Here is a 130791-nt window from a genome sequence, read left to right as displayed (position 1 = left end):
ACAAGTGAGGAACCCGGCTGTTAAGTGAAGTGGGCTTCCCCATTGACTTTGCTGGTCGGGAGGTTGCAAAAGGGGACCCCATGACCTTGGGCCACTGCAACTGTCATAAATATGAACCAGTTGCCCAAGCATCTGAATTTTGATCACGCAACCCCTAGGGATGCTTCAAACATCGCAACTGTGAAAAACGGTCGCAAGTCATATTTTTCAGTGCAGTGGTAACTTTGAATGGTCACTAAATGAACTGTTGTAAGTCGAGGTCTGTCTGTATAGACTTGTTCAAAAAAAATGGTCGTGGCTAACATATGGCTTACTCTTCTACATCCATTCAACCTCCCACAAAAGAAGGGAGCATCATGCACAGATTTACGAGGGCAAGAAAAACAGAACACTTGCAGAAACAGCAGAATTGCTAGAATTGGAGAGCGCAGAACAGCCAAAAAAGGAAATTTAAGTTCAATTTAATGGCCGTTGATATAGCACTTAGCAACAGCACTTAGATTTATATACTGCTTTATAGTGCTTTATAGCCCACTCTAAGTGGTTTGAACCAGCCTATTGGCCCCAACGATCTGGGTGCTCATTTTATCCACCTCGGAAGCATTGGAAGGCCAAGTCAACCTTGAGCCTGGTGAGATTCAATCTGCCAAACTGCTGGCAGCTGATGATCAGCAGAAGTAGCCTGCAGTACTGCACTCTAACCACTGCGCCACCGCGACTCATATAACCCAGGGGTGTCAAAACTCAATTTCATTGAGGGCCGCATCAGGGTTGTGCTTGACCTCGGGGCATGGGGTGGAGGTGGCCAGGGTGGGTGTGGGCAACCACTCATGTCGGGGTTGCCTGTGGTGGCTTGAGCACTCTGCCAGTGAAAACAGGCTCCCAAAGTCTGTTTTCAGCTGCAATGGCCTCCTGCAGCCCTCTACCAACGAAAATGGAGCTCAGTCTCCCGAGCTCCGTTTTCACTGGCAGAGGCAATGCGGACTGGTCCTTTGCTGTTTTCAGGGTGGTCCCATGGGCCAAATGTAAGCACTCCATTGGCCGGATCTGGCTTGCGGGACTTGAGTTTGACACCCCTGACATAATTGTTGCTTCCCCCCCCCCATTTTCAATCATCTCTCTTTCTTAGCATGCTCAACCTTAACATTTTGGGGGTGCCTTCTGAAATATCACGAGGGCAGTCGCTGCTGAACAGGATCGACTCTCACTTTTTCATCCTGGCTGCCTTGGGTCTCCCCGTTCAGGCTCTCCTCTTCAAGTCCGAGCTCCCGGTTTTCTTTCACGGGGTCAGCAAAGCTGGGGGACATTTCCCCGCTGAAGCTGATCTGGGTCTCCAGCATGTTCTCTTCCTCAGCTTCGGCTTCCAAACAATTTGGGGATTCTCTAAATTCCAAGGCTGGAGGAGAAAACGCCACTGTTTCCAAGGAATACCGGCACTCCTGCTCAGGCTCAGTGGCTGAACTCTGCCCCAAGCTGCACGAAGTCCTTAGCTCGCTTTCAGTGGGGTGCTGGGAAAGGGGGCGGCTTTTTCCTTCTCCGTCTTCCGCTTTCTGCTCAGGTTTGTCAGCTGCTTCTGCCTCCTGGTCCTCGGCATTTATTTCTGTCTGGAGCTCCTGGACTGAGATAGAAAAGCTTTGCTGGTAAATTTAGGCAACAGCATTGCCCCCATTCCCAGGCTCACGGCCATGGAAAAAAAGAGAGGGGGAAAGAGAGGGAGAGACAGGGGGAAGAAGGCAAGAAGAGGAGGAAGAAGAAGAGTGAGGGACAGAGGAAGGGAGGCAGGAAGAGGAGGAAGGGGAGGAGAGAGGGGAGGGAAGAGGAAAAGAGAGGAAGGAGAGGGAGGGAAAAGGAAAGGGGACAGATGAGAACAAAGGAGAGAAAGAGGATGGGAGAGAGAAAGAAGAAGGAGAAAGAAGGCAGAGAGATGAGGAGAGAGAAAGAAAAAGAGAGGTGAGAGGACAGAAAGAGAAGGGAATACTGTGTTTCCCCAAAAATAAGACCAGGTCTTATATTAATTTTTGTTCCAAAAGACACATTAGAGCTTATTTTCCTGCTGGGTCTTATTTTGGGGAAATATGGTACTAAATGCGGCCGTCTCTCTGACAAACTTAACTGGGGCTTATTTTTGGGGTAGGGCTTATGTTCTGACCCCCCCCTCCGTCTGGTGATTAATGCTGACACAGGCTTACTGTTAGCCACGCAATTACTCACAGGCAAAACATTGGCAGCAACCCAGACTCCCACAAACAAGAGATACAATGCACAGAAGAGCTTCTCCAGCTTGTAATGAACGGTTGTGTCCTGCAAAAGGTCTCCTCCCAAAGTCTCTTCTTATATACTCTCTTGGGAGGAGCCAAGCTACAACCACCTGGGCTTGAGTATCTCTTATGAGTCTGTCTCCGTAACTGCTGCCTCCGTTTCTCCGCCCTTCTCTGCCAGGCAACAGGGACAAACTCCCTTTGATCTTCCACACTGCTCCATGCCTCAGGCGCCTCCTGGTGGCCAACCAGCCGCTCTGGTCCCTGCTCGGAGTCTGAACCCTGCCCAGGGTCCTCCACATCTTCCATAGCCGACTGATAGGGTCCCTCAATATCGGAGTCCATTGGCAGTTCCAACGGCTCCTGCTGGGCCACAACAGGCTTATATTATGTGCATCCTGAAAAACCATGCTATGGCTTATTTTCTGGGTATTTTAACGGGGGGGAAACATGGTAGAAGGTAGTGGGATGGAGAGATGGCAGAAGGAGAGGGAGAAGGAAATGAGGGGAGAGACGAGAGAAGGGGAGAGACGAGAGAGGGGGGAAAGGGGAGAAAGTGTCAGGCCTGCAGCTTTCTTTGGGATCTTTGGCCTGCCACATTTTCTATTATTCTACTATGCCTTTTTCTATTGTGGAAAAATGGGAGGGGAGCTTCTCCCCCACACCCACAATTCCATCACATGGTCCAATCTCCCACTGCTCCCATGCTGGCAGTTCCCCCATCCAGTTCTGGTCAGGTGCAGAGGTGCAGAGACAAAAGGATGGCCTTGGGTTTCTAGAAAGAACGTTGTTATGGCTACCTATCATCTAACTCCATACAATCCCCCTTCCCATTTTCCCACCATACAAAATGCATAGTAGAATAATAGAAAGTGTGGCAGGCCAAAGATCCAGAAGAAAGCTGCAGGCCTGACAGGAAGAAGAGAGGGTGGGGGGGGGGTAGAAGAAAGAGAGGGAAGAGGGAGAATACAAATCAGGCTCTGTAAAACCAAATTCTGAAAAAGAAAAGGGGGTGGCCAACCACACCCTCAGGCAGCATCTGGCCTTTCCCCAATGTCTTTGCAACCTCTTCACTGCCAACCACACTCTTCCCCAGGGATGGGGAGGAAGGGAGAAAATTAGCTGCCATCTTATTTCTAATTAATACCCCCCAAAGGAAATTACATCCAAGTTCTTGGGGTGGGGGGAGTAACTGTGCAGCAAGATTCAGCTGCAGGGAGAGTTGGGCCAGCCGACTCTCGCCAGCCGACAACTCCAGCCAACTGGAACTGCTTCTACAGGAAAATGTGGCGCCACAGGAAGGAAGGAAGGACAACTTGACTGAGTTGAAGCCCCGGGATCCTTACTTAGAGAGGCCACCATTCCGGAATTTTCCGCCATAACCTCCCGGTAGAGGTCCTGCTGATCTGCATCCAGCAGCATCCATTCCTCGTCGGTAAAACGCACAGCCACATCTTCGAAGCTCAGAAGCCCCTGTGAAGCAGACAAAAAGGACGTCGGCGTTGATTCCTATCCCACATGAAGCACAGGTTGTCCTCGACATACGGCGGTTCATTTAGTGACCGTTGGGCGATACCATGTCAAGTGAAAAAAGGGACTTTGGACCATTTTTCACGCTAATTGGCCGTTGCAGCACTCCCCCCCCCCGGTCACATGATTTGCGTTCGGGCGTTTTAACAACTGACTCGTATTTATTATATATGTGCTGCCGGAGCGAGTGCAACTGACTCATATTTATGACGGTTGCAGCATCCCGAGGTCATGGGATCCCCTTTTGCGACCAAGGGAATCTGGTTCACTTCACAACCAGGTTACCAATTTTATCAATGGCAGTGATTCACTTAACAGCTGTTGCAAGAAAGGGCATAAAATGGGCCAAAACTCACTTTAACAAATGTCTCGCTTAACAACGGAAATGTTGGGCTCGAGCGTGGTCGTAAGTTGAGGACTACCTGTATAACAGTTGCATGATCCTGGGGTCATGTGATTTGCCTTCCTAGCCAGCTTCCCACAAGCAACATCCATGGGGAAGCCACCAGGGAAGGCCGCAAATCGAGATTGCATGATGTCTCACGTAACGGCAGTGATTCACTGAACGACTATGGCAAAAGAAATGTTCCCAGAATCAGGGTGTTGCCTAATGCCTGGCTTCTCAGTGAATTTTCCAGTCCCAACTGTGGTCGTTAAGTTGAGGTGTTCGTGTAGCGCAGTGGTAGGTTTCAAAATTTTTTGGAAACTACTCTGTGGGTGTGGCCTCCTTTGTGTGAGTGGCTTACCGGCCATGTGACCTGGTGGGAGTGGCTTGCCAGCCATGTGTTTTCTTTCTCTCTCTCTCTCTCTCTCTTTCCTTCCTTTTGTCTCTCTGTCCCTTTTTTTCTTTTTTTCTTTCTTATTTATTTATTTATTTATTTATTTCTTCCTTTCTTTCTCTTTCTCTCTCTCTGTCAGTCTGTCTGTCTGTCTGTCTGTCTGTGTGTGCGGCAGTGGTGGGTTTCAAAAAAATTTTGGAACCTCTTCTGTAGGTGTGGCCTGCTTTCCCGGTCCACTTGTGGAACCTCTTCTAACCGGTTTGGTAGATTTGATGAACAGGTTCTACCGAATAGGTGCGAACCTCTGGTGTAGCGTCACTTCAACCGATGGGGAGGGTTTGGGTGGGGCAGGTTCAAAATCGACTCAAGGCGTTTAATGAAGCCCCTCCTCATTCTAGTGGCCAGAAGGCCGAGCTCAGAGGTTGCCCACAAGTGTTCTGAAGCAGAGGTCCTCAACCTGTGGGCCATGGCCCACTATTGGGTGGGGTAAGTGTGCATGCACACCCTCACTTGTGCTAGAGTTGCAGTAAGTGTCACACGGGCGCTAGTGTCACCGTGAGCATCGCACACATGCTCACGGTCATTTGTGTTACACGCGTGCTCGTGGCCCTTTGGCATGTGCACATGCATGCATAAATGCGCCCGCCCACTCCCCAACCCTGATTTGCCAACCCAGAAAAGTTGGGGAACTCTGTTCTAAAGCAGGGGTCTCCAACCTTAGCAACTTTAAGACTTGTGGACTTCAACTCCCAGAATTCTTTGCTGGCTGAGGAATTCTGGGAGTTGAAGTCCACAAGTCTTAAAGTTGCCAAGATTGGAAACCCCTGCTCTAAAGCAAGGATTTTTTAATCCCCTTTAGTCTGTTAGCTAAAGAACATGACCCATTACAGCATAACTATAAGAAGCCAGACTGTTCCAACGACCTATCAACAAGCGAACCAATCAGCTGCTCAGAATTTAAGCATCGCTCCAAACGAACAACAAATCACACAACTAACTGGCCTCACAAGATGTTTATAGGCTAACGAGGAACAGGATTAGAAAATCTGACTGATGATGTTACCTGGTCTGGTAACGAAACGTTCAGAAATTAAATTGAAACAGGCATGGAGAGCAAACCACTGCCAAAACATTACCAATCATCCATGACTTGCACCGTGATAGCCACACGTGGTTTTACAGGAGAACAAGCCCTGCCTTTTGATGTGATTTCTTCTCTCTCTTTTTTTTTTTTTGTCCTAATTTCCAGGAATCTCACCACATTTTTTGCAAAATCCTAAAATTCAGTGGAACGTGGCTTGAAAAACCCTGCTCTAAAGCTTCCCATCTCCCGTAAGTAGAATAATAATAATAATAATAATAATAATAATAATAATAACAACAACAACAACAACAATAATAATAATAGTTGAAGAAGAAAAACCTGCACTGGCTGATTATTTAAAAGAAAGTCAAGAACATCTATTAATCGAAGTAAAGAACAAAAATCTATTGAAGGTCCAACAGACGAAACAAGAATACAGAAAAGATGTGATAAAATCAAGAATGGAGAGTTGGCAAAACAAAGCATTGCATGGCCAATTTCTGGGAAAAATAAAAGATAAAGTGGACAGTGAACAAACTTGGTTATGGTTAACAGCAGGTACATTAAAGAAAGAAACAGAGTCACTAATCCTGGCTGCGCAAGAACAAGCTATCCGCACAAATGCCATTAAGGCCAAAATCGAAAAATCCTCTGATGATGCCAAATGCAGACTTTGCAAAGAAGCTGATGAAACTGTTGATCACATACTCAGCTGCTGTAAAAAAATCACACAGACTGATTATAAATTACGGCACAATTCAGTAGCACAAATGATCCATTGGAATTTGTGCAAAAATTATAATATTAAAACAGCAACAAACTGGTGGGAACATAAGTCTGAAAAAGTCACCGAAAACCAGATGGTCAAGATCTTGTGGGATTTTCACATACAAACCGACAAAATACTGGCGCATAATACACCAGACATCACACTGGTTGAGAAAAATAAGGTTACAATCATAGACATCGCAATACCAGGTGATAGCAGGGTCGACGAGAAGGAATATGAAAAAATCGCGAAATACCAGGACTTAAAAATCGAAATTCAACGATTATGGCACAAACCAGCAGTGGTAATTCCAGTGGTAATCGGCACACTGGGTGCTATTCCAAAAGCACTGGAATTACATTTAAAACAGTTAAAAATTGACAAAATCACCATCAGTCAAATGCAAAAAGCCACACTGCTTGGATCTGCACGCATATTACGAAAATACATTACGACATCCTAGGCCCCTGGGTGGGGCCCGACTAGTAATCAATGCCAAATCCGGTGAAACAATTGGCCGCTGTGATACAATTCTGTTGTTGCGATAATAATAATGTAAAGAAAAAAGTATGGTTCATTGACATGCAATACCTGGAGATGCATGAATTGAAGATAAACAGCAAGAAAAAATCACAAAGTACCAGGACTTGTAAATTGAAGTTGAGCGACTGTGAAAAAAGAAATCGTGTGTTGTCCCGATTGTAATTGGAGCCCCTGGAGCAATACCTAAAGGGCTAGCTCGCTATTTGGAAATTCTAAATTTATCAGACTTAAACATTCTGACTCTACAAAAAACCACCCTACTTGGAACAACTTATATCCCCCGACGTTACCTTAACAGTTCCTAGGTCCTTGGTTAGGACTTGAGCTGTTGAGCTACCAACCAGCCCCAAAGGCTGTGAATCTCACCAAAGATTAACCACATAGTAATTAGTAGTAGTAATAGTAGTAGTAGTAGTATTTATACCTGACTGAGCGGCCTAGCAGTCATTCCTGGGTCAGCGGAAAAACTCCCCAGTTCCACAGTTGTCTGAAGAAGTTCCGTGGGATCTAAGAAGAAAGCGGATTTTTAATCCTCATTGACATTCATCTATATCACATTCATCACATTTCTCTTCCGTGTGGGAACAGATACTGGAGGTTATTAAAAAGCCCTAATTCAACTTGAATACTCTCGCAAAAAATGGTCGTCAGTTTTTAGTCCCCCGGTAACGTTGAACAGTCGTAAGCCGAGGGCTGCATGTGTTACGAGAAGGAGGATGCGTTAACTGTTGGGCAAGCAGCCTCTAACGCTAGTCTTGCTCTTAGAAATGGCAGATCTCCTGCCTAAAAAAGGTAGACCAGGAGATGTTAAACTTCCAGTGTTCGGCAGCCCTACAACAGGCGCCTTCATTGTGATGCGTCACTCCAATTGCTAAATGGAGCCTCCCCGTTCAGAGTCCGTATATCGTTCTAAAGAAGAGGCTTGGGAGCAATAGCAATGGGACTTAGACTTATATACCGCTTCACAGTGCTTTACAGCCCTAAGTGGTTAACAGAGTCAGCATGTTGCTCCCCCACAACAATCGGGGTCCTCATTCTACGGACCTCAGAAGAACAGAAGTCCGAGTCAATCTTGAACCAATCGGGCTCGAACTGCCGAACTGCTGGCAGTCGGCAGAAACAGCCTGCAATTTAGTGGCGAATTGTAACAACAATTGAGCTGAGAATTTATGTGGCTAAGCGAGACATTTGTTAAAGTGAGTTTTGCCCAATTTTATGACTTTTCTTGCCACAATGGTTAAGCGGGTGACTACTTCAGTTGTTAAATTAGTCACATGGTTGTGAATCTGGTTTCCCCGTAGATGTTGCTTGTCAGAAGGTTGCAAAAGGAGATCCCCCCAGACCCCAGGACATTGCAACCATCGTAAATGTGAAACATTTGTCAAGCATCCAATCCAATCACACATCCAAGGGGGTGCTGCAATGGTTATAAGTGTGAAAAATTGTCATGTCACTTTTTTCAGTGACGTTGTGACTTCAAATGGTCACTGTTCTGACACACACACACCCCTCATCCCACACCAAAGCACGCCGAGTCAAAGATACTTAACGGAATTTATTAACAGAGAGACAGGTCCTTGGCAGAAAACCAGCACAGACAAGCCTTGGCAGCAATCCAGCCTGCCAAGCTAGTTCTCCAACATTAGTTAATGCATTGACTCCTGCAAAAGGGGTGTGTGCACAAGCATTCCTTTTATAGTCTTGAGAGGAGCCTAATTACCACCAGCTGGGTGCAATTACCTCCTGTAACTGCGCAACTGTTCCTTACGCCTATTAGCTCTCCGGTGCCGGGCATACAGGAACAACTCCCTTGGCTCCTCCCCACTGCTGACCTCCGGATCACACTCCCTTGTCTCCTCCCCGCTGGTCCAAGGCTCAGGCGCCTCCTGGTGACCAACCAGCCTCCCTGCGCCCTGCTCGGAGTCGGAACCCTGTCCAGGGTCCTCCACATCCTCTAAAGCTGACTCATAGGGCCCCTCGCTGTCGGAGTCTGGTGGCAGCTCCAACGGCTCCTGCTGGGCCACAACAGGTCACTAAATGAACTGTTGTAAGTTAAGGACTACCTATATTGCATTCTAAGCACTGCGCCACCAAGGCTCTTAAACAAACAGCTGGACCTGCTGCAGGTCAACTGAGGACCGGATCTGCCACCACACTGATTTGGATCAACAGAGCATTTATTGAAATTTATTTCATGTCTTGCACAGAGATCTCACTGACTTTTTTTGCCTTTCTTTCCTCTCTTCCCCTCATCCCCAAAAGAAAACCTTTAACTCACGAGCTCCTGGACGCCCCTTGCATTTCTCCTCCCCAAAGGCACCTCACAATCAGCCCCCAGTTACTGCATCAAAAAGAAAACGCACCTGTACCCCCAGTTCCGCTGGGTTTTGTCACTTGGGAATGTGCATCAGCAAGCACAATGAAGAGCTGGGATTTTGTGGCTTCCACATGTTCGGGTGGAAGTTTCCGCAAAGAATCTGCAATAGCCAGAGCAAAAGTTGTGTATTCATCGTTGCGACGGCCGTTATCGGGATTCAACAGTGTCATCATCGTAGTCTGAAGTTGCTCCCGGCGTAGAGTGACCAAAGCATCCAGTATCTCATCCTTTCCCATCTTCTTCCTCCTTTTTCTCGACTGGGAGACTGGTGCTTCATCCTCATCATCGTCGCTACTGTGCAGTGAGAAGACACCCGAATGCTTGGATGCGAGGTGTGATGTGAATGAGATGTCCTCCATATTCAAGGTTGAATCCAAGGAGTCTTTCTCTAGAGGACCTGGCGTGACATCCTCAGGCTGCAATTAATATAATTCGTGTCAATCCAAACAGACAGATACGTTGTTACATACATAACATCTTTAAAGGCATCAATGTAATTAGCATTAAAAAAAATCTAATGAAAGTAAGTAGAGCTGAGTTGTACAGAACTGTTCGCACTACATTATGAACGTGGTGCTATTTGCTTTGATAATGCAATGCTATTTGCTTATGTATGTCTGGGTCAGAACAGAGGTGATTATCCTCAGCTCAAAATGTGGAAGGAATGTGTTTGTGGGTCAAAAGAGACCACGTACACAGTTCTCTACAAATATAATCATGTTCTAATTAGGATGCGGTTTTCTTACCTCCGTTGCAGCACCGTTGACATTCACTTGGGTTTCCCAGAGTTTTACAAATCCTTCCAGCCAGGACAGCATTAAAGAGTGGGCCGGCGGTCCTGGATCCCTGCTCTTTGTTTTCATTCTTTTTTTCAGCCTGGCAAATTTGTCCCGCAGCTGCTTCCACTTTTCTCTGCATCGGGTTGGATCCTCCTCCAAAGCTCTTCCAATTTCTCTCCCCGAATGGGCTGCCGTCTCCTGCCTCTTGTAGCCTCTGTCCGCCACGTTGTGCAAATGTTGATGTCTTCTCCCTTCGTGGGCCAGTCTCTCCTCCAGCGGCTCCATTTTGCTGTTTGGATGTCTCTCGCCTTCCCCTACACAACTGTTTGCAACCATCCGCAACCCCTTCAGAGCGTATGTGTGGGGTAACATCCACGTGCCGTTGCAGACAAAGTGAAAGCGAACTGGGAGAATCAAAGGAGAGAAGCAACTTGGAATGAAGGAGAAACTTCCTAACAATGAGAACAATTAACTAGACTTGCCTCCAGAAGTTGTGGATGCTCCATCACTGGAGGTCTTTAAGAAGAGACTGGACAGCCACTTGTCTATAATAGTCTCCTGCTTGAACAGGGGGTTGGGCTAGATGACCTCCAAGATCTCTCCCAGTCCCAGCTCTATTCAGAATCCGCTCCAGAGGCTTTCCCCCATGAGTGACACATGCCTAGCACGGATCCGGAGGCCTGTCCCATGGCAATAGACAGACAGATAGAACGGCACACAACTTCCGGAACTGATGAAGGAAAAGTGAACGTTTTCCTTCGAGGCAGAGCGGCCTCCCCTTCCTTTACGCCTGCGCAGCAAATTGGAACCCGGAAGTAGTCTCCCAAATGCCCTTTCCCTCTATTTTCACACCTTTACGTTGCTATAGAAACTTCCGGTCGGTCCTTCATTCCTCCTTCGCCCTGCGCAAGGGCCTGACCAGCGAGATGCGACGAATCGGACAGGGGCTTCCCCCGAAGGGCGGCCGCGCTTCTGCGCAGGCGCAAGCCCCGGAGCCCTATAAGTGACTTGCCGAGTCTCCGCCCGTCCCCCCCCCGTGTTGGCGAGTTGGTCGGTCCCGCCGAACGTCTCCGACTCGGCCTCCGGGCCGCAACCATGTCTTCGGCGGGGGTGGAGAAGCGGAAGCGGGTGAACCTGAGCGTGAAGCAGAAGCTGGAGCTGATCGAGAAGCTGGAGTCCGGCTGGTCGGTGGCGCGGGCGTGCGAGGAGTACGGCGTGAAGAAGCAGACGGTGTCGGACATCCGCAAAGCCAAGGAGAAGCTGAAGAGGTTCGTGCTGATGTGCGACGTCGACTCGACCGGCGGCGCGGCGGAGATCGGCTCCCGGAAGCACATGAAGATGTCCCAGGAGGCTTCCCTGGAAGAGGCCGTGCTCCGGTGGTACGTGGAGCAGCGGGCCGGAGGAGCCAAGGTGCGCCGGGTCGACCTCAAAGCGGCCGCCAACGCCATCGCCGCCGACACCAAGCTCAACTTCAAGGCCAGCGACGGCTGGATCTGGCGCTTCTACAAGCGCCACGGCATCGACCACAAGCGAGCCTGCGCCGGGGAGGCCAACGCCGCCTCCGCCCCCGCCGCTGCCGAGGAAGAAGAGGAGGAGGAGGAGGAGGACGAGGAGGAGATGGCGCCGCTGGGCAGCGGCTTCTACAAGCGCTACCTCATGTCGCAGATCAGGTGGGGTGGTCGCCGCCTGGCTGGACCTCCAAGGCAGCGCTCCAACCCTCCCCACCACACACAAAAAACAGCCCTTAGGCTTACAATATATCACAGAAGTGAGCACACACACACACACACACACACACACACACAAACCACACACACCTAGCATTTGGCAAATATTTTAAGTACTGTATTTTTCGGAGCATAAGATGCGCCAAGATTTTGAAGAGGCAAATAAATAAATAAAGGTTTTGTACTCTGCAGACCTCCCGAAAACGGCCCGTTTTTCACGAAAACCGGCCCGTTTTTTGTCAAAAAGGTGTGAATAGCCTTTAGGAGGCTTATAGAGTGCTCCTGGGGGCTGGGGGGGGCAAAAATGAGTGAAAAACGCCCCGTTTTTCACTCATTTCTGCCTTCCCCAGCCCCCAGGAGCACTCTATAAGTCTCCTAAAGGCTATGCATAGCCATTTCTGCAAAGAGGGCAGGGTTTTAGGAGGCAAAAAAATGCTGTATTCAGTGTATAAGACGCACCCAGATTTTCACCCTCTTTTCTGAGGGGAAAAAGTTGCGTCTTATACTCCGAAAAATATGGTATATCTTTTCCTGTGACAACACTGAAGAAAGGACACTTGGCTACAATGTAAAGCAGTGAGTATACAGCTTGTATAACACTGTAAATGTGCTGTCCCCTCAAAATAATGCAACACGCAGCCATTAATGTCTAAACTGCTGGCAAGATGGACTGAAATATGTATGAAAATGTGAGGGGGTGTGCTCACTTCTGTGATATACTGTATCTTTACAGTGCTTTTACAGCGGTCTCTTAAGCGGTTTACAGAGTCAGCCTATTGGCCCCCAACAATATGGGTCCTCATTTTACACACCTCGGAAGGAGGGAAGGCTGAGTCAACCTTGAGCTGACTGTCAACTCCTGACAGTCAGCAGAATTAGACTGCAATGCTGCATTCTAACCATTGCGCCACCAGGGCTCGTCAATGGAATAGCAATAGTATTTACACTTCTATACTGCTCCACAGTGCTTTTACAGCCCTCTGTAAGCGGTTTACAAAGTCAGCCTATTGCCCTACAACAATCTGGGTCCTCATTTTACCGACCTTGGAAGGAGGGAAGGCTGAGTCAACCCTGAGCCTAGTGAGGATCGAACCGCTGGCAGTCGGCAGAGTTAGCCTGCAATACTGCATTATAACCGCTGCACCACCACGGCTCCTAGCAGTCCAAATCTCACCAACCCTATACAAATGGCCAAGATAGCAATAGCACTTAGACTTGTATACCGCTCCACAGTGCTTTTACAGCCCTCTCTAAGTGGTTTACAAAGTCAGCCTATTGCCTCAAAACAATCTGGGTCCTCATTTTACCCACCTTGGAAGGAGGGAAGGCTGAGTCAACTTTGACCCTGGTGAGATTTGAACTGCCAAATTTCAGGCAGCCAGTGATCAGCAGAAGTAGCCTGCAGTACTGCATTCTAATCACTGGTCAATATGGGGATGCTGTAACCGCCATTGAGCCGCTTTTTTTCCAGGGCTGTTGTAGCTTTGAACGGTCACTAAAGGAACTGTCGTTAAGTCGAGGACTGCCTCTGGTTTAGCTTGGAAAGCCATTTAGCCCCGGGTCTATGACAATTAGCCGCAGTCAACTTACCATGGCCAGTTCGCCGAAAGACAACTCGGTGTGGGACAAGAGTTGCACGAATATCAAAAGAAATGGTGGAATAGAATTGTTAAAGAAAGGATGCAAAAGAAGGGACAGAAGGAACTGTGAATGGCGAAAATTAAAATAATTCTTATTTATTTTCAGTCGTTAAAATGGAACTGTTAAATTGCCCCACGGTGAGTTGGCTGTGCAAGTTGGCTGTGATGAATTTGGCTGCGGTAAGTTAGTCCCTGCAAGAGGACAATTGCGGCTTGAACCTCAGATCTGGAAGTGTGTTTGTGTGTGTGCGCACGCACACACACAAACCCATCCTCATTTCCTAGATCACAACTGAATTTCCAACTTCTGCAGTGGAAGGGCATCCCTTAAAGTAACAGTTGTGTTACTAACTTAACAACTGCAGTGATTCACTTAAAAACTGTGGTAAAAAAAGTCGTAAAATGGGGCAAAAACCTACATAACAAGTATCTCACTTAGCAAGATAGGTTTTGGGCTCGATCGTGATCGTAAGTCGAGGACTAACCTGTATCAGCCTCTTTATAACTCTCTTCAAACGATATTAGGTTCCTTAAGCTTGGTCCGCTAAATCTGATTTTTGAACATTCTAGATCCAAGAGCAAAGAGGCAGTGAAGAAAGCCACGAAAGAGAGAAATTGTGCAGATGCCCACAAGTGGAAGGGAGGACTGGAAAATCCCACCGATCCAGTTCAGCCTCCCTATATTTCGGAACCAAAATTAGAAGAAACGGATCTAGGAAAACTCCCCTGTGAAATTCAGCCTCCGTCCCTTCCTGAGCTGCCTGGATGGGGGGCATCACAAAAAGGTACAGGAGAGCCGTTCCGCGGGATGGAAGAACGCTGGGAAGCCCAGTGGCAGCAGTTCCTCAGGACCTTGCAACCCGCCCACAGAGGAGGAGACAACCCAGGTTTTTCAGAGGCTTCTCCTTGGGAAGACACCAAGGCCTTTCTAGCATCCTTTGAGCAAGTTGCCCAAGCCTGTCAGTGGCCCTCAGATCAGTGGGTGGCCCATCTTTTGCCAGCGCTGAGTGGAGAAGCCGAAGAGGTCTTCCGGAGTCTGGAAGCCAGAGATCGGGAGGACTATGGGAAAGTTAAGGCCGCGATCTTGCGAGGGGAAGCCCTGAAAATGGAGGTGCAGCGCCAGCATTTTCGGCAGTTCAGCTGCCAGGAGGTGGGAGACCCCCGAAGGATCTATAGCCAACTCCAGGAGCTTTGTCTCCAGTGGCTGAAGCCGGAGAGACACACCAAGGAACAGATTCTGGAGCTGCTGATTCTGGAGCAGTTCCTGGCTAGTCTCCCATCGGACCTCCAGAGTTGGATCCGAGCAGGAGGAGCAGAGACGTGTTCCCAGGCGGTGGCTCTGGTGGAGGACTTCCTGAGGAGCCAGCAGGAGGTCAAATCAGAGTCCTATGAGGTATGGTTTAAAGATTACAACCCCAGCTTTTTGTGTTACTGAACCAGGGGTGGGTTTCTCGCCCCGTTCCAACCGGTTCGGTTGGAACGAGGCCGGCGGCGTCCTCGCACATGCGTGCGGCATCCTCGCGCACGTGTGCGGCGTCCTTGCGCACGCGTGCGGTGTCCTCACGCACGCATGTGTACTAGCGTCTGTGCGATGCTCCAGCTGCTCCTGGAGGATCGCGCAGGCGCTGTATGCGTCCTGCGCATGCGTGGAAGCGCAGAATTCGTCAAAACCGGGTAAGGAGCGGGTGCGCGCAGGCGCGGGTGGGCCCTTCGCCGTTCCCGGAAGTTACTTACTTCCGGGTTCGGTGACCAACCGGTTCGCAGGGACTGCCGCGAACCGGTTGAAACCCACCCCTGCACTGAACGTGAATTAGGGTTGCTAGACACACCCACAATTCTTCACTTGAAAATTGGCTGCATTGTAATATAACTCTGAGTGAGGGTGAAGCATTTTGGATTACCGTATTTTTCGGAGTATAAGACGCTCCGAAGTATAAGACGCACCTAGCTTTTGGGAAGGAAAACAACGGGGGGAAAATCTGCCTCTGCCAGCAATTTGCCTCCTTGCAACCAACAGCAAACAGTACAGACAATATACATTGTTCGTAGTGTTACATTTCAGGCTATACTTGTACAGATGCTGTTAAAATATTGATGTGCTTTCTGGAAGTATACATTATTCTCTGCTATTTAAAAGAAGATACAATAGCACTGGACCTCTTCAGATCAAGCATTTATTTTAAAAAGCTGCTTCATTTTGTTAAGCTGTCTAGAACAACAATAAAGCAGTCTTTAAAAAATAAGTCTAATAATTTGAACATTCTATAGGCATTTATAGTTATTGACTTACCTCCTTGCAGCAAACAGCCTGATTAGCACAAGAAAAAAAAATCTGCCTCTGCCTTCCAGCAATTTTCCTCCTGGAGCAAGTTTCACTTTCAGTTTAAGCACCCTCCCCAATCATCAGCTGTTTCAGGCTGCAGGGATTGCTTATAGCCTATTGCAGCCTACGCAAGCCACATTTTGCTGCAAGGAGGTAGATTGCTGGAAGGCAGCGCCCAAAGGGTTGGGGACGGTGGGTAGGGCTACATTCAGTGTACAAGCCACACCCAAATTTTCACCCTCTTTTAGCAATTTGCCTCCTGTAGTGAACAGCAAGTTTCACTTTCAATTTCAGCATGGACCTCCCGATCATCAGCTGTTTCAGGCTACAGGGATTGCTTATAGCCTATTGCAGCCTCTGCAAAGCCCCATTTTCTCAGTTTGCTGCAAGGAGGTAAATTGGTGGGAGGCAGAGGCCAAAGGGTTGGGGCCGGTGGGTGGGTGGGGCTACATTCTGTGTATATGACGCACCCAAATTTTCACCGTCTTTTAGCGGGGGGGGGGGAAGGTGTGTCTTGTACTCCAAAAAATACGGTAGCTGAATTTCATTCCGTGCAAAACATCACCGAGTGTGAGGGAGACGTGTGGGCTTTTAAAAAAATTAATAATTAAAATAAGACCACAGCCGAGCCCAAAATTGAGTTTTGTTCCATTTTACAACTTTTCTTGCCATAGTTGTGACAATCCCTGCGGTTGTTAACTTAGTAGCATAAACATTAGGCAATTCTGGTTTCCCCATTGACTTTGGTGGTCAGAAGGACGCAAAAGGTGATCCCATGAGCCGCGGTGGCACAGTGGTTAGAGTGCAGTGCTGCAGGCTACTTCAGCTGAACTGCTAGCTGCAGTTCGGCAGTTCAAATCTCACCGGCTCCAGGTTGACTCATCCTCCCATCCTTCCGAGGTCGGTAAAACGAGGACCCATATTGTTGGGGTCAATATGCTGACTTTGTAAACCGCTTAGAGAGGGCTGTGAAAGCACTGTGAAGCGGGATATAAGTCCAAGTGCTATTGCTATGACCCCGGGCTCTCGCAACCATAAACACAAGTGAGTTGTCAAGCGTCGGGATTATGATCACATGGCCACAGAGATCCTGCAACAGTTGTGAGTGTGAAAAACAATCCCGGATCATTTTTTTCCAGTCCTGTTGTAACTTCGAACAGTCATTGAATGAAAGATTGTAAGTCAAGGACTACCTACTTATTAAGGCACTGGTTGGTAATGCAAAACAATAGCAACAAACATTTGGAAGGGACAAAATTGACAAGTTTCAGGTCAGGATGGCTACCTCCTTAGGATCTATGACAATTCACCTCAGCCAACTCGCGGTGAGAAAAGAGTTACGCTAATATTGAAGGAATAGTGGAATACAATCGTTAAAGATTGGATGCCAAAGCGGGGACAAAACGAAATGTGGATGACAAACATGAAAATATTTTTAAAATTATTTTAAATAATTAAATTGAATTGTTGGATTGTCCCACAGCGAGTTGTCCCATGGCGAGTTAGCCATGGTGAATTGTCAACCTACTTTCCAAAGCACTTGAAGGCCAGACAAGGAATAATGGGTGGAAACTGAACAAGGAGAGATTCAACCTAGAAATAGGGTTTCCTGCCTAGGCAGGGGGTTGGACTAGAAGACCTCCAAGGTCCCTTCCAACTCTGCTATTGTATTGTATTGTAAATACACTATCTAATAAAATGAAATTCAATGGTGAAAAGAATAAGGTTGTACATTTAGGCAAGAAAAACAAAATGTACAGGTACAGTATAGGTGGTACCTTGCTCAATAGTAGTAACTGTGAAAGGGATCTTGGAGTCCTAGTGGACAATCATTTAAATATGAGCCAGCCGTGTGCAGCAGCTGCCAAAAAAGCCAACACAGTTCTAGGCTGCATAAACAGAGGGATAGAATCAAGATCACGTGAAGTGTGAATACCACTTTATAATGCCTTGGTAAGGCCACACTTGGAATACTGCATTCAGTTTTGGTCGTCACGATGTAGAAAAGATGTGGAGACTCTAGAAAGAGTGCAGAGAAGAGCAACAAAGATGATTAGGGGACTGGAGACTAAAACATATGAAGAACGGTTGCAGGAACTGGGTATGTCTAGTTTAAGAGAAAGAAGGATTAGGGAAGACATGATAGCAGTGTTCCAATATCTCAGGGGTTGCCACAAAGAAGAGGGAGTCAAACTATTCTCCAAGGCACCTGAGGGTAGAACAAGAAGCAATGGGTGGAAACTAATCAAGGAGAGAAGCAACTTAGAACTGAGGAGTAATTTCCTGACAGTTAGAACAATTGATCAGCGGAATAACTTGCCTCCAGAAGTTGTGAATGCCCCAACACTGGAAGTCTTTAAGAAGATGTTGGATAGCCATTTGTCTGAAATGGTATAGGGTGTCCTGCCTAGGCAGGGGGTTGGACTAGAAGACCTCCAAGGTCCCTTCCAACTCTGCTATTGTATTGTATTGTAAATAAGGAGACATTTTCTGACAGTGGGCGCAATAGCAATAGCAATAGCAATAAGACTTATATACCGCTTCATAGGGCTTTCAGCCCTCTCTAAGTGGTTTACAGAGTCAGCATATCACCCCCACAGTCTGGGTCCTCATTTCACCCACCTCGGAAGGATGGAAGGCTGAGTCAACCTTGAGCCGGTGAGATTTGAACCGCTGAACTACAGATAGCAGTCAGCTGAAGTGGCCTGCAGTACTGCACTCTAACCACTGCGCCACCTCGGCTCAATCAACCAACGGAACAGAAGTTGCCTTCGGAAGTTGTGGGTGCTGGCTGCTTTCAAGAACAGACTGGATTGCCACCTGTCAGAAATGGTGTAGTGTCCTGCTTGAGCATGCGGTTGGACTAGATGACCTACAAGGTCCCTTCCAACTCGGTTACTCTATTTCATGGGTTGGCAACCTTAAATACTCTTAAGAGTCATTTGGACCCGTTTCCCACAGAAAAGTAAACACCGGGAGCCGCAAAACCGTTCCCATGCCTGACTATTTCCTAAGCACCCACAAAACTAGCATATGTATTTGAATTAAACGTTCTGCTTCCTTCTGAAACTTTTCTCTTCTTGGATTTATCCATGGTTGGCCTACTGGGGGTTGAAAAGCTCAATAAACCGTGTGTCGCATATTGGCGGTTGTGACACATATTTTGCACAACGGAGCCGCAGCAGAGGGATGAAAGAGCCACATGCGGCTCCAGAGCCACGAGTTACTGCTCTATTCTAACTTTGAACTGTTGCTGAATGAAGGATTGTAAATCAAGGGCTATCTGTATCCCTAAATCAGATTCTGGACTGTTGCAGGGCCCAGGGCTGATCCAGGAGGTGGCTGTGAGTTTTCTCACCCCTGAGCAGACGCCATTAATTCCCGCAGAGAGGCAGCTCGTTTGCAAGATCAAGCAAGAGGAGGAGGATGGGGGCAATTCAGAAGGTAAGATAAATGTGTTAGACTAGCACACAAACTCGGATCGCTTGCCAGGATATATGCACACGACAGGACCCAAAAATGTATCCAAAGAAGTTATGAAGCTTTGTTTATTTTAGGAATGGTGGGTACAGCACAGATTAGTAACAGAACGGAAACAGAATTGAAAAGAGCCCATGAGAAACCAGTATTAAGGGGATGGAAGACATTTTTTTGTTGTAACTTGGAACAAGCTGTTGTAAGTCAAGGACTACCTGTGTAAGTTACTCTCATTTAGATTTAATTCCTAGCTTTCTTCCAGGGCCTCATGCAGTGGTAGGATTCAATTTTTTTTACTACCGATTTTGTAGGTGTGGCTTGGTTGGTGTGGCGTGGCTTGGTGGGCATGGCAGGAGAAGGATACTTTAAAGTCTCCCTCGGAGAGGAGAAGATGAGAGGAAGGGGAAGTAGAGAAGAGAAGGACGACAGAGGGAAGAAAGGAGGTAGGGAGGAGGAGGAGGAGAGACGGAGAAGAAAGTGATGGATAAGGTACAAATGTAGTTTATGGAGAGCAGAAGAGCCAATAATTGTTTTTGGGAGTTGATGGTAAGACAAATTGATGTAAACATTTAATAATATAATATGATGTTGGTTATGTAATAATATTGTTCTGCCCCCCCCTCCGTCCGGTAATGAACGCAGACACAGGCTTAGCTGTTTGCCACTCTTTATTCACAGCAATTATAATCCTGTTGGCTGAAAGCCCACACATGACTCACTGGCAAGAAGTTGTCAGCAACCCAGGCTCCAACAGACACGGGAACACAAGGCAGACCAGACAAGGAGTTCTCTAGATTAGTACGAACGGTTGTGTCCTGCAAAAGGACTTCTCCCAAAGTCTCTTCTTATATACTCTCTTGGGAGGGGCCAAGCCACAATCACCTGGGCTTGATTATCTCTTATGAGTCTGTCTCCGTAACTGCTGCCTCTGTTTCTTCGCCCTTCGTTGCCTGGCGTCAGGGACAAACTCCCTTTGATCTTCCCCACTGCTCCATGCCTGGTGGCCAACCAGCCTCTCTGGTCCCTGCTCTGAGTCTGAACCCTGCCCAGGGTCCTCCACATCTTCCATAGCCGACTCATAGGGGTCCTCGCTGTTGGAATCCATAATATAAAAAAACTATATATAAAATCTCCCTCCCCACTCCAGGGGAAGGTTACTGTAAAATCCCCATTTCCTCCCGATCAGCTGGGACTCGGGAGGCAGAGAGTAGATGGGAGCAGGGCTAGTCATGTGGCATTTACCAGTTCTGCGAACTACTCAAAATTCCAGCTACCGGTTCTCCAGAACTGGTCAGAACCTGCTGAATGCCACCTCTGAACAGTTCATTTAGTGACCATTTGAAGTCACAACAATACTGGAGAAAAAAAATGACCATTTTTCACACAACCTTCAGCATCCTCCCGATCGTGTGATCAAAATTCGGATGCTTGGCAACTGGTTCATACTTACACCTGTTGCTGTGGCCCAAGATCATGGGATCCCCTTTTGCAACCTTTTGAGAAGCAGAATCCACGGGGAAGCCAGCTTCACTTAACAACCATCTTACTAACATATCAGCTGCAGTGACTCACTTAACAATTATAGCCTCAAAGGTTAAAAAATGGGGCAAAACTAAGTTGACACATGTCTCACTTAACAACAGAAATTTTGGGCTGAATTATGGGTCGTAAATCAAGGATTCCCTATAATCTAGGTCAGTAAAGATGAATTCCAGGATTTCTTGTGGAGTCTCTTTTCCTGATCTGCCTTACCTCAAAGGGCTCACATATAGTAAATCTGATCTCAGGGGTTGCCACAAAGAAGAGGAAGTCAAACTATTCTCCAAAGCACCTGAGGGTAGAACAAGAAGCAATGGGTGGAAACTAATCAAGGAGAGAAGCATCTTAGAATTAAGGAGAAGTTTCCTGGCAGTTAGAACAATTAATCAGTGGAACAGCTTGCCTCCAGAAGTTGTGAATGCCCCAACGCTGGAAGTCTTTAAGAAGATGTTGGATAGCCATTTGTCTGAAATGGTATAGGGTTTCCTGCCTAGGCAGTGGGTTGGACTAGAAGACCTCCAAGGTCCCTTCCAACTCTGCTATCGTATTGTATTGTATTGATGTACATATTGCCTGGGGAACAGTGGCTGTTGAGTGTCTATGGAGGTTCTCAATCATCCAGGTCATGGCTGTCCCAAAGGAGCTTTTTCAGGAGGAAATTGGACTTTCTGGTTTTTCTTTCAATATGTTTCACTTCTCATCCAAGAAGCTTCATCTGTCTCCAGTCTACAGCACTGTCCTTTCAACTGTACCAAGATGGCTCCCTACCCCTTTGCACTACTCAGGTGACCCTGAGGGAACAGATAAACCTCCCCATGGCCTCAAGGACTCTCTAAAAGAATGCAGATGACCAGCTGTCTGCAAGGAGTCTAAATTATCTTTCCATTCCCCACCATCCAGTCAGGGCTGAAGAAGCTTCTTGGATGAGAAGGAAAATGTCTTCAAAGAAAAACAAGAAAGTCCATTTACCTCTTGAAAAAGCACCTTTGGGAGTGACTGTTTGAGTGCCCTAGTAACGCAGTGAACAATGTAGAAACAAATCAATAAATAGCATTTCCTAAGATCAGACTCTGAGCATTGATTTGCAGATGATACATTAGTGGTGGGATTCATCTCCCAGGGGGAATGAGTGCCTATCGAGATGAGGTGGACTGGTTGCTTTCATGATGTGGAGACAATAACTTGGTCCTTAACACCAATAAGACCAAGGACATTATAGTGGACTGTTGTGGCCCAGCAGGAGCTGTTGGAGCTGCAAACACACTCTGCCAGCGAGGGGCCTTATGAGTCGGCTCTGGAAGAGGTGGAGGACCCTGGACAGGGTTCCGACTCCGAGCAGGGCGCAGAGAGGCTGGTTGGACACCAGGAGGCGTCTGAGGCATGGAGCAGCGGTAAGAGCCGAAGGCAGTGTGCTCCAGATGTCATGCCTTGGAGTAGTGACGAGACAAGGGAGGTGGTCCTGGATGGAGATCGACGGAGAGAACAGCTACACAGTTACAAAAGATAATTGGACCCAGGTGATTGTAATTAGGCTCCTCTCAAGATTGTATTTAAGGAGAGACTGGGAGGAGTCTGGTTTTGCAGGATCCAACTTCATTCGTAACGCTGGAGAAGCTGTTATCTGTCTCTGTCGAAGTCTGAGTTGCTGCCAAGGTTCTTATCTGTTTGTTCGGCTTGGCTTTCAGCCACCGAGGTTTATGTTTCCTGCTAATAAAGTGCTGTGAAATTCCAGTTAAGCTTGTCTCGGCATTCGTTACTGGACGGAGGAGGGGGGCCGAACAGTGGACTATAGAAGGAATAGATCAGACATCCAGCCCTTTCTTTTCAACGGAGTCCGAGTGGAGCAAGTGGCCAGTTTTAGGTTTCTGGGTGTTATCATAAAAGAAACCCTCACCTGGGGCATTCACATTGCAGCACTGGTCAAAGGGGCCCAGCAGAGATTATACTACCTGAGACTTCTCAGGAAACAACAACTGAACGAAAATAGCAATAGCAATAGCAGTAGACTTATATACCGCTTCATAGGGCTTTCAGCCCTCTCTAAGCGGTTTACAGAGAGTCAGCATATTGCCCCCAACAATCTGGGTCCTCATTTTACCCACCTCGGAAGGATGGAAGGCTGAGTCAACCCTGAGCCGGTGGGATTTGAACCGCTGAACTGCTGATCTAGCAGTAGCCTGCAGTGCTGCATTTAACCACTGCGCCACCTTGGCTCTAGGTGGCGCAGTGGTTAAATGCTGGTGACCTTCTACTGCTGCGCCATAGAGAATATTTTAACTTACTGCACCTGTGTTTGGTTTGCCACTTGCACAGTGGCAAATAGGACAGCCCTCCAGAGGGTTAACCTCATTGCCCAGAGGATAATTGGTTGCCCACTCCCCTCCTTGGAAGAGCTTTACAGCTCCCTCTGCCTTAAGAAAGTTCAAAACCTTCTTAAAGATCCATCTCATCCCCAACACTTTTTTTTGAACTATTACCATCTGGCAGATGGTACAGGATAATAAAAACAAGGACAAAGAAGCTGAAAAATAGCTTCTATCCCAGGGCAGTAACTAGATTGGATTCTATGGTATAGCGCAATATTAATGCAGTATCGGGTTTTCAATTTCAACTATGTAGCATGTGAAGGATGTATGTGTGTTTGTGTTTTTATTTTTACAGTTATAATGTACACTGAAGATGGCATTTAACTTCGTTGTACGATGTGCACTGACAACTAAAACCAAACTGATCCAGCAGCTCAGCCAGTGAGGGTAGGTCGATTGTTGATCTGAAAATCAGGTCCTTGGCTCTCTTGAGTAACTTCTTTTTCCATTCTCTTCCAGCCGCTGCCGAGTGGATCGCAGAGTTGAAAGAGGGGGACAAGACCGAGTCCGTGAAGCTCCAGGGGACTCCTTGGGACAGTCTCCCCAAGCCCCAGGAGGACGGGGACACCTCAGTGAGCCGCGATGCTGTTTCGAAGCAGAAGAGAGAAGATGGCTCAAGCCAGCCCATGGTTGAAATCTTTCCTCTGGCAGGAGAGGAGAGAAACCTAAGCCCGCCGGCGATCAAGAAACGATATCGGATTCGAGGGAAGAAGACCTGCTCCGTCTGCAGCAAGACCTTCAGCCGGAGTACGGTGCTGGCCGCGCACCAGAGGACCCACACGGGCGAGAAGCCGTTCACGTGCCAGAACTGCGGGAAGTGCTTCAGCTTCAAATCGGCCCTGGTGGTGCACGAGAGGACCCACACGGGCGAGAGACCCTATTCGTGCGATCGGTGCGGGAAGAGCTTCACCGTCAGCTGGGTCCTCACCAGGCACTACCGAGTCCATGCTAAGAAAGACCAGATGGGGTGCTTGGAGTGCGGGAAGAGCTTCGCCCAAAAGTCTCAGCTGCTCAGCCACCAGAAAGTCCACGTCGCGGAGAAGCCCTTCCGATGGGCCCAGCCCGGGGAAGCCTTTGGCGGTTGCGCCGTTGCCATTAAGAGGCAGGACGTTTCCTGCTCCAGGGAGGCAAAGCCCTTCAGATGCCCGGATTGTGAAAAGTCCTTCAACACATCCTCCCAATTGGACAGGCATCACCGGGTGCACACGGGGGAGAGGCCCTTCACTTGCTCCGAGTGCGGGAAGAGCTTCCGGCAGTGGCAGATTCTGATGGTGCACAAGAGGATTCACACGGGCGAGAAGCCCTTCAAGTGCGCCATCTGCGGGAAATGCTTTTCTAACCAGGCCAGCCACATCCGGCATCGGAAAGTCCACACGGGGGACAGGCCGCACCTCTGCGCCATCTGCGGAAAACGGTTCCCACATCAGGCGCTTCTAGTGAAGCACCAGAAAATCCACGCCCGGGAAGCCTTAAACAGTCACAAGGTGGTGGTGGAGGAGAAAGAGGAGGAGGACGAGGAGGAGGAACGAGCGAAAGAAATTCCATAAAAGGAGAATGGAGTGGTCTGGTTTGGGAAATTGGGACCGTGGGCATCCTTTCCTAACTCCGTGGCCTCCAGATATGTGGAACCACTGGCCCCTTTGGGTAGAAATGTCAAGGATTGTACTGGATCTCTGAAAATACTCAGTTCAGGAAGGTGTGACCTTGTAAATCTGCCATGTGTGCCCATACAGGCCCCTGAGAAGCACTTGGTAGGCTCCAGTTTTTAACGCCTGCCCAGCACTTGTGTAGGAGAAGCACCCATCGCCTCACTGGGACGTCCCAGAGCCCTCCGGGTGTTTGTATCTCGGAGCTCAGGTTGGGTGGGTTCTCAGTTGGGTGACGTGGGATGATTGAATGTCTGGGAAGTTGATAGTCTCAGGGGTTTGGGATCTTTAAGCTATACGCTGCAGCGACTCAATGAAGCACTTGATACCCTGTTTCCCTGAAAATAAGTCCTCCCCAGATAATAAGCCCAATCGGGCTTTTGGTTTGGTTTGGTTGGTTTGGTTTATTAGATTTATGTGCCGCCCTTCTCCCAAGGACTCAGGGCAGCGTACAACATGAAAAAAAACACATAATACAAAAGTAAAAAAAAAATGAAATAGAATATCCCAAACAAACCCAATTAGAATTGACAATAACATTTTTTAAAAAAATGAATTAAAATTAACAGTGATCAACAATTTGTTTTGTTTTGTTCAGGCCAGGCTGGCTTGTTGGGAAAGCCAATGTCGGCTGGCAACTACAAGGAGGAGGGCCTTCTCAGCAGTAGCCCCGACCCTTTGGAACGAGCTCCCCGTGGAGATTCGTACCCTCTCCACCGTCCAAGCCTTCCGCATAGCCTTGAAGAACTGGCTCGCCCGTCAGGCCTGGGGATAAGGACCGCCACCCCGCCCGAATGATGAATGAATGTTGTTTACTATTTTATTATATGTTGTCGTCTTTAATATTGTATTCTCCCCCCCTCCCTGGTTTTTCTGTGAGCCGCCCTGAGTCCCCTCAGGGAAAAGGGCGGCATACAAATGTTAATAAAACCAAACCAAAACCAAAACCAAGCCAACTTTTTAGGGTGCGTCGGAAGGACCTGAGGTTGGGGATTATACGAAGCTCCGGGGCAGCTCATTCCAGAGGGAAGGCGCTCCCACAGAGAAGGCTCTCCCCCTGGGGGTCGCTAGCCAACACTGTCTGGCCGACAGCACCCTGAGGAAGCCAACTCTGTGGGATCGCACTGGACGATGAGAGGCTACCAGTGGCAGTAGGTGGTCTCGCAGGTATCGTGGGCCTAAGCCATGGAGCGCTTTAAAGGTCATAATTAGTACCTTGAATCGCACCAGGAAGACAACCGGCAACCAGTGCGGGCCGCCTAAAAAGGGTGTAACATGGGAGCACCTAGGTATCCCCATGATAACCCGCGCAGCCGCATTCTGGACCAGTTGAAGCCTCCGGGTGCTCTTCAAGGGCAGCCCCATGTAGAGAGCGTTACAGTAGTCTAGGCGAGAGCGCATGCACTAAAATAAGCCCTCCCCCGGAAATAAGCCCTCCCTGAAAATATTGCAACACAGCAGCAGCCATGAGGTGACCACGCTTGCCACCTCTTGCACCTCAAAAATAATAAGACTTCCCCGAAAATCAGGCCAAGCACTTATTTCAGGGGTCAAAAGAAAATAAAACCCAGTCTTATTTTCGGGGAAACATGGAGTCTATGTAACAGTTGCATTTTTATTGCCTAAATACGCTGTTTCTCGACCTTGGCAAGTTTAAGCGAACTGACTGACTGGGGAATTCTGGGAGTTGAAGTCCACCTATCGTAAAACTCGTCACAATTGGGAAACAACTGGCCTCACACTATGGGTGGGCATAACATAAGAAACATGTTTTGCTTGGTGTTGGAATTTGGAAGTGTGGGGTTGAACCACCTTGGACAGACTGCGATTGGGAAAATAACATTTGGAACTGGGCCTGTTCAGGTTTTGGCTGACACAAAATCCAGAGGTGTTTTCGAGAGCTGAGTAGCACAACACTCAAGCCCTACTCACCTGTCTTCTTCCCACCCAGGCACTTGTGTCCCAAGTAGGGAAACAAAGGTGCTGGGAAGATGGGAGGTGAGCCGATAGGACCACACCCAATCAAGACTTAAGGGTTATTGGCAATGGCAGCTCTTCATCCTGCCCTTCATTTTTCCTTCTTTTCCTTATCCCCCCCCCCCCCTTTAGTGGCCGTCACCACAACCAACATTTTTGATTTTTCTCCATAGTCCCTGCCAACACATCTCTGCCTAGAATGCACTTATGCCAATTTGGACCCGGATCCGAAATCGTGCAGTAAAGAGTCATGCGCAGGATGTTTAGTGCACCCCTTAATAGCGAACTTTTGCTGTCTTAGAAAGCTAAGAGTGGCTCGATCTGTTTAGTACTTGGGTGGGAGACCACAAGGAAATCTCAGGGCTGCAGGCCATACTAGGATCTAAAAAAATTTAAGAATTCCAGAAGGCAGGAGTAGTAAATCATGTGGATATTAGTGCCAAGCAAAATAAGCGGACACATCTGTGAAATGAACAAGAGCTGAGCTCAATTTTATGTTTGTATGGTCTAAAATAGTACATAGTTTAGAAATGGGAGCAGATGGGAGGAAAAAAACCTCAGAAAATATTTTTTTCCCTCCAATTTCATTGTGTTTTTCAATGCATTTTGCTTTAGTGAGACTTCTTACTCTGAAGGCTGTTGTTGTTCCCTCAGAATAACCACATTGAGAAGATTGTGTGTGTGATAGAAACTAATTAAAAGAAAATTAGAAGTATTGTCAGACTGTGAAGTTCATTTTCTTCTTTCCTCATTGTTGCTTTTCTCTTCACATAGCCTCAAAAGACTCTCTCAGAGAAGCTGAGGTCTTCCATTGACTGGAATCGCACATTCAGTCGTTGGCCAATTTTTCAGAGATGGCGGTGTTCAGGCAAGAACAACGATATGCTGGGATCTTTTAGAGAGAGAGTGGAAAGGACATTGAAGACCAAGGCTCTCTATGGCAGTGTGGGGACCGATGACCCCTTTATGACTTGTGGACTTCAAGTCCCAGAATTCCTGAGCCAGCCATGGGAATTGAAGTCCACAAGTCATAAAGGGGCCATCAGTCCCCATGCCGGCTTAGGAATCCTGGGAATTGAAGTCCACAAGTCATAAAGGAGCCATCGGTTCCCATGCTGGCTCAAGAATTCTGGAAGTTGAAGTCCACAAGTCATAAAGGAGCCATCATTCCCCATGCCGGCTCAGGAATCCTGGGAGTTGAAGTCCACAAGTCATAAAGGGGCCATCGTTCCTCCACCTCGGTTCTGTGATGAGGTAGTAGACAGCAATATTTTCTAGTTTAAAGATTTGTACCTCTGCTCCCAATATACAGGTAGCCCTCATCTTATGACCCCAATTGAGCCCAACATTTCTGTTGCTAAGTGAAACATTTGTTAAATGAATTCACCTCATTTTACAACCTTTATTGCCACCGTTGCTAAGTGAATCATTGCCATTTTTAAGTTACTGTCACGGTTATTGAGTGAGCCTGGTTTCCCCATTGACTTTGTAAGACAGTCACAAAAGGTTATCATATGGCCCTGAGACAATCAAACTTTGTTGTTGTTAGTTGTGAATTCATGTCAGACTCATTACGACCCAATGGACAACATTCCTCCAGGCCTTCCTGTCCTTTTCCATCTCCTGGAGTCCATTTAAGCTCAGGCCTACTGCTTTGGTGTCCTCATCCAGCCACCACCTTCTTTGTCATCCCCTTCTTCTTTTGCCCTCAATCTTTCTCAGCATGAGGCTCTTCCCCAGTGAGTCCTTCCTTCTCATTAGGTGGCCAAAGTATTTGAGTCTCATCTTCAGGATCTGGCCTTCTTCTAAAGAGCAGTTAGAGTGGATCTCCTCTAGGACAGACTGGTTTGATCGCTTTGCAGTTCAAGGGACTCTCAGGAGTCTTCTCCAGCACCATATTTCGAATTTACTGATACATGTATAAAGTAGAGAGAATAGAATAGAATAGAATATTGGAATGAAGAATAGATTAGAAGGGAATATGTAGAGAGAATAGAATAGAATATTGGAATGAGGACTAGGATAGAATAGAATATTGGAATAAATAGAATAGAATATGTAGAGAGATAGAATAGAATATTGGAATGAATAGAGTATTGGAATGAAGACTAGAATAGAATATTGGAATAAAGAATAGAATAGAATATTGGAATGAAGACTAGAATAGAATATGTAGAGAGAATAGAATAGAATATTGGAATAAACAATATAATAGAATATGTAAATAGAATAGAATATTGGAATGAAGAGTGGAATAGAATATTGAAATGAAGAATAGAATATGTAGAGAATGGAATAGAATAGAATATTGGAATGAAGCATAGAATGGAATACAGTAGAGTATTGGAATGAAGACTAGAATAGAACTTTAATGTCACTTTAAATGTCTTTAAAGAAAAGAAGAAGAAAGTCTAATCTTTTTAAAAAAGCACTTTCGGGATAGGCGTGGCTGAAATTTCTCCTTCGCTCGTCTGGTTGAAAGCAACGCTTGCAGTGGCGGCGCCGTCCGGGAGGGGTCGCCCGCGGAAGGGCCGCCGGCTGCCGCGAAGCAAGGGGCGGGGACAGGCGGGAGCAGCTGCAGCCGCGCAGCCCCTCCGGTCAGCCGGGACTCCCCCCCCCAAGGCGCCCCCGGGCTTCCCCGCCCCCCCGGGTGGAACCCAGACGGGAGATCGGTGGCCTCTTTGCCGTTTGCGGTAAGGGGCTCCTGCGAGCTCTGCAGGGGGAGAGCTGGGGGGCTTCTTCCAAAATAGCGGGCGGAGCAAAAGGGAGGCCTCCCCTCCGTCCCGGGAAAGGCGCGCGCCTGCCCGCCTTCCAGCCCCGGTCCCGGAGCCTGCCTCGCATTGCATTTGCATTGCGTTGGGTTGCATTTAATTGCATTGCATTGGGTTGCATCGCATCCTTTGCTTTCCTTTCCAGCGCAAGGGGAGGGGGGGGTGTCGGTGGGCCGGGCACAACGGGGCTCCGGAGCGCGGAGAAGAAAGGGGAGATCTTCTCCATCTTCCTCCGTGTCGGGGGTGGGTGGGGGGCGCCGATGCAGGGCCGCCGCTGAGCTCTTGCACCCCGAATGTGTGTGTGCGCGCGCGCGCGCGTTTTTCTGTGGGTGTGTGCATGTGCACAACAAGCAGGGTGACACCCCCACCCCACCCCACCCCCGGGCTGGAAGCTAAGCCTTTGATTTTTGGGAGAGGAGAGCAGAAGCGGGCATGATTGGCTTCCCTCTTCCCCCAAATAAAGGGGTTGGGGAGACAGCTAACTTTTTTAAGCTACAGAAAGAACCGTTGTGTTGTTTTTTTTCTGGTTGGCGATTTCAAGTTTGCTGGAATAGGATGCCCGTTTAAAAGCATGGTCCTTTTAATGCACAAAAGTAGTAAAAATGTACATATTTGTGTGTCTATAAAGTGCCCCTAGGATGTTATTCCCCATGTGGGTGGGTAGGGTAGCTGCCCTGTGCCCTTTTCTCTAGCTTGGGAGAAGGACGAAAGTTGACTTAATCCTACAAAAATGAATCTTGGAAAAGCAAATGTCAATTTTCTTTTATCCTTCTTCACAGTCTCTAACCTGTTAGGCCAGCGGTCCCCGTATTTGCATTTTTTTATATTGCACCAAATCAGGGGTCCTCAAACTGGGATGAATAGTGCAATGAAAGCTTGTGTTGCTGCCCAGAGTCTCCCCCTTCAGGGTCTTTTTTTGTGGGTTGGAGGGGGGTGGTAGAAATTCTGACTTGGGGTCTGCTTCAGCCTCCTGATATGGGGCTATGGGCGAAGGCTGGAGGGAAGTGCCGCTGGTGGCGAAGAGCTGGAGGGCCTCGTTCCAGTGGGGCTGCATCATGGCCTGAAACTGGCTGACCATCTCAGCCCGCTGAGCCTCCAGGCGTCGGTACCTGGCCTTGCACTCCTGCAGGTCTTCCCTCTGCTTGGAAAGCCTATGCTCCTAGTCCTCAGTGAGGTGCTTCTACTGAGCCTCCTTCTCGGTCAGATCCAATTTGAACTGAGCCAGCTGTTTTGCCAACTCTTTCTGGTGGTGGCTGCTTAGCTCCAACAGCTGCTTCCTGTTGGGGCCCTAAGGAGCCCTAAGGGGGCGAGGGCTGGGAAGGGAGGGGCGAATAGAGGCTGGCGAGGCGCCCCTCAATGTGAGTGACATCGAGTCACTCGATGTGGCTAGGTGGTCATGCCACATCCAGTCACATGACCACCTAGCCACGCCCACCCAGCCAGTCATTAGGCAGCTCATATTAGTGGTCCGCGGAATTTAAAATTATGAATTTAGTGGCCCCCGAGGTCCCAAAGGACGGGGACTCCTGTGTTAGGCAGTCTTGCCCGATTGTGCTAAAAATGATCTAATCTGACAAATACACAACTCTGGTTTTCAGAAAGCAAACAGGCGAGAGAGCGTCAAAAAGAACTAGAAGAGGAGGGATCAGAAGAAGCAGAAAGACTTGGCTTTTCCATCCAGCCTGCAAAAGCAAAGCAACTTAGGAACCACTTGAAAAGATCAAAAGCGATCCGTTCAGTGGGATGGAGGAGCACTGGGGCACACAATGGGAGCCATTTCTCGAGACACAACCGACCTACCCAGATGGGAACCTGGAGGCTTCCCCCTGGAATGACCCCAAGGCCTTCCTGGCCTCCTTTGAGCAGGTGGCCACGGCCTGCCGGTGGCCCAGAGGAGAGTGGGTGGCCCAACTCCTGCCAGCCCTTTATGGAGAAGCTGAAGAGGCCTTTCAGAGCCTGGACACCATTCATCAAGAGGATTATGAGAACGTGAAGGTGGCCATCTTGAGGGGAGATGCTGTGAAAAGCGAGGCCCAGCGTCAACGTTTCAGGCAGTTCTACTGCCAGGAGGTGGAAGACCCACGAAAGGTTCAAAGCCATCTCCAGGAGCTTTGCCACCAATGGCTGAAGCCGGAGAGACACACCAAGGATCAGATTCTGGAGCTCTTGATCTTAGAGCAATTTTTGGCCAGCCTACCTCCAAAGCTTCAGGACTGGGTTCAGTCAAAGAGGCCGCAGACAAGTTCCCAGGCGATGGCCTTGATGGAGAACTTCCTTAGGAGCCAGCCAGAAGACAAATCCAAGCCGTATCGGGTATGGTTTTACAATTTAAATTCCTATTTACACTGGATGTTTTAAAAAGCCTATACTCACCCGTTAAAATGTGAGGTTTTTGGAATGTCAACTAATCAGACGTAAGATAAATCACTTCAGAATTTTTTTCCGGTTTTAACGTAACATATAAGCTGCACAGTTCTGTTGTAGAAAAGACGGGACGCAAAAGCCAGCTCTTCAGAGAAGGAAATGTTTATTGCGCAGGTTCAGAAAGAATGGCCTGAACCCTGAGTGAAAGTCAGGAAATTCCTTATATAGTTTATCGCTTTCAGCTAAAGCCATCTGTTAGTTTTGGAAGCACCCCTCAAGATTTGCCCTTGAGTTACAGCAATATTATGTCTACAGGAAGTCATAATACATAGGTCAGCCAAAGGACAGACATAGTATGTATTTTGAGGAACTAACAATATGTGTCTACTAACCAGATTAACAACCAAGCCAGCAAATAGGCTAAAATAGATGCTTCGCTTCAGCATATTTCATGTGCAGACTTCCTTCTAACCCGTGTCTAACCGCACCATGTCCTAAAAGCAAACCTTGCAATTTCTATATGGTTAAAGCTTAATATCATGAAACTCTAGTTTGGTTCAGGCTTGAGGCCTACTTTGGTTCAGCCTGCCCCCTCAGTTCAATTGAAAAACAAAGCGAAATCTTCTAGGGGGGAAAAACAAAAACAAAAACATACAATTAAGGTTGCAAATGGTGATTGTGTGATCAAGGGACACTGCAACCGGGTTGTAAGTGTGAACTTCGAGGACCAACCTCAACTAGGCCATCATAACTTTGACTACAGGTAGTCCTCAATCAATCAATCAGAATAGAGCTGGAAGGGATCTTGGAGGTCTTCTAGTGCAGCCCCCTGCTCAAACAGGAGACCCTATACCATTTCAGACAAGTGTCTGTGTACTCTCTTCTAAAAACCCTCCAGTGATGGAACAGCCACAAGGTGGCGCAGTGGTTAAATGCAGCACTGCAAGCTACTGCTAGATCAGCAGTTCAGCGGTTCAAATCCCACCGGCTCAGGGTTGACTCAGCCTTCCATCCTTCCGAGGTGGGTAAAATGAGGACCCAGATTGTTGGGGGCAATATGCTGACTCTCTGTAAACCGCTTAGAGAGGCCTGAAAGCCCTATGAAGCGGTATTTAAGTCTACTGCTATTGCTATTGCTATTCTGGAGGCAAGCTGTTCCCTTCGGTGCAGGGGTGTCAAACTCACATCATCACGGCAGCATCCCATGATGTATCGGGACTTTTCCCCCCTTCGCTTAAACCAGATGTCGGCATAGCCAGCTTGCGACACCTCCACCCCCCCCGAGCCAGGAGTTTGACAGTCCTGCTCTGCTTAGTTGTCCTCACTGTTAGGAAGTTTCTCCTTAATTCCAGGTTGCTTCTCTCCTTGATTAATTTCCATCCATTGTTTCTTGTCCTGCCGTCAGGTGCTTTGGAAAATAAATTAACCCCTTCCTCTTTGTGGCAGCCTGTCAGATACAGGGATTAATGCTATCATGTCCCCTCTAGTCTTTTTTCTCTCTCTAGACTAGACAAATCCAAATCCTGCAACTGTTCTTCATATGTTTTTGTTTCCAGGCCTTCTGAGTTACTCTTCCCTGCACTTTTTCCAAAGCCTCCACTTACGGCAGTTCCTTCAGTGACCGTTCAAAGTTACAATGAACAATGAAAAAAAAAAAGTAACTCATGAGCATGTTTCACACTTAACCACCCTTGCGAGCCGTGTGATCAAAATTCAGCCGCTTGGCAACTGACTCGCATTTATGACGGTTGCAGTGTCTTGGGGGTCATGTTAATCCACGTTTTGCGTCCTCCTAACAAGCGAAGTCGCTGGGGGAGACGGATTGACTTCACAACCGTGTTAGTAACTTAACAACTGACGTGATTCACTTAACCCCTGCAGCAAGAAAAGTTGTAAAATGGGGCAAGGCTCACTGAACAGATGTCCCCTTTAACAACAAAAATGTTGTGGTCGTAAGTCAAGGACTAGTTGCTGAATAGTCATGGGTCAAGGACTACTTGCAGCTAAGTTGGTCTTGATGAGCGTCATAAAAGCCAAGGACCTGCTGTGTGTGTGTGTGTGTGTGTGTGTGTGTGTGTGTGTGTGTGTGTGTGTGTGTCAAAATCAGCTTTTCTGAGTGAAACTCTGTTCCCTATTTCAGGAGCCATTGAAAGGGAAGCATGTGATTTTCTTACACGAAGAAGGCTCTGTGGAGACTGGGAACAGTGAACATGTGGCAGGTAAGGATTATCCTGAAATATAAGAAACAGTATACAAATACAGTGTTTCTCAGCTCTGTTTTATATAAATAAATACCGTATTTTTCAGACTATAAGACGCACCAGTGTATAAGATGCCCCAAGATTTCAAAGAGGTCCTGTTAGGTAAGCTCCCCGTTGGGAGAGCGAGTACGTTCAGCGAAGCGTTGTTAGAGTTGTGTTGGAGAACACACAAACCAGCATACAGAGACACTGCAGTTTAAACAGGCTTTTACTTTTGTGGAAATAGAGGTATCAGAGTCCATCAAACAGTCCAAGTCATACACGGATAAGACAGTCAGTCATCAATGTCTTTCAGTTAAGGGATAATCCAAATAACATCGTCCAGTAACATATAATCAGTCCAGTAAATCAAGGTTTGCTACCAGTTGCAAAACTTACAATAGCTCACGGCACTTCCAGAACAGCCCAGCATCTAACAAAGAGAGAGAGATATATATATCAGAATTATATTCCTAACAGGTACCGCATTTTTCAGAGTATAAGACGCACCAAGGTTTTGAAAAGGCAATTTTTTTAAAAAAAGGTTTTTGCTCTGCGCAAACCTCCCAAAAAGGGACCGTTTTTCGCGAAAACTGGTCTGTTTCCCCCCCCCCAAAAGGCATGAATAGCCTTTAGGGGACTTGCAGAGTGCTCCTGGGGGGTGCCCCCCCAAAAAATGAGCAAAAAAAGGCCAGTTTTTTGCAAAAACTGGCCCTTTTTTGTCAAACAAATTGCACGCATAGCCTTTAGGAGGATTATAGAGTGCTCCTGGGAGCTGCGGGGGGGGGGGCAAAATTGAGCTAAAAAGGGCCCGTTTTTCACTCATTTCTGCCCTCCCCAGCCCCCAGGAGGACTCTGAAAGCCGCCTACAGGCTCTGCACAGCCATTTTGGTGAAGGGACGGGGCTTTGGGAGGCAAAAAATGCTGTATTCAGTGTATAAGACGCACCCAGATTTTCAGCCTCTTTTTTGAGGAAAAAAGGTGTGTCTTATACTCCGAAAAATATAGTAAGTAAGAAAAAAAGTGTTTGTCTTCCCCAGCCCCCAGAAACACTCTGCAAACACTCACCAAAACGGGAGCATTTTTCCCTTCCCCCAGTCCTGCTGAAGCCTGCATAGTGCTTCTGGGGGATGGAGGAAAGCAAAAACACCCCCATTATTGAATTGAATTGAATTTATTTCATTTATATGTCGCCCTTTTCCCCGAAGGGGACTCAGGGCGGCTCACAATCCAAGTCAAGGGAAGGGGTACAAATAAAGAATAAAAAAGACGAACAAAACAATACACAATTTAAAAAGCACACAACAACCATACCATTCGAGAAGGGGGGTAAAAACTCTTTAGCCCCAGGCCTGTCGGAATAGCCAGGTTTTAAGGGCTTTGCGGAAGGCCTGGAGGGTGGTGAGGGTTCGAATCTCCACGGGGAGTTCGTTCCAGAGAGTCGGAGCAGCCACAGAGAAGGCTCTCCTCCGGGTAGTCGCCAGTCGACACTGGCCGGCGGATGGAATTCGGAGGAGGCCTAATCTGTGGGATCTAATCGGTCTATTGGAGGTAATTGGCAGCAGGCGGTCTCTCAAGTACCCAGGTCCAATATTATGGTGAAAAACAGCTCTTTTTTGCCCATTTTTTGCAAAAATGGGATGCAGGGATGGGGCTTCAGGAGGCCAAAAATGACTGTATTCGGTGTATAAGACGCACCAACATTTCCACGATCTTTTTTTGGGGGGGGGGGGAGTGTGTCTGAAAAATATGGTAAATAAATAAAGCTTTTTGCATCCCCTCAGCTCCCCTTCTAGCCATTTAATTTAATGGATTTTTAATTTAATCTGCATCCTTTTGACAAGTAAAGTCATTGGAAAATAGGAGGAGGAAGGTGTGTTGGATATACAGTATTTGTTACTTTATTTATTTGTAAAGTAAGTTATTTATAAAGACAAATTATGATGGTTTAAAGCAGTGATGGCAAACCTTTTTGGCACCAAGTGCTCAAACTGGAACGCGTGTGCCGGAAACCGGAAGACCAGCTGGCCGGCACGCATGCCCCCAGAGAGGGCTCGGTATGTGCCACCTCTGGCATACGTGCCACCGGTACGCCATCATGGGTTTAAAGCATGAAAATTGCGATATAAAAACTTCAAACTCAAAAGAGGAATTGTGAATGTCACAGTCTTGAAACAAAACCACTTTTCCCAAAAGTTTTGAGACTAAAAGAAAACTCATCCACTCTAAACATCCAATTGCGTGTGTGGCTATCTTGTTTTTTTTTAAGCAGTTGTCCCCTGCTTTCTATTATTTAATGTTCATTATCTAATTATTATTATTTTCATACTGTGCTGTATCTCTAAATGCCCTGGGAAAAGCGATCTCATCTTGAATGTATTCCAACTCTAGGTTTTAGAGGGCAGCGGATGGAGAAAATGAGGAAAGAAGAAAAAGCGGGAAGTCCAAAGTCGGAAGCGGAAACAGGGGGTGGAAAACTGCCAGTTACCGCTCAGTCTGAGTCCGAGCGACAACCGGAATGGGCAGCATCTCCGAAGAACAAAAATGATCCGTTTGTGGGGGTGGCCGAGAGCTGGGAAATCCAGTGGCAGCGCTTTCTCCAGACATCACAACCCCCTCCCAATGGATGGAAGAATCCGATGAGGTCAGAGGATTCCCCCTGGGGAAACCCCAAGGCCTTCCTCCTCTCCTTTGAGCAAGTGGCCAATGCTTGCCGCTGGCCTAGGGAAGAATGGGCCACCCAGCTCTTCCCAGCCTTGAGCGAAGAAGCGGACGAGGCCGTTCAAAACCTGGAAATCCAAGAGCGAGAAGACTATGGCAAAGTGAAGGCGGCCATCTTGCGAGGGGAGACCCTGAAGACGGAGATGCAACGGCAGCATTTTCGGCAGTTCTGCTGCCAGGAATTGGGAGACCCCCGGAGGCTTTATGGCCAGCTCCACCGGCTGTGTCTCCAATGGCTGAAGCCAGAGAGACACACCAAGGAACAGATCCTGGAGCTGCTGATCCTGGAGCAGTTCTTGGTCAGCCTCCCACCGGACCTCCGGAGCTGGATCCGAGCGGGAAGGCCAGACACGTGTTCCCAGGCGGTGGCCCTGGTGGAGGACTTCCTATCAAGTCTGCAGGAGGCCAAATCTGGATCCTGTCAGGTAGGTTCTGAATTCCAGAACTGACAGTACAGAATCTGGATTAGGCCTGCATATAATCCGATGCAAAGGCGTTGCATTCATAATACAGAAGGCTGAAAGCCAGCTTTTTTTTTTAATTGAATTTTTTTGGGAAAAAAAGGCTTTTACAAATATTTACCTCCTGTTTGAGCAGGGGATTGGACTAGAAGACCTCCAAGGCCCCTTCCAACTCTGTTATCCTGTTTTCCAGCTTTGGGAAGGTCAAACTGTTATATAGGAACTGTTCTGAACCCCCCCCCCCCCCCCGGTATGATGAGTCACACCAACACAAGGTTACTGTTAGCCAATTTATTCACAGTAATTACTCAAAGACAAGACTTTGGCAGCAACCCAGACTCCCACAGATAAGAAATACACACAAGAGCTTCTCCAGCTTTAGTAAAACGGTTGTGTCCTGCAAAAGTTCTCCTCCCAAAGTCTCTTCTTATATACTCTCTTGGGAGGAGCCTAATCACAACCACCTGGGCCTAATTATCTTCTATGTCTCCGTAATTGCTGCATGCGCTTATTTGCCCATCTTTGCCTGGCGTCCGAGACCAACTCCCTTTGCTCCTCCCCACTGCTCCAGGGCCTGACGTCTTCACAACTGCTCCAGGCCCTGACGTCAGGGACAAACTCCCTTTGGCTTTCACCGCTGCTCCATGCCTCAGGCGCCTCCTGGTGGCCAACCAACCTCTCTGGTCCCTGCTCGGAGTCTGAACCCTGTCCAGGGTCCTCCACATCTTCCAGAGCCGACTCAGAGGGTCCCTCACTATCGGAGTCTGTCGGCAGCTCCAACGGTTCCTGCTGGGCCACAACAGGGAACTATGAGAGATTTAACATGCTGCATACACCTACTCCTTGCTTAAAGTCTACTCACTTAATGGGTGCTTGAAAACCTCCCCAAAAGGTACTTAGGACCCAGTTTTGAAGTTGACCTCCCCCTGTCGCCCCCTCCCCGTGGTAACATCATTGGGTTTTGGAGCTTGAAACCTGGCCCTTCATCGCCCTTTACAGTATCCGGAGGTCATGTTACCACAATTTTTGTTGGGGGCTGGGTTGTTGTTGTTGTGTTTTGTTTACTTCTGATTTTCTGCAAAAATCAACCTTTTGGACAAAACAGATTCACTTGCAAATCACTCTGTTTGCTAAATGACTGTTGCAAAAGAGCAATAAAATTGGGCACAGTTACATGATCTGTTCAATGACCACGTCAACTTCTTACAACTATGATTCCCTGCTCAATTGTGATCACAGCTTGAGGATTACCTAAACTGGGTAATGGATCCTGTCTGATTCTGGGCAGCCCTTCGATGGATAAGGAAGCGACTTGAGTTTTCCTTTTTATAGCAAAATCTCCCTCTGAATGGTTCTGTCTGCCTCCCTGTTTCAGGAGCTGTTGAAGGATGACCCTGTGGATTTTGATCCTGGAGAGGAAGAACTCTTGGAAACAATGAAGAGGGAAAGAGTTGAGATGGAGATCAGCATGTTGGGTAAGGATTCCCAGGGCATGTATAGGAAATGTATGAATGTGACAAAAGAAATTGAATATGTAAGATTTTACATACAGGACAGATCTGGCCAAGATCTCACCAGTTAAACCAGGCTGATACTAGGGGGTTCTTGGTGCTCTTTGAACTTAGTGCTACTTTACACTGTTTATATTGTAATTTTATTTACACACAATTGGTTTTCCGTTGTTTTATTTCTTGCACACTCCCAAATGTCATTAATTACTTGGGGTATGGTTCTTATCAACGATCAGATGTGTTCTGAACTAGGCTTCCCCAAAAAGCACGAAGCAGAATCCTGGTCCCTACAAAACCCCTTTTATTAAACAAATGTGAATTCCTCTCATTCACATTCAGCAAAGGCCTGGCAGTCTTTCAAAGGTGAAGTTATGACCACAGACCTTATCTAGCTTGGAAAGCTGCCATGTACTGTAAATATTTTCCAAATGAGTTGCTGTGGAAGGAAAGACCGGGCACAGAGTCTCTGAGATTCACGGACAGATCTTCACACTCCTGAAACAAACGAATGAACGAACGAATGAATTGTTTCCTGCAAAAGCCCACTCCCCTTTCGCTCCTCTTTTATTTCCTATGGGAGGGGCCATTCACCTTCCACCTGGGGCTTTACTCCCAAGTCAACCCTGATTTCTGAGTTGTTATTTTCTTCTGGCAGCTCTGGGCATGCGTGCACTGGGAACAGGCTCCAGCTGTTCTTCTGCTTCCCTGCTGTCTAGCTCCGTAGGCGCCTGATCACTGACAAACGGCCCCAGCCCCCTCTCTGCCTCCGACGCAGAGCCCTTGTCCGAGCCTTCCCCAGCCTCCAAGACTGGCCCAAGCTCATCACTTTCCGACTCTGCTGCCAGCTCTGCTGACCGCTGGCAGGCCACAACAAGACATTCAGTAGAGTGAAACACGTTGGAAGAAAATTCCAACTAAAAGGATGTTAAAGGCATTGTGAAAATAAGTATCCAAGGCATAGTTTTAAAATATATATATATCTTTCTCCGCAGGTAACGGATGGGAAAGTGGAGTCAAGATGGACGATTCTTTGGATGAAGATGAAAATTTGGAGGCAACATACGGGGCAGATTCCCCAAGACGCCCTATGAATCCGATGTTACACTTCGAGTCAAAACAGCAGACCCAGGAGACACCCACAGAGGATGAGAAGGAACGCCTTTTGTTGGCAAAAAGATTTTCTACTGCTGTTATTGGAAAGACCAATTTATCCAGCAGGGATAAAACGCCTTTGTTCTCGAAGTATGGTCGGAAATATCACTACAGAGTGGAACTCGACATGATCGATTCCTCGGAGGACTTTGAAGAATGGCCTAGCTCCGAGGAAGATGTTCAATATTTTTCCGACTTCTGCGGAAAGGAAGAAAATAGAAGAGTCGAGAAAAAGTGTAAGTTTTCTGCGAAGAGAAACGGGAATCGGTTGGACAGATATCAGTGTAGTTATCTAGAAGAAGAACACGACCGTTCTCTTGAGTACGTGAAAACCTTCAGTAATGCAAACGCAGTAAATATTCAGCCCCCTGACGATGCTGAAAGGAAAGTGTATGAATGTTCTCAGTGCGGAAAACAATTTGGTAAATTTAGTCAGTGGAGCCAACATCAGAAAATCCACACCGGAGAAAAGCCGTACGTATGTTCCCATTGTGGAAAGTCGTTTAATCAAGCAGGAAATCTGAAGACCCACCAGAACATTCATACCGGAGAGAGACCCTACAGATGTTCCCAATGTGGGAAAAGCTTCAACCAGGCAGGGAATCTGAAGACCCACCAAAAAATCCATACCGGAGAGAGACCCTACAAATGTCCTCAGTGTGGGAAAAGCTTCACCCGAGGGATCCTTTTGAAGATACATCAAAGAATGCACACTGGAGAAACACTGTACAAATGTTCCGAGTGCGGGAAAGGATTCAATGAGATGCGGAACTTGAAAAGACACCAGAGAATTCATACCGGAGAGAAACCTCACAGATGTTCCCAGTGTGGGAAATGCTTCACCGAGGCAGATGTCCTGAAGATACACCAAAGGACACACACCGGAGAGAGGCCGTACAAATGTTCGGAGTGTGGGAAATGCTTCAACAAATCGGGAACTTTGCGGAGACATCAAAGAATTCACACCGGGGAGAGACCCTACAAATGTTCTCAGTGTGGGAAAGGTTTCAACCAGATGGGAACGTTGAAAAAACACCAGAGGCTTCACCCGGGCGAGAAACACTACAAATGTTCCCAAATCCACGCGGCAATTTATATCGGCGAGAAGCCGCACAAGTGCTCTGATTGCGGGAAATGTTTCCGACAGGCCGGACTTCTGAAGAGGCATCAAAGAATTCATACCGGCGAGAGACCCTACCGATGTTCTCAGTGTGGGAAATGGTTCAATCAATCAGGAACTTTGAAAAGACACCAGAGGATTCATACCGGAGACAAACCACACCAGTTCCTTAGCGGTAGAAATACACCTGTCAAGGAAGTGACTTGAAGAACTATCTGGAAATTCGTATTTTGGGAAAAAGCCACAGGTGTAACTAAAACCTAGTGGGGGGAAATCTCCGTGATCGGGATGTAGTAATTGAAAGATACAATCCATTGAAAACTAAAGAGCGGCAGTAGAATAGAAAAAAAGAGTTTTAGTGTACGATTGGAATAAAGGCAGGGCGTCCTTGACTTTTAACCACAATTGGTTGCAATTGGCATTTCAGTTGCTAAGGAACACGGTCAACCATATGACCGGATCTGATTTTACAACTCTTTTTTAACCATGATTGTTAAGTAAATCTGGCTTCCCCAATTGACTTCACTTGTGGGAAGGTCACACATGGCAATCGCGAGACATTGCAACTGTCATAAAGATGTCAAGCGACTGAATTATGAATGTGTGATTGAGGGATGGTTGTAAGTCACTTTTTCCAAAACCGCCGCAAGTTGAAACTGTCGTTAAAGGAATGGTTATAGTTCAAAGATTAATTGTAAAATCAATAGAAACATTATTGTCCTCCATTTCTCGCCCAAATTAGAATGGAATAGAATAGAGTAGAATAGAATAGAAACAGTTGAAGGGACTTTGGAGGTCTTCTAGTCCAAATTATGGGTGAGAGATGGAGGACAATTATGAATTATGTAGATTATGCTTTCTGGAAGCAGAGAGAGTTCTGAAAGAAAATGTGGAGTTGAATTCAACTTAATTGATTGGAGCTTTTGAAAAGAAAACAGAAGGGCCACTGCACATTTCAAATCCATCAGTGGACGCCATACAGAATAAAAGGACTTGTGTCCTTTCATTCCAGAGAATCAAACATGAAGTCATGAGCTGAATGCTAGGACAAAAACTCCAAAACATTCATTAGTGGTAGAGTAATTGGATCAATTTTGCAACGAGACGATGGGATACTCTTCACTAGAGGTGGCCACTTATCATGGACCCTAATTGGGACTCTTGCACGGAGCCAAGGTTGGACTCGGTGATCTTGGCGACTCTTTCCGGCTCTGCTTCCCTCATTCTTGACAAGACCAAATAACCGTGAGTTTGGGGCTCACCGTACCTGGCGGCTTGCCATCTTTATTGCAGCTGGAGGTTCTTCTGGACTCACAACCTTCTGGACTCGCCACATCCTGCTCAACAAGCGAGCAGCACACGGTTAGGAGGACCTTTGTGCATTGGTCACATTTTTTCCAACCCTGCTCGCAATTGGTCATGCCTTACACGTCTCTTGATTGGGCTGTTGGCCGTGAACTCTAGTGGGGGCTGCTGCATGGGCTGTCCGGCCTCCCATGATCCTTCAGGGCGCTGCTCGTCATTGTTAAAGCCCTACCTAGCATGGGGCCCGGTTTCATTCGCAGGGACTGCCTATCCCTGCTTCTCCCCTACATCTGCCAGGGTGGGCACGCTCAGTTAAGCAACCCTTCAGTTAAGAGCCGAGGTGGCGCAGTGGTTAGAGTGCAGTACTGCAGGCCACTTCAGCTGATTTATTAGCTGCAGTTCGGCGGTTCAAATCTCACCGGCTCAAGGTTGACTCAGCCTTCCATCCTTCCGAGGTGGGTGAAATGAGGACCCAGACTGTGGGGGCGATATGCTGACTCTGTAAACCGCTTAGAGAGGGCTGAAAGCCCTATGAAGCGGTATATAAGTCTAACTGCTATTGCTTAAACAGTGTTTCCTGCTGGGGACACGGAAGCATCCCTTTGTCCTAGCACCTGCCTTATGGAATAGTCTCCGGCTCCTTCAAGATACAGATGATCGACCTTGACCTACAGGAAAGCAGTGAGGACCTGGCTTTCTATCCCAGGATTTTGATGGCATCAGCGAGATGTGGTTGGTTGATTGATGGAAGCAACTTCTATCTGTGTCCCTGATGTAGTTTTACATGTTTGTTTTGTTTTGATCCTATTGTGTTTTTCGCTCTTGTGCGCCACCTAGTGTCTTTTCTAATAGAAGGGTGGCTATGTGAGTTTGTTTAAGAAATAAAACTTTTTTTTGGTAATAAATAAATGAATAAATTTCCCACTGGACAGAGAATGTTTAAATATTACCGAGGTAATGGCTACAAGTCAGTTCTGGGGGAGGGGGGGGGATGTACTCTATCGCAGGTGAATTGTAGACCTCAACTCCCAGAATTCCTCAGCCAGCATTAGGCGAGGTGGCGCAGTGGTTAAAATGCAGCACTGCAGGCTACTTCAGCTGACTGCAGTTTGGCAGTTCGGCTGTTCAAATCTCACCGGCTCAGGGTTGACTCAGCCTTTCATCCTTCCGAGGTGGGTAAAATGAGGACCCGGACTGTGGAGGCAATATGCTGACTGTAAACCGCTTAGAGAGGGCTGAAAGCCCTATGAAGCAGTATATAAGTCTAACTGCTATTGCTATGAGGAATTCTGGGAGCTGAACTCCAGGAGTCTTAAAAGTTGCCAAGTTTGGATAGCCCTGCTCTGTTGCATGGTAAAAGTGCTGATAGGCATGCTCTGAATGTGGAAGGGGGCTTCAGTTCAGTGCGGTGGTGTAGCTTCCCATAAAGGAATTCACTCTCATAGCATTTGGACTTTTTGGCAGCTGTTTAAAACAAAGAAGAAGTGGTTTTTCTCACCGCTCAACTGATTTCCTTGAGACGAACGGGATGAGCTTGCAAGATTTGTTGCGTTAGCCAACATATCTCCCTAAGGAAAAGAGACTTCCTGCTTCAAACAGCCGTTCCCAACGAATTGACAAGAAGGCAGGTCTCTGATAACGGGGAATTTTAAGGCCACTTATTTATAGAAGAGTTTTGGTTCCCTGGGGGAACCAGCCTTGATATGTATGGAAGCATGAGGGTAGCTTGTGAGAAATTATCATTTAAGACCACCTGCAGGAAAAATGCCTAAAGTAGCAAGAGAAAACCAGTCCTAGAGAAATTCATTCATCCCACACAGATAAAGCCAAGGGGAAGGAGGCAGATTATTCAGAGGATGGGGAGGTTTCCATTAAGGAAGATGCAGAGGACGGCTTAATGAAGACCCTGTAGGATAGTATTCCTCAAAACATTATTTCTCAGGATTCCCTTCCCACTTCTAAATATTGGAAGAGCCTTTGTTTCTCTGAAATGTATTTTATCAGTATTTACCATATTAAAAATTATAATTGGTGCATTCACTGCCACTACCTCACTTCACATGATGTTTAATATTGTATTGGATTTGGATTGGATTGGATTGGATTTATTACATTTATATGCCGCCCTTTTCCCCGAAGGGGACTCAGGGCGGCTCACAATTCAGTCAGGGAAGGGGGTACAGACAGGGGGATAAAAAGACGAACATAACAATACAAAATTTAAAAAACACACAACAACCATACCATTCGAGAAGGGGGTCAAAAGCTCTTTAGCGCCAGGCCTGTCGGAACAGCCAGGTTTTAAGGGCTTTGCGGAAGGCCTGGAGGGTGGTGAGGGTTCGAATCTCCACGGGGAGCTCGTTCCAGAGGGTCGGAGCAGCCACAGAGAAGGCCCTCCTCCGGGTAGTCGCCAGTCGGCATTGGCCGGCGGATGGAATTTGGAGGAGGCCTAATCTGTGGGATGTAATCGGTCTATTGGAGGTAATTGGCAGCAGGCGGTCTCTCAAGTATTTTTCAACATAGCCTGACAAATAAGTTTTGATTTCACAGATCCCTAAGTGTGTCTTGAGGAACTCCTACAGGTCCTAGAATCATATTTGGAGAAACATTGATGTTGTATTTTTGTGTGTGGGGGGTAGTTTCTGGTGAAAACCAACATAAATAAACAAGGACGGAATGAGGGAGGGAGGAAAAGAAAGAAGGAAGGAAGGAAGGAAGGAAGGAAAGTAAGTACAGGTAGTCCTCATTGAGCGGCTACCTCAAGGCCTCCTTAAGCGTGGCACGACAAAACCGCACTCGTCAAAATCGCGGTGATAAAATCGTGGCACTAAAGCCGCGACGTCATCACCACCGCGACAACAGCGCGGCAACAGAAGGGCGCTTTAAAATGGCGCCGCAGCAGAAAGCCGATTTCAATTAAGGTAAGGGTTAGGATTAGGTTTAGGGGTTTGTTTTAGGGTTAGGTTTAGGGTACTGAGTGCTTGGGAATGCGCGGATTTGCCCTCCGCGATTATGTCATCGCGGTAGGGTCGCGTTTTTCCTTAGCGCTTCAAACGGCGCGAATTAGTCTTCGCGCTTATGTCTCCGCGGATAAGGGCTTTGCGGATTTGTGGTGGAACCCTCCTTAAGATTAAAACTGTACAATGATGGTGCCCCTGCAGCTAAAATCTGCTGATGAATGGGAATTTCTATCTCCTGTCCAATGGGTAACTTGAAGGCCATGGTACTGGCTGCAGGAAAGAACAAAATACGATTTTGGGGAAATCAAAATCACGTGAAGTATTACGGTAGTACCAATTTATAAATCCTTAGTAAGGCCACACCTGGAGTACTGCATCCAGTTTTGGTCACCATATTACGAGAGTACCCGGTATTTGAGCAGCTGCCCCAAAGAGGAGCAGGGGTCACCTTATTTTCCAAAGCACCAGAGGGCACGACAAGAAACAATGGATGGAAACTAATCGAGAAGAGAAGCAACCTGGAATTAAGGAGAAACCTCCTATCAGAACAATTAACCAGTGGAACAGCTTTGCCTTCCAAAGTTGTGGGTGCTTCATCACTGGATGTTTTGAAGAATAGACTGGGCAGCCACTTGCCTGAAATAGTATAGGGCCTCCTGCTTGAGCAGTGGGCTGGACTAGACGACCTTCAAGGTCCCTTCCAGATCCATCCCATTCCATGTTGGTAGGTGGGTGTCCCCAAAATTTTTCCTGGGCCCAAAAGTTTTGCTTTTGTATTTGTATTTGTATTTGTTTATTATTTATAGGCCGCCCTTTTCCCTGAGGGGACTCAGGGCGGCGTACAATTTATGGGGAGGGGAATACAAGACAAGACATGAGACAGTACATAAGTAAAAATAGAACACAACATTCATTCATCATTCGGGTGGGGACAGATTAGAATCTTTATCCCCAGGCCTGACGGGATAGCCAGGTCTTGAGGGCTGTGCGGAAGGTCTGGATGGTGGTGAGGGTGCGAATCTCCACGGGGAGATCGTTCCAAAGGGTCGGAGCTACTACTGAAAAGGCTCTCCTCCGCGTAGTTGCCAGTCGACACTGACTGGCGGATGGAACTCGGAGGAGGCCTAATCTGTGTGATCTAATAGGTCGTAGGGAGGTAATTGGCAGGAGGCGGTCTCTCAAGTACTCAGATCCACTACCATGGAGGGCTTTATGAGTGGTAAGTAGCACCTTGAAGCGCACCCGGAGATCAACAGGTAGCCAGCGCAGCTCGCGGAGGATAGGTGTTATGTGGGCGAACCGCGGTGCGCCCACAATCACTCGCGCGGCCGCATTCTGGACTAGCTGAAGTCGCCGGATGCTCTTCAAGGGCAGCCCCATGTAGAGCACGTTGCAGTATTCCAGCCTAGAGGTCACAAGGGCCCGAGTGACTGTTGTGAGAGCCTCCCGATTCAGGTAGGGTCGCAACTGGCGCATCAGGCGAACCTGGGCAAATGCCCCCCTGGTCACAGCCGACAGGTGGTGGTCAAAGGTCAGCTGTGGGTCCAGGAGGACTTTAAAAGATAAAGTGGCGTTGGAATTGAACTTCATGGCTACGTGGGCACAACTGTGCCATTCTATCTTCTTAGAAGAAGCAGGTGACCAACCTTTGGTTCGTTGGGTTTGTTACTTCCCAGCCTGGCCTGCAGCCCAGGAATGCATCCCAACTTGCCTTCCTAACCCAGAAAAATCAGCTCAAAAATCAGCTTACCTTGTTAAACTGAGGTGTGATTGGTGTTTACCTCAGCTCTGAAGTACTTGCCTTCAGAAGTTAACAGGGGCTTCTTCACCTGGAGGCTTTTAAGAAGAGACTGGGCAGCCACTTGTCAGAAATGGTATATAACCCTGACAGTGAATCTATGGCACGGTGCCAGAGGTGGCATGCAGTGCCCTCTCTGTGGGCATGCATGCCATCACCACCTGCTCTTCTGGTTTTTGGCCCCCAAAATAGCAATAGCAGTTAGACTTATATACCACTTCATAGGCCTTTCAGCCCTCTCTAAGCGGTTTACAGAGTCAGCATATTGCCCCCAACAACAATCCGGGTCCTCATTTTACCCACCTCGGAAGGATGGAAGGCTGAGTCAACCTTGAGCCTAGTGGGATTTGAACAGCCGAACTGCTGAACTGCAGTCAACTGAAGTAGCCTGCAGTGCTGCATTTAATCACTGCCCCACCTCGGCTCTTCTTTGGCCATCAACAGCCCAAAAAATGCATGTTGGCGGGTTTCCAGTGTTCCAACACACGCTAAGACCAGCTGGCTGGCATGCATTTGCGTGCTGGAAATTTCAGGACCAGCTAACCGGCACGCGCATGCCTGGTTTTCGGCTGTTTATGGCTGTTTTGGGGGCCGAGACCAGAAGATCAGCTGGCATGTGCACTGGCCCGCTGGCACTCCGGGATGCGCTCATGCACGCATGTTCCGATTTGAGCACTCGGTGCTGAAAAGGTTCGCCATCACTGGTATATAAGGTCATCTGCTTGAGCATGGCCAAGATCTCCAAAGTCCATTCCAACTCTTATTCTGTGTTTTTTTCCCCCCAAGTGGCAACTTTCTGTTTTTTCTTTGAAGGCGTTTCGCTTCTCATCCAAGAAGCTTCTTCAGCTGTGACTGGATGGTGGGGAATGGAAAGGAGTTATATTCTTTGCAGAGAGCTGGTCATTTGCATTCTTTTAGCGAGCCTGTGAGGCCACTTGGAGGTTTATCTGTGTCACTGACCTTGGGGGTCACAGAGCGGGAGGGATACGACATCATGCAGCTGGAAGAATGTAAATCCTTCCATTCCCCACCATCCAGTCGGTCAGAGCTGAAGAAGCTTCTTGGATGAGCAGCGAAACTTCTTCAAAGAAAAACCAGAAAGTCTAGTTGCCTCATGGGGGGGAAAAAAGCACCTTTGGGACAAACAACTATGACTCAGATGACTGAGAATCTCCATGGACATCTGTATTCTGTACTTCCTAGGAGTCGTAGTGCTGCTCTCTGAACTACAAAGTAGGGAAGTCGTGGAGAAGCTGAGAAGTAGGAGAGACAATCAATGGCTACCTGTAGGGTTGTAGAATTCGAACACAGAGCCGCTGTGCAACAAAGCCAGTTTTCTATTCCTCACTTGACCCAAAAGTTTTAGGTTGTCTTTTCAGGCAGAAAGGATGCACACAGATAGCTGATCAATAGTGGATCTCGAAAAACCCTAAGCAGGGCAGGCTCCATTCGGGGAACTAGTTGGGAGACCACCCAGAAATCCATCTCAGGGTTATTAGGGTTGACCAGTTTTCCCAAGATCTGACCCAAATCTCCTGCGTGAGGAAGGGGCTGGACTAGAAGACCTTCAATGTCCTTCCAGTGCTACTCATTGATTGATTGATTGATTGATCGTCACTGGAGGCTTTCAAGAAGAGACTGGATTGCCATCTGTAAGAAATGGTGTAGGGTCTCCTGCTTGAGCAGGGGGTTGGACTAGATGACCTTCAAGGTCCCTGCCAACTCTACTGTAGTCTTATCCTATTGTATTCTAAACTTTGATGTCACGGACGAGCTTCTCCGCTGCCCGGCCGCTGCGGGGAACGAAGCAGAGACGCGGCCTGTCGGGAGGGGGCGCCCGCGGGCTCCCTTCCGCCGATCCAGCAAGCGGAGCGTCAAGGCAAAGCGAGGCGGGGATTGATGGGCGCAGCTGCGGCGGCCGCGAGTCCCGGGGGGCCCCCAGCGCTCGCACGCCCACCGGACGGCGCCGGGGAGGAGAGGAGCCGCGCGGGTCCCGCCGCTGACGGTACGGGCCGAGGGTTGGCCGGCTGGGGGTGCGGGTGGCTGCTGCCGAGGCCTCCAGCCTTGCAATCCTGGGCGGGGAAGGCGAAGGTTCGCTCCGGAGCTGCAGCAGACCGTTGCACCGGGAGGCCTCCGCCCCGGGGATCCCCCGCTCCCCCCATTCAGATCACCCCCGAACCCAAAGGAGCCTGGGCGGGTTGCGTTGCCTTGCATTGCATCGCTTGCATTGCACGGCATAGCATCGAGTTGCGCGTTTTGCTCGCCTTTCCAGCGCAGGGGTGCAGGCCAGGGAAGACAGGGTTTGGGGGCGCGGAGGAGGAAGGGGCGATCTCCCCCTCCGTCCGTCTGTCCCGCTGCAGAGCTCCTCCCCGGGGAGGGGGAGGCGGCGAGTGCGCTGATCCCCGTTTGCAAGACCAGCCCTCCGCCTTCTTGTCCCGTTGGGAAGGGGGGTGGGTGGGAGACAAGAAGAGGGCAGGCTGGCCTCGCCGCTTGCATATCCCCTATCCCCCCCCCCCCCCCAATATCCCTCCAGAGAAAGTGCCAGGCTTCAGAAAGGGAAAGGATATTTTTAATAATTTTCTTTGTCTGAATATGATTTCCCATTGAGGAAAAGGGGAGTTTAAATTCCCCACCAGTAAAAAAAAAACTTTTGGTCTTTGAAGGGCCCATGTGTGACCTCTCCCTGTGTGTGTGTGTGTGTGTGTGTGTGTGTGTGTGTGTTTGTGTAACTTCTTGATAAAAGAGTGGGTTGTTCTCTTTTAGTTAAAAGGAACATGTCTGGGACAAGGCTCCCCCAAAAGTTAAAAGTTTACGGAGAATTAAGAAAGTGAATTTTGGATTGCAAATATCTACCACTTTTTCAAAATTCTTGGCTTACTTTCTTTAACTGGTGTGATATTCTTGTATACAAGTGATCAATTCTGAAATTTTGTTTAGCCTAGATTTTGGAGGACAGAAGGGGAAACCCCCAAAACGGAGAAACAGCAAAAACTCACGGGGTGGGGGGGGAATGTTGTAAATACAAGCATGGCTTAGTAGTGTCATATTTTAATTTATAACTCTTTTGTGCTGAAGCCGCCCTACCTCTCCAAAAAGTCAAACATTACTTAGCATCGAAATCCCTTAACTTTGTAAGAGGTGTGTGCTTATCTAGGATTAACGTTGCATTTTAGGTTAGTTGAAACAAGAGGATAAAATAGTTCAGGAGATGGTTTTAGAATTATGGGGGCTGCATCTTGGAATTACTTTTGAAAAAGGATTTAAGGAGGTGAATTTCAGGTTTCTGATAGAATGGAATAGGAAAAGGAATAGCATAGCATAGTATAGCATAGAAGAATAGAATGGAATAGAATAGAACAGAACAGAACTCTTGAATGGACACACAAGGAATTTGTCTTTGGTGCATATATTCTCAGTATATTCTCACAATATTTTGTCTAGTGCGCTAATTTGAAAATGCTCTATATTATAGAAGAAGGGGCTACAGAAGAAAGAACAAGTGGGACCAGACCGGGCAGAAGAACTAAACATTGGAGCAGTTGAAGCTCAGTTTACAATCAAGAGACCAAGATAAGGGAGCATCGCCTTGGATCCAGGAAGACTCATTCATTGGGATGATGGAAGCGCGCTGGGAAACGCAGTGGCAGCAATTCCTCCAGACCCTTCAACCCTCTCATCCCAGAGAAGGAAATCCAGCAAGATCAAGGAATTCTCCCTGGGAAGATCCCAAGGCCTTCCTGGCTTCCTTCGAGCAGGTGGCCAGAGCGTGCCGGTGGCCCAGAGGAGAGTGGGTAACCCACCTCCTGCCAGCCCTTTGCGGAGAAGCTGAAGAGGCCTTTCGCAGCCTCGACACCATTCACCAAGGGGATTACGAGAACGTGAAGGCCGCCATCTTGAAAGGGGAAGCGGTGAAAACGGAGGCCCGGCGTCAACGCTTCAGGCAGTTCTGCTGCCAGGAGGTAGAAGACCCTCGGATGGTTTACAAGCAGATCCAGGAGCTTTGCCACCAGTGGTTGAAGCCGGAGAGACGCACCAAAGAGCAGATCCTGGAGCTGCTCATCCTGGAGCAGTTCCTGGCCAGCCTGCCTTCAAAGCTCCAGACCTGGGTTCAACCCAGGAGGCCGGACACGTGTTCCCAGGTGGTGGCCCTGGTGGAGGACTTCCTGCGGAGCCAGCAAGGGACCAAATCCGAAGCCCGTCCGGTATAGTTTATCAATTTCAGTGTTTATGTAACATACAGTAGTGGCCAAAATTGTGGAAACCTTGTGGGAAAAGTGTATTTTTGAGGCTTGATGGCTAATAACAGCACTTTTTTTATTTTTTGAGTTTCAAGATAATCATATTCCACTGCTGGGATGGCCTGGGAATGGCCCAGTTACCCAACCAAGTATTAACTGACATGGTGATAATTTTTGTATATCTCATTTTTTTTCTATGGTGACAATTTTTTTTATATCTCACTTCAATATTTTTCTTTAGAACTGCTATTCTAATAGCAAATTCTTCATAAAAGTTATTGTGTTACATTCTTGATTAAATTATCTTTCCACTGATATATCTATCTATCACTCTATTACTCTATATACCTATACCTATATATATATATATATATATATATATAGGTATAGGGATAGGGATAGGGATAGGGATAGGGATAGGGATAGGGATAGGGATAGATAGATAGATAGATAGATAGATAGATAGATAGATAGATAGATAGATAGATAGATAGATAGATAGATGATAGATCTTTATTTAGGGTACTACTTCAAGAAAAAGTGTTATTAGACCTAGTTTTAGAAAATACACTTTTCCCAAAAAGTTTCTACAATTTTGGCCACTACTGTACAATGTGGTACACATCTGGGCATTGCAAACAAGTACAGTTACAGGCAGTCCTTGAGTTATGACAGTTCAAAGTGATGACACACCCCTCCCCCAAAAGGGACATGATTTGGTTTCAAAGTTAAAATGCCCCCCCCCCACCTCTTGCCATAATCACATGACCATATTTTGGGCACTCATCAAATGGTCCACTTTTATGGCAGTTTGCAGCACCCTTTGATTTCAGTGGTTTTGCCTGAAAGTGTTTCGTTTTGGTGTCCAGCAAAATGCGCCCCTTAGCGAACAGTGGGTTCGCTTAACAAACATTGGAAAAAAGGGTCATGAAACAGATTTGATCATATGGTGCTTTAAGATCATCATAATGACAGTAATTGCCAGGGTCAATCATGGTCATAAATTGAGGACTGCCTGCAGTTAATTACAACTTGATGAAAATGAATGGCACTTTGGAATTATTGTCACTTCCTATTGCAGAAATTTTCAACAAGAGATCCAAAGTTTTTGGAATGATTTTATTTACATTAGAATGTTATAATTTATGATAGAAAAGATGTGGAGACTCTAGAAAGAGTGCAGAGAAGAGCAGCAAAGATGATTAGGGGACTGGAGACTAAAATATATGAAGAACGGTTGCAGGAACTGGGTATGTCTAGTTTAATGAAAAGAAGGACTAGGGGAGGCATGATAGCAGTGTTCCAATATCTCAGGGGTTGCCACAAAGAAGAGGAAGTCAAACTATTCTCCAAGGCACCTGACAAGAAGCAATGGGTGGAAACTAATCAAGGAGAGAAGCAACTTAGGAGAAATTTCCTGACAGTTAGAACAATTAATCAGTGGAACAGAAGTTGCCTCCAGAAGTTGTGAATGCCCAACACTGGAAGTCTTTAAGAAGATGTTGGATAGCCATCTGTCCGAAACGGTATAGGGTTTCCTGCCTAGGCAGGGAGTTGGACTAGAAGACCTCCAAGGTCCCTTCCAACTCTGCTATTGTATTGTATGGTGTATGTAGGTATACTTTTTTTCCCCCTTAACGAATTCAGGACAATAAAATTACTTTAAGAATACAGGTAGCCCTCAACTTACAACCAAATTTATGTTGCTAAGCGAGACAGTTGTTAGATGAGCTTTGCTCCATTTTACCACATTTCTTGCCACAGTTGTTAAGTGAATCACTGCAGTTCCTAAGTTAGTAACATGGCCGTTAAAATGAATTGGGCACCCCCATTGATTTTGTTTATCAGAAGGCCGCAAAATGTGATCATATGATCCTGGCACTTTACAGCCGTCATAAATAGGTGTCAGTTGCCCTGCGGATGCTGCAATAGTCATAAGTGTGAAAAACGGTCAAAAGTCACTTTTTTCCAGTGCCATTGTAACTTCCAGTGATCACTAAACGAACTTTTGTAAGTCAAGGATTAGCTTGTACATAGATTCATCCATGCAATTCTATTAGCAACCATATGAAAATGGTTTGCAGCTGTCTTTTTCTTGAATATTTTTTTTTAACTTCCTAGTTCAGCTTAAAGGGCTGGAAGTTTCCTAGTGATCTCCTCTCAGGGGTGGGTTTCAACCGGTTCGCGGCGGTCCCCGCAATCTGGTTGGTCGCCGAACCCGGAAGTAAGTAACTTCCGGGAACGGCGAAGGCGCCCCGCGCCCGCTCCTTACCCGGTTTTGCCGAATTCTGCGCTTCCACGCATGCGCAGGACGCATACAGCGCCTGCGCGATCCTCCAGGAGCAGCTGGAGCATTGCACAGATGCTAGTACGCATGCGCGCGCTGCGCGCATGCGCGAGGACGCCGCCGGCCTCGTTCCAACCGAACCGGTTGGAACGGGGCGAGAAACCCACCCCTGTCTCCTCTCCATTAGTAAATAGCCCGTCAGTTCTACCACATGCAGTGTTTGTTTGCCTCGCCATAAAATGCAAAGCCTCGTGTTTTTCAACTGTGGCAACTTTAAAATGTTGGTCGTCTTGAAGTTGAAGTCCACACATTTTAAAAGTTGCCACGGTTTACAAACGCTGTTCTAACAGATTAATGGAGTTGGAAGGGACCTTGGAGGTCATTTAGTCCAACCCCCTGCTCAAGCAGGATACCTTACACCAGTGTTTCTCAACCTTGGTGACTTTAAGTCCTGTGGACTTCAACTCCCAGAATCCCCCAGCCAGCACAGCTGGGATTTGACACCAAGATTGTGTCAAAAATCAATCTCGCTTGTTCTGTGTTAAAAGACTCTCTTCTCTCTTTCAGGGCCCCCAAAATGAAGACCTAGCTGATTTTGAACAGGCTGAGAAGGAGCCCTTGGAGGCTGTGAAGAGAGAAAACATTGAAGTGGAGATCAAAGTGCCAGGTAAGAATTATAATGCAGGAATGAATGTCCTTCTGCATTTGCATTTTTTAAAATCCTTTGATTTGCACCCCCCCATTATTGAATTTTCTAGGGACGCGGTGGCTCAGTGACCAAGAGGCTGAGTTTGTCGATCAGAAAGGTCGGCAGTTTGGTGGTTCGAATCTCTAGCGATGCGTAGGAGTGGGTTACCGTTACTTGTCCCAGCTTCTGCCAACCTGGCAGTTCGAAAGCATGTAAAAATGCAAGCAGAAAAATAGAAACCGCCTTTGGTGGGAAGGTAACACAAAAGAGGAACGAAGGGGAAGTCGGCTTTTGCAGGAAACAATATGTTCATTCGGTTATGTCAAGAGAGAAAAGTTCTGCTTGTAAGAGACTCTGTGCCAAGTTTTGTCTTTCCCGGTGTTTGGAAACTAGTCATTTGGCAGTTCGCCAAATGAGATAAGGTTTGTATTTGATAAACAACCTTCTAAAAGATTGTTTGATAAGTCTTGCTGACTGTGAATGAAAGGAATTTACAGTCGTGTAAATAAAAGGGGTTTTGCCGGGAACAAGACTCCGCTTTTTGCTTGTTAAGGAAGCCTGGGCCAGAATGTTCAGCGACCACGGGCACAAGAAGGCAGAAACAAATTCTCTTTATAACGTCTGCTTCCCTCCCATCACCTGCAGGCGATGGAACCAAATCCCCAAATCCCCTCAGCTCGTTGCTTCCTCTCGAAGAACCTGGAGTGGTCCAAACTGCACTGAAAGAGGTAGGTGCTGCTCTGGTGGGATAGTTTTGGCGCCAGATTTGGAGTATGGTGGCATTTATTTCTCACTGGAATTCCACCCACTCTATGGTGGGTCCTTTTAGCTGGGCTGTTTATTTACAATTGATCTCTGCAGACTTGGTTGAAACGTCTTCTAAATCCGAAGATGACGTACAACTGGCCTAGATATATCCAAGAAAGCAGGTAGTCCTCGACTTGCGACCACGGTCGAGCCCAAAATTTCTGTCGTTAAGTGAGACGTTTAAGTGAGTTTTGCCCCATTGTGTGACCTTTCTTGCCACAGTTGTTAAGCGAATCACGGCAGCTGTTAAGTTAGTAACGTGGTGGCTAAGTAAATCCAGCTTCCCCATGGACTTTGCTCGTCAGGAGGTCGAGCCAAAGGGGATCACTGCAACCGTCATAAATAGGAGTCAGTTGACAAGCGCCTGAATTTGGATCATGTAACCACGGGGATTATGCAATGGACATAAGTGTGAAAAATGGTCGTACATCACTTTTTTCACTGCCGTTATAACTAAATGAAACTTGTAAATTGAGGGCTACCTGTATGTACCATCAAATTTGGGGCTTTGAATTCCACCCAAATAATACAGGTGGTCCTCACTTACCGACCACAGTTGGGACCAGAAACTCAGTCACTAAGCGGAACAGTCGTCAAGTGAAACGTTATACGATTGCGCTCAATTTGTGACGTCAGTTCTGCTACAGTCAAAAAGTCTTGACAACTTGTAAGTGCAACTTGCAACTTCCCGTGGCTTCCCCAGTGACTCGGTTAGTTGGAAGTTAAGCTGAGATGATTGAAAATGGGGACTGCCTACATGTTTGCCAGTTAACAAGCACTTAAATATTGAGCCCATAACTGCAGGATTGCTGCGGTGGCGCCCTGGTTTGAGGAGCAGCCACAAATCTCATTTTTTTAGCCCCGTCATAACTGCGAGTGGCCGCTGAAGGAGTAGTCGCTAAGCGAGGACTACCTATACTGAAATACGGACTCTTGTTGGCCCTATTGCAAGAAACATTGATCAGTGGATTGGAGAGAGCATTGTAATAATGAATGCTTCTGTTTTTGGCAGTGAAGGTTTATTGTGGGTTTTTGGCTCTGATGGGATCTGATGGGAAGATGTCTTCTCCTCTTTGCAGGACCTCAAAGAAACAGACGTGTGTTTGCAGGCAGCCAAGCAGAGGCTGACCCACGCAGCCCACCAGAGCGTAGCCTGGCAGGTCCTGCAGGAAGAACATCAAAACATAGGTTGTTTAAGTGAGGATGGTATGTACAGAATCCAACAAGGCTGGGAAACATCAGCCCAGCTATTTACATGTTTCTATGTACTTATGAAAAAATAGATGCATAATTTCTCCTGTAGTGAATTGGGGGAGTCAGGAAAAGAGACCTTCTAATTGTTTGGAAGAACAGGTAGGAGTGATTAAAGCTAACCACTTGCTTCAAAAGAAAGACAATTTTTTCTTGTATTCTTTGTTCTTGAATGAAATTAAAGTACTGGGAAGAGTCACCATTCAAACAATTCTATCTTATATCTATCTATCTATCTATCTATCTATCTATCTATCTATCTATCTATCTATCTATCTATCTATCTATCTATCTATCTATCTATCTTCCATATCTATCATCTGACATCTATCATCCATCCATCCAAATTTATCTTTCCTTCATCTATCTCTATCTACTTACCTATCATATCTATCTGTCATCCAATATCCATCCATATCTGTCTGTCTCTCTCCATCCATCCATCCATCCATCCATCCATCCATCCATCCATCCATCCATCCATCTATCTATCTATCTATCTATCTATCTATCTATCTATCTATCTATCTATCTATCTATCTTCCATATCTATCATCTGACATCAATCATCCATCCATCCAAATTTATCTTTCTTTCATCTATCTCAATCTACCCACCTATCATATCTGTCATCCATTATCCATCCATGTCTGTCTCTCTTCATCCATCCATCCATCCATCCATCCATCCATCCATCCATCCATCCATCCATCCATCCATCTATCTATCTATCTATCTATCTATCTATCTATCTATCTATCTATCTTCCATATCTATCATCTGACATCAATCATCCATCCATCCAAATCTATCTTTCTATCTTTCCTTCATCTATCTCTATCCAGCTACCTATCATATCTATCTCATCCATTATCCATCCATATCTGTCTGTCTGCCTCTATCCATCCATCCATCCATCCATCCATCCATCCATCCATCCATCCATCCATCTATCTATCTATCTATCTATCTATCTATCTATCTATCTATCTATCTATCTATCTATCTATCTTCCATATCTATCATCTGGCATCAATCATCCATCCATCCAAATCTATCTTTCTATCTTTCCTTCATCTATCTCTATCTACCTACCTACCTATCATATCTGTCATCCATTATCCATCCATATCTGTCTGTCTCTCTTCATCCCTCCATCCATCTATCAATCTATCTATCATTATCTCTCTCTCTCCCTACCTACTTACCTCCCAATCTGTCATCCATTTTTCCATCCCTCCACCCACCCTTTATCAAAGATAAAAGATTAAAAAAATGTAAAAAGTAGTTTTAAAAGAATTTAAAAACTTCACGATTAGAGTTCTCTTCTTCCCATTTGTAACCATTTTAATCAGTAAGTCCACAAATCACCAGTTCAGTTTTTTCCATGAAGCAAACTGTTCTGAGTAAACAAGTCCTGTTGATAAAAAATATTTCAACTAAAAAAAGCTTTTAGAAAACAGCTGACCTTGTGCTTAGGGATGTTCGTATCTTCAAAAACTGCAAAGCTATGATAAAGGAGGACCTTTTGTAACACTGGGGGTGTAGGGGAATCAAGCATTCTCCCCACAATGGATGATTGGCTGCAGAAGCTGATGGAGTTAGCAGAGATGGCTAAATTGACTGCTTTAATTAAAGAAAAGAATACAACCAACCTCGTTTCTACTTGGAAACCGCTTCTGGACTTTGTGCTTGAGGTGGAAAAAAATAAAACATCGATTTGGGATTTTATCAATTAGATAGGTTTGTTGTTTATAGAGATGGCTAGTATATATTATTATGCAAAAGTAAAAAGTTGAGGCAGCTGTTGTTATTTTATTTTACTGTGCTAAAAAGTCAGAAATCAATGCTTTTCTTCCCCTTCCCTTTTTTATCCTATTCTTTTTCCTCTTTCCTTCTTCCTCTCTTATTTTCCCATTATTTTCATTTCTCTTTGTAGTTTATACTTCGATAAAGTAATACAAATTTGTCAACAGAAGGAAAAAAAATCGAATTATGCTTCACCAGAAATAAATGCATCAGTAGAAAATGGAGATTACTGTATTTTTCGGGGTATAAGACGCTCCGAAGTATAAGAGCCACCTAGCTTTTAGGGAGGAAAACAAGGGAAAACAAATCTGCCTCTGTTTCCCAGCAAACAGTACAGACGATATACACTCTTTGCGGTGTTACATTTTGGACTATACTTGTACAGATGCTGTTAAAATTGATGTGGCTTTCTGGAAGTATACATTATTCTCTGCTATTTAAAAGAAGATACAATAGCACTGGGCCTCTTCAGATCAAGCATTTATTTTAAAAAGCTGCTTCATTTTGTTAAGCTGTCTAGAAAAACAATAAAGCAGTCTTTAAAAAATAAGGCTAATAATTGGAACATTCTATAGGCATTTATAGTTATTGACTTGCCTCCTTGCAGCAAACGGCAAACAGCCTGTTTGACTTTCAGTTTAAGCAGGGGCCTGTTCCAGGCTGCAGGGATTGCCATAGCCTATTGCTGCGCCCGTAAGCCCCATTTTCTGGTTTGCTGCAAGGAGATAAATTGCTGGGAGGCAGAGGCCAAAGAGTTGGGCAGGGCTACATTCAGTGTATAAGACGCACCCAAATTTTCATCCTCTTTTAGGGAGGAAAAAGGGGTGTCTTATACTCCGAAAAATACGGTAGATTGTTTGAAATGAAGGCCTGGGGACAGGATTAAAAGATTTTTCTCTTGTTCTGCAGGTGACAGACAGGAGAATAGGTTTAAAGTGCAGAATTTTCAGGGTGGAGAAGATGCAGAAGAGATGTGCGGGAGAGACCCTGTGATAAGCCCTGAGAATCTGCCATTAAAAGCCGAGATGGAAGAAGAAAGCTGTGATTCCGATCAGCAGAGATGGAGGCCACCGCTGGAAATTGAGAATACCCACAACGTGCTTGAAAAGGATCTTACTGTTACAGAAAAGACCAACAAGGGTAAAGTGTCCATGTTCTCCCAATATGATAAGAGGTACCTTTACCAGGTGGAACTGAATCCAATACCTTCTGCGGAGAAATTGGACCAACATCCTCAGAGATTTGAGGACAGCTACCAGCGTACTTCAAACATGAATCAAGAGGAAAAAGATATCGTAAGTGAGCAAAGGGTTGAAATATCCGAGAACGGAATAGAGAGTAACGCAAACGCTTATCTGAGTAACAATCTCAGAGAGACACATAACAATTCTCCCGAATCCGGGAAAAACTTGACTAACCCAAACTCACTTAGCAGATTTCCGGTGTGCAATCCCGAAGAGGAATGGTACGAATGTTCTCACTGTGGGAAGGGCTTCAACAAGGCCAAATACTGGAAGCAGCACCAGAAAATTCACACCGGGGAGAAGCCGTACAAATGTCTACAGTGCGGGAAGTGCTTTAACCAGTCGGGAAATCTGAAGACCCACCAAAGGATTCACACCGGCGAGAGGCCCTACAAATGTTCCCACTGTGGGAAATGCTTCAGCCACACCAACTGTTTGAAGATGCACCAGAGGATTCACACCGGGGAGACCTACAAATGCACTCAGTGTGGGAAATGCTTCAGAGAGACGGGAATCCTGAAGAGGCATCTAAGGACGCACACTCGGGAGAGGCCATACAAATGTTCCCAGTGTGGGAAATGTTTCAGCCTGTCGGGAATCCTGAAGAGACATCAAAGAACCCACACTGGTGAAAGACCCTACAAATGTTCTCAGTGTGGGAAGGGCTTCAATCAGATGGGAACGTTGAAGAAACACCAGCGAATTCACACGGGCGAGAAGCCGTACAAATGTTCTCACTGCCAGAAATGCTTCAACGAGAGAGGAAATTTGAAGAGGCATCAGAGAATCCATGCCAGGGAGAGCCTTAATATCATACAAGAATTCATCTTGGAAAATGACCATATCAATGTTATCAAAGTGGGAAAGGCTTCTACAGAGCAAGAATTCTAAAGTGATATTAAAAAAAAACAACCTCATGCTACAGGGACATGCTTAAGATGTTCTTAGTAAGACATTTCTAGGACAAGGGTCTCCAAACCTGGCAACTTTAAGATTTGAGGAATTGGAGGCTAAAATGCAAAAGGAACGGTTGCAGGAATTGAGTATGTCTAGTGTCAAAAGTTCCAAGTTATACCTCCAGAATAAATAGGACTCCAAAGCAGTTGGCACAGGCTGGTAAAACTGACTCTGAATATTCCCACAGTTTTCACCAAGTTAACAGTAAAAGGTTTTTCCCCTTCTCCAAACAGTCAGTCACATGGTCCAAACATCGTGTCATCTGATTGCCTGGTAATGTCACTCCGCCTCTCTCTGACCACCTGTGGGAATGTCCTTGGTTCCCAGGAGAAAATATTTTGTTTTGGCTATAAACCCCTCTATATTCCCCACTCTCTAACTCTTCTCTCCAGTATGGCAGCCCTGAAACCCCAAAAATGGCCTCGCTCAGGCCAGCTTCAGGGTGAACATCTAGTTTAATGAAAAGAAGGACTAGGGGTGATATGATAACAGTGTTCCAATATCTCAGGGGTTGCCACAAAGAAGAGGGAGTCAAACTATTTTCCAAGGCACCTGAGAGTAGAACAAGAAGCAATGGGTGGAAACTAATCAAGGAGAGAAGCAACCTAGAACTGAGGAGAAGTTTCCTGACAGAACAATTGATCAGTGGGACAGCTTGCCTTCAGAAGTTATGGGTGCTCCAACACTAGACATTTTTAAGTAGACATTGGACAGCCACTTGTCTAAAGTGGTATAGGGTTTCCTACCCGAGCAGGGGGTTGGACTAGAAGACCTCCAAGGTCCCTTCCAACTCTTATGGCTGGCTGGAGAATTCTGGGAGTTGAAGCCCACAAGTCTTAAAAGTTGCCATGTTCGAAGACCCCTGGTTAGGAGATAACTTCGACAGCCCTTAAAGATTTCTACATATATTTATAAGGGAAAATCCTAGCATCGGGAGTAAATTGTTAAACAGTTGGATCAATTCTTGAGAATGGTGGTAGATTCCTTTTCACTGATTTGACCCTGTAGTAGCTGGCAGAATATCTGCGATGGATTATTTCAACTTGGGATTCCTGTACAGTGGTGGGATTGGATTTGATTAGACTCTTTCTCCATTTTTCTATGATCATATACCAGAGATACATTATATAAATATTCTGCAATCTGGTTGTGATTCTCCATCCTCTTGCTCAATAAAAACCAACCTTTTATTTTATACTATTTGTATAGACATTTATGAGATAGGAAATAAAAAGAAATGAAAACTGTCTAAATCCCAGCATCGGTTTTGTCATTTTCATTGTAGTCGTACACGTTTTCCATCACATCGTCCCTCAGGACTTCTTTTATGTTTCCAAGGAGTCCTTGACTTATGACCAGTTGCTTTAACAACCATTCAAAGTTACAAGGGTGGTGAAAAAGGTAACTTATGACCTGTCTGGACACTTTGCAGTGTCCCACATCACAATTCAATTCAATTTTATGGTTACTAAACAAATGGTTGTAAGTAGAGACCCTTGCAGTTAGATTTTCCAACTTTCTGATCATCTAAAGAGGCTTCTCACTCTCTGTTCCTGGCACATGTCCATTTGGAAAGTATGAAATATTTCCCCCCCCCTAAACCCAGGATAAGTGGTTTTTAATTCAAATATATTTCATCCTGGAATATGTTTCCTCTGAAGATATATCTTCTGGGGCAAGTTTCAACACTGCCACTCTGAGGAAGCAGACCAGGATTCTTTCCCCAAATCTGATGCCACAGATGATGTACTTGATAGCCGAAGTGCTGCTCTCTGAACCACAAAGCAGGGAAGTCGGGGAGAAGCTGGGAAGTAGGAGAGAAAAAAGCAACAGCTACCTGTAGGGTTGTAGAATTCGAACACAGAGCCGCTGTGCAACAAAGCCAGCTTTCTATTCCTCACTTGACCCAAAAGTTTAGGCTGTCTCTTCCAGCAGAAGGAAGCACACAGCTAGCTGATCAATAGTGGCTCTCGAAAAACGTTAAAAAGCAGAAGAATGGAATAGAATAATAGTTGGAAGGGACCTTGGAGGTCTTCTAGTCTGACCCCCCCCTGCTCAGACAGGAAGCCCTATAATCATTTCAGACAAATAGTTACCCAACATCTTCTTCAAAACGTCCACTGTTGGACCATTCACAACTTCTGGAGGCAAGTTGTTCCACCGATTAATTGTTCTTAACTGCCAGGGGAATTTCTCCTTACTTCTGGGATGCTGCTCCCCTTGATTAGTTTCCATCTGTTGCTTTTTGTCCTGCCTTCAGGGGCTTTGGAGAATAAGTTGCCCCCCCCCTCAAATATTGGGACACAGCTATCATGTCACTCCTAATCTGTCATAATAAACAGACAAGCAAGGTGGGCTCCATTTGGGAACTGGTTGGGAGACCACTCAGAAATCCATCTCAGGGTTATTAGGGTTGAGCAGCTTTCCCCAAATCTGATCCAAATCTGCGTGAGGAAGGGGCTGGACTAGAAGACCTCCAAAGTCCCTTCCAGTGCTACTCATTGATTGATTGATCATCACTGGAGGCTTTCAAGAAGAGACTGGATTGCCATCTGTCACAAATGGTGTAAGGTCTCCTGCTCGAGCAGGGGGTTGGACTAGATGACCTCCAAGGTACCTTCCAACTCTTCTATTCTAACTTTGATGCCACGGACGAGCCTCTCCGTCGCCCGGCCGGTCCGAGACCGCGGAGGGACACAAAGCAAAGCCGCAGCCTGTCGGGAGGGGGCGCCCGCGGGCTCCCGCCGAGCCAGCAAGAGGCGAAGCGAGGCGGGGATTGATGGGCGCAGCTGCGGCGGCCGCGAGTCCCGGGGGGCCCCCAGCGCTCGCACGCCCACCGGACGGGGAGGAGAGGAACCGCGCGGGTCCCGCCGCTGCCGGTACGGGCCGGAGGTTGGCCGGCGGGTGTGTGTGTGTGTGCGTGCGTGGCTGCTGCCGAGGCCTCCAGCCGTGCAATCCTGGGCGGGGAAGGCGGAGGTTCGCTCCGGAGCTGCGGCAAACCGTTGCACCGGGAGGCCTCCGCCCCGGGGATCCCTCGCTCCGCCCATTCGGATCACCCCCGAACCCGAAGGAGCCTGGGCGGGTTGCATTGCATTGCATTGCACCGCTTGCATTGCACGGCATAGCACTGAGCTGCGCGCCTCGCTTGCCTTTCCAGCGCAGCGGTGCAGGCCGGGGGCTTGCAGACCAGTGAAGATGTTTTTTTTTTCCCCTGGGGTGCAAAGAAGGGCGATCGCCTCCCTCCTTTTCTGTCCGTCTTTCCTGTGGGCTCCGCGGAACTCCTGCTGGGGTGGAGGCGGCGAGTGAGCTGATCCCCGTTTAACCCTTTTGGGAGAGGAGAGGACAGGGCGGTTTGCGCTTCCCTTGGATCCAGATTTTAATCTGATAATCTGATTGTTGCTCCCTTCATCGCTGGATCGGCATTAAATTCGTATGATTCCACGGTGTGAAAAATATAAGGCCGCTTTGATTTGCAAAAGTAAGAGCGTTGCAATATAAGAGAGCATCCCTAACTCGGGGTTAAACTGGGGGATGCTTGATACTCTCTGAGGTGGTTGTTTCCTTGCAAACATCTCACTACCTGACTAGGTAACATCATCAGGACAGACTGTTCCTACAAGCTCCTAGAGCAGTGGTCTCCAACCTTGGCAACTTTAAGACTTGTGGACTTCAACCCCCAGATTTCCCTAGCCAGCCATGCTGGCTGAGGAATTCTGGGAATTGAAGTCCACAAGTCTTAAAGTTGCCAAGTTTTGACACCCCTGCACTAAACAAATGGGTTTAAGGCAAGGACTACTTATACCAGGAACGCTGGGAGTTGAAGTCCACAGGTCTTAAAGTTGCCAAGGTTGGAGACCCCTGTCCTAGAGCACCAAAGACTCAAAGAAGATAAGGTAGCCTTTAAAGTCCCAAAAGTGCTTTTTCTTCAAAACACAACTGGCCTTTCCTGGGGTTTTTGAAAAGATTTCATTTCTCATCCTGAGAAGCTTCTTCATTTCCTTCGTGGTTGAGAAGCAAAACGTTTGCAAAAGAAAATAAAAAAACCAGGAATGTCCTGTTGCCTTTTTGGGGGGAAAAGCATTTTTGGAACAACCATAACCTGGATGATTGAGAATCTTCATAGTTAAAGTGCGGCATGTTTTTAAAGGCTTCCTTTGATTATTTTATCTTCTTTCTATATTTTGGGGTGGAACTGGATGGGGCTTGTTACCTTACTGGTAAGATTAGGGAATGGATTGAAAAGGACCGATGATGCCATTTTAAAACAGACAAGAAGGAGGGAAGAGTAGCCAAGTTATCTGCTTTCTTGTTTTTATTAAGTAATCGTTTTAGAATATGATACGACCTGGAAATGTTGCATCGCCTTACAATCAGTGGTGGGATTCACATTTTTTTACTACCGGTGCTGAGGGTGTGGCTTGGTGGGCATGGCAGGGGAAAGGTTACTGCAAAATCCCCATTTCCTCCAATAGCAATAGTGTTCTGCCCTGGGCAATGAGGTTCTGCTCGGGCAGCCAGTTAACTCCACGCTTAGGAATATTTTTCAGATCACGTTTATTATCGGGCATCCTTAATAGCAAAACTTACAGTTCAGTGTTAAGATTCTTCTGGCTTTCCATGATCTGTCCCATCAGGTAGTGTAAAAAATTAATTTCTCTAACCCATGCTGCTGGTGCAAAGCTGCTTCTGGTAACGAAGGTGATTCAGTGAATGATCAGTAATAAAACAATTTCCTGGTCAGTAATAAAACAATTTCCCGGGCAGAGTACCCCACTGCCCAATCAGTGAGCACAGATGTGGTCACATGTTATGGGACTACATTTCCCATAAGGTAGTTACGTTTCCCATGAGGTAGTTTCTTAAAGGAGACAGCTCTTCATTCCTATATTAGCTATATACTGTTGGGACAGCACAAATAGCAATAGCAGTTAGACTTATATACCACTTCATAGGGCTTTCAGCCCTCTCTAAGAGATTTACAGAGTCAGCATATTGCCCCCAACAACAATCCGGGTCCTCATTTCACCCACCCACCTCGGAAGGATGGAAGGCTGAGTCAACCCTGAGCCAGTGAGATTTGAACAGCCGAACTGCTGAACTAGCAGTCAGCTGAAGTAGCCTGCAGTGCTGCATTTAACCACTGCGCCACCTCGGCTCTCCAGATCAGCTGGGACTCAGGAGGCAGAGAATAGATGGGAGCAGGGCCAGTAAGAGATGTTATTTACCGGTTCTTTGAACGACTCAAAATTTCCACTACCGGTTCTCCAAAACTGGTCAGAACCTGCTGAATGCCACCTCTGCTTACAATATTTTGGTGGAAATGAGAGAAGATAAGATAATTCTTTATTGGCCAAGTGTGATTGGACACAGAAGGAACTTGTCTTTGGTGCATATACATAAAAGAAGAGATAACATTTGTCAGGAATCATAAGATACAACACTTAATGATAGTCGTAGGGTACAAATAAGCCATCAAATCATACGGTAGGAATATAAATTGTAATGATACAAGCAACAAAGTTACAGTCATACAGTCATAAGTGGAAGGAGATGGGTGATAGGAACGATGAAAAGATTAATAGCAATAGTAATGCAGACTTACTAAATAGTTTGACAGTGTTAAGGGAATTATTTGTTTAGCAGAGTGATGGCGTTCAGGGAAAAAAACTGAGTTTTAAAATGGTTTACATTTTAGATCTACGAAGGTCATCAGAAGAGAAAGCACCGCTAGTGAACAAGAGGGCAGCTCCAGAAGTAAACGAGAGTCAACAAGGAGTTGGGTTTTGCAGTTCAACATCTGAAGAAGCAGGATGGGGCGCATTTGAGAGGAACGGGAGGGCCCCGTTCGTTGGGATGGAGGAGCGCTGGGATTCGCAGGGGCAACAGTTCCTCCAGACACTGCAACCGGTTCATCCAGGAGAGGGCAAGTCCAAGATGTCGGATGCTTCTCCCTGGGAAGATCCCAAGGTCTTCCTGGCCTCCTTCGAGCAGGTGGCCCAAGCCTGCCGGTGGCCCAGAGAAGAGTGGGTGTCCTGTCTCCTGCCGGCCTTGAGCGGAGAAGCCGAAGAAGCTTTTCAGAAGCTGGAAATCGGAGAACGGGACAACTATGGGAAGGTGAAGGCCGCCATCTTGAAAGGGGAAGCGGTGAAAAGGGAGGACCAGCGTCAACACTTCCGCCAGTTCTGCTGCCAGGAAGTGGAAGATCCTCGGATGGTTTACAAGCAGATCCAGGAGCTTTGCCACCAGTGGTTGAAGCCGGAGAGGCGCACCAAAGAGCAGATCCTGGAGCTGCTCATCCTGGAGCAGTTCCTGGCCAGCCTCCCACCGGAGCTCCAGAGCTGGGTTCAACCCAGGAGGCCGGACACGTGTTCCCAGGCAGTGGCCCTGGTGGAGGACTTCCTGCGGAGTCAGCAAGGAATCAAATCAGAAGCCTGTCAGGTATGATTTGATGATATCATCTTTGGTGTTTGCATGATTGAAATGGACCTGGGTGCTAGAAACACTTAGAATCCTTACAGGGAATGATGTACTACTTCAGTCTGTTTTTAGTTCTGGTGATTATGAGAATTTTAAGCACTACCACCAATATTTCTGAAATTGTTGATATAATTCATAATTTTCCAAGTCCTTTTTTCAAAATGCAGTCGAAATCATTATTGTTATTACTTTGTGTAGTTAAGATTCATGTAACAGAATAACAGAGTTGGAAGGGACCTTGGAAATCTTCTAGTCCAATCTCCTGCTCAGGCAGAATGCCCTACACTACTTCAGACAAATGGTTATCCAACAACTTCTTAAAGACTTCCAGTGTTAGGGCATTCACAACTTCTAGAGGCAGGTTATTCCACTGCTTAATTGTTCTAACTGTCAGGAAATTTCTCCTCAGTTCTGGGTTGCTTCTCTCCTTGATTAGTTTCCACCCATTGCTTCTTGTTCTACCCTCAGGTGCCTTGGAGAAGAGGTAGACCCCCCTCTTCTTTATGGCAACCCCTTAGATCAGGGGTATTAAACTCAAGGCCTGGCCGCTGGATTTGGCCCGCAGAGTGTGTTTAATTCTGGCCCACGGCGCCAATCTGGAAACAACAAAAACGCACTGGCCTGCAGCCCTCCCGTGCGCCGTTTTTGTTCGCAGAGGGTTGCAGGAGGCCTTTGCAATCGAAAATGGAGCTTGGGAGCCCATTTTCACTGGCAGAGCCCTGGGGCCACCACAGGTACCCACGACACGAGGGATGTTGAGCTGGCCACGCCCATCCTGGCCACACCCACTATGCCCCCCCCCCCAGGTCAAACACAACCCTGATGCGGCCGTCAATGCAATCAAGTTTGACACCCCTGCCTTCAATATTCGATCATACGTCGAGGGTTACCTGGACAAAGTGTCTTACGCTAATATTTTCACTTTTTATTTCGTGCAGAGCAATGTAAACTTGGAGAACTTTATTGCAGGGAGAAAATTCACTGGTAGAGCACTCCCTGCAGGGCAAATCCAGCAACACTAAAAATACCGAATAAGAGCTGAGCAAACTAGAACTTTGCATGGTATTGTGTAACTCAGTCACATAATCTACAACAGGGGTGTCAAACTGGATTTCATTGAGGGCTGCCTCATGGTTGTGTTTGATCCGTGGCACGATAAAACCGCGGTCCACTAAAGCGCGCCCGATTAAAGCGCGTCGCTGATGTCATCAGCAGCGCGACAAAAACGACCGTGGAGAAAAAAGGGCGCTTTAAAAAGCGCTTTTAAAGCAAGCCGATTCATGTAAAGGTAAGGGTTAGGTTAAGGGTTAGGGTTACGTTAAGCGTTAGGGTTAGGTTTAGGGTTAGGTTAAGGGTTAGCGTTAGGTTAAGGGTTAGGTTTAGGGTTAGGTTAAGGGTTAGGTTTAGGGTTAGGTTTGGGGGGGTTAGGGTTAGGTTTACGCGTTAATTTTAGCTTTACCGCTCACAGCGTGCTGTTTTCGTCGCGCTGTGATGACGTCAGGTACGCGGTTTCGTCGAGCGCGCTTTAGTCGAGCGTGGTTTTGTGGTGGAACCGTTTGATCTTGAGGGGCTGGGGTGGGCATGGCCAGGGTGGGCGTGGCCAACTTGAAATCACTCATGTCGGGGGCACCTGTGACGGCCCGAGCGCTCCACCAGTGAAAATGGGCTCCCGAACTCCATTTTCGGTTGAGACAGCCTCCTGCAACCCTCTATCAACAAAAATGGGGCTTCGTTTTTGCTGGCAGAGGCACCGCGGGCCGGTCCTTCACTGTTTCCAGGGCACCCCGTGGGCCAGCTCCAGCCTGCAGGCTTTGAGTTTGACACCTCTGATCTACAATAACCTCCATGAAAACCAGCCCCCAAGATTCCTGGTTTTGGCACAATGAATCCTGAGTAGGACTTGTCTTCCCTGTTTCAGGGGCCACCAAATGAAGAACCCACCAATTTCGAATGTGCTGAGCAGGAGCCCTTAGAAGCCGTGAAGAGAGAAAACGTTGAAGTGGAGATCGGTATGCTGGGTAAGAACGCCCTAGGAATGGGCAAACACCAAATCCCTCCCGCATTGTGGTATGCTTAAACTGAGGGCAGAATTCTTGACCTCGATCAGTTTCCTAGAAAGAGCAAATTTTGATAAATGCAATAAGTTAGGTGGATCACCCAATCTGGAGTAGCTGAATTCGTAAGGAACAACGTTTGTCATGGCTATACGATACACCTTAGTACGGTGTTTTTCAATCTCAGCAAGATTTAAGTTGTGTGGACTTCAATTCCCCCCCCCCCCAGTGGAATTCTGGGAACTGAAGTCCATACATTGTAAGAATTGCCAAGGTTGCTTTCAATGATGGAAGCATTAATTTATCCAAACATATTAGATATAGATAAAATAAAGAGATACAAAGATTTACTAATGACCATGGGGAACTGAAAACAGACAAGAATTAAAAGAGCAAGGCATAGACATCAATTGGTGACCATACATGCAAATTCAGGCTAGATATTTGGATTTTTTTGGATTTTAACTTTATTTATATGCCGCCCTTTTCCCTGAGGGGACTCAGAGCGGCTCACAATCCAGGGGGAGGGAAAAAACAAAACAAGATACACACATAAAGACAATACATCATTAAAAAGCGCAACAGTCATACTATTCGGGTGGGGTTGAAGTCTTTAGCCCCAGGCCTGTCGGGACAGCCAGGTTTTTAAGGCTATGCGGAAGGTCTGGAGGGTGGTGAGGGTACGAATCTCCACGGGGAGTTCGTTCCATAGGGTCGGAGCAGCCACAGAGAAGGCTCTCCTCCGGGTAGTTGCCAGTCGACATTGACCGGCTGATGGAATTCGGAGGAGGCCTAATCTATGGGATCTTATTGGCCTAGTGGAGGTAATTGGCAGTAGGCGGTCTCTCAAGTACCCAGATCCAATACCATGAAGGGCTTTAAAGGTGACAACAAGCACCTTGAAGCGCACCCGGAGATCAACAGGTAGCCAGTGCAGCTCGCGGAGGATAGGTGTTATGTGGGTGAAACGAGGTGCACCCACGATCGCTCGCGCGGCTGCATTCTGGACCAACTGAAGTCGCCGAATGCTCTTCAAGGGCAGCCCCATGTAGAGCACATTGCAGTACTCCAGCCTAGAGGTCACAAGGGCACGAGTGACTGTTGTGAGAGCCTCCCGGTTCAGGTAGGGACGCAATTGGTGCACCAGGCGAACCTGGGCAAATGCCCCCCTGGTCACAGCTGACAAATGGTGTTCAAAAGTCAGCTGTGGGTCCAGGAGGACTCCCAAGTTGCGGACCCTGTCTGAGGGGCGTACTATTTGACCCCCCAGCCTGAGAGATGGAACACTTGGCCAATTATTGGGAGGGAAGCACAGCAGCCACTCGGTCTTATCTGGATTGAGTACAAGCTTGTTAACCCCCATCCAGTCTCTAACAGCCTCAAGGCCCTGGCTCATCACGTCCATCGCTTCATTGAGTTGGCACGGGGCGGACAGATACAACTGTGTATCGTCCGCATACTGGTGGTATTTTATCCCGTGCCGTCGAATGATCTCGCCCAGCGGTTTCATGTAGATATTAAAAAGTAGGGGGGACAGGACCGAACCCTGTGGCACCCCATATGTTAGGGGCCTAGGGGTCGATCTCTGCCCTCCGACTAACACCGACTGCGACCTGTCCGAGAGGTAAGAGGAGAACCACCGTAAGACAGTGCCTCCCACCCCCACCTCCCGCAGTCGTCGCAGAAGGATACCATGGTCGATGGTATCGAAAGCCGCAGAGAGGTCAAGGAGCACCAGGATGGAGGCATGGCCTCCATCCCTGGCTCGCCAGAGATCATCGGTCAATGCGACCAAAGCGGTTTCTGTGCTGTAGCCAGGCCTGAAGCCAGACTGGAATGGATCAAGATATAGGAAAGACATAGAACAATATGGATTCTAAAAAGAACCTCAAGAATTAGATAAGATTCTACAAGGTACAGAGGATAAATTGATTAAGAAAATATCAATTATATTGAAATATAGAATGGAGGAGGAAGTAGTTAAAGAAAATACGATAACTTGGGCCAAAAACTTCGGCTACAATATCGAATTGGAGAAATGGGAGAAACTTTAGAATGAAAATTATAAATTGACAATGTCAGTAGCTTATAAAGAAAATATGTATAAAACATTCTACAGTTGGCACCTTCCCGCAGGGAGATTGGCCAAAATGCACCTGAACATATCACCAGACTGCTGGAAATGTAGACAAAATCGGGGAACATTCTACCAAATGTGGTGGACATGCCCAAAAGTAAAACAATATTGGAAAAGATTAAGAAAATGGCTCGAAGAAATAATTACCGTATTTTTCGGAGTATAAGATGCACTGGAGTATAAGACGCACTGGAGTATAAGACGCACCAAAGTTTTGAAGAGGCTTTTTTTTTAAAAAAAAAAGGGTTTTGCACTCTGCAAACCTCCCAAAAACGGCCCATTTTTCGCAAAAACGAGCCTGTTTTTTTTAGACGGCATGAATAGCCCTTAGGAGGCTTGTAGAGTGTTCCGGGGGGGGGGGGACAAAAATGAGCAAACAATGGCCTGTTTTTTGTCAAATGAGCTCAGTGGCTAAGACGCTGCTTAGCTCGTCAATCAGAAAGGTCCGCAATTCGGCGGTTCGAATCCCTAACAGAGTGAGCTTCCATTACTTGTCCCAGCTCCTGCCTACCTAGCAGTTCTAAAGCATGTAAAAATGCAAGAAGAAATATAGGGACCACCTTTGGTGGGAAGGTAACAGTGTTCCGTGTGCCTTCGGCGTTTAGTCATGCCGGCTACATGGCCACGGAGACGTCTTCGGACAGCGGCTTAGAAATGGAGATGAGCACCGCCCTCTAGAGTTGGGAACGACTAGCACATATGTGCAAGGGGAACCTTTACCTTTACAGGAAGATATGTGGGAAAAGAAAACCGACCAGCGATTTCTAAAAATGGAAACGAAAGGGGGGGTTGCAAGAGAGGCAATTTCTCACCGTTGTTCAGTTTCAAAATTCCTTCTTGCAAAGATTCTCCCTGGTTCAGAACGCAACAAGCCCTTGTGGGCAGCTGTTTTGTCCAGCCGCTTAAGTTCGCCTCTTCTTATTGCAATGTCTTGTTTTCATTTCCTGCAGGACCTGGAATCGAATCCCCAGACCCTCCCAGCTCAATGCTTCCTTCCGAAAGATTAGGGATGGTGCAAACTGCTTTGAAAGAGGTAAGTGTATCAACCTTGTGAGAGAGTTTTGCCCTGTACCAGACTGGTGATATGAAATATTAGCATGAGAGAGGCACAGTGGCTCAGCAGTTAAAGACCCTGAGGTTGTCAACTAGAAAGTTTTTGATCCAAATTTGGTCACCATATTACAAAAAAAGATGTAGAGACTCTAGAAAGAGTGTGGAAAAGAGCAAAAAGAAGGATTAGGAGGCTGGAAGCAGAAACTTAACGAAGAACAGTTGCAGGAATTGTGTTTGTCTAGTTTAGTGAAAAGTAGCACTAGGGGAGACATAATAGCAGTGTTCCAATATCTGAGGAGCTACCACAAAGAAGAGGGGTCTCAACCGATTCTTGAAAGCATCAGAAGGCAAGACAAGAAGCCACGAATGGAAACTAATCAAGGAGGGAAGCCACCTAGAACTGAGGAGAAAGCTGACAGTCCAGGTTTCAGACCACCCAATGGGTTGAGCCCCTGGTCCTTCCCTCAGCTCACCCTGCGGGTTCCACCACAAAACTGCGTTCGACTAAACCGCGCTCGACTAAACCGCGTAGCTGACGTCATCAACAGCACGACAACAGCGCGGAGACAGAAGCACGCTGTAAACGCTAAACCTAAAATTAACCCCTAAACCTAAAATTAACCCCTACCCCCTAAACCTAATCCTAAACCTAACCCTAAACCTAACCCTTAACCTAACCCTAAACCTAATCCTAACCCTTAACCTAACCCTAACCCTTAACCTAACCCTAAAGCTAACCCTAAAGCTAACCCTAAACCTAACCCTTACCTTAAGTTGAATCGGCTTGCTTTCAAAGCGCTATTTAAAGTGCCCTTCTTTCTCCGCGCTCGCTGTTGTCGCCCTGTTGATGACAGCGCCGCGGTTTAATCGGGCGCGGCTTAGTCGAGCGCGGTTTTGTCATGCCACGCAACCTGCCCACCTAGCATTTTGAAAGCACGCAAATGTGAGTAGATAAATAGGTACCAGTGCGATGGGAAGCGTTCCGTGTGCCTCAGGGTGTAGTGGTCATGCTGGCCACGTGATCACCAGAGCATCGCTGCCGCCCATATTGCAATTGTGACTGCGGGAGGGATGCAGAGTGTGAGGATGGGTCATAAGTCACTCTTTTTCCATGCTGCTGTAATTTGAAACCATTGTTAACTAAACGGATCTAAATCAAAGACTTCCTGCATTGTTAATATAGAGCAGGGCTCTCAAACCTCGCGGTCTGCAGGCCGCCAGATGAGTCACGCGCTGGCCATGCTGATGCCCGGTTTAGCGAAAGGGGGGAGAGTCACGATACGTCAGATGCCGATGCCGTGCTGACAAGAATTTGACTCCCCTGATAATAGAGCGGCATTGGCAAACCTGAGTGCCAAAATTGGAGCGTGCGTGCCGGAAACCATAAGAGCAGATGCCTGTTGCGCATGCACATGCCGTGAATATAATCTTCCGGTTTCTAGCACACATGTGCATGTAAAGACCAGCCACCCAGGGTGCATGCACATGCTGGGAAGATTATCTTCTAGTGTGCGCATGTGCAGCGGCCACTTGGTCTTTCTGGCGTGCATGTGTAGCGCTCCCGCCTGTGTGAAGTCCAGCTGGAACCCGGAAGAGCAACGGGTGATGGCTCATGTGCCCAGAGAGAGATGGCTCTGTGTGCCACTTCCATAGGTTCACCCTCACTGTAATAGAGGATCCATTCCACTCTTGTGATAATAAAAATGGATCAGTAAAGGAAATTATTTTAAATAGGTTAGGATTTTACAGTGAGGGTAAAAGCTTTCTTCAAGCTTTTTTCTATTGCAGTGGAATTGGATGAGAAGGGGATGATTGTCTCTTACTCTTTACAGGCAGTCACAGACCTGAAGGAGAGAGATGTTCACTTGCCGACAGCCAAGTGGGATCTGGTCCAGCCTGTTCCTAAAAGGATGGCCCCGGAGGCTCTCCAGTCGGAGCACAGGAACATTGGCTCTTTAAGTAAGGCGGGCGTTGGCATTCAGACAAATTGGCAAGGGTTAGCCTCTCAACTGTTTTGTTCTGTTCTGTTTTATTCTATTCTTTTGTTTTTTGTTTTATTTTGTTTTAGATTTTCTTTTATTATTTTAGATTTGGTTTTATTTTAGATTTGGTTTTATTTTAGATTTGGTTTTATTTTAGATTTGGTTTTATTTTAGATTTGGTTTTATGTTAAATGATTTGGTTTTATTTTAAATGATTTGGTTTCATTTTAAATGATTTGGTTTTATTTTAGATTTGGTTTTATTTTAAATGATTTGGTTTTATTTTAAATGATTTTATTTTATTTTAAATGATTTGGTTTTATTTTAAATGATTTGGTTTTATTTTAAATGATTTGGTTTTACTTTAGATTTGGTTTTACTTTAGATTTGGTTTTATTTTAGATTTGGTTTTATTTTAAATTTGGTTTTATTTTAGATTGGGTTGTTTTATTTTAGATTTGGTTTTATTTTAAATGATTTGGTTTTATTTTAGATGATTTGGTTTTATTTTAAATGATTTGGTTTTACTTTAGATTTGGTTTTATTTTAGATTTGGTTTTATTTTAGATTTGGTTTTATTTTAGATTTGGTTTTATTTTAGATTTGGTTTTATTTTAAATTTGGTTTTATTTTAGATTTGGTTTTATTTTAGATTTGGTTTTTTTTAGGTTTTGTTTTACTTTAGATTTGGTTTTATTTTAGATTTGGTTGTTTATTTTAGATTTGGTTTTATTTTAGATTTGGTTTTATTTTATGTTGTTTTATTTTAGATTTGGTTTTATTTTAGATTAGATTAGATTTGATGCCTCTCATCTTGTCTGGAGATAAGATTAATCTTAATATTTATTTTTAAATTAATATTGAACATTTCATTATTTTGTTTTGTTTTGTATTATTTTATTTTATTGATTAATTTATCTTTAATATTTATTATATTTTTTTTGTTAATCTTTATTATTTTAATGTTTTGTCTTGTGTTCTATTTGGTTGTAAGCCACTTAGGGTCAGTGCTGGGTGAGATGGGAGACCTATAAATCAATGAATAAATCATCCACATCCTTAATTCCATTTACTGACCTCCAAAGAAAAGTGAATTGGAGCAGGGTCCCCAGCCTGTGGGCTTTGGCCTACTAGTGGGCCGTGAAAGATTTGCAACAGGCCATGGAAATGGCTGGTGAACACGCTTGCCTGCCTTCCATCCTCACTTGCACAAGCAGAAGGCCAGCGAATGCGTGCATGCTCCAATTAAGTGAGCGGCAGGCGTTTGTGCACGCTGCTTGTGCAGATGGAGCTGTACATGCGCACACGTGCTGGGCGTTCGTGCAGAACCATTCCCCCGCTGGTCCACAAAGCCAGAAACGTTGCGGAATTCTGAATCGGAGCATTCAATAAGGAACACAAGCATTTTGTAAGAAAGGGAATGAAAGTGTTCTGATTTCTATTGTCTCCTTACTTTCAATAGGAGCACTTTCCATTGTTCTTATTCTAAGTAAATAGGAACTTACCTATTTACTTAACCTCCAAAGGGGCAAAAGACATACCGTATTGTTTTTTAGTCACTTAGACCGAAAGATGAAGAAAGTGTTGAGGAGGGAATATAGCAGGACAAAGAATGCTCAAAAAATAATTTTCCATCCTTAACTTGAAATCCATATTTGCATTATTTACTTATTAAATTTATATATATGCCCAGCTCGCAATCCAAACCCTCTCTGGGCGGCTTTTATTTATTTATTTACCATATTTTTGGCGCATAAGATGCACTGGAGTATAAGACGCACCAAGATTTTGAAGAGGTAAATTAAAAAAAAAAGTTTTTGCACTCTGCAGGCCTCCCAAACCCTCTGCACGCCTCATTTTTGGTGAAAAATGGGGCATGCAGAGAGTTTGAGAGGCCTGCTCCCGGGGGGGGGGGGGGGGGGAGCAAAATTGAGCAAAAAGTGCCCTGTTTTTCACAAAAAGTGGCCTGTTTTTTGCTAAAAGGGGCCTGTTTTTTTGCCAAAAATAGGGCATGCATAATCTTTAGGAGGCTTGTAGAGTGCTTCTTGGGGCTGGGGGCGGGGGGCAAAAACGAGTGAACACCAGGCCATTTTTTGCTTGTTCCCCCCATCCCCCAGGAGCACTTTGCAAACCCTCTGCACGTCCATTTTTGTGAAGGGTGCAGGGTTTTGGGAGGCCAAAAATGCTGTTTTCAGTGTATAAGACGAACCCAGATTTCCACCCTCTTTTTTTGGGGGGGGGGAAAGGTGTGTCTTATACTCTGAAAAATACGGTATTTATTAAATTTGCAAGCTGCCCAAAACTTAGTCCAGAGACACGGGAAGGGTGTGAGAAAGAAATTCAAGATTATCCTGTCTTGATGTTCTTCAGCATAAGACACGATTTAGACTTCTGCGTCACTGCACGTCAGGGGGAATGTTGCCTCTGTTGTTTGGAGACGGTTGTGTAACTGTTTCATTTATGTTTCTGTGAATGTTAATGTCTGGCTAGGGGACAATCAAACCAACAAAGTACAGAAAACATAGAAGGAAACACAGGAAACCAAAATCGGCAAGAAAAACAATTCCTTTGTGAAAAGAAGTGGCAATGCAAGCTGAATAATGGACGAGGAAACCTGGACGTTTTTCACAGATTTGCTGAGGAAAGATTTCAGTGCCTACACTATTCTGGAGGATCAACTTTGGCAGTACCATGGCGAGGAATACACTGCAACCTACAGTGGAGGAAAAAGAAAGAGGTGACACAGGTAGTCCTCAGCTTGCAACATTTGTTTTGTGGCCGTTTGTAGTTCAACAGCACTGAAAAACATGACTTACAACCATCATTTTACACTGAACGACCATTGCAGCATCCCCATGATCAAATGACCAAAATTCGGGCGCTTAGTAACTGACGCATACTTACCTCTGTTGCAGTGTCCCCGGGGTCACGCAATTCCCTTTTTGCGACCTTCTAAACAAGCAAAATCAATGGGAAAAGCAGATTTGCTTAATTAACTTTGTTGCTAAGTTAACAACTGCAGTGATTCGCTTAACAACTGGCAAGAAAGGTTGTAAAATGGGGACAATACTCATTTAACAACTGCCTCACTTAGCAACAGAGCAAAATCAATGGGAAAAGCAGATTTGCTTAATTAACTTTGTTGCTAAGTTAACAACCGCAGTGATTCGCTTAACAACTGTGGCAAGAAAGGTTGTAAAATGGGGACAATACTCATTTAACAACTGCCTCACTTAGCAACAGATGTTCTGGGATCAATTATGATCATACTGTATGTGAGGTCTCTGAATACATCCAGGCCAAAAAAAGGATGGATATAACTTGTGTTGTGCGGTACCTCATGTGACATGAGGGCAGTATTCCAGTATTTGAGAAGCTACCACAGAAGGGCTTATTCTCCAAAGCCCCAGAAGGCAGGACAAGAAACAATGGATGGAAACTAAGAGAAGCAATCTGGAATTAAGGGGAAACTTCCTGACAGTGAGGACAATTAACCAGTGGAACCGCTTGCCTTCAAATGTGTCGGGTGCTTCATCCCTGGAGGCTTTTAAGAAGAGACTGGACTGTTGTGACCAAGGCTTCCCAAGAGCATGAAACAAACTCCTTGTCTTGGCAAAAAACCCTTTTATTAATTGACTGTGGATTCTGCTCATTCCCATTCATCAAAGTCTTTCAAGGGAGGATTTACAGTCACAGACCTTATCTGGTTTGGAGAGCTGCCAGGCCGATATCTGCAAAACTTGGCAAGGAGACTCAAAGAGTCACAAACTAATTAAGCGAACTAATGGTCTCCTGCAAACTCCACTCCCCTTTCCCTCTTCTTTTATTTCCTCTGGGAGGGGCCATTCATCATCTACCTGTGGCCTTACTCCCAAGTCAACCCGTTCTTTAGCTGTTCCCTTCGTCTGGCAACTCTGTGCATGCGCACACGGGGAACAGGCTTCGGCTGTTCGTCTGCCTCACTGATGTCTGGCTCTGAGGGCAGCTGATAACTGTCAGACAGCCCTGGCCCCATCTCTGCCTCCGACACAGAGCCCTCCTCAGAGTCTTCCCCAGACTCCAGGACCGGCCCATGTTCCTCCCCAACCTCCTCACTGTCCGAATCTGCTGTCAGCTCCATTGGCTGCTTGCAGGCCACAACATGGACAACCATTTGTCTGAAATGGTGTAAGGTCTCCTGCTTGAGGAACGGGCCGGATTAGAAGACCTCTAAGGTCCCTTCCAGCTCTATACTGATTCTGACTCTGAGATTCCTACCGTGTGGTGCTTCTTAGCAAAGTGTGGCTGCAAGCTACAGGATGTGAACTATGACGGTATCTTTAATTCTCACTGCAATTGGCTAAGCCATCTGGATGAATTGGGGCCCTTCCCCCAAATTGTAGCAATGACTGAACATCGCAGCGGATTTTTGTGGGGGACACTGCAGAATTTTCCAAATTGTGCCAGAGCAATCAATGGAAAACATGCACAAATTAAAGCCCTACCTCGTTGTGGCAGCGAATATTTTAAGTTCCAAAGGACATCATTCCATAGTGCTGAAGGGCATGTGCGATGATGCCCAATACAAATTCACTATGGTTGACGTGGGTGCATATGGACGAAGGAACAATGGGGGCGTTTTTCAGGAGAGGCACCTTGACAGTCAAGGTAAAAGTTCCCCTCGCACACATGTGCTAATCGTTCCCAACTCCAGGGGACGGTGCTCATCTCCGTTTCAAAGCCGAAGAGCCAGCGCTGTCCGAAAACGTCTCCGTGGTCATGTGGCTGGCATGGCTAAACGCCGAAGGCGCACGGAACACTCTTACCTTCCCACCAAAGGTGGTTCCCATTTTTCTACTTGCATTATTTACATGCTTTCGAACTGCTAGGTTGGCAGAAGCTGGGACAAGTAACGGGAGCTCCCTCCATTATGCGGCACTAGGGATTCGAACCGCTGAACAGCCTGACCTTCTGATCGATAAGCTTAGCGTCTTAGCCACTGGGCCACTGCGTCCTTGACAGCCTTCTGCTCAAAGGCAAACTGGATTTTTCCACCACCTGGGACAAAATTAAAATACCACATATTGTCGTTGGCGTTGCAGCCTTTCCCTCTGCATGTGAACTTCAGGAAGCCATTCCAAGGTGGGTTGATTAAATTGCACTTTTGCTATGCAGGTAGCTCTTGACTTATGACCATTTGTTTAGTGACTCTTCAAAGTTACGATGGCACTGGAAAGAGTGACTTAATGGCCATTTTTCACACAACCGGTGCAACCTTCCTATGGTCCCACCATCAAAATCCAGATGCTTGGCAACTGGTTGATATTTATGATGGTCTCAGGCCCTGGGCTCATGTGATCACATCTTGAGACCTTCTGACAAGCAAAAGTGAAGCCAGATTCACTTTTACAACCATGGTACTAACTTAACAACTGCAGCGATTCGCTTAGCAACTATGGCAAAAAGGTCATAAAATGGAGCAAAGCTCACTTAACAGTTTTGCTTAGCAACAAATTTTGAGCTCAATCATGGTCGTAAGTCGAGAATTAACTGCATGTAGCTTTATGTTCAAGCCAACATATATATATAGTGTCACAACCCCTGGTATGCCCAAATATGGGAGGAGGCATACTGCTTCCTTTCTCTGTCTATCGGCTCATCACAAGAGACCATCCAGACAGAAGGCCAATATTTTTACTGTTCCCTTTGTTACATTTGTGTTGTATTTGAGCTGATAAATAAATAAAGGAAGACTAGTATAGATCTGTTTCAAGCTATTTACCAGGGGTTGTGACACTAAATACATACCTATTTCCCTAGCTCAGCTGATTAAGAAGGAGAACCTTGTGGCTTAGTGGTTAACACAACTGCTTAATATGTAATACAGCACAGGTTCAAATCCCAGTAAGGGTATGGCTAGCTGATGAGAGATAAATAGCTTGAAATAGATCTATACTAGTCTCCCTTTATTTATTTATCAGCTCAAATACAACACACACACACACACACACACACACACACACACACATATATGTTGTATTTGTGCTGATAAATAAATAAAGTCATATATATATATGAATGCTGATACTGAAATTGAGGACTATCAGTGCGGAAACAAACCCTTCATCCAATACGTTGAGTAATAATATTGTGCAATTTTTTTCCCTCTTCTGTAGATTCCAGTCTCGAGAGGCCAGACTCACTTGTATAACTACTGTCACTCAAGAGCAAGTCGGATCATAGAGACTGCCTTTGGAATTCTGGCTATAAGATGTGGGATTCTTAGGTGGTCCATATACTTTTCATCCAAATAAAGTCGCTGACGTGTTCACAATTATCTCATCGATACTGATGCCACCCACATACCGACAGCAAGATACCCACCACCAAACTTTGTAGACACTGTTTCGGTATCTGGTGGGATACAGGAGGGAGAATGGATGAGGCAGGTGGGGGTTTGTCGCTCCTGAAGTCCCTCAAGCATCAAAGGATCACATACAGTTCCAGGAATCCGCAAGGATCTGGTGCAGTTTTTCAAGGCTCCAGCAGGGAAGGCATCCTGGCGCGATGTAGTGTTGAGGTCCATTACCCTGAAGTGTAAATTTAGTAGAGAATTGACACTCCCTAAACTACGCACCTACACAACTGTAAATGTCACTGTCAATAAATTTTCTAACAGAAGCACCTTCGTCAATGTTTTTGTCCTGAATATAAAAACCATAAGCTTTGCTCTATGTTTTTCTACATGTAAAGGTCCTGGAGATTTTTTTTTTTTTTAACAGAACAAAACCTCAAGTCAGAAACCTACTATAGGGTGTCAGGTAATTTAAAGAACAGTTGTAATAAGTAGTAATGCCAACTACTGTGTTTCCCCGAAAATAAGACAGGCTCTTATTTTCTTTTGACACCCCCCCCCCCGAAATAAGCGCTTGGCCTTATTTTCAGGGAGGGCTTATTATTTTTGAGGTACAGGAGGCGTGGTGTCCCCTCATGGCTGCTGCTGTGTTGCGATATTTTTGAGGAGGGCTTATTTTCGCCGGAGGGCTTATTTTAGCGTAAGCCCAATTGGGCTTATTGTCCAGGGAGGTCTTATTTTGAGGGAAACAGGGTAAAACTAACAAAATTCTAATTTACATTATTCTTCATAGCAAAAAACTTCACAAATACTTTATCACTGGTGAATAGAGTAATTTGTTTTGGTGCCTTGATTTCGTGACCCAACAATTGCGTGATAGACAAAAGCGCGCCAACAAACTAGCACCAATTAAAACGCGACTTCAAAATCGTGCCCACAAATTCGCGACTTCAAAAGCGCAATGACAAGCACAATAAAATCGAAAAAATTTTAGGGTTAGGGTTAGGGTTAGTTTGTTGATGACGCGATTTTGTCGGCACGCATTTGTCGGCGCGCATTTGTCGAAAATCAATTTGCAATTTTGATGGCGCTCATTTGTCGTGGTTTTGTCGGCGCACATGTCTATCGCGCATTTGTCGATGAACCCTTGATTTGGTACTATTGTCGTATACTTTGGATGGAATAGAATAACTTTATTGGCCAAGTGTGATTAGACACACAGGGAATTTGTCTTCAGTGCATAAGCTATCAGTGCACATGCAGAACCATAAAATAATAATAATAATCAGAATAATAAAGTAATAATAATCATAATAATGATACCAACAAGAGAAGAAGGTGGAACAAATGAGAAGGATAAAAATAATACAGCCATACCACATGGGTAAATCTACTTAGGTATAAGATAGGGCTGTGGGAATCAGGTGTTCAGCAGAGTGATGGCATGAGGGGGAAAAACAACTGTCCAGTTGTTTTGGCACGCAATGGCCTATAGTGTTAGAACTATAGAGAGAGGAGGAGTAGGAACAGTTTATGTCTAGGATGTGAGGGAATCTGTAGATACTTTCAGTCTTCCTTCGTGCCCATGCAATAATTAGGCCCTCAGTGGAAAGCAGGCTAGTTGTGGGGTTTTTGGCAATCCTAACTATCCATTGAAATCCGCACCTGTCCTGTTTGGTTGCTGTACCAAACCAGACGGTTATAGAAGTACAATAAAGGTAAAGTTTCCCCAAGCACATATGTGCTAGTCGTTTCTGACTCTAGGGGACGGTGCTCATCTCTATTTCAAAGCTGAAGAGCCAGCCCAGTCCGAAGACATCTCCGTGGTCGTGTGGCGGGGGCAGGGAATTCTGGGAATTGAAATCCACATACCTTAAAAGTTGCCAAGATTGGGAAAGATTGATATGTCAATCAATAAAATCTATCAAATAAGATCAATAAAATAGAATTGCACTGTTTCTTGGGTTCTGTTAACTTGACCGGGTCTGGCTCAGAAGGCTGAGATGTTTGTGCTTATTGGTAAGGAGGAATTTTAATACATTCCTTGAGCCAAAAAGATATTCATTTGGACAGAAACACCATTCAGAAGGAGATTAGAAACACCTTGGGGGCAAGTAACCTCATTGTTAACTTTTCTTTCCCTTCCTCTGTAGAGAGCCTCCTGGGAGCAGAGATCAAAGTGGAAAATTCCAAGAATCAAGGAGAGGAACCGGAGTCAAGACGCGGGAGAGATCAAGAGTTTGGTTCCGGGAATCTGCCAATAAAAGTAGAAATGGAAGAAGAAAGTTACAAGTCAAGAGAGCAGCTACAGCAGAAGTCCGTCCATACTTCACTTCAACAGGAATTTACTACTGCTCTTACTGAAAAGGCCATTATGTCCAAAAAGAATAATGTGCCCTTATTCTCCCAATATGATAAAAGATACCACAATCAAATGGAACCGAATTCATTAGCTTGTACGGAGAAATTGGGACAATGTCCACAAAGGTTTGAGGACAGCTACCAGCCTACTTCAACAATGAGTCAAGAGGAGGAACACATCCTAAGTGAGCAAAGACTTGAAATCTCTGATAATGGAACAGGGAATAATTTGGACAATCTAGGGAAAACACGTAATATTTCTCCGGAATCCGGGAAAACTTTGACTAACTCAAACTCACTTAGCAGATTTCCGGTGTGCAATCCCGAAGATGAATGGTACGAATGTTCTCACTGTGGGAAGGGCTTCAACAAGGCCAAATACTGGAAGCAGCACCAGAAAATTCATACCGGGGAGAAGCCATACAAATGTCTACAGTGCGGGAAGTGCTTTAACCAGTCGGGAAATCTGAAGACCCACCAAAGGATTCACACCGGCGAGAGGCCCTACAAATGTTCCCACTGTGGGAAATGCTTCAGCCACACCAACTGTTTGAAGATGCACCAGAGGATTCACACCGGGGAGACCTACAAATGCACTCAGTGTGGGAAATGCTTCAGAGAGACGGGAATCCTGAAGAGGCATCTAAGGACGCACACTGGAGAGAGGCCATACAAATGTTCCCAGTGTGGGAAATGTTTCAGCCTGGCGGGAATCCTGAAGAGACACCAAAGAACCCACACTGGTGAAAGACCCTATAAATGTTCTCAGTGTGGGAAGGGCTTCAACCGGTTGGGGACGTTGAAGAAACACCAGCGAATTCACACGGGCGAGAAGCCGTACAAATGTTCTCACTGCCAGAAATGCTTCAACGAGAGAGGAAATTTGAAGAGGCATCAGAGAATCCATGCCAGGGAGAGCCTTAATATCATACAAGAATTCATCTTGGAAAAATGACCATATCAATGTTATCAAGGTGGAAAAGACTTCTACAGGACAAGGAGTTTGAAGAACGAGCACTTGTGGGACACCTAACTGATGTTCTCAAAAATCAGATGTCTAGGAGAGGGCATGAAGAACCTCTAAAGATCTCCACTTCCTTATTATAGTAAGGAAAACTCTTGGCAATAGTCATGATGGGCTTGTTCCCTTACATTCCAGGGTGTTAAGTGGGAGAATGAATGTAAGGAAGGAGATTCCAGATAAATGCCAGGAAACTTCAAACCATTCAAACAGGAGTAAGAAAGCTTGCGAAGTTGGACCAATTATGCTGGACGCCCCTTTCAACGAATGCGTTCAAACAGGACCTGGAAAGATATTTGTATCTCCTGGGTGTTTTGATAAGGATCCCTGTGAATACGTGAGCTTAGATTAGCTGATTTCAATTCTAAAAGCCTCTTCCTGACCCTTTGTTCTGTATTAAATTAGAGAGCCGAGGTGGCGCAGTGGTTAGAGTGCAGTTACTGCAGGCTACTTCAGCTGACTGCTAGCTGCAGTTCGGCAGTTCAAACCCCACCAGGCTCCAGGTTGACTCAGCCTTCCGTCCTTGCGAGTTGGGTAAAATGAGGACCCAGGTAATTGGGGGCCATATTCTGACTCTGTAAACTGCTTAGAGAGGGCTGTAAAAGCACTGTGAAGCGGTATATAAGTCTAAGTGCTATTAAATGTCTACGGAGATTCTCAATCATCCAGGTCATGGTTGTCTCAAATGTGGTTTTCCAAAAGGCAACAGGATTTTCTTGGTTTGTTTTTTTTTTAATGAAAACATTTCACTTCTAATCTTAGAATCTTCTCCAGTTCTGAAAAAGCTTCTTGGATGAGAATCAAAATGTTTAAAAATAAAGCCTTTTGTTGCCTTTTGAAAAAGATCTTCGGAGACGTTCTCTATTAAGGTTCTCAGTGAGGTAAAATCCTCAGCCTGATAGCAATTCTTGAAGAGGCATCAGACAACTCTCCCCTCATGGAGAGGATACAAGGGTTCTCAGCCGGAGTTCATCCATATGGCACAGGTGCAAAATCTTCTGTAAGGGAATCTGTAGTATCTCACACATTAACGAAAGCAAGTTTAAGGGGGAAATGCTAATTAGAGCATCCATTTAGGAACACGGCAGAGCCCAGGGCCCTAGGATTTGGGAATGATGGAATGGAAAGGAATTTCCAGGGAAAAGCGTGCTGTAATACTAAGAGAGAGGAAATAAGAAGGAAATATAGCAACGTGGTTTTGATGGGACGTGGTGGCTCAGTGGCTAAGACGCTCAGCTTGTCGATCAGAAAAGTCGGCAGTTCAGCGGTTTGAATCCCTAGCGCCGCGTAACAGAATGAGCTCCCGTTACTTGTCCCAGCTTCTGACAAGCTAGCACCAGGATGGCGAACCTCTGGCACACGTGCCACAGGTGGCATACGGAGCCATTTGTCAGGGCAGCTGGCCTGAGTTCATCCTTTTTTAAAGCCATTTTTCGCCCTCCCCAGGCTCCAGGGGCTTTATAGGAGCCTGGGGAGGGCAAAAAGAGCCTGCCCCCACATTCCTCTGGAGGCTTCATGAGCTTCCCTGAAGCCTCTGGAATGCAAAAAACGGCCCTATGGGCAAGCCGGAAGTTTGGGAATGGACTTCTGGTTTGCTCGGAGGGTCGTTTTAAGTGCTCTGGAGGGTTCAGGGAAGGAGGGTCGCAACCTGTAGTGCGTGCATGCGCACTGGGGGGGGGTCGCGCATTGCATTATAGGTGTGGCACACCTGCACATGACCCCCCTGCGCTCCCCCCACTTATGGCACACAAGCCAAAAAAAGTTCGCCATCGCTGACCTACCAGTTCAAAAGCACATAAAAATGCTAGTAGAAAAATAGGGACCACTCTGGTGGAAAATAACAGCGTTCCGGCCGCCTTTGGCATTTAGTCATGCCAGCCACATGACCACGGAGATGTCTTCGGACAGCCCTGGCTCCTTAGCTTTGAAAGCGAGATGAGCACTGCCCTCTAGAGTCAGGAACGGCTAGCACATATGTGTGAGGGGAACCTATGCCTTACAGAGAAGTCCTCTGTTGTCCGGGCTTTTCCAAATGAAATTTTAAAAAGGTCTCGTTACTCCCAGCAATTGCCTCTTTTGATAGAGTTATAAAACATTTCATGCCATCCGTCAAAACCTCTAAAACCTAGGATGTGAGAAGGGATGCATGAGATGGTGTGGGTTTTGTCCTCTTTCATTTCATTTCTCCTATGTTCACACTGAGTCATTTTCGTGCCTGTTCTTTGTTGACAAAAACTCCGGTGACTTCTTGCTATTCCTTATTATTTATTCACCGTGATGCTTTTGAAGGCCAGAGGGAATATTAAACTAACAAATAATAAGTAACTTGCGGCAAGCCACATGGCCTCTCGTGACAACAAATAGCAGCCTCTTTAATCAGACTATAAAGCTTTTGCCTCCCTCAAATCTTGTTATAGTAGTGAGCCTTAAACTTTTGGGCATCAGGGACCAATTCTGTGGAGAGAGATTTTTTTTCATGGATCATAGAGGGGGGGGGGTTTACATCCCATGGATGGGATTTCACTTGCTTGTGTGTCCCAGTTGCTGGCATGCTGGGGCCCAGTGCAGTCCAGGGACCAGAGGTTGGGGAACCCTGCTGAATAGGACTTGCCATCTCCAAACTTTGTGGACTGGTGGGGTGGGGGGGCAGGAGGGAATGGTTCCATGCGAGCAACGGATGAGCATGTGCATACAGCTCCATTTGTGAGAGAGGCAGGCATGTGCACCTGCTGCTCGTACAGATGGAGCTGCGCTTAAGTCGCCCGCTGCGTGCGCCAGTGGAGTTGCACACGTGCGCTCATCCACCACTTCCGCTGCCCAATTCTGAATAGTGTACGTTTATGTCAGGGGTGAAATCCAGCAGGTTCTGGAGAACTGGTAGCAGAAATTTTGAGTAGTTTGGAGAACCGGCAAACAGGCTGGCCACGCCCCTGCTGCCTCCCAGCCTCCCAACTGATTTTCTTTTGCTGCCCTGAACAGGAGAACGGAGCTGGAAAGCAGGTTAGTGAGATAGGGAGGGAATGGGGATTTTGCAGTATCCTTCCCCTGCCACGCCCACCAAGCCACGCCCACCAAGCCACTCCCACGGTAGTAAAAACAATTGAATTTCACCACTGGTGTACATCCTAGTAGTGGCCTAGACAGCCTCTGTGTCACAACACACTGGCACAAAAAAAATACAGGTAGTCCTCAACTTACAACAGTTCATTTAGTGACGGTTCAAAGTCACAAGAGCCCTGAAAAAAGTGTCTTACGACAGTTTTTCACAGTTGCAACCTTTGTAGCATCCCCGTGGTTACCTGATCAAAATTTAGATGCCTGGTGACTGATTCATACTTATGACCATTGCAACCTCCCGGGGTCGTGTGATTCCCCTTTGGTGACATTCTGAAAAGCAAAATCAACATGGAAGCCAGCAATTCACAAACAACTGTGGCAGGAAGTAAAACGGGGCAAAACTTACCTAACAAAAGTCTCACTTGACAACAGAAATGTTGCTCTCCATTGTGGTCATAAGTTGAAGACTGCCTTATGTTTTTCTAGAATTGTTGAGCTGGAGCACAAGGTTCATGGAGAGACGATGTTGGTTGAATAACTTCATTCTCTCTCAACAGTGAATTCAGCTGGTCCTCAAGTTACAACCGAAATTGAGCCTGGCAGGTTACAGTTGTTAAGCCATGAGGGTTGTAAAGCAGAATCCGAATTTGCAGCCTCTTTTGCGGCGGTCATTAAGCAAACCCATTGTTTGCTATGAGCTGGCTTTTGCCGGATCTGGAAGTAAATGCCAGCTTCCAGCAAACCATTATTAGCTTCATCACTGAAGAGATTGGACTGCCATTTGCCAGAAAGGGTGTAGTAGGGTCTCCTGTTAGGGGAAGGAGACTAGATGACCTACAAGGTCCCTTCCAGCTCTGTTAATGTTAAACCTCTGCCAGTATTCTCCCATAGCACTTATATCTCTTACATGCAGTGTTTCTTACCCTCGGCAACTTTAAGACTTGTGGACTCCAACTCCCAGAATTCCCTAGCCAGCTGGGAGCTGAAGTCCATGTCTCTTAAAAGTGGCCGACCTCAAGGATACAGAAAGTTCCAGCTGGATTATCATAATACTTAAAAGTTGCTGCAGACTTATGACACCTTGTGCTGAGCATGAGACCGCTGTGTAAGTGTTATTTTCATTTTTAGGTGTTCTTGATCTTTATCAAAGTAGTAGCAGCTGCTGTCCTCTAGGCAAGTTGTTTTATGGCTGCATGGTGTGGAGGGATTAAATCAAACAACAGAATTGCTATCCAGGGGAAGAGATTTATTTACAGGACAATAAATGAATTTATTTACGCTGAGCTAATTCGACTTTTTATTATTATATAACGAAAACTTTATGGGTAATACCAACATTGCCTTTGTTAAATTGGTAGTATCCCCTCAATTTTTTGTTTGATTGTCAGCTATTGGGCTGTTTTTATTGCTGGGTTCACAGACCACAATGGGAGGGGAAGGAACTATGCAGTGGTGGGTTTCAAAAATTGTTCGAACCTACTCTGTAGGTGTGGCCTCCTTTGTGGGAGTGGCTTGCTACCCATGTGACCGGATGGGAGTGGCTTGCCACCCATGTGACCAGATATGAAGATGCCGACGACATTTGTCAGAACCACCTTAAATTATCTCACACACAGCACTGGCATGCATAAGAATATGATGTAAACTTGTTTTTTAAAAGGCATCTTTGCGTTAAAACAACTTCAACACACGCAATGTTCTGATTGCACCACAAACGCAGTAGTCATCCTTACCTTTCACAGAGGCACTGAGTTGTATAAATATGAGCATGATAGTGTAGAATAATCATATCAAAGGACCAGTGGTGGGTTTCAAAAACTTTTGGAACCTCTTCTGTAGGTGTGGCCTGCTTTCCGGGTCCACTGGTGGAACCTCTTCTAACCGGTTCGGTAGATTTGATGAACCGGTTCTACCAAATGGGTATGAACTGGTAGGAACCCACCTCTGGAACTATGGCAAGTTTACGACCTGTGGGCTTCAACTTCCAGAATTCCTGAGCCAGATGGCTAATGATGAGTATGGCTAGCTTAGGAATTCTGGAAGTTGAAGTCCACAGGTCATAAAGTTGTCATAGTTGTCCATTCCTCAAGTAAATCAAACACCCAATGATTATTTGCACAGCATTCTAAAATGGATTGCTGTAAATGTTGATTAGATTTTTTCGATATAGTTTAGGGGAGACATGATAGCAGTGTTCCAATACTTGAAGGGCTGCCATAGAGAGGAAGGGGTCAAGCGATTTCCCAAGGCACCCAAAGGCCAGACGAGGAATAATGGATGGAAACTAACCAAGGAGAGAGTCAACCTAGAAATAAGGAGACATTTTCTGACAGGGAGAGCAATCAACCAATACACCAGCTTTTGCCTTTGGAAGTTGTGGGAGCTTCATCACTGGAGGCTTTCAAGAAGAGACTGGACTGCCATCTGTCAGAAATGATGTAGGTCTCCTGCTTGGGCGGGGGGGGTGGACTAGATGACCTACAAGGTCCCTTCCAACTCTGTTAATCTGTCTGACTAATAATTTATGCTGTGAAACCCAGGAAATCATGGATGACTTCTAGTCCAGCCCCCTGCTCAAGCAAATAAACCTACCATTTCAGATAAGTGGCTGTCCAGTCTCTTCTTAAAAACCTCCAGGGATGAAACACTCTCAACTTCTGGTGGCAAACTATTCCACTGGTTAATTGTCCCCACTGTTAGGAAGTTTCTCCTTAATCTAATTGATTACTTTCCATCCATTGTTTCTTGTCCTGCAAACACTTAATATGTCTGCAAGCTGAATTGTTGCAGAAAATGACAGGCTTTAGACTTTTCAGGATACAGGAAAAGTTTATTTGGTAGCCAGGTTCAGAAAGCTAGCCCATGGCTCGCATTGCAAGTTCTGAACAACCTTTATTATCGAAGCACGCGTTCTTATACATTCTCAAAGGCAGCGTAACACGGAAACACTTAACTCTTTTCTTATTGGTTACCTTGAGGAAAAAGCCTTATAAGTAGATATTGTCTTACTTCTCCTTTTGTCTTGGGCCACAGGTACTACTGACTACGTGTCTCTAAGACAACTTTAGCTGAGCCTTGTGGTTTTGGGCTTTTGACATAAGAACTTTTACTGGAACATTTTGTGGTTGAAGGCTGATGACATTTCCCGGTCACTTTAAGCAAGCTTTTAACTGTCCCTTATGCCACATCTTGTTTTTTTAATATTTAATCCATATTTTATTCTACTTTAGAATCATGGCAACTTAATTTTTCTTTTTCAGTTCGAAACATTTTGGTCCCGCTGGCAGAGTCTCTCCTTTAACCTTCTAAATGGGGTTTTCCTTTGGGGCATTTTCATTTCTTTGCAGAGACCAAAACTTGAAAGAACTTATCTCCAGGACTTGAGAATGCTCCAACATTGGACATTTTTTAAAAAGTGATTTGATGGCCAAATATGGCTTTTTCAGGCTCTTGCCTCGGTGTGCATATTTTCCAATGAGACAAACCGAGATAGGGCGATCATTTTATTAAAATTTATCATAATATTCAGACAAAAGGGATTTTATCATTCAAAAAGGGAGCCCAGATCTTTAGCTTGTATCCCCTTTTATAGTTAACATAACAAAGAAACCTGAAAGAGGAAGGTTGATCGGACAGGATAATAGCATACATGTTTATTAAAATGAGGTCTGAAGGGGAATAAATTGTAAGGAGAAAGCTTTAGGGTTCACAAGAGATAAGCCAGACCCTCAATTTGTACTAACAAACTTTTCTTGTCTGGAGCTACTCTCCAGCTTGTTTACCAGTTGAGGAATGTTAAACGCTAATAAATCTTGAACATCACTTTAAAAGAAAGAATATAAATTAGATTAAAATGCAATCTATGTTAGTTAACAAATAACAAAACCCATGTTTATTTGCCCCCCAGATTGGATACCCATTTGATTGAAATGTTATGGATTCTCCTGCCTAAGCAGGGGGTTTGTACTAGAAGACCTCCAAGGTCCCTTTCAACTCTGTTATTCTATTCTATTCTTGTCTGAAATGGTGCAGGGTCTCCTGCTTGAGCAGGGAGCTGGACTAGAAGACCTCCAAGGTCCCTTCCAACTCTGTTATTCTATTCTATTCTTGTCTGAAATGGTGCAGGGTCTCCTGCTTGAGCAGGGAGCTGGACTAGAAGACCTCTAAGGTCCCTTCCAACTCTGTTATTCTATTCTATTCTTGTATGAAATGGTGCAGGGTCTCCTGCTTGAGCAGGGAGCTGGACTAGAAGACCTCCAAGATCCCTTCCAACTCTGTTATTCTATTCTATTCTTGTATGAAATGGTGCAGGGTCTCCTGCTTGAGCAGGGAGCTGGACTAGAAGACCTCTAAGGTCCCTTCCAACTCTGTTATTCTATTCTATTCTTGTATGAAATGGTGCAGGGTCTCCTGCTTGAGCAGGGAGCTGGACTAGAAGACCTCCAAGATCCCTTCCAACTCTGTTATTCTATTCTATTCTTGTATGAAATGGTGCAGGGTCTCCTGCTTGAGCAGGGAGCTGGACTAGAAGACCTCTAAGGTCCCTTCCAACTCTGTTATTCTATTCTATTCTTGTATGAAATGGTGCAGGGTCTCCTGCTTGAGCAGGGGGCTGGACTAGAAGACCTCTAAGATCCCTTCTAGCTCTAGTCTGATTGAGTGTCCCGGGGTTCAACCTTTCGTCGGGGAAGCCATGCACCTTCACGCCCTTTAGCTCACCCCACCCCCCGTCAGGTAAAAGCCAACTCGGACGGTGCGGCATCCGGCTGCACAACCGCGCCATCACCCAAAAGCGATGCGAAGCCCACGCAGCACCGCGCTTCGTCCCTAGTTTTTGTTTCTTTCGGGGTGTTTGGCAGGCGGAATCCGAGAGGGGGCGCCCGCGGACGCTCTTCCGCCACTTCAGCGCCGGAGCGCCCAGAGAAGGGAAGGCGGAGCGAAGGGGAAAGGCAACGCAGCGGGTGCCTGGAGAGGGTTCCGGGGAAACGTCCGGGGGTCCCGCGAGTCCATCCGACGGAGGCGACGCGAAGACGCTCGTCTCCTTGCGGTAGGGGGCTCCTCCGACCTCCGCGGCTGCAGCAGGGCTGCCTCCCCTTTTGCGATTCTGCATGCGGGGGAAGTAGCCGCGGCGCAGCATTGCGCGGGGAGGCCTCAATCCCCCCTCCCACGTTTTGGGAAGCCCTCCTTCCAGCCCCGCCTCGTCCCGTCTCTCGAAGCAAAGTGGGGGGAGGTCTGGATTACTTGCATCGCATACTGCCATTGCATTGCATTCCGTGCATTGCATTCCATTGCTTACATTGCATTGCATTCCTTACATTGCATTCGTTGCATTGCATTGCATTCGTTGCATTGCATCCCTTGCATTTTCAACGGAGCATGCAGCTCGTAGGGGGGGGGTATCTCGGCGCGGGGGAGCATGGGGGGACCTCCACCCTCCTCCATCCTCGCTGTACGGGCTGTCCCATCGCTGCGGAGCTTTTGCCGGTGATGACCCCCCCCCCCCCGGCTGGAAGCAAAGCCCCGCTCTAATCCTTGACTTTTCGGGGAGAGAAGGGAACCGAATTGGCTTTTGGGGTACCCTTCCTGGATTTGGGCATAAAAGGGAAAAGTTTATTTATTTATTTTTATTTTATTCATTTATTTCGTCAATAATGTTATCATTGTTATCATTGAGATAACATATATAAGTATAAATATGATTTTGAATACATGAAATGGAGATGAGTAAAAGGAAACATTGGGACAGGGACCCCTTACAAACCTCTTAAGAATGGGGTGTGGTCAACAGTAGACAGTCTTAAGGTTAAAGTTTTGGGGCTTTGAGGATGTAACAACAGAGTCAGGTTGTGCATTCCAGGCATTGGCCACTCTGGTGCTGAAGTCGTATTTTCTGCAATCATGTTTGGAGTTTGGAACTCAAGGTTAACCTTGAGTTTGTTATCTTGTGTGTGTGTGTGTGTGTGTGTTTGTGGTGGTTGAAGCTGAAGTAGTCGTCAGATAGGACATCGTAACAGGTCATTTTATGTACTACGCTTCGGTCAAACCGAAGGCAGCGTAGGTTAAGCATGAACCGCACCAACAATTATTTCGGTGGTTCCTATCACCGACTAGGGCGATGATCAACTCTAAAAGTGGTGAAGGGTTTTGTCTGTCCTACCTGGATGTAGGAAAATCCTTTTTTATTCAGATGGGAAATGGGAGGAGATGCTGCAGCTCTTCCTATGGAGGGTGGGGGATTAGATTTACTTGATTTAATTTGGACACACACACCTTTCCTAGTTCGTTATTATAGTTTTGGTTTTAAATTGGGAGTTTTTGTGTTTTTAATCCCAAATGATGGATTTGGGGAATTGGATGCTGCAAATCCAGTAAATTTGATTGATTGATTGATTGATTGATTGATTGATTGATTGAAATTTATTAGCCACCTACCTCCACTGGACTTTTGTGGCATACAAAAGATAAAAACAGCTGAAAGATTCAACCAAACAGGCCAGGCTGAAATAACCTTAACAGCAAAATCAACACAATAAAATAGAGCCTATTAAACAAATAATACACAATAATAATGGAAAGATATAAGTGTCTGAGAGAATGTTGCAGAATCCCATCTGGGTCTATCTCTGGGACCTGAGATTTACTCCTCGGTGCTCCCAGACTTATGCAGGAGCCTATCCTCGGTGAACCTCTCTCTAAAGGAATGTGTGCTTTGGGGCTGGTGGTAAATCAGCCCTTGTGCTGACTGACAAGGAGCTGGTTTCTCAGGCTTCAATGATTTCCCTGGCTACTTTTGTACTTGCTCAGCCAACAATCTAAATAGCTGCTAAATTGAATGTCTATGTCCTTGTTCATTGCAATAGGAGGCTACCAATGAGTTCGGGTTTCCTCGTCTGACCGTTCACTTGTGTTCTTGCAATGTAGTGGTTACCTCCTTCCTCATCTGTGCTATTCACGGGCAATTCATGCAGGGATTACATTAGAAATATCCGTGTTCCGTGTATTGATTCGCATTTCCAACATTTTGGGGAGGCTGTAAAGATGCTTTTTCACGTACTACCGTAATGGAACCTGCTCATCACAGAACTAAATTGTGACAATCGTAAAATGGGCCAGTCACATAACCAACTTCATTTTGTGCTCTTTTGTGCAGTGGTTGTTAAGGGATCCTGGCAGCTGTGAGCGCTGTAGTCATTAAGCAAACACCATGGTCATTAAGTGACTCTGTGGTTCAATATAGGTGCCGTTTTGAGCAAAACTGTCTTAAAACATAGTCACGGGACTACAAGACACTGCAAATATCGATAAGTGGAGCCAAGTTGCTAAGTTGGTACATGTCTTTGGGCAATCTTTCTCATAGTAAAAAAAAAAACCACCCGATGGACTCACTTTCACTTCCTTCCTTCCGAGCCGTCTCCGACTTCGTCAGCCTGGGGGCTGCCTGTTTGCCACCGGCTTGAAGCGCTTCCCTTGGGTCAATGAGGGACTTTGCGATGTCCCTGAGACCAGCAAGCCTTTGTCTTCTTGATCACCATCTCTACGGGACGGTTTATGTCCTGCCAGACCGTCTAGTGGCAAAAATGTCAACGGCCGTCTTGGACAGTCGGGACCGCACATTGTGTTGTCACGACGTTGGCTCCTCCTCTCCCACTAAGTTGGTTCATGTCAATGCGGGGGGGGGGGGGGATTGTCAGAATTGTGAATTTCAGTTGTAAGTAACTTTGAACCGTCACTGAGTGAGTGGCCATAAGTCAAGGTCTACCTGTACAGGAAATACAACCTGTCCTTTTTAAAAATATTTTTCCCCTAAGATTAGTGGGACCTCTAAAATGTGGCATAGTGTTAAACTGATAACCAAATAATCTGCTTCCAATATGCTCTGCCTTTAGATTTGAGAGGGCTAACAGCAGATAAATCGGCAATGGAGAGACAAGTCTTAAACGAAGAAGAAGGACCGGACACAGCCGGAAAACTCCCTTCTGCAATCCAGCCTCAGTTTATGTCCGAACAAGCAGGATGGGGCGCATTTGAGAGGAACGGGAGGGCCCCGTTCGTTGGGATGGAGGAGCGCTGGGAATCGCAGTGGCAGCAGTTCCTCCAGACGCTGCAACCGGTTCATCCAGGAGAGGGCAAGTCCAAGATGTCGGATGCTTCTCCCTGGGAAGATCCCAAGGTCTTCCTGGCCTCCTTCGAGCAGGTGGCCCGAGCCTGCCGGTGGCCCAGAGAAGAGTGGGTGTCCTGTCTCCTGCCAGCCTTGAGCGGAGAAGCCGAAGAGGCTTTTCAGAAGCTGGAAATCGGAGAACGGGTCAACTATGGGAAGGTGAAGGCCGCCATCTTGAAAGGGGAAGCCACGAAAACGGAGGCCCAGCGTCAACGCTTCAGGCGGTTCTGCTGCCAGGGAGTGGAAGACCCACGACGGGTTCAAAGCCAGCTTCAGGAGCTTTGCTGCCAGTGGCTGAAGCCGCAGAGACGCTCCAAGGAGCAGATCCTGGAGCTGCTGATCCTGGAGCAATTTCTAGCCAGCCTGCCTCCGAAGCTCCAGAGCTGGGTTCAAGTGAGGAGGCCAGAGACGTGTTCCCAGGCGGTGGTCCTGGTGGAGGACTTCCTGAGGAACCAACAAGACACCAAATCAGGGCTGTATCAGGTATGTTTGACAATAAACAGGCAGTTCTCTACCCTAATAGAAGCCCCAAATTTCTGTCCTTAAGTGAGATGGTTGTTGAGTGAGTTTTGCCCCATTTTACAAGCTTTGTTGCCACAATCTAAAAAAGATGTTGAGACTCTACAAAGAGTGCAGAGAAGAGCAACCAAGATGATGAGGGCCCTGGAGGCTAAAATATAAAGAAGGGTTGCAGGAACTGGGTATATCTAGTTTAGTGAAAAGAAGGACTAGGGGAGACATGATAGCAGTGTTCCAATATCTCAGGGGTTGCTACAAAGAAGAGGGAGTCAAGCTATTCTCCAAAGCACCGGAGGGTAGAACAAGAAGCAATGGGTGGAATCTAATCAGGTGGAAAGCAAAGGGTGGAACCCAATTTCGTTGTATTTAAGTACAATGACAATTAAGAATATACTTATACTTAATCAAGGAGAGAAGCAACGAACTAAGGAGGAATTTCCTGACAGTTAGAACAATTAATCAGTGGAACAATTTGCCTCCAGAAATTGTGAATGCTCCAACACTGGAAGTTATTAAGAAGATGTTGGACAACCATTTGTCTGAAGTGGTTTAGGGTTTCCTGCCTAAGCAGGGGGTTGGAATAGAAGACCTCCAAGGTCCCTTCCAACTCTGTTATTCTGTTCTGTTATTCTAATTGTTAAGTGAATCTAAAGAGCCGAGGTGACGCAGTGGTTAGAGTGCAGTACTGCAGGCCACTTCAGCTGACTGCTAACTGCAGTTCGGCGGTTCAAATCTCACCGGCTCAAGGTTGACTCAACCTTCCATCCTTCCAAGGTGGGTAAAATGAGGACCCAGACTGTGGGGGCAATATGCTGACTCTGTAAACCGCTTAGAGAGGGTTGAAAGCCCTATGAAGTGGTATATAAGTCGAACTGCTATTGCTATTGAATCACTTCAGTGGTTAAGTTCATAACAGGGTTTTAAGTGCATCTGACTTCCCCATGGACTATGTTTGTCAGAAGGTGGCAAAAGTGGTCACATGACCCGAGGACACAGCAACTGTCATAAATATGAATCAGTTGCCAAGCATCCAAATTTTGATCGTGTGAGCATGGGGATGCTGTAAGAGTCATAAAAAATAATCATGTCACTTTTTTTTCAGTATCTTAACTTTGGATGTTGACTAAATGAAGTTTAAGGACTACCTACAGCTGGGATGGAGAATCTATAACAGAGGGGCATGTGAGGGGTTGCCCTGTCAGGGCATGTGAGGAGTTGCCCTTTCACCCCTGTCAGCTGGGTTCAGCCTTTTTTAAAGCCATTTTTCGCCTAGGAGCCTGGGGAGGCGGAAAGAGTCTCCCCCCCCCCCCCCCAGAGGCCCTCCGGAGGCTTCAGGAGCTTCCCTGAAGCCTCCGGAGCGCAAAAAAATGGTCCTTCCGGTAGCTTCCGGTTTGCTCGTAGGGCCAGTTTTAGTCTTCGGAGGCTTTAGGCACCTTCAGAAACCTCCGGAGGGCTTAAACCGACCCTACGAGCAAACCGGAAGTCCGTTCCTAAACTTCTGGTTTGCCCATAGGGTCGTTTTTTGCCCTCTGGGGGCTTCTGAAGGTCACTGAAGCCTCCGGAGGGCTTAAACCGACCCTACGAGCAAACCGGGAGTCCCTTTCCGAACTTCTGGTTTGCCGGTAAGGTCGTTTTTTGCCCTCTGGAGGCTTCTGAAGGTCCCTAAAGCTCCGGAGGCCTGCGGGGGAGGGGGGTGTTTTTCTGAAGGTCCCTGAACCCTCTGCAGCCAGGGGAGGGCAAAAAAAGCATGCAAAAAATGGGAGTGGCTCTCATGCGCGCATGCACACTGGGGGCGGACACGCGTTGCATTGTGGGTGCGGCACACCCACGCACAACAACCCTGCACTCTTCCCCCCCCCCTTTATGGCACGTGAGCCAAAAAAGGTTCACCATCGCTGACCTACAGTACATCATATCATCATCTGGGTAGAGGAACAAGTTGTAGTTCTTGGTCTTTTTTTTTTAATGGAGAGTAAATATTCAAGTCCATAAAATGGAATAATTGGGTCAAACATTTTACAAACCACCGGAATAAAGGGATGTGAGTCAAGTCCTTGACTTACAACCATTCATTTAGTCACAGTTCAAAGTTACAACGGCACTGAAAAAAGTGACTCATGACCATGTTTCACAGTTACAACGTTGCAGAATCCCCATATCTGCACAATCAAAATTTGGATGCTTGGCCACTGGCATGTATTTATGACGGTTGCCTTATCCTGGGGTCATGTGATCACCGTCTATAAACCTTCCCAGTTGGCTTCCAAGAAGCCAAGTCGATGGAGGAAGCCTGATTCGCTTAATGACCAAACGTTTCGCTTAACAATTACAGTGACTCACTTAACACCTGCGGCAAGAAAGATCGTAAAAGGGAGCAGCTGTCTTGCTTAGCGACAGGAATTTGGAGCTCATTTCTGGTCATAAGAGCTGAGGTGGCGCAGTGGTTAGAGTGCAGTATTGCAGGCTACTTCGGCTGACTGCTAGCTGCAGTTCGGCAGTTCAAATCTCACCAGGCTCAAGGTTGACTCAGCTTTCCATCCTTCCGAGGTGGGTAAAATGAGGACCCAGATTGTTGGGGGGCAATAGGCTGACTCTGTAAACCACTTAGAGCTGTAAAAGCACTATGAAGCGGTATATAAGTCTAAGTACTATTGCTATAAGAGCCATGGTGGCGCAGTGATTAGAATGTGGTACTGCAGGCTACTTTTGCTGACTGCCGGCTGCCAGCAATTTGGCAATTCGATTTTCAGGAGGCCCAAGGTTGACTCGGGCTTCCATCCTTCCGAGGGCGGTAAAATGAGGACCCAGGGGGCAATAGGCTGACTCTGTAAACCACTTAGAGAGGTATAAAGTGGTATATAAGTCAATATATAAGCAATAAGGGCCATTGCTATAACTTGGGGGCCACCCCTACTAATCCAAAACTCTTGAGGATTGGTTAATACTGTAGCTTGGTTGACCTTCAACAATCCTTGGGGGACCCCTGAGAGACTTTTGTGTGATGGTGAGCAAAGGAGTCCCGTTGTTGTGAGAAGGAGTGTGTTACTCTTTCAGGGCTCAATGAATGAAGAACATGTCGATTTCTTATATTCAGAGAAAGAGACCTTGGAGGCTGTGAAGCGAGAAAACGAAGAAGTGGAAATCAGCCTGCTGGGTAAGACCACCTGTATAAAGGCATTGGCAATGCAGTAAAAAATTATAAACGATAGCAATGAAAATACACTAAATGTTTAACAAAGAGAAGAGCCTTATAGTATTAACATAGTATTAACATTCAACTACCGTATTGTTCCAAGTATAAGACGCACCTTTTCCCCTCCTAAAAGAGGGTGAAAATTTGGGTGCGGCTTGTACACTGAATGTAGCCCCACCCACCCACCGTCCCCAACCCTTTGGGCGCTGCCTTCCAGCAATCTACCTCCTTGCAGCAAATGGGGAAAATGGGGCATGCGGAGGCTGCAATAGGCTATAGCAATCCCTGCAGCCTGAAACAGCTGATGATCGGGAGGTTGCTTAAACTGAAAGTGAAACTTGCTGTTTGCTCCAGGAAGAAAATTGCTGGAAGGCAGAGGCAGATTTTTTTTCTTGTGCTAATAAGGCTGTTTGCTGTTTTCTGCAAGGAGGTAAGTCAATAACTATAAATGCCTATAGAATGTTCAAATTATTAGACTTTTTTAAAAAAAAACTGTGTTGTTGTTCTAGATAGCTTAACAAAATGAAGAAGCTTTTTAAAATAAATGCTTGATCTGAAGAGGCCCAGTGCTATTGTATCTTCTTTTAAATAGCAGAGAATAACCATACTTCCAGAAAGCACATCAATATTTTAACAGCATCGGTACAAGTATAACCTGAAATGTAACACCACAAACAGTGTATATTGTCTGTACTGTTTGCTGTTTGTTGCAGGGAGGCAAATTGCTGGGAGGCATAAGCAGATTTCCCCCCTTGTTTTCCTCCCCCAAAACTAGGTGCGTCTTATACATTGGAGCGTCTTACACTCTGAAAAATACGGTAGTTCACATTGGTGAATGTAAATAAGCAGAAAACGGGGGGGGGGGGGGGGAACACTTTGTGAAGGACAGAATCTAAAGCAGTTTTTTCCCCACCTTTGATAGATCTTAGTTACGTGGACTTCCAACTCTCAAAATTTTGTATAGAAAGCTGAGGAATTCTGGGATTTGAAGCCCAGGAGTCGCACATCTGGAAGTTGCCTGGTGTAGAAACCTTGATCTAAAAGCAATTAGGCACCAAAAATATAAAAAGTTTGATACACCCAGGTTTCAAGATTAAGGGTTTCCCCACCGCTATAAAAATGATTCTGCAAAGATTCTTGTCTTACTCAGTACTTTAAAAATGATAAATCTTTTATGCTGTTCTGTTTTCTAACCACCAAAGGGGGAAGGGGGTAAACATGACTTCTTATTGTAATGAGTTGATTCTCACTTTCAGGACATGAAATCAAATCCTCGAGCCACTCCAGCCAATTATTTCCTTCCGAAAGATTTGGGATGGTCCAAACGGCGATGAGAGAGGTGTGTATGTCAACCTTGTGAAACAGGTTGCTTGGTACCAGATTGGGGTGATGGTGGTAAGATAAAGACGTATTCTTGGTTGCTTCTCCTGTTCCTTTTAGATCTGGGTTTTTCAACCTCGGCAACTTTAAGATGTGTGGACTTCAACTCCCAGAATTCCCTGGATGCTCGATGAGGAATTCTGGAAGTTGAAGTCCGCACAAAGTAAAGTCGCCAAGGGTTGAAAAACATTGCTTTTTAGATTAAACAATAATGGGTTTGTTTTATTTTTAGCTAGAATTCCATCTTATTAACTTGTTAGTTGAGAAGAGATGTATTTTCAGATGTGTAAGATTGATGACAGCTTTGCAAGGTAGTCCAGACAAGAAGCAGGCCCTCGACTTAACGGCCACAATTGAGCCCAAAATTTCTGTGGCTAAGTGAGACATTTGTTAAGTGGGTTTTCCCCCATTTTACGATCGTTCTTGCTACAGTTGTTGAGTGAATCACAGCTGTTGGTAAGTTAGTAACATGGTTGTTAAGTGAATCTGGCTTCCTCATTGACTTTGCTTATCAAGTCACAAAAGTTGACCTCCAGGAGACTTCAACCGTCATATATACATGCCGGTTTCTAAGTGTCCGAATTTTAATCACGTGACATAGGAGTTTCTAGGAGCCTGGGGAGGGCGAAAAACGGACCAACACCCAAACCGGAAGTTCGGGAACGGACTTCCTGCAGGGGGCTTCAGGGAAGGGTGAAAAACAGCCCGACGCGCAAACCGGAAGTCAGTTCCCAAACGTTAAGCGGTTTTTTTAGAGAGCCGAGGTGGCGCAGTGGTTAAATGCAGCACTGCAGGCTACTTCAGCTGACTGCAGTTCTGCAGTTCGGCTGTTCAAATCTCACCGGCTCAGGGTTGACTCAGCCTTCCATCCTTCCGAGGTGGGTAAAATGAGGACCCGGATTGTTGTTGGGGGCAATATGCTGACTCTGTAAACCGCTTAGAGAGGGCTGAAAGCCCTATGAAGCGGTATATAAGTCTAACTGCTATTGCTATTGCTATTTCACCCTCCGGAGGCTTCAGCGAGGCCTCCAGAAGGCGAAAACCACCTGAAAATCTGTTGGCCAACCGCGCGCATACGCGCTGGAGCTGAGAGGGCAATGCCTCACGTGCCCTCAGAAATAGCTTTGTGTGCCTCTTGTGGCACGCCTACCATAGGTTCACCGTCACGGGGATAGAAGATCTCTGTTTCTCTCGTGACTATAAACCTGTATCAGTCGTCTGATTTTTGTAATGTTCATTGTTCCAGATTTTGCCGTGAATGTGAAGCTTTACCGTAATCCTGTTTTTCTGCAGCAGAATCTCTGACGGGAAGGTCTTGGCTGCCTCTTATTCTTTATAGGAATTCATGGGCCTCAAGGAGACAGAGGCGTGTTTGCAGGCAACCGAGTGGAAGCCGGCGCAGCCAGCTCAACAGCCTGTCGCCTGGCAAGTCCTGCAGGAGGAACGTGAGAACATAAGTACTTTAGGTAAAGGAGAAACAATGCATTGATCCAGCCATCATAGCAAAGGATCCAGTTTTTCCTTTTCGGGAGGTGAATGGCACCGTGAGAACGTATTCAGATGTTCCATAAGCTTCCTTCAAAAGACGCCAGGAATAAATAGGTTATAATGTATTCTGAGTAATTTTGAATGGATGTGCTCAGGGAGTGGACTTCAAAAATGTTAGCAAGGGGTTCTCTGCCCGTGTCAGCATTCCAAATATCATGCAGAATTAAATCAGAGTCCAAGGCAGAGCTATCCTTAAAGTTCCAATTTAATAAGACAGACATGTTGGCAACAAACTGTGGAATCCCAAATCTGAAAACTTCCTGGGATTCCACCCACTTGAAAGTTCATGATCTTATCCCCACACCCACAAATCCCATCACATGGTCCAATCTTCTGCGGCCACACTGGAATCTCCACCCAGCTGGTTTCGGTCAGGTGCAGAGGTGCGGAGACAAAAGATGACCTTGGGCTTCTAGAAAGGAATGACAGCAACACATTCCACAATTTTACTCCTTACTATTCCCCCTCCCAACTACTACACTAATTAAACAGCATAATGAAATAATAGCGAGTGTGGCAGGCCAAAGATCTTAAAAAGGAATATAACTGCAGGCCTGACAGCCCGGTTGCTGGGTGGGCGTGGCCATGGTGGCTGTGGCCTAGTCGGCCTCATGCACTGGCCGGGGGAGTGGGGTGCCTCCCCTGGAGTTTTTTTTGAGCCTCCGGTAGGGTGAAAACGGTCTCCCCAGGCTCTGGGGCCCGTTTCTGGCCTTCCCAAACTTCCAGTAGGCCCATTTTTTGCCCTCCCCGTGCCTCCGCACACGCCTTGCACTTACCTGCATCCAAAACGGGAAACGTGGGGACTCCTGGATGGGTGGGGTGGGCGGGGCCAGCCAGGAGTGAGATTTGGGGGTTCTCTGAACTGCACAGAATTTTAGCTAGAGGTTCTCCTGAACCCCTGCGAACCCCCAGCAGAGCCCATCCCACGATGTGCTAGGAAGGCAGCTGGAAAAGTAACCATGCAAAGGATTTTCATAAGATATTTTTTGAACATAGCAATTTAACGTGGCTATGGGGGGGAAAAAAGCCAATCTACAGCGCGGGTAATGGTATGGTTGGTGCTCTACAGCCTCACACTGCGCATCTCCAGATCAGGGGGTCTAGGAAGTTGGCTGAAGTTGGGGAATTCTGGGAGTTGAAGTCCACAAGTTCTTAAAAGTTGCCAATTTAGGAGACTCCCTGCTCTAGATCAGAGTTCCGCTTTGCGTTTCTAGCTTTGCGGACCAGTGGGGGGGGGACGGTCCATGCAAGTGGCCAGCAAGTGGACATGTGCCTGCCACCGATGCAAATGTGCAAGTAAGAAGGCGCATGCCTGTGCTTGCTGGCCATTTCCATGTCCCAGTTGCAAACCCCTCAGGGCCCATAGGTTGGAAATCCCTGCTCTAGATGAAAGCAGGAGTCGGTGTGAATCCTGTAGGAGAGAGAAGAAGGACACTGTCAAGAGCTGGCTCGAGAATCCAAATAAAACTCCAGGGTCATTCCATTTCCAAAAATCTTACTATTTATTGAAATGCGCTGCATGGTAATGTCGAAGTAAAACTAACTCCAAATACCAGTTCATAGGATGAAACAATAATTTTCCCAGCCAAACCCCCAATCTCTCACCTAGTCCATCTTCACTTTGTTATGGGAACCATCTGCTTCAACTCAACACCTGTTATGATGTCCTTGACAAGGTTTCAGGCTCTCAGTCTTCAGCGGAATCATAGAGGTTTTGTTTCTCCCATCTAACCCATTCTGAAGCAACACCACCATCCTCTACTCTTAATGGCAAGAAGTTGAAACAAAGAGGCAAGTAGCTGCCAAAGTTTCATCCTTGACAGAGACCGTATAAGTGAAGGAAAATCCAGAATACACATGTTTATGAGAAGGGCTTATCATGTCCTGAGAAGACATCCCCAAATTTTCTAACCTTCTTAGCAAGTAATGTGTTTATTACAGTGTTTCTCAACCTTGGCGACATTAAGTACTGTGAACTTCAACTCCCAGAATCCCACAGGAAGTCCACAGGACTTAAAGTTGCAAAGGTTGAGAAACACTGGTTTATTAGATGATGTGTTGTGGCCCAGCAGGAGCCGTTGGAACTGCAAACAGACTCCGATAGCGAGGAGCCCTATGAGTCGGCTCTGGAAGATGTGGCGGACCCTGGATAGGGTTCAGACTCCGAGCAGGGACCAGAGAGGCTGGTTGGCCACCAGGAGGCGGCTAAGGCATAGAGCAGCGGTGAAAGCCAAGGGGAGTTGGTCCCTGACGTCAGGCCCTGGATCTTTGGGGAGGAGCTAAGGGAGTCGGTCCCGGACTCCAGGCAAAGGTGGGCAGATAAGCGCCGACAGCAACTACGCAGATACATAAGATAATTGGACCCAGGTGGTTGTAATTGGGCTCCTCCCAAGAGAGTATATAAGGAGAGACTTTGGGAGGAGGCTGTTTGCAGGATTCAACTATTATACTAAAGCTGGAGAAGCTCTGGTGTGTATTTCTTATCTCTAGAAGTCTGGGTTGCTGCCAAAGTCTTGTCGGTGTGTTAATTTACTGTGAATAAATTGTCTAGCAGTAATCTTGTGTCGGCGTGATTCACCGTGTGGAGGGGGCGGGGTCAGAACAGTGATGTATCTGGACGGCCTGGAGTATGTGTGGAGTTCCTTACAGGTAGTTCTTGACTTACAACCAGTGACCCTTTGAAGTTACGATGGACCTTCTTAGAACTACTTAACGATCTGGATTCAAAGTTCCAATGGCCGGCCCTTCCCCTTGCAATCATGTGATCACATTTTGAGTGCTCAGCAACCTGCCCATATTTATGGCCATTTGCAGCATGCTGTGGTCACATGATTTGCAAATTCTTTCACTAGAAACCAGCGTTTACTTTGGTTTCTGGCAAAAAGTGCCCATCATAGACAATACACTTCGCTAAACAACCACGGAAGTTACTTAACCACTGCAGAAAATAATAATAATCATCATCATAAAATCATGCACAGGCTTGCTTAACAACCAGCACAACTTTAACAACTATAATTCCAGGCTCAGTTACAGTTATAAGTCGAAGGCCTTTTGTAATTTAAATATCCACATTTCTGGGGGAGAACTCATTATCATCACAAAGACCACAAAACGTGTAGTTTTAAAAGAGACAGCAGTACAAATCGTCCTCGGCTTACGACACAACTGAGCCCAGAATTTATGTTGCGAAGTGAGGAATTGGTTAAGTGAGCCTTGCCACATTTACTTGCCACATTTGTTAGTGAATCACTGCACTTGCTTAAGTGATAACACAATTGTCAAGTGAGTCTGACTTCCACCATTCACTTTTGCTAGTCAGAAAATCGCAAAAGGGAATCCTATGACCCCGGGACACTGCAGCCGTCATTAATGAGAGTCAGTGGCCAAGCGTCTGAATTTTGATCGCGTGACCACGGGGATGCTGCAACAGTCAAAAGCGTGAAAAATGCCCCCAATTCCCTTTTTTTCAGTGCTGTTGTAACTTCCAACAGTCACTAAACAAACTGGTATAAGTTGCGGACTGCCTGTATGTTCTTTGTTCACTGGAACGAAAATGACTGTGGTTAACTTTTTTTTTTCTCTTCCTCCAGAGAGCAGTTTGGGGACAGAGTTCAAAATGAAGAATTCTGAGAATCGAGACGAGGAACAGGAATCAACATGCAGGAGAGATCAACAGTTTAGTTCTGGGAATCTGCCATTAAAATTAGAAACGGAGGAAGGTAGTTACAAGTCAAGAAAGCAGCAGGAGAAGCCCTCCCTGGGGTGTGAGAACCAAGATATTCCACTACAACAGGAATTTACTACTGCTGTTACTGCTGAAAAGGCCGCTGTTTCCAAGGAAAATAATATCTCTTTATTCCCCCAATATGATACAAAATACCTCTACCACGTGGAACTGAATGAGGCGCCTTCTACGGAGAAATTGGAGCAACGTCGTGAGAGGTTTGAGGACAGCTACCAGTGTACCTCAAGCACAAATCAAAAAGAGGAAATCACGGTAATTGAGAAAAGGCTTGAAATCTCAGGGAGCCGAGTAGTTCATAATGTGAATCCGTATCCAAGCAGCCATCTTGGAGAAAGACGTAACTCTCCCGAACGTGCCAAAACCAACAGCGGCGTAAACTTGCTCGGCAACATTCCCGCGTGCAAAACCGAAGAAGGGTGGTACGAATGTTCCCAGTGCGGGAAATGCTTCAATAAAGCGAAATACTGGAAGCAGCACCAGAAAATTCACACGGGGGAGAAGCCGTACAAATGTTCCGACTGCGGGAAGTGCTTCAACCAGTCGGGAAATCTGAAGACCCACCAAAGGATTCACACCGGCGAGAGGCCCTACAAGTGTTCCCAGTGTGGGAAATGCTTCAGCCACACCAACTGTTTGAAGATACACGAGCGGATTCACACGGGGGAGACCTACAAATGCACTCAGTGTGGGAAATGCTTCAGAGAGACGGGAATCCTGAAGAGGCATCTCCGAATCCACACGGGGGAGACCCCGTACAAGTGTTCGCAGTGCGGGAAAGGCTTCAACCTGATGGGAACTTTGCGGAAACACCAGCGCATTCACACCGGAGAGAAACCGTACAAATGTTCCCATTGTGACAAATGCTTCCGGGAAACGGGGATTCTGAAGAGACATCAACGGACTCATACCGGAGAGAGACCCTACAAGTGCTCTCAGTGTGGGAAATGCTTTACTCATACCAATGTTTTGAAGATACATCAGAGGATCCACACTGGGGAGACGCCATATAAATGCGCCCAATGCGGAAGAAGCTTCAGTCAGATGGGAAATTTGAAAACCCATCAGAGAATTCATGCTAGAGACAACCTTAATATGGGGCAAGATGTCACCTTGACGAAAGACCACGCAAATCCCCGCGGTTTGGGGAAGACGCCCAGCAAGCCAGAATTTTGAGGATTGCTCAGCCTCAGCTATATAGGTAGTCCTCGACTTAACGACCACAATCTAGTCCTAAATGTCTGTTGCTGAGTGAGACATTGGCTAAGTGAATTTTCTGTGCCAATTTGCCACAGTTGTTAAGTGAATCACTGAAGTTACTAAATTGGTCACAGGGTTGTTAAGCGAATCTTGTTTCCCCTTGTTGGAAGATCACAAAGAGATGATCAAATGATCCCAGGATACTGCAATGGTCATAAGTACGAGTCATTTTGTCAAGCATCTGAATATTGATTATGTGACCATGGGGATGCTGTAACAGTCGTAAGAGTGGGTCATAAGTCACTTTTTCCGGTGCCGTTGTAACTTCGAATGGTCACTAAACACTAATCTTAACCGTGGCAGGAATATTCGTTAAATGGGGCAACATTCACTTAATAAATCTCTCACTCGGCAACAGAATTTTTGGATTCAGTGGTGGTCATAAGTCAAGGACTTTGGTCATAGGTGTGAAAACCGATCAAAAGTCCCTTTTTTAGGTGCTGTAGTAACTTTGAACGGTTAGTAAACAAACGGATACAAGTTGAGGACTATTTGTCTGTTGTTTGTGTCCGGCGTTATGAGGCAAAGCCAATCAAAGAAAATTAAACAACCAAGAGGGCGTTTACTTCCTTTTTTCCAGGAGGAAAAGGCCTCGTAGGGAGCAAAGGATTGCATAAGGCAGGGGCCTCCAACCTTGGCAACTTTAAGCCTGGCGGACTTCAACTCCCAGAATTCAACTTTGCTGGCTGGGGAATTCTGGGAGTTGAAGTCCGCCAGGCTTAAAGTTGTCGCGGTTGGAGAGATGTCGCATCAGGAACACCACGGAAAAGGTTGTAAAAATGGATCCGGGTAATGTGGTGATCTGCTTTACGACCCTTATCACGTATGACCATACTAGCCAGCTTCATTCACGGTCGTAACTTGATTACTACCAGTAAGCCTTTAACTCAGAAAGAAAACTTCAAACATTTCTATGACAATTACATGTTTTATAAACTACAGGTAGTCCTCAACTTACAAAGGTTTATTTAGCGACCATTCAAAAGTTACAACGGCACTGAAATTAATGACTTAACCATTGTAGTCTCCCCATGGTCACCTGATCAAAATTCAGATGCTTGGCCTGTGATCCACCTTTGTGCCCGACAAGCCAAATCCACGGGAAATCCAGATCCACTTAACAACTTTACAAATGCAGTGATTCACTTAACGACTGTGGCAAGGAAAGTTGTAAAATTGGGGCAAACTCACTTAACAAATATTTTACTTAGCAGCGTTGTAGTATAACTCGAGGACTACCTGTCTGATTATTTCCCCTTTTTTTTTATCCAGGATTGTTATCCCAAATCGCAAAAGCACACCTGTGTAGAAAGAAAAGCATTTTGAAAAACAAAACCAGAGACATCTTGTTCATTTAGGCAGGACTTTTATTTCTCTAGCTAGTTTTGGAGTGGCACCGAGAGGAAGCGTGTCTCTAATGGCACAAACCTGAATTATGCTTGTTGGAACAAATGTCCCTTTTATGTTTCCAAATACTGTATTATGTTTTTATTTGTAAACCGCCCAAAGGTATGCAGGTGAGATGGGCAGCATAAAAATTTCTTACATTTCTTAAATAAATAAAATTAAAAAATTGTAGAATTGCCTTATCTAAATTAATAATAGAGCGCTGGGCTGTATAAACAGAGGCACAGAATCAAGATCACACCTGGAATACTGCAACTCAGTTTTGGTCACCGTACTACAGAAAAGACATTGAGACTTTGGAAAAAGTTCAGAAAAAAGAGCAACTAAGGCAGTGTTTCTCAACCTTGGCAACTTGAAGATGTCCAGACTTCAACTCCCAGAATTCCCCAGCCAGCATTTGCTGAACTAAGATGATCAAAGGCCTGGAGACTAAAACACATGAAGAATGGCTGCAAGATTTGGGTTTGGCTAATGTATAGAAAAGAAGAATTGGGGTGGCATAACAGTATCCCAGTATTTGAGGGGGCTGCCCCAAAGAAGCAATTCACACTGAACTGTAAACATTTATGGAAAAAAAAACATTTCCATTTGATAAGACGTATAGATGTGCATCGAAAAAGCTAATTTTGTCAGCGTTTACTATTCATTCTGATTTCTAAACTAAGCTAAATCCTTGCTGCCAAAAGCTCACTTGATTTTGGATTACTTGATAGGCTAACTCTTCCTGTACTCAGTCAACCAGTTCTCACCACTATTTCTTTCTTCCTTACGAATTGTGTTCTGTTCCAGGTGATTTATTTCTGACACATAACACATGTGACATGCCCAATCTTGAATTTACCTAGCTTTTTGGCTCTTCATACGTGACATATAAATCATGTTTGTTGTTTGACTTTTCGTTGATTCTGTTTCGAATCCTTCCTTCCTTCCTTCCTTCCTTCCTTCCTTCCTTCCTTCCTTCCCAAAACTCATGGCTGAAACTAATTCCTCCCTCCCTTCCTATCTAAAGGTTATCATCCATACCACAACAGACTCAAACCAATTCAAAACATTTTCCAGGATTGCTTTTCTTTAGGGGGTTTATGCATACTTTGTCTATGAGGTCATAAGAGGTCACAATTGTATAAATAAAATTTGTAATTACCATAAGAGGCTTCATTTAAAATACAAGCTCAACTTAAAAAAACCACACGCAATAAACAGCAGAGGCCTTCTTAACATTTCATCCTACCGTAGATTTTATCTGCCTTTCAGATTAAAATTGGCAACCAGAGTGTTATAGACACCCACTGAAGAGTATGCCATCCCTGATTTGAATGTTAACAAATAAATTGTAAGGTTCCAGCAGTTTCCCAGAGCCACTGAAATGTCGAAGAGAGTGAGATTTGAGATGGGCCTTGCAAAAAATACTAGCTTTTATTTATGGCCATAACAAAAGCTGGGTGACAAAACTATATCCAAAACATAAAAAAACACATGTAAGGAATAGCCACACATTGCGAGAGTGGCTCAGAGTATTATATACATTTTAGGCAGATAGAAACCAAGTTTACCCAATAAGACAAAAGATTTGTTACCAACGTGTGATCTTTAAAGCATTCTTTTGTTCAAGCTTCTGTCTCTGTCTACCTTATCTATGAAGTATTCCTATAGCCTTGTGTAGGGGGTAGCAACCCCTCTTTGCCAAGTTGTTTTTCAGCAGAATGCTTTAAAGATTTATGAGCCTGGAAAAGTCCCTAGTTCAGTTTATCTATTGGGGGTTTGATACTCCCATGTAACAATTTCTTCTATGTTTTCAAGAATGTGTCTAGCTTTGAAGCCAAGAATAGACACAGCATTGAGATAACATTTGCAGTAATGCCATCAAGTATTAAGGTTACAATTTGCTAGGCTAGAAAAAAAACTAATTTCTTGACAGTATACAATAATATAAGCGGAAGCCAATAACAAAGCTTCATTCTTAATAAATGATTTCTAGCAATATATCAGAAGCAAACAGCAAATATTGGTTTAATCAGTAACAATTATATAGCAGCAAGCAATTCATAATAAAAGCAAACAGCCAATATTGATTCATATACTCCTCCCAAAATAATGAAAGCACAGCTTTAATAGAAACTTGGTGAGCTGCAGACTCTCAGCCTCTGTGGCCTTTATTTATGTGGCCTTAAGGAGCATTTTTAGCAAATCCAATATGGGTGATTACATCACAGCCCTTTATTTAAAAGTGAGATTTCTGGCTGCCCCCCCCCCCAAAAGTCGTGAAACAAAGCATTACAATAAGACCCACCCTCTGGTGCCACCTAGTGGTTGCCCTGAATTTTGTAGCCCTGGATTCATGTGGTTTTTTTTTGCCTCTTTTTCCCAATATGCCATATTCTTAGCCATTCAAGGCAGGAGAAAACTCAGGAGACCTCCCCTCCCTGGCGCTTTCCCCCTCGCGCTTGAGAAAGGATCCTGAATGCGGACTAGAAGACCTCTAAAGTCCCTTCCCATTCGATTCTGATGCCGATTCCGCGATCCACCCCGCCTTTTATTCGGCGCCGCGGCCGAGTAAATGTTGCAATGTTGGCGCCGCCCGGGAGGGGGCGAACTTTGAGACCGGCTTCTGCTGCTCCAGTCGCAAGGCAGGAAAAGGGATCGCGAGGCGGAGGGGAATCGGTGGGGCGCAGCTCAGCACCTCCCGGGCCCAGGTAAGTGCGGGGGAGGGAGCCGAGCCGATGCTCTCCTGGCGAGCGAACCCCAGGGCTGGGGTGGTTGGAGCAGGGGCGGCCTCTGGCTTGCAATCCGGCTCGGAGAAGGCGGTGTCTTGTTGCAAAGAAGGTCGCATCCTCTGGCCTTCGCCCCGGCTGCCCGCGCTCCTTCCTCCTGCTCTAATCTAGGATGCGTGCGTGGCACGGCAATGCATGGCATGGCATTGCATAGCAGTAAAGAGTAACAGAGTTGGAAGGGACGTTAGAGGCCATCTAGTCCAACCCCCTAGCTCACGCAGGAGACCTGTAGGGATTCGAACCGCCACTTCCAGCCAATGGGGCAGGCTGGATCCTAGATGCACCAGGGAGGCTTCTGGACGCGGAGGAGGAAGGAGATCACTGTGATCCACCCCATCCTGCTCCTTCAAAGCACCGTCCCTTCCCGCGTGGGTGGTAGTGGGATAGGATGGAGTGGGGTGTGTACAGGTAATCCTCGACTTACAACCGTTCATTTGATGACCGTCCGAAGTTGGACGGTGGCAGCGTCCCCTTTTGTGACTCTCCAACAAGCAAAGTCAATGGGGAAGCCAGATTCACTTACCATTGGTGTTAATTAATTTTTTATTTATTTATTTATTTATTTTGTATAACATCAAATTTCCATGAAAACAGTATGTGATCTGAGTAGAGTTATTTTTAATCAATCATAATCCACATATTTGTTGTAGAATTCATCACAATAATATTGATAATATCATAATATCATAACAATGATACTTAACATCTTCTTTAACAACTCTCCACATTAATATTTCCTCTTTTTATGTCTCCTATCTAACTTCTCTTTCTGTTTTCTATCTATTGATAAAATACATCCCATATCAAAAAATTTTTTAACTTGGTTAACTAATTTAACAAAAAGTAGGCAGCGCCAAATGATTTCCACCTTGCCAAATAATCCATGGGCTTGGATTTTCTTCCAAAGTTAAAAGAAGGAGATAGATATTTGATTGTGAGTGCTGCTAAGTACAGTAGTACTTAACAATGGCAACAATGGTCAGAGGAATCCTGGCCGGGGCCGGGGGTTGGACTAGATGATCTCTTAAGTTCCCTCCCAGCCCTAGGATTCTATGATTGTTCAATTATTATTGACTTTTCAGGTAAAACTACCCAAGAGGGAGTGTTGTGCTCCTTTAAAAAGTCAGAGCTTTTGCAATCCTGATTGGGGGCAACTCACAACCCTGACAAGATTTTGGCTCCGGCATTCAGAAGTGTCAAATTCTCCTGAAATTGCGAGAACTCTCAACTCGTCCGAGTTTGGGGAAATTCGTGAACTTTCAAACTTTATTGAAAGTTTATTTAAGCCTCCTCTTGCGATTGGGGACCATTTGGGATTTCAAGGCGCCCATTATGTTTTCCTTGTCCTTTTTTTAAAAAAAAGTAACTTATCATCTAAGAAATGTTCTTTTGCTCAGTGATTTTAATGTTGTCAACTCGGAAGGACGGGGGACAACTGGGCCAGCAGCCAAGATTCCTGCTTACCAGACGGAGATTTCCCTCCTCCACAAGCAGTCCAGCTTAGAAGGGAGGTTTCCACTGAGCCCATTCCAGAACTGATAACTGACTGCGAACAATCCATGATTGATTGCTGAACAATCCATGATTGATTGCCGTGTGGTTGTCACTCTGGGTCACCAGGTGATAGGTGTGTGTGTGGGGGGGGGGGTTAGCCTAATCACCAGGTAGCTATAAAAGGTGGTGGGGAACCTGGTGTCAGCTCTGACAATGTATTCATTGCCTTAATGCTTTGTTGGTCAGTTCCTGCCCGAGGAAGAAGATGGAGGAAGTAGATAAACTGCATTTTCAAACCGTCGTGTTCGGCTGTTTTCATTAACCCTTCGGAACCTGGCAGATGTTCTTTCTAATCTAAAAAGTACGACGTCCTTGGTGCTCTCTGAACTTGGTTATTTGTTCGCAGATGTTTCATTACCCAACTTGGTTACATCATCAGAGAGAGGCAGTACAGGGTTTGCTACCTGTTTATTTACTAGAAAATTGCCCTGCCATTGTTAGTGGGGGCATGTTTTTTTCTCCTTGATGTTCCTTGAATAGGATATTGGTTTTGCTTGTGGTTTATCTGGTGTTAATACCCACTTTACACCAGGCAATGATCAAGCAGAAAATAATACCTTAATCGGGGAATGACTAAGCAAAAAAAAAAACCAACAAAACTAGCAGGGCAAGTTACTGCATTTAAATAGGGAGAAAACCCTACCCTCCTACACACTGATGATGTTGCGTAGTTGTGTGATAAAACGTCTGCAAGCAAACAACTAAGCTCAGAGAGCAGCAAGGACTCCCCAGCTCATCCGTGAGTGATCGATATTCTCTTTTATTCTTATCTAATAATCTTGTAATTAAGGGCTGAATCTCTGGGTGGGAAGAACTTTTTTCTTTTTTTAAAAGAGAGTTTACTCATTTTCTTCAGAGAAAAGGTTGAGAATGGATCTTGGATAATAACCAGGGTCTTTTTTTCTGGAATCTCTTAAATGTTGCAATGTTTGAAACTGATCCACTATGGAAACTCTCTCTATAGAACGTCAGAGCAAAGAATCAGGAGAAACAGCGATGAAAGAGCAACATCTTGCAGGAGCAGAAAAAGAAGAAGGAGCGGAAGGAGTAGGGAAGCCAATCCGTCTGGTTCAGCCTCTGCATATGACGGGGCTGCCAACATGCGGAGCGTCGCAAAACATCAAAGTGGAGCCTTTGGGGGGTACGGAAGAGCACTGGGAGGCTCAGTGGCAGGAATTCCTCAGGACCCTCCATCCCGGAAGAGGAGGAAACCCCTTGATGGTTTCGGAGGCTTCCCCCTGGGATGACCCCGAGGCCTTCCTGGCCTCCTTCGAGCAGGTGGCCACAGCCTGCCGGTGGGCCAGAGGAGAATGGGCGGCCCATCTCCGGCCAGCTCTGAGCGGAGGAGTGGAAGAGGCCTTCCGGACTCTGGAAGACCGAGACCAAGAGGATTATGGGAAGGTCAAGGCGGCCATCTTGCGGAGGGAATCCCTGAGGACGGAGAAGCAGCGACAGCATTTTCGGCAGTTCTGCTGCCAAGAGGTGGGAGACCCCCGGAGGATCCACAGCCAACTCCAGGAGCTTTGTTGCCAATGGTTGAGGCCGGAGAGACGCACCAAGGAGCAGATTCTGGAGCTGCTGATCTTGGAGCAGTTCCTGGCCAGCCTCCCACCAGAGCTCCAGAGCTGGATCCGGGCAGGAGGACCAGACACGTGTTCCCAGGCGGTGGCTCTGGTGGAGGACTTCCTGATGGGCCAACCAGACCCCAAGCCAGGCAGGTGGCAGGTGATGTTATTCATTTATATGAACGATTGTTCCTAGTGCTACCTGAAATTAAGGTTCCACCCCCCCTCACCCTTTTTTTCCTGATTCAGTCTTTTCCAATTCTCAGAGTCTGCCTGGATAAGTCTCTGCAGTTTACTTGGGAAGTTGTTTCAAAAGTGGTTTGCCATTGCCTCCTTCCTAGGGCTGAGAGAATGTGACTGGCCCAAGGTCAGCCAGCTGACTTTGTGCCTAAGGCTGCCCAGAGTCACCTTGTAGGGGAGGTGGTCTCATAAAAAATTAATAAATAAAAGGAAAGAAGAAGGAAGGAAGGAAGGAAGGAAGGAAGGAAGGAAGGAAGGAAGGAAGGAAAGAAAGATAGGGAAGGAAGAAAAGGAAGAAAGAAAGAAAGATAGGGAAAGAAGAAAAGGAAGGAAGGGAAAGTAAGGAAGGGAGGAAAAGAAAGAAAAAGAAGGAAGAAAGTAAGGAAGGGAAGAAAGAAAGAAAGAAAGAAAAATAGGGAAGGAAGAAAAGGAAGGAAGGAAGGGAAAGTAAGGAAGGGAGGAAAAGAAAGAAAAGGAAGGAGTGAAGAAAAAGGAAGGAAGGGAGGGAGGAAAAGAAAGGAAAGAAAGAAAGGAAAAGGAAGGAAAGGGGGAAAAGAGAAAGAAGGGAGTGAGGGAAGGAAGGGAAAAGAAAGGGAAGAAAGAAAGTAAGGAAGGGAGGAGAAGAAAGAAAGGGAAGGGAGGAAAAGAAAGAAAGGGAAGAAAGAAAGAAAAATAGGGAAGGAAGAAAAGGAAGGGAAAGTAAAGAAGGGAGGAAAAGAAAGAAAAGGAAGGAATGAAGAAAAAGTAAGGGAGGGAGGAGAAGAAAGAAAGGAAAGAAAGAAGGGAAAAGGGAAAGAAGGGAGTGAGAGAAGGAAAGGAAGGGAAAAGAAAGGGAAGAAAGAAAGTAAGGAAGGGAGGAGAAGAAAAGGGAAGGGAGGAAAAGAAAAAGGGAAGAAAGGAAAAGGAAGGAAGGGGAAAAGAGAAAGAAGGGAGTGAAGGAAGGAAGGAGGAAAGGAAAAAGAAAGGGAAGAAAGAAAGAAAAATAGAAGGGAGAAAAAGAGAGAAAGAAAGGAGGGAAGGAAGGAAGATGGGACTAGAACTCTCAGTCTCCTAGTTCCTAACTTGATATCTTAAGATCAGATCCGTCAGGTGATGATCCACTTTACAACCATAACAGTCTGTGACCATTATGGGCAAGTTCCATTTCAGTCCTAAGCCGCCCTGTATTAGGACGGGCCTATGGTATGGCTACTACGATCTTTCGTTTCATGGCGAAGTCAGTTCACTGAAGAGAATGAGATTGGAAGAGATCCATAAATGTCTCTCGCCACAGGAATCCCTTCCCCTGCCATGTCCTCGGGTTCTGAACTGGATCATTCTCACTCTTTCAGAGGCCGTTAAAGGAGGACCGTCAGGATTTCTTGGAGCTACCTGAAGAGGCTGAGAAGACAAGCTTGAAAGGTGGCCACCACAGAGGTGATGTGAAGTGCAAAATGGCTGCCTTAGAAGACGCGGGGGATTGGATGAATTTATCGCTTCTTATTGACCTCTTGAAAAGCGATCGGACTTCCTGGAGATGCATCTGCTTTTGCAGATGTGGAAATTTTGATGGTTTTGGGTTTTTTTGCAAGGCCTCACATTCCGCATCGCTGTCAGATCAGAATCCAGTCAGGTGTTCTGTTTTTATTTTCCGCTGACCTATTTCTCCTGGCGGATGCAGTGGCTCAGTGAGTAAGACGCTGAGCTTGTCGATCAGAAAGGAGGTTCAAATCCCTAGCGAATCCCTAGTAACGAGGTCTGTTACTTGTCCCAGCTTCTGCCAACCTAGCAGTTCGAAAGCATGTAAAAATGCAAGTAGAAAAATAGGGACCACCTTTGGTGGGAAGGTAACAGCGTTCCGTGCGCCTTTGGCGTTTAGTCATGCCGGCCACATGACCACGGAGACGTCTCCGGACAGCGTTGGCTCTGTGGCTTTGAAACTGAGATGAGCATCGCCCCCTAGAGTTAGGAACGACTAGCACATATGTGCGAGGGGAACTTTTACCTTGACCTTATTTCTCCTTGGACAAACCTTGTGAGTTGGTAGACAAAACTTCATCAAAACAATTCTTCTAATTATGAGTGGTGGCGCAGTGGTTAGAATGGAGGACTGCAGGCTGACTCTGCCTACAGTCTGGAGCTCAATCCTGGCTCTGTAAAATGAGGACCCAGATTGTTGGGGGCGAATATGCAAATAATGCTTACTTTGTAAACTGCCCAGAGACTGCGGTAAAGCCCTATGGTGCTGTTGTAGGAAAAGACAGGACACACAAGCCAGCTCTTCAGAGAAGGAAAGTTTATTTGCGCAGGTTCAGAATAAATGGCCTGAACATTGAGTGAAATTCAGGAACTTCCTTATATAGTTTATCACTTTCAGCTAAAGCCATCGGTTAGTTTTGGAAACACCCCTCAAGATTTGCCCTTGAGTTGACATACAGAAAGTATGTCTACAGGATGTCATAATACATGGGTCAGCTAACGGACATGCATAGCTCGTATTTTGAGGAACTAACAATATGTGTCTACCAAACAGATTAACAGCCAAGCCAGCAGATGGGCTAAAATAGATGTTTTACTTCAGCATATTTCATGTGTAGCCTTCCTTCTAACCCGTGTCTAACCGCACTAAGTCCTAAAAGCAAACCTTGCAATTTCTATGTGAACAGTTAAAGCTTAATATCGTGAAACCCTAGTTTGAGGCCTGCTTTGGTTCAGCCTGCCACCTTGATGCAGTATAAAAGCCTAAATGCTATTGCTATATATACATAGCATATGTGAGTACACCCCCTCCCATTTTGTAAATATTTAAGTCTATCTTTTCATGTGACAACACTGAAGAAAGGACACTTGGCTACAACGTAAAGCAGTGAGAATATAGCAGTAGACTTATATACCGCTTCATAGGGCTTTCAGCCCTCTCTAAGCGGTTTACAGAGAGTCAGCATATTGCCCCCAACAATCTGGGTCCTCATTTTACCCACCTCGGAAGGATGGAAGGCTGAGTCAACCCTGAGCCGGTGAGATTTGAACCGCTGAACTGCTAATCTAGCAGTAGCCTGCAGTGCTGCATTTAACCACTGCACCACCTTGGAGAATCCAGCTTGTATAACAGTGTAAATGTGTTGTCCCCTCAAAATAACATACAGCCATTAATGTCTAAACTGCGGGCAAGATAGACTTAAATATTTACAAAATGTGAGGGGGTGTATTCACTTCTGTGATATACTGTACATACATACATATAGTCTTCAACTTACAACCACATGGCCGTTTTTCACAGTTATGACCGTTGCAACATCCCCCTGGTCACATGATCAAAATCCAGCTGCTTGGCAAGTCATATTTAGGATGGTTGAGGGGCCTTGGGGTCACGAGATCATCTTTGCGACCTTGTGACAAGCAAAGTCAATGGGGAAGAAGCCAGGTTCACTTAAAAACTGTTACTAGGGAGTCCTCAACTTACGGCCACAATTGAGCCCAAAATTTCAGTTGCGAAGTGAGAAATTTGTGAAGTGAGTTTTACCCCCATTTTTACCCCCTTTTCATGCCAGATTTGTTAAGTGAATCAATGCAGCTGTTAAATGAGTAACACGGTTGTAAAGTGAACCTGGTTTCCTCATTGACTTTGCTGTCAGAAGGTCGTAAAAGATGATCATATGACCCTGGACACTGCAACCGTTATAAATGTGAGTTACTTGTCAAGCATCCAGATGTAAATCACATGACTATGGGGGGTGTTACAATAGTCGTAAGTGTGAAAAATGATCATGTCACTTTTTTCAGTGCCGTTGTATCTTTGAATGGTCACTAAGGGAACTTTTGTAAGTTGAGGATTACCGTATTTTTCAGAGTATAAGACGCACCTTTTTCCCCTCAAAAAAGAGGCTGAAAATCTGGGTGCAGCTTGTACACTGAATAGAGCATTTTTGGCCTCCCGAAACCCCGCCACCTTTGCAAAAATGGCTATGCATAGCCTTTAGGAGGCTTGTAGAGTGCTCCTGGGGGCTGGGGAGGACAGAAATGAGTGGAAATCGCCCATTTTCTGCTTATTTTTGCCCCCCCCCATCCCCCAGGAGCACTCTATAAGCCTTCTAAAGGATATTCATGCCCTTTTTTGACAAAAAACGGGACCGTTTTTGGGAGGTCTGCAGAGTGCAAAAACCTTTTTTTTTTTAATTTGCCTCTTCAAAATCTTGGTGCGTCTTATACTCCAAAAATATGGTAGTTGTACATATAAACACAGAGGGAGGGAGGGAGAGAGAGAGAGAGACCTGATATTTATTCCAAGAAAGGGACAAATTAAATAATTGAGAAAATTACTAGTTATATTCCCTCATGGTAGGGAAGAAGACAAGACCACAAAGAATTTAAATTTCGGAAAAGCACATTTTTCTCATTTAAACTAGTCTTTTGAAAAGAAACCCTTTTCCCCCCCTAGAGAGGTCTTTTGTGTCTGTTCGTTTTGGACCAAACGAAAGGGCCCTCTCGCCTTCCTAAGTTCTGTTTCTCATCCCTTTCAGGCCTTGAAATCCCGTCTCCAAATGAAGCTAATTCGTCTCTCTCTTCAGAAGAACAAGGCAGGGTCCTAAATGGTGAGAGAAAGGTAATTAGCATGCTAGTGAATCCATTGGTATTGTTCCAATTGTGACTATGCCATGTGAATCTACCTGCGTCTCATTAAAGCAGCTGCATCTCTCTGACAATTGAGAGCACATCACTCTTTCGGTCTTCTTCTCGGATGAAAAACATGAAGTGAACTAAGAGGAAAAAAGTTTAGATATTTGGAGAGACTCCTGACTCACAAATTCACTCATCAATGAGAATTTGAAGTCTTGCATATTGGCTGTCCAAAATTTTATACAGGTAGTCCTTGGGGTATTACCACAATTGAGCCCAAAATTTGTGTTGCTAAGTGAAACATTTGCTGAGTTTGGCTCCATTTTATGGAGCCACAGTTGTTAAGTGAATCACTGCAGTTGTTAAGTCAGTACAGGTAGTCCTCAACTTGCAACGGTTCGCTTAGGGCAGTGTTTCTCAACCTTGGCAACTTGAAGATGTCCGGACTTCAACTCCCAGAATTCCCCAGCCAGTAGTGTTTCTCAACCTTGGCAACTTGAAGATGTCTGGACTTCATCTCCCAGAATTCCCCAGCCAGCGGTGTTTCTCAACCTTGGCAACTTGAAGATGTCCGGACTTCAACTCCCAGAATTCCCCAGCCAGCGAATGCTGGCTGGGGAATTCTGGGAGTTGAAGTCCAGACATCTTCAAGTTGCCAAGGTTGAGAAACACTGGCTTAGGGACTGTTCACAGTTATAAAGTTCTTTACCAACCACTGGTTTGCTTAACGAACACTGCAAAAAAGGTAAAAATCAGGTCGGTTGCCTGACTGATCTGTTTTATGACTGTTGTGTCTTAACAACTCTATTATGATCATAACTCAGGGATTAAAAGCAGTCCTCAACTTACATCCCCAATCGAGCCCAAAAATGTATGTTAAATGAGAAATTGTTTTAAGTGAGTTTTGCCCTGTTTTTCCTTGCCACGTTTGTCGAAGTCAATGCCCGAAGTTGTTAAATGAGTAACACGGTTGTTAAGCGAATCTGGCATCCCCGTTGACTCTGCTTGTCAGGAGGTCACAAAAAGTGATCAAATGACCCCGGGACGCTGCAACCGTCATAAATGTGAGCCAGTTGTCATGTAAATCACATGACCATGGGGTTCATATGTGTCGCAAGAAAGAATAAAATTAAATATTGAGAAAATTGCTAGTTCGGTTTCCTTATGGGAGGAAGACAAGACCACAGAGAATTTGAATTTCCATGACCATGGGGATGCTGCAACGGTCGTGTGAAAAATGGTCATAAGTCTTTTTCGTTAGTGACATCGTAACTTGGAACGGTCATTAAATGAACTCTACCTGTACCTGGATATCTGAGAGAGCGTCTTCTGCTACATACTTCCCAACGTCCGATAAGAACTCACAGGTTAGGCTTCCTCCGGGTGCCGTCGGCCGGACAATGCCGGCTGGCGACCACTCGTGGGAGAGCCTTTTCTGTTGCTGCTCCGGCTCTGTGGAACGAGTTACCAACAGAGATCCGGACCCTCCCCACCCTTGCAGCCTTCCAAAAAGCCACCAAAACCTGGCTGTTGCGGCAGACCTGGGGTTGCTGACTCAAACCAGATCAACCCCCAATTAATCCGGATGTATGTTGTGTTTTTAAAATGTTCGTATTGTTTTATGTTCTTCCCCTGTATGTTATTTTATTTTATTCGTACTTGTAAGCCGCCCTGAGTCCCCGTCCCCCCCCCCTCCCGGGATTGGGTGGCATATAAACCCATTAAATTGACAAATTGAAATTGACCATTTTTTTTTCCTGTTGCAGAGCTGCACAGAACAATCCCAGGTGGTTGCGTCTTTGCAAACCGTCAATCCACCTCCCACCCAGCCAAGCCAGACCTTCGCTTGGAAAGTCCTCCAAGAGGATCATGGGAACGCTGGCGGTTTGGGTAAGAATTTTCTCCTCAGTGAACAGAAAATCGGATCAGCTTTGCCTGGTCCAATCGGCTGAACGTTGGCGGGTGCTTCATCCCTGGAGGGTTTTAACAAGAGACTTGGACAGTTGCTTGTGTGAAATGTGATAAGACGGTGATAGTAATAGCAGTTAGACTTATATACCACTTCATAGGGCTTTCAGCCCTCTCTAAGCGGTTTACAGAGTCAGCATATTGCCCCCAACAACAATCCGGGTCCTCATTTTACCCACCTCGGAAGGATGGAAGGCTGAGTCAACCCTGAGCCGGTGAGATTTGAGCAGCCGAACTGCAGAACTGCAGTCAGCTGAAGTAGCCTGCAGTGCTGCATTTCACCACTGCGCCACCTCAGCTCTTCACCGATGGCGAACCTGTGGCACAGGTGGCATGCGAAGCCATTTGTTAGGGCACGTGAGGTGTTGCCCTGTCAGCTCCAGCGCGCATACGCACACTGGCCACCTGACTTCGGCCTTCTGGTTTTTTTGCCCTCCGGAGGCTGAAGCATGACGAAAAGCCGGCCCTACGGGCAAACCGGAAGTTCAGGAATGGACTTCAGGAAGTTCAGGAATGGACTTCCGGTTTGCTGACAGGACCGTTTTACACCCTCTGGAGCCTTCAGGGAATCCTCTGGAGCCTGGTGAGGGCGAAAAATGGATCTATCCCAGGCCAAAAGGGAGGGGGTTTGTGTGCACATGCGTGCGGGGGTCGCACACATATCATTATGGGTATGAGCATGCCCGCATATGAACGCCCCCCCCCCCTGCGCTTCCCCCATTATGGCCCGCAATGGGAAAAAGGTTATAGCAGTAGACTTAGCAGTTAGACTTATATACCGCTTCATAGGCCTTTCAGGCCTCTCTAAGCGGTTTACAGAGAGTCAGCATATTGCCCCCAACAATCTGGGTCCTCATTTTACCCACCTCGGAAGGATGGAAGGCTGAGTCAACCCTGAGCCGGTGAGATTTGAACCGCTGACCTGCTGATCTAGCAGTAGCCTGCAGTGCTGCATTTAACCACTGCGCCACCTTGGCTCTAATCATCACTGGTATAAGATCTCCTGCTTAAGCATGGGATAGGACTAGAAGACCTCCAAGGTCCCTTCCAGTTCTCTTCCGATTCTGATTCTGTTCAAAAGATTTTCAGTCATGCCTGTTTCCCAAGCTTGGAAATCGGGAGATCTATGAGCTGTTATTGGATGGATGGTCCCTCGGACGCCATTCTTTCCTTCTTGCCCGTTTATATTATACAGGAAGTCCTCAACTAAGGACCCGCAATTTTACCCAAAATTTCTGCGGCTAAGTGAGACGTTTGCAAAGCGGCTTTTGCCCCATTTGACAACGTTTCTTGCAATAGTTGAAGGAATCACTGCTGGTGTTAAGTTAGTAACTCGGCTGTTAAGTGAATCTAGATTTCTCATGGACTTTGCTTGTGAGGAGGTCACAAAAGGGGATCACAAGACCTTAGGATACTGCAACCGTCATAAATACGAGTCAGTTGCCGGGCACCTGAATTTTGATCAGATGACCATGAGGATGCTGCAACGGTCATAAGTGTGAGAAACGGTCATAATTCAGCTTTGAATTTTGTCAGGGACTAGAAATTCTACAGGTAATCCTGGACTTAGAATAACAGAGTTGGAAGGGACCTTGGAGGTCTTCTAGTCCAACCCCCTGCTTAGGCAGGGAACCCTACACCACTTCAGACAAATGGTTATCCAACATGAAATTTCCTGACAATTAGGACAATTAATCAGTGGAACAACTTGCCTCCAGACGTTGTGAATGCTCCAACACTGGAAGTTTTTAAGAAGAGATTGCACAACCTCTTGTCTGAAGTGGTGTAGGGTTTCCTACCCAAGCAGGGGGGTTGACTAGAAGACCTCCAAAGTCCCTTCTATTATTCTATTCTATTCTACCCTATTCTATTCTAGTTAGGGTAATGAAATGCCCGCAAGAAAACAAGAAAGCTCAGAGAGCACCCCCTCATTTCAACCCTGAGCTGCAAATATTTTCCTTTATTGGTACGTAAATATTGTGTTTTCCCAAAAATATGACCTACCCCGAAAATAAGCCTGAGTCCTTATTTTCAAGCCCAAAAGAAACTAAGACTCGGTCTTATTTTTGGGGAAACATGGGCAGTTATTTGGAAGCTTGATGAGGAGGGGTTTAGTCCAGATACTCTAAGATAGGCTGAATTTAACGAATGAATTTGTGAGAAAAAGTCTGCGACTAGGCAGAATAGGAATCTTAAAAAGAGTCAGCAGATCAGGAAGAAAACGTATTTTCTTTCTCGTTGTAGGTGATGGAAAGGGAAGTTTGGTGAAAGTGGAGAATATTCAGGATGGAGAAAAGAAACCAGAAGAGGCATGTGAGGTCCTTCCATTCCTGAATTTGGGGAACGTAGCACCAGGTGTGGGAAGACTGGAGGGAAGCAGCGAAACCCAAACCCAGAACGAATGCGCTCAACGTACCGGGAGTTGTACGGGTGCCTTCCTCGAAAGCGCTACAAAACCCACTTGGGATAAAATGCCATCGTTCTCCTTTTACGGCAGAAAATATCGCTACAGGTTTGAACTTGGAATGCAATATTCCGGGGAGGAATACAAAATACACCCTTTGTCGGAGGGAAACCTGCCGCATAATTCGTGTTTTAATAAACCGGAAAAAATCCTAACCGCAAACCGAAGCTACGAAGGCTCCGAACACAGGAAAGGGAGCAGCCTGGAGATCTTTCCGACCCTCCGTGCAGATTGGAAGCCGAATAGCGGTGCCGAAAGCGGGAAGAGTTTTTGTTACATGCAGCCGCTGAAAAGAACACAAGACCCCGGGACCGAAACGAGAATCCATAAATGCTCTCAGTGCGGGAAATGCTTCACCCACAAGGGAGATCTGAAGACTCACCAGCGCATTCACACCGGCGAACAGCCGTACAAATGCTCTTACTGCGGCAAATGCTTCAACCAGAAGGGAAATTTAAAGACCCACCAGAGGATTCATACGGGAGAGAAGCCGTACAAATGTTTGCAGTGCGGGAGGTGCTTCATCCAGGCGGTCCTTTTGAAGAACCATCAGAGGACTCACACAGGAGAGAGACCCTACAAATGCCCTCAGTGCGGGAAAAGTTTCAGCCTGGGAGGAGACTTAAAAAAGCATCAGAGGATTCACACGGGAGAGAGACCCTACAAATGTTCTCTGTGTGGGAAAGACTTCAACCAGAGGGGAAATTTGAAGAAGCACCAGACCATTCACACAGGGCAGAGATGATAAAAATGGTCACAGTGCAGGAATAGTGTAATGCAGGGATCTTCATACAGGGGTGGGCTGTTGCAGGGCTGAGTTCCTATGCCAACCCCTACCGGTTCGCGCGGGCTTTGCGTTGCTTATGCATGCTCAGTTCGCTGTAAATGGTTGTGCGCATGGGCAAAGACCACTAAAAGCTAATAAACAAGATGCCAGCAATGCCAACGGAGACCGGGGAAACGCTTCGGGGGGCGTGACCAATTAGGTTGCTGCCGGTTCTGCGACCCATGCCAGATTATCACTACCGGTTTGGCTGAATTGGGAGCAAACCACCTCTGGGCTGCTGCGGGATCACAAGGGTTCGGGAGAACCTCTAGCTAAGATTCTGTGCAATTCAGAGAATCCCCAAATCCCACTACTGGCTGGCCCCACCCACATCGGCCCTCCCAGGAGTCCCCACGCAAGCAGTTTCCAATGCAGGTAGGTGCAGGGTGTGCGGGGAGGCTCGTGGGAGGCAAAAAACAGGCCTACCAGATGTTCGAAAATGGGTCTGTTTCTAGCCTCCGGAGCCCAGGAAGGGCAAAAATGCCCCTCTCTCCCCCGGTGGTGCAGGAGGCCAACTAGGCCACACCCGCTGTGGCCACACCTACCAGCAACCAGGCAGAGAATCCCTTGCTAAAATTTCTGAAGCCCACCCCTGATCTCCAACCTTGGCAAAATTCCTCGGTTCCACCACAAATCCGCGGTAGACTAAAGCGCGCTCGACGAAAGCGCGTACGTGACGTCATCACAGCGCAACGAAAACGGCACGCTGTGAGCGGTAAATTTAAAATTAACACGAAAACCTTACCCTAACCCCCCCAAACATAAACCTAACCCTAAGCCTAACCCTTAACCTAACCCTAAACCTAACCATTAACCTAACGCTAACCCTTAACCTAAACCTAACCCTAACGCTTAACGTAACCCTAAACCTAACCCTAACCCTTAACCTAACCCTAAACCTAACCCTAACCCTAAACCTAACCCTTACCTTTATGTGAATCGGCTTGCTTTAATTTTATTTTAATTTTAATTTAATTTATTTTTAATTTTATTTGTCGCGCTGCTGATGACGTCACGTACGCGCTTTGATCGGGCGCGCTTTAGTGGACCGCGGTTTTGACGGGTCACGAAATTCCTCAGCCGGCCATGCTACTTTGCAAGCTTGAAGATAGTGTGGACTTCAACTTCCAGGATGCTTGGTGGCTGAGGAATTCTGGGAATTGAAGTCCACAAAAGTGCCAAGGTTGGAGAACCCTGATGTAAAGAATAGGAGAATAATTATCCGACAAAGAATCCTTGCACCCAGAGAACGCTTGAAACTTTATAAATAATAATAATAATACCAAAAACACTGAATTGTTTAAAAAGTATTTTTCTTTAAATAGAGTGTACTCAAAAGTGACCCTAACCCCAGCTTCACTTAGATTAATCCTGGCTCGGTAATGGCTAACCTTTTTTTGTTGGGTGCACAAAAATGGGAGCCCGCGTCCATGTGCCAGCACCCATAATGCAAAGTGTGCCCCCCACATGCGCATACGTGCGCGCACACCCCATGCGCACCGCACTGCTCGCCGCAAAGCTGAGCTTGGTATTTCCTCCGGGGGCCGGAGGAGGCCATTTTCGCCTTCCGTAGACTCCAGGAAAGCCTCCGGAATCTGGGAAAGGCAAAACACCCCCCACCCACCCCCGGCTCCCTGGAAGATGGAAACGGATTGAATTGTTTCCGAACTTCTAGTAGGCCCGTTGGATCCTGTTTTCGCCCTCCCCAGGCTCCGGAGTCTTTCTTGGAGCCTGCGGAGGGTGAAAAGAGCCTCTTCCAGAAGGCTGAAAATTAGCTGGCTGGCGTGCACATACGCGCTGGAGGTGATGGCTTGCGTGCTGGCAGATATGGCTCCACATGCCACCTTTGGCACACATTTCACAGACTTAGATGCTCTTAACCCTAAAGCGGTGTTTGTCAATCTCAATAACTTGTTAAGACAAGTCTGAACTTCAACTCTCAGAATTCCCCAGCCAGTAAGCATTCTGGGAGTTGAAGTCCACACACCTTCAAGCTGTCAAAGTTGAGAAGGTTTGGCTAAAAATGTAAGTAACTCAGAGTGTCACTTTTCTTAATCTTGGCACATCAAAATAAATAACCTGTCTCGGGGAAAAAACTGTCTAGATCAGTGTTTCTCAACCTTGGAGGCTTTAAATCCTGTGGACTTCAACTTCCAGAATCCCCCAGCCAGCACAGCTGGCTAGGGAATTCTGGGATTTGAAGTCCACAAGATTTAAAGTCACCAAGGTTGAGAAACACTGGTCTAGATATTCTTGGGGTTGGTTTTTTTGGTGTTTTTTTGGTCTACCTTGATGAAATGTCCATATTGTTTGTGTCATCTTTGGTTATGAAATGCCCATATTGCTTGTGTCAAATTTAATCACAGATTTTCCTGTTTTTATGGGTTTTCAGTCTCAAGGTGAAGGGTAATGTCAAATGGGAAAGACCAGGGCTAATTAAATGGATTAATTGCTCATGTGTATACACAAGAATTTACTTAACTGACAGTACTAATTTGGCACTAGATAAGGTCAATGTCAGCATTCCAAGTATCACGTAGAATTAAATCAAAATCAAAGGCAAAACGATCCTTAAAGTTACAATTTAATAAAGCAGACATCTTAGCACATCTGTGTTAATCCCAATACTGGAAATGACATCAGAATTCCACCCAGTTAAAAATTCATGATCTTGTCCCCACACCCACAATCCATCACATGGTCCAATCTTCTTCTTCCACACTGGCATCCACACCCAGCTGCTTCCGGTCAGGTGTACTGGTACTGAGACAAAGGATGACCTTGGCTTCTAGTAAAGAATGAAAACAATACATTCCACAATCTCACTCCTGTTTATTCCCCCCTCCCATCGACTACACTAATGAAACACCATATTGAAATAAGAGAAAGTGTGGCAGGCCAAAATTCTAAAAGGAATATAATTGCAGGCCTGACACTCAACAAAATTCATTAGAGGTCGGACAGTTTGTAACTATGTAAAGATATTAGGCTGAGTCCTCTTAACTCCATCCCTGCTTCTGCCAGTGTACAAGTAATTTTTATAACCCAGGATCAATGCATCCACGGAATCCTTTCTATTTTTCACGATGTTCACACAAATATAACGATACTTTAAATAGAAAGTATAGAAGAGCAGAGTTGGAAGGGACCTTGGAGGGTCTCCTAGTCCAACCCGCCGCTTAGGTAGGAGACCCTGTCCCATTTCAGGCAAATGGTTATCTGATTTCTTCTTTAGAACTTCCAGTGTTGCAGCATTCACAACTTCTGGAGGCAAGTCGTTCCAGGTTTTTGACAACTGCTTTGAAACTCATCAAATTTGGTACTCAGCACATTTTGATGCAAAAATTGTATCCTGGTACTCACTGTTTTCTCTGTAATTTGGCACAGAAAGTAGAATGTGTCAGAATCAGCTGCCTTGTGACTTACTACATTACTCCTCATGGGAAAAAAAGTGTCTGGTATTTATAGTTTTCGGTATTCATCGCACCTCGCAGAACCAATTAACTATGCGTATTGAGGTAGCCTTGTATACATTATTAGGGCTGTCTCGTTTCTTTACATTCAGATCCCCTCCCCCTCCCCCCCAAAAAAATGATTTCGGAAATAAAATGATTTTGGAACATATATTTCAGAGGTGTGGAAGAGCCTACAAAAAAATACAGCTCCTTTAAAGAGTTGCAGTCAGGCTGAATTTAAACTGCACTTTTCAAAGCCCGTTTTTTTTGAAATTCAAAACAATGACAAACCTCTACCAACGACATGTGTTTTAAGATACCGTATTTTTCGGAGTACAAGACGCACCTTTTTCCCTCAAAAAAGAGGCTGAAAATCTGGGTGCGTCTTATACACTGAATACAGCATTTTTTTACCTCCTGAAACTCCGCCCCCTTCACCGAAATGGCTGTGCATAGCTTTTAGGAGGCTTTCAGAGAGCTCCTGGGGGCTGGGGAGGACAGAAATGAGCAACAAATGGGCTGTTTTTTGCTCATTCCCGCCCCCTCCAGAACACTCTACAAGCCTCCTAAGGGTTATTCATGCCCTTTTTTTGAAAGAAAAAAAACCGGGCTGTTTTTGGGAGACTTGCAGAGTGCAAACTCCCCCCCCCTTTTTAAATTTGCCTCTTCAAAACCTAGGTGCGTCTTATACTCCAAATAATATGGTAGTTTTTTTAAAAAAACAGTATGCCATTGTAAGAAGTTAACATGTTTTAAAAGCCAGAATAACTGCCTGCAGCTTCCTGTCCATCCCCCTTTGTCAATGAGCCATTAAAGCCTGAGCTAGTCCACTTTACATAATAAAGAGTTCTCCCCTTCAGCTCCAAAGTAATGGGATTAAGGCATGAGAATATTGACCCTTTTACCCAACTCGCCACATGGCATCTGAGAACTCCACCAAACCTGGATTCAAAACGCAGCCTAGTGAGTTGCCCCTCCTGGGCCCATGGGAGTCTGACAACCAATCAGAATACAAGTGCAAAATCAAAGGTCAGAGAGGGTATAAAACCAGGGACTCAGCTTCTCTCCCCTCTTTCTCTTTTTCTCCACCGACATTGAAGCATGTGATCACCTTTTCTGTTCAGGGCTCAAGCCATGTGGTCCTGTCCACCAATAAACCATCTTTCCAAGTAGCCTCCATGTCTCCAGTGTCTTTTTCCCAACTTGGAGCCGAACCCAGAAGGACATTTCTTCCAACACCATAAAGCACATTAACAACTTCTGGAGCCAATGGTCTAGTTCACAGGTGTCAAACTCACTACATCACATTCCCGTCACGTGACGTTTCATGACATTTTCCCCCCTTGCGGAGCTAGGGTGGGCATGGCCTACACATAACACATCCAGCCTACGGGCTGCCAGTTTGACACCCCTGGTATAGTTACACACAAAAGAAGCTGATAGCAAATGCTATCTCAGTGAATCATTTTCCATCTCTCCCTCCTGCCACATTGTCAAATGCAAGTTGAAACCATTTTTTTTCTGATTCTCTAATACCCCAAGGGTTGGGTTAGGGTGAGGCCGGGTCAGGAAGTGGGCTCAAGGGCAGTAAATCTAGATCTCCATGGCTGGAAGAGTGTGTATTTTGGGACGTCAGAACTTTTGTGAGTAGGTTTTATTTTTATTTATTTTACTGCTCTTGTGGATCACCCAGGCTTATAAATACAGGAGATGAGTAACTTGAGGTGTCCTTTAAGAGCCGAGGTGGCGCAGTGGTTAAATGCAGCACTGCAGGCTACTTCAGCTGACTGCAGTTCGGCTGTTCAAATCTCACCGGCTCAGGGTTGACTCAGCCTTCCATCCTTCCGAGGTGGGTAAAATGAGGACCCGGATTGTTGTTGAGGGCGATATGCTGACTCTGTAAACCGCTTAGAGAGGGCTGAAAGCCCTATGAAGCGGTATATAAGTCTAACTGCTATTGCTATTTAAATAAACGAATGAATTCTTTTTCTATAGTTGCCTTCTATCCTCAGAATTTTCCTGATGTTCCCTGTGTTTTTTTTTCCCCCTCGTCTGCCGCCTTTTGTTTGAATTCCTCATCTTGCGGTCGCTGGTGGTTTTGTTCAATGGGAGTGGTGAGATGATGGGAATAGACAGAAAATTGCAAGTTTACTGGTAGAATGGAGTCTTTTGAACACTGGTGCTGGAGAAGACTCATGCAAGTCCCTTGGACTGCAAGGTGATCAAACTGGTCAGTCCTAGAGGAGATCAACCCTGACTGCTCTTTAGAAGGAAATCAGATCCTGAAGATGAAACTCAAATACTTTGGCCACCTAATGAGAAGGAAGGACTCACTGGGGAAGAGCCTAATGCTGGGAAAGATGGAGGGCAAAAGAAGAAGGGGACGACAGAGAATGAGGTGGCTGGATGGAGTCACCGAAGCACTAGGCGTGAGCTTAAATGGACTCCAGAGGATGGTAGAGGACAGGAAGGCCTGGAGGAACATTCTCCAGGGGTCGCGATGGGTCAGACACGACTTCGCAACTAACAACAACAACTGGTAGTTTTATGTTGCTAAGAGCCGGACCTCCTAATCTTTGAAGTCCAAAAGAACATTTTGATTTGCCTTTTTTATGCAACCAGTCCTTAACTGTGGAGGACATTAAAAAAAAGAGGGAATTTGGAAGAGCGAGACAATGAACTTGTTGCCCGCCAGAGGCTCTGGGTGTCAGCTCTACCCCCACACCACACCCTCACATAGACACACTGATGGGTGGACAGGAATGAAGGGGCCTAAAAATGTCAGCGAGGCAGCCGATTGCTTAAACTTGTGGAAACAGAGATGGCGTGTTTTCCTCTCTCTCCTGTGGTATCTGGCAGTACAGCAGGCAGTAGAAAAATGGAATTTTTTTTTTCAGTTTAGATCAGTGTTTCCCAACCTTGGCAACTTGGACATGTGGGAACTTCAATTCCCACCCTGCTCTGGGGCCAGCCAGAGGTGGCATTTGCTGGTTTTCCGAACTACTCAAAATTTCCACTAGCAGTTCTCCAAACTACTCAAAATTTCTGCTACTGAATTGATGTCACACATACCCTGATGGCCACACATACCCTGGCCACGCCCTCCCCCCAAAGGGCAAACACAACCCTGATGTGGCCCTCAATGAAATTGAGTTTGACACCCCTGCT

The 130791-nt window shown here is 46.0% G+C and overlaps 7 protein-coding genes across 8 annotated transcripts in view; 6 read left to right on the top strand and 1 right to left on the bottom strand.

The window, feature by feature from the left end:
• Positions 1-11002, bottom strand: part of LOC106553374 (uncharacterized) — a 23846-nt gene extending 12844 nt beyond the window's left edge. Inside the window, exons 1-5 of the mRNA XM_087711588.1 lie at positions 10087-11002; positions 9327-9756; positions 7388-7470; positions 3605-3731; positions 1209-1618 (exon numbers count right to left, since the gene is read on the bottom strand). Coding sequence (XP_087567714.1) covers positions 1209-1618; positions 3605-3731; positions 7388-7470; positions 9327-9756; positions 10087-10491 — 1455 coding nt within the window. The 5' untranslated portion in view covers positions 10492-11002. The remainder of the gene's footprint in view (positions 1-1208; positions 1619-3604; positions 3732-7387; positions 7471-9326; positions 9757-10086) is intronic.
• Positions 11003-11029: 27 nt separating this feature from the next.
• LOC106553375 (uncharacterized) lies at positions 11030-25456 on the top strand. Its single transcript, XM_087711396.1, has 4 exons — positions 11030-11789; positions 14057-14879; positions 19127-19253; positions 23651-25456. The coding sequence occupies exons 1-4, from the start codon at positions 11215-11217 to the stop codon at positions 24736-24738; spliced, it is 2613 nt and encodes an 870-aa protein (XP_087567522.1). The 5' UTR covers positions 11030-11214; the 3' UTR covers positions 24739-25456.
• A 3850-nt stretch (positions 25457-29306) lies between these two features.
• On the top strand, positions 29307-43388 carry LOC148047360 (uncharacterized). Its single transcript, XM_087711373.1, has 6 exons — positions 29307-29507; positions 31184-31898; positions 34090-34168; positions 36581-37335; positions 38747-38846; positions 39875-43388. The coding sequence occupies exons 2-6, from the start codon at positions 31329-31331 to the stop codon at positions 41359-41361; spliced, it is 2991 nt and encodes a 996-aa protein (XP_087567499.1). The 5' UTR covers positions 29307-29507; positions 31184-31328; the 3' UTR covers positions 41362-43388.
• Positions 43389-49093: 5705 nt separating this feature from the next.
• On the top strand, positions 49094-61287 carry LOC106544284 (uncharacterized). The gene is made up of 6 exons (XM_087711455.1): positions 49094-49222; positions 50690-51419; positions 54310-54409; positions 55076-55158; positions 56317-56443; positions 59207-61287. The coding sequence occupies exons 2-6, from the start codon at positions 50832-50834 to the stop codon at positions 60430-60432; spliced, it is 2124 nt and encodes a 707-aa protein (XP_087567581.1). The 5' UTR covers positions 49094-49222; positions 50690-50831; the 3' UTR covers positions 60433-61287.
• Positions 61288-63254: 1967 nt separating this feature from the next.
• LOC106541662 (uncharacterized) lies at positions 63255-84523 on the top strand. Its single transcript, XM_087711426.1, is given in 7 exon segments — positions 63255-63377; positions 66194-66936; positions 68894-68993; positions 72117-72199; positions 74052-74178; positions 82689-83845; positions 83847-84523. Coding segments are annotated over 7 exon segments (2367 nt in total). The 5' UTR covers positions 63255-63277; the 3' UTR covers positions 83904-84523.
• A 7372-nt stretch (positions 84524-91895) lies between these two features.
• LOC106541659 (uncharacterized) lies at positions 91896-108358 on the top strand. Its single transcript, XM_087711427.1, has 6 exons — positions 91896-92021; positions 94861-95615; positions 98706-98805; positions 100101-100183; positions 101564-101690; positions 105366-108358. The coding sequence occupies exons 2-6, from the start codon at positions 94893-94895 to the stop codon at positions 106691-106693; spliced, it is 2361 nt and encodes a 786-aa protein (XP_087567553.1). The 5' UTR covers positions 91896-92021; positions 94861-94892; the 3' UTR covers positions 106694-108358.
• A 2448-nt stretch (positions 108359-110806) lies between these two features.
• Positions 110807-124288, top strand: LOC106552807 (uncharacterized). Of its 2 annotated transcripts, XM_087711472.1 has the most exons (6): positions 110807-110877; positions 113474-114234; positions 115646-115730; positions 118814-118896; positions 120677-120800; positions 123123-124288. In XM_087711472.1, the coding sequence occupies exons 2-6, from the start codon at positions 113506-113508 to the stop codon at positions 124085-124087; spliced, it is 1986 nt and encodes a 661-aa protein (XP_087567598.1). In that variant the 5' UTR covers positions 110807-110877; positions 113474-113505; the 3' UTR covers positions 124088-124288. The 2 variants fall into 2 exon arrangements, with proteins under 2 accessions (XP_087567598.1, XP_087567597.1); XM_087711471.1 differs by lacking the exon at positions 110807-110877 and having other exon boundaries at positions 112962-114234.
• The last annotated feature ends 6503 nt before the right edge of the window (positions 124289-130791 follow it).

This window comes from Thamnophis sirtalis, unplaced genomic scaffold (assembly GCF_051295495.1).
Source record: "Thamnophis sirtalis isolate CommonGarterSnake01/CBP01778 unplaced genomic scaffold, rThaSir2_p1.2 scaffold_3, whole genome shotgun sequence".
In the NCBI taxonomy this organism is placed as follows: domain Eukaryota; kingdom Metazoa; phylum Chordata; class Lepidosauria; order Squamata; family Natricidae; genus Thamnophis; species Thamnophis sirtalis.
This window is presented reverse-complemented; position numbering and strand designations above follow the sequence as displayed.

What these genes read in the sequence shown, in the direction of transcription:
- LOC106552807 (XM_087711471.1), top strand. Translation starts at nt 113,455, where the DNA reads ATGGAAACTCTCTCTATAGAACGTCAGAGCAAAGAATCAGGAGAAACA. An exon ending in GAAAGGTGGCCACCACAGAG is followed by an intron (nt 115,731 to 118,813) that starts GTGATGTGAAGT and finishes CATCCCTTTCAG; the next exon opens with GCCTTGAAATCCCGTCTCCA. An exon ending in TCCTAAATGGTGAGAGAAAG is followed by an intron (nt 118,897 to 120,676) that starts GTAATTAGCATG and finishes TTCCTGTTGCAG; the next exon opens with AGCTGCACAGAACAATCCCA.
- LOC106541659 (XM_087711427.1), top strand. Translation starts at nt 94,893, where the DNA reads ATGGAGAGACAAGTCTTAAACGAAGAAGAAGGACCGGACACAGCCGGA. An exon ending in AGTGGAAATCAGCCTGCTGG is followed by an intron (nt 98,806 to 100,100) that starts GTAAGACCACCT and finishes TCTCACTTTCAG; the next exon opens with GACATGAAATCAAATCCTCG. An exon ending in TGAGAACATAAGTACTTTAG is followed by an intron (nt 101,691 to 105,365) that starts GTAAAGGAGAAA and finishes CTCTTCCTCCAG; the next exon opens with AGAGCAGTTTGGGGACAGAG.
- LOC148047360 (XM_087711373.1), top strand. Translation starts at nt 31,329, where the DNA reads ATGGAGGAGCACTGGGGCACACAATGGGAGCCATTTCTCGAGACACAA. An exon ending in GAACAGTGAACATGTGGCAG is followed by an intron (nt 34,169 to 36,580) that starts GTAAGGATTATC and finishes TTCCAACTCTAG; the next exon opens with GTTTTAGAGGGCAGCGGATG. An exon ending in GATGGAGATCAGCATGTTGG is followed by an intron (nt 38,847 to 39,874) that starts GTAAGGATTCCC and finishes CTTTCTCCGCAG; the next exon opens with GTAACGGATGGGAAAGTGGA.
- LOC106544284 (XM_087711455.1), top strand. Translation starts at nt 50,832, where the DNA reads ATGATGGAAGCGCGCTGGGAAACGCAGTGGCAGCAATTCCTCCAGACC. An exon ending in AGTGGAGATCAAAGTGCCAG is followed by an intron (nt 54,410 to 55,075) that starts GTAAGAATTATA and finishes CATCACCTGCAG; the next exon opens with GCGATGGAACCAAATCCCCA. An exon ending in TCCAAACTGCACTGAAAGAG is followed by an intron (nt 55,159 to 56,316) that starts GTAGGTGCTGCT and finishes TCCTCTTTGCAG; the next exon opens with GACCTCAAAGAAACAGACGT.
- LOC106553375 (XM_087711396.1), top strand. Translation starts at nt 11,215, where the DNA reads ATGTCTTCGGCGGGGGTGGAGAAGCGGAAGCGGGTGAACCTGAGCGTG. An exon ending in TACCTCATGTCGCAGATCAG is followed by an intron (nt 11,790 to 14,056) that starts GTGGGGTGGTCG and finishes TGAACATTCTAG; the next exon opens with ATCCAAGAGCAAAGAGGCAG. An exon ending in TCAAATCAGAGTCCTATGAG is followed by an intron (nt 14,880 to 19,126) that starts GTATGGTTTAAA and finishes GGACTGTTGCAG; the next exon opens with GGCCCAGGGCTGATCCAGGA.